The 144,179-nt window shown below is 42.1% G+C and overlaps 1 protein-coding gene across 1 annotated transcript; it reads left to right on the top strand.

The window, feature by feature from the left end:
• Positions 1–23,870: 23,870 nt before the first annotated feature.
• LOC143927768 (protein Wnt-7a) lies at positions 23,871–104,752 on the top strand. Its single transcript, XM_077452107.1, has 4 exons — positions 23,871–24,181; positions 48,770–48,996; positions 68,447–68,718; positions 103,602–104,752. Exons 1-4 carry the CDS (start codon positions 24,111–24,113, stop codon positions 104,079–104,081), a joined length of 1,050 nt encoding a protein of 349 aa, XP_077308233.1. The 5' UTR covers positions 23,871–24,110; the 3' UTR covers positions 104,082–104,752.
• The last annotated feature ends 39,427 nt before the right edge of the window (positions 104,753–144,179 follow it).

Here is a 144,179-nt window from a genome sequence, read left to right on the forward strand (position 1 = left end):
GTTTGATATAACAAGTGTAGCTGATGTCTCATTGGTTACATTACCACTCCCGAATATCTCCAGGCGGGTGCTGATTGGTAGAGATCAAATTCAGCCGGTGAGCAAGTTGGTTGTATAAGGAATCCTTGCACTCTGATGCTGTCACTTCCAGACTGTGTAGTTTGAGCGGCCAAACATTCTTACCCCGGAGCATTTGCTGCTTGTTATGCTGTTATCCGCATAGGGTTTTAACAATGCTTAGCCAGTCCATGCTCCATAGGAGGTCTGCCGCTGACAGATTGATTAGCGCTCTGTGAGGGCCTGCTACCCTTGTTTACGTCAACGCCTTTTGCAACGTAGTGTTACGTAGCTTCAACTGGACGTAATTCCAGTATATTTTTAGTAACCTAACCCTGCTTTAAACGTCTCCACAACTTTATTCTTCACCTGTCTGGTGTGTCGCTTGGCCTTTATGATGCTGTTTGTTCACTAAGGTTCTCTAACAAACCCCTGAGGGCTTCACAGAACAGTTGTATTTATACCAAGATTAAATTACACACAGGTGGACTCTATTTACTAATTAGGTGACTTCTGAAGGCAATTAGTTTCACTAGATGTTAGTTAGGGGTATCAGAGTAAAGGGGGCTGAATACAAATGTACACCACACTTTTCAAATATTTGCAAAAACAAATTGAAATCTATTTATAATTTTCCTTCCACTTCCCAATTATGTGCCACTTTGTGTTGGTCTATCACATAAAATCCCAATAAAATACACTCACGTTTTTGGTTGTAACATGACAAAATGTGTAAAATTTCAAGGGGTGTGAATACTTTTTGAAGGCCCTCTATTATTACAAATTGATAAAGTGGTGCTTCCATACTGCTAACACCTTGGGATTGCTGTTTCTTGTTGCACATAGGACTTTCCTGCCATTTGCAACTCTTGTGATTGGCTGATTTCTCCCCAAATAATTTATCCCTCTAGCTTCTATTTATCTTTGGCTAGTGACAACAGACCTATTTACAAAGTTCATTTGAGATTCAATAATTACTGAATTTCACAGTTTTAGTTGAGAACATAAAAAAACTTAAGGCGCTTCACCCAAAACAAGTGAATAAATAACTGAAAAACAAGAAAAAAAATCTATATATAAATGAAATAAAAGTTATCACAACTCCAAAAAGTTCAAAATCACTAAGTCCATGAATGGTGAATTAGGGCTCTTTCACATGGGGTGGATCGGTGATGATCCTCCCCATGGACATCCACTTGCTCAGCTGAGGATTACTCCGTCGATCTCCGCTGAGCAGGAAGATGACCGGTCTGTCTCTGCACACTGTGCAGGGATGGACCTGTCAGAGCGTCGCCCTCCCCTATGGGAGATCAGATGACGATGATCCACAGACGGATGGAAAAGTAGATTTTTCCCCCGTCACACTTTTTCGGATTGGAGCGGGTCGGATGTCAGCGGACGTGTCACCGCTGACATCCGACGCTCCATAGAGATCTATGGAGCATCCGTTCAGGTCCGCCTAAAAACTGACAAGCAGACCTGAACGGATCAGCCATGTGAAAGAGCCCTTAGGTGTCCCAACACCGTGATGATAATGTAACTTGTGACTCTATTCCTCCTATTCAGATACATGCCCCACCATGTGTAAGAAATCAAACTCACCGCATTCAATTAAAGGAGTTGTAAAGTAATTTTTTTTTTCCTAAAATAACAAACATGTTATACTTACCTCCACTGTGCAGCTCGTTTTGCACAGAGTGGCCCCGAACCTGCTCTTCTGGGGTCCCTCGGCGGCTGTCTCTGCTTCCTCCCGCAGGTACTTCTCACGTTCATGCGAGCTCCCTTGCATTGGGGAGAAGCACCTGCGGGCGCGCTCCCGTGATACAGCTGTCGGCTATAGCTGCTCGCTGTATCACACGGCCCCGCCCCGGCGCGCCGCGTCATTGGATGTGATTGACAGCAGCGTGAGCCAATGGCTGCGCTGCCTTCAATCCATCCACTCCAGCCAATCAGCGGCCAGGCTGAGTGGTGAAGACGAAGTCGGGGGCGAGCGCGGGACTTTCGCGGGGTGAGGTAAGTAAAACGGGGGGGCTGGGGGAGCCGGCACTGTGAGATGTTTTATCACCTTAATGCATAGAATGCATTAAGGTGAAAAAACATTTACCTTTACAACCCCTTTAACATATATATATATATATATATATATATATATATATATATATATATATATATATATATATATAATTTTTTTTTTCTTGTTACCTTTTTGTGTTCTTAGTAGGTAAATAGTGTTTATCATACACTTAAAGGGGCAGCTACAATATATATTTTATGATGATTCATGTGTTGGGTTAGAAGTGAATAGGGGTAGGTGCCTCCTTTCCGTCTGTATTTATAATAAATACTAATGGTAACAGAACTTGTACTCCCTAGTACTCACCCTTAGGCTGGCCATACATTATACAATTTCCTTGTACAATTTTCTTTCGATTAACCAAAACCATATAATATGAGGTCAAACCTGAACACTTTCAATTTGTATGCAATCAGGCAGGCCCTTGTACTACAGAGTTGGAGATAAATCTAAAGGAAATTGAGTAAGAAAATGGTATAATGCAGTGGTGTCGCTGGGGAGGGGGGTGGGGGTGCGGGCCGCACCCGGATGACACCCGCCAGAGGGGTGACACTTGCGGGCAGCGGCACCACTAACACTACACGGTCCACACCCCTACGGGCAAAGCCGCCTCCCCCTCCTCTCTGTTTACATCTATACAGGAGGAGAGAGTCAAAGGGACACACCGATGTGTGTATCCCATGCTGTACTAAGGTATGTACAGTGTATTGTAATGTAGATTGACATGTGCTGGAGGGGCGCTATGGGAGGGGATAGGGGGGTCTACTAGTACACGTACTGAGGGGAGTCTATACAGCGGGAGGGGGGTCTGCACTGAGGGGTGTCTATACTGATGGAAGGGGATCTGTAATAAGGGTTGTCTATACTGATGGAGGGGGAGTCTGCAATGAGGGGTGTCTATACTAATGGAGGGTGTCTCCACTGAGGGGTGTCTATACTGATAGATGGGGGTCTGCAATGAGGGGTGTCTATACTGATGGAGGGGGTTCTGCACTGAGGGGTGTCTATACTGATGGAGGGGGTCTGCACTGAGGGGTGTCTATACTGATAGATGGGGGTCTGCACTGAGGGGTGTCTATACTGATAGATGGGGGTCTGCACTGAGGGGTGCCTATACTGATACATATGCCTTACTGCAACTCCTGATCATTCTGAACATTGCCCCTGTGCAATAAAGCAACCTGCCTTCATTACATTGCACAATGCGTGGTAATGCGATAATAATTTGCCAAGCAGTGGGGTTGATTTACTAAAACTAGAGAGTGCAAAAGCTGCTACAGCTGTGCATGGTAGCCAATCAGCTTCTAAATTCAGCTTGTTTAATTATACTTTGACAAAAAACAACAACCTGGAAGCTGATTGGTTTCTATGCAGAACTGCAGATTTTGGACTCCCCAGTTTTAGTAAATCAACCGCAGTATGTTGACAAAAATGGGTCAGGTGCAGTTTTACTTCCGGACCAGCCGCCGCAGTTATACTGTGGCAGGTTGGCTCCCCTGTGCAAGCCTTTGTAGCTGTACGTCGGCCCTTATAGACTCCTCCAGAGGCATTCGAGCATGCACGAAGCATGTCCCTGAAGCCGATGCGAGTGCCCAGCGAGCGTGATGACTGCCGGGCACCCGCAATTGCTCGTTACAGAACGAGAACGGGGATGTGTAAACACACAAATCCCGGTTCTCTCAGGGGAGAGGAGACAGATCATATGTTCATACTAAGTACGAACACCAATCTCTCTCTTCTCCTAGTTACTCCCATCCCTCCCACAGTTAGAACACACCTAGGGAACACAGTTAACCCCTTGATCGCCTCCTAGTGTTAACCCCTTAATTGCCAGTGTAATTTATACAGTAATCAGTGCATTTTTATAGCACTGACCACTGTATAAATGTCACAGGTCTCAAAAATGTGTCAAAAGGGTCCAATTTGTCCGCCGCAATATCGCAGTCCCGATAAAAATCAGCTGATCGCTGCCATTACTAGTAAAAAAAATAAAAATAATAAAAATGCCATAAATCTATCCCCTATTTTGTAAACACTATAACTTTTGTGCAAACCAATCAATATATGCTTATTTCGATTTTTTTTTATTTTTATAAAAATATGTAGAAGAATACATATCGGCCTAAACTGAGGAAAAAATTTGTTTAACCACTTGCTTACTGGGCACTTAAACACCCTTCCTGACCAGACCAATTTTCAGCTTTTGGTGCTCTCACACTTTGAATGACAATTACTCAGTCATGCAACACTGTACCCAAATGAATTTTGTGTCCTTTTTTTCCCACAAATAGAGCTTTCTTTTGGTGGTATTTGATCACCTCTGGGGTTTTTATTTTTTGCGCTATAAATGAAAAAAGACCGAAAATTTTGAAAAAAAACGCATATTTCTTTGTTTCTGTGATAAAATTTTGCAAATTATAATTTTTTTTTTTCATAAATTTTGGCCACAATTTATACTGCTACATATCTTTGGTAAAAATAACCCAAATTAGTGGATATTATTTGGTCTTTGTGAAAGTTAGAGAGTCTACAAGCTGTGGTGCGAATCATAAAAAATTGATCACACCTGATGTACTGGTGGCCTATCATTTCTTGCGACCCAAACAAGTCAGGAAAGTACAAATACCCCCCAAATGACCCCTTTTTTGAAAGTAGACATTCCAAGGTATTTACTAAGATGCATGGTGAGGTTTTTGATGTTGTCATCTTTTTCCCACAATTCTTTGCAAAATGAAGATTTTTATTTTTTATTTTTTCTCACAAAATTTTCAATGTAATAGGTTATTTCTCTCACATGGCATGTGTATACCACAAATGACACCCCAAAATACGTTCTGCTACTCCTTTTGAGTATTACGATACCAAATGTGTGAGACTTTTACACAGCCTGGCCACATACAGAGGCCCAATATTGAAATAGCACCATCAGGCGTTCTAGGAGCATAAATTACACATTTCATTTCTCAACCACCTATTACAGTTTTGAAGGCCCTGGAGCACCAGGACAATGGAAATGCCCACAAAGTGACCCCATTTTGGAAAGCTAACACCCCAACGTATAATCTATGAGGCATATTGAGTCGTTTGAATGGTTCATTTTTTTTCCAGAAGTTTTGGGAAAATGTGGAAAAAAAATGAAAACGCATTTTTTTTACGCAAAGTTGTCCATTTATAAGCTATTTCCAACACATAGCATGTACATAGCAAAAATGACACCCCAAAATACGCTCTACTACTCCTCCTGAGTATAACGATACCAAATGTGTGAGACTTACACAGCCTGGCCACATACAGAGGCCCAATATTGAAATAGCAACATCAGGCGTTCTAGGAGCATAAATTACACATCTTATTTCTCAACCACCTATTACAGTTTTGAAGGCCCTGGAGCACCAGGACAATGGAAATGCCCACAAAGTGACCCCACGTGGCACTGACAACACATGGCACTGACGACACGTGGCACTGACAAATGGCACTGGAGGCAGATGGCACTGGAGGCAGATGGGGCTGACAGATGGGGCTGGCAGATGGGGCTGGCAGATGGGGCTGGCAGATGGGGCTGGCAGATGGGGCTGACAGATGGGGCTGGCAGATGTCACTGGCAGATGTCGCTGACAGATGGCACTGGGGCTGGCACTGGCAGATGGCACTGGCTATTTGCTCTGGCTAATTGCTCTGGCAAATGGGGCTGGCAGATGGCACTGCAGCTGGCAGATGGCACTGGCACTGGCGCTGGCAGGTGGCACTGGTGCTGGCAGGTGGCACTGGCAGGTGGCACTGGGGCTGACGGCACTGGGGCTGACGGCACTGGGGCTGACGGCACTGGGGCTGACGGATGGCATTGGCGCTGGCAGGTGGCACTGGCACGTGGCACTGGCGGCACTGGCACGTGGCACTGGCGGCACTGGCACTGGCGGCACTGGGGCTGACGGATGGCACTGGCGCTGGCAGGTGGCACTGGTGCTGGCAGGTGGCACTGGCGCTGGCAGGTGGCACTGGCGGCACTGGCACTGGCGGCACTAGGGGTGACGGCACTGGCGGCACTGGGGCTGACGGCACTGGGGCTGACGGCACTGGGGCTGACGGATGGCGCTGGCAGGTGGCACTGGTGCTGGCAGGTGGCACTGGCGGCACTGGCGGCACTGGGGCTGACGGATGGCGCTGGCAGGTGGCACTGGCAGGTGGCACTGGCGCTGGCAGGTGGCACTGGCGGCACTGGCACTACTGGCAGATGGCACTGGGCTGACAGATGGCACTGGGCTGACAGATGGCACTGGCACTGGGGCTGACAGATGGCACTGGGGCTGACAGTTGGCACTGGGGCTGACTCACAGATCCTCTCTCTCCTCACACGCTGTCTCTGTGTGAGGAGGGAGAGACACGGCAATGGGAGATGATCTCATATGTTTACATTTGAGATCATCTCCCATTGGCAGCTGCGATCGCGCTGTGAACGGCCGCTTTGATTGGCCGTTCACGGCGATCTATGTTTGCCTGTCTTCGGGAGACACGGCGAATACAAAACTTCCGCGATGCACGCCCCCGGCGGCGCGCATTGCGGAAGTAAACACAAGGGTGTCCAGGGACGACCAGTCGAAGGAATCCGCCTGCTCTACGGCCGTCATTCGGCTATAGGGCAGGCGGGAGGTGGTTAAAAAAAAAAGGGGGGGGATATTTGTTATAGCAAAAAGTAAAAGATAATGGGAGTTATTTACGAAAGGCAAATCCAATTTGCACTACAAGTGCACTTGGAAGTGCAGTCGCTGTAAATCTGAGGGGTAGATCTGAAATGAGGGGAAGCTCTGCTGATTTCATCATTCAATCATGTGCAAGTTAAAATTCTGTTTTATATTTTCCCTGCCCCCTCGGATTTACAGCGACTGCACTTGTAGTGAAAAGTGGATTTTCCTTTCGTAAATAACCCCCATTGCTTGCTTTTCTTTTGTTTATAGCGCAAAAATAAAAAATGCAGAGGTGATCAAATACCACCAAAAGAAAGCTCTATTTGTGAGAACAAAAGGACGTCAATTTTGTTTGGGTACAGCGTCGCGCGTCCGCGCAATTGTCAGTTAAAGCAACAAAGTGCTGTATCGCAAAAAATGGCCTGGTCATTGAGCAGCCAAATCTCCGGGGCTGAAGTGGTTAAGATACAACGTAATGTCTGTTAATGAGTTTGTTTTAAAGCACTGCTAAGGTGTGAAGCTGGTATGGGCCCATTCAAGCCTATGTGTTCTAACACTCATTTTTTGAAAACACATCAATGCATGTTCACAGGCTTGCTAATATCCCCCCCCCCCCCCCCACACTCCCACCCCCTTCTTTTTTTTTTTTTACATAATTTTATAAATGTGTGATATTTGGTAGCTGAATAAGTCCATGTTTGTTCTCCAAGGTATTGACACACATTAACGGGCCTAGTAATGACAATAGCGCCTCATAAAAGCATGTGTCAACCCACGCTGATAACACGTGTAAAATCGCATACAAACGCATGTAATTGCATTAAAACCAATGGAAAGGTATGCTTTCAGTGTAACGGAAACCTATAGGGGTTGTGTAAGGACATAACAGATAAAAAAAATTAATTAAAAAAATATGTTTTATTGTATTTATTTATTTATTTTATTATTTTGTGAGCTCTCTTGGGTCTGTGTTGAATTGATGACAGACACGTTCCTTTGTTTTTGGAAGGGCAAATAGTACAATCCTTTATATTGCTCCATTGCAATGTTGATGGTCATGGAACAAGCACTACCTCCTTTTGTCCAGAAGAGGGCACACTGATAAAGTTAGAACGTACAAACTACATTGCACTGCAGCTGTTACAAGTTTTAGCAGGCACCGAGCTGACAAAAACTCACATAGTTATTTAGATGAAATGCATTTTTTACATTCCGTTCAAAAAAAAAAGAAAAATGTTAATGTAAAAATTTTCTATTTATATTTCATACATTATTGTCATGGAATATAGCAAGAAAGTGTTTTCTTCAAATAATCAATAAAAGTTTACTGGTAAGTGGAAAGTAGACAATTTTAAAACTAACGCTTTCTCATTTTACCCATACAAAGATGTTTATTTTTTTACCCATACAAACATGTTCATTTTTGTATGTGATGGTCAAACACCCATATAGTTCTTCATTGAGCAACATTCTCATATAAGGAAGACCAACCATGGCCCATTTTTATTGGCAGTCACGCATATAAACAGAAGGATGTTTATGGATGAGCTCTTCCAGTCTTTTTCATTATTCTCCTGGATTCAGTGTATAAAGTTGGCCAACTGATATTTTGCTGGCTTGCTATGATGACGAGTGAACAAACTCTTCATACTTTTCCAGTCCAACTTCTGTCCTGCAATGTGTTGCTATCTGGGCTTTGAACTCAATGGTTAGAATAGGTGAAATGGTTAGAACAGTCTATTACATAAATTACTTAAGTGATACCTAAAGTTTTACTAAACCCACAGCAGAAAAATGAGTCTGTATATGCAGTAAAGTATGCTTGTTACACTCACTGTGGAAAATAAGGGGTTAATCCTCTGCATTGTGTAAAAAGGCTGTCCTCTCTGATCTTCCCCTTATTGCATTGCCTCCAAAACATGTCCGGATCAGACAGAGTTACTGGAGTCACTCTGCACATGCTCAGTTTGTTTTGTATTACTAGAGATTTTTTTTTTGGAGAGTGCATGTGATCAGCAAAGGGCCAATCAGCACTGTCCAGACAAAGGGTGAAGAGTCTTGCATCCTGAAAGACAGCCAGTACAAGCTTTACCCAGGCACTGATAGAAGTCACAAGACTGCTATATACTGTTGATGAGAAAAGGTATTTAGCAGTTTATATTTACTAAAATGATTGAATTTCCACGTTCTGTGTACTGTGGGAGACCAGATATAGTGAATGCAGGGTCCTGGGTTTAGTAACATGCCAGAACTCCACAAGTCATCTTTAATTGCCAACTTGTGGAGGGCCGTTGGAGACATTGTAAGCCACAGTAGAAGTCCAGGCTACATACAGTGATAGCCCCTGCTCCAGCGGCTTTCATGCTTGTTTGGCTCCGACATCAATCAAATAATGCATTGTATTTTTCTATTGAATACGTTCTTTGATTGGACAAGGTAGATAGGAATGGCAGGACATCATGATCTACCTTCGTCCAATCAGAGGATGCTTTTTATATATTGAAAAAAGGAATGGCAGAGGGGCTGAGCGAGCGACCTCCTGTGTTCAGGCGGCTCGAGGAGGACCCAAAAGATCACGACTATGTAGCGTTGGCTTTCAGCATTCAGCATATGGAGCAGTGATTCTCAACCAGGGTTCCTCCAGAGGTTGCTAGGGGTTCCTTCAGCGCTGGGCAATTTCTGCCTCTCAGATAAGTTCCCACTCACACCATTCATCTTTTTAGCTATCTGTAAGGAGGTAATTCTTTCCAATGACCACAAGTGTAAGGACCTTTCTTCCCACTGACCATCACACTAATGTATCATGAGTTTTTAGCAGAGGTTCCCTGTGACCGGAGAACTATTTCAAGGGTTCCTCTGTATTGAAAAGGTTGAGAAAGGCTGATATAGAGTATCTATCATGTTTTTTTTTTTTGGCCATCTGTCTTTTATTAGGAAGATTTCACTTCCTGTCTTGTAGACTTAACAGGAAGTGGAAGGATATCTTTCCAACATGATGGAATTCCTGTATTAGATAGTTATAACAGGAACAAGTGCTGTCATTGGAGAATTCCTACTCTATTCTGTGGAAGCTCACAAGGTAGGCTTTACCCTCACTTTTGGTTCCTGGTAACACTGGTGATCAGGACAAGGGAGTGAATCCTAGGAGGTAATGGTGGAGGGGTGTTGGGCACAGAATTTTACAGATTATTAATTAGTGGATGAAGTCATTACTGGAGCCCAATAGACTTTTACTTCTTGGCATCTCACCACTGAGACAGGACCCCCACCCTCCCCAGGAGAGGACATTCATCCCATATGAAAAATCCAAGTGAGAGTGCCAAAAAAAAATACCTTAGGAGTCCAAAGTGTTTATTGTTCAACTGGTTACAACAATCAGGATAAAGAACATTCAACGCATTTCAAGGGCCACAGAATCTTCTGTCATCAGGGCCAAGTGAAATGGTATGGTAAATGGACTCCAAATGGGATAAATGGTAAATGGACTCAAAGTTACTCCTAAGAAGACTGATCTGTATGCAAAGTATGTTCTAACCAACAGTCAGTGCTGGTTCACAGTAGAAGCGGCAAGGTTTGCCTCGCCCTCATGAAGGGGGGATTGTGTGGCCATCAAAATGTATTGGACTCTTTTGCCGTGCTTATTGTAACTAGTGGAAGAAAAACAAATTAGGACTTCTTATTCGGCAGTCTCTTTGACCTATTACAACAGTAAAAACCCAACAGGGGTTTTAACCCCTCACCACTCCAAATCTAAAATAATATAAGCTTTGCCTTTAGTTATACTTTAGGCAGCAGACAGCCTCTGTATGGTCAGAGAAATTCTCGGCTCTCTATACTCAAGTTCTTCACCCCATGTCATACAAAACTTGTTCTAATATAAACTCATTCATATGAGTAAGTGCACGCATGCTGGCATGCGATTATTTTTATGGTCGGTCACACATTTAATAATTTTTTTCATTAGTCATGGCACAGCACTATTTACACGCAAACCATAACCACTTCAATACCATGCACTTAGACACCCTCCTTCCCAAGACATTTTTCAGCTTTCAGCGCTGTCGCAATTTGAATGACAATTGCGCGGTCATACAACACTGTACGGAAACAAGTTTTTTTTATCATTATGTTCCCACAAATAGAAGTTTCTTTTGGTGGTATTTGATTACCTCTGCGATTTTTAATTTTTGGGCAACAAATAAAAATAATTATGTTGTCTTCTTCAATAATGGGCACTGATATGGCTGCACTGATGTGCACTGACAAGGTGGCACTGATGGGCACCGATGAGGTGGCACTGATGATGGGCACTCATAGGTGGCACTGATGGGCACTCATAGGCGGCACTGATGGGTACTTATGGGTGGCACTGATGCATACTTATGGGTGGCACTGATAGGTGGCATGGGTGGGCACTGATGGGCACTGATAGGAGGCACTGATGGAAACTGATGGGTGGCATTGCTAGTCATCCCTGTTTTGTAATGTAAATATGAGGTGCCAGTCAGTGCCCATTTATGGGCTCTAATTGGCATATTTTGGGCATTTTTTTACATGGGGATGGCCATGAGGGATGTACCTGGCCATCCACATGCTGGGGGCTTCCCTGGTGAGGAGAGCCGCAGATCGGAACTGCTTTTGGAAATTGGTGCTGCGCCGCAAAGTCTGTGCCGCACCGATTGGGACAGTGCCGTGGCCTGCAATAGGCTGCAATTTGGCATATGATTTGACATGTCAAATTGCATGTCAAATTGTGCGGATATGAATGGAGGCTACGGATAGAATACGTTTTCCTCTTTGGTACTTCGGTTACTTTCTGCACTTCTATACAGGTTTGCTATAGTGTTACAGCATCATTGCATTATTTAACGGAATGATTAGGGTCAGCTGGCCTGAATGAGGATGTTTTTGGGAATATTATAGATGTAGGGGAGGGGCAGCACAACTTTAAATGGTCCTGAACATGGGTATGCTTTGCTAGATTGTATCAGTGAAGGTCTAATCCCTGATGTACATCTGGAGAGAAATCTCTGCTTACATGCAAAAAAGCGTTGCTTAGGCCCCTTTCACACTGCTGCAATTTGCCTGCGTAAACTTGAGGTCTATGGACTTAACTTGCATCAAAGTCAGACCAAAGGAGTGCAGGGACTACTTTGAAGTTGGTGATTATGTTACTCATTGGAAATCATGGGGTATGACTTGTCATGTGACTTTGCAGTCCCAAGTCGCAGGACAAGTCTCACAAGTGTGAAAGAGGCCTTAGGGAATAAGTAAATGCTGGTGTGGGTTTCCTCCGGGTACTCCTGTTTCCTCCTACACTCCAAAGACATGCTGGTAGGTTAATTAACTCCTGTATAAATTGGCCCTAGTATATGTATGTATGAGGGTAACTTGGGGACATTAGACTGCAAACTCCTTGAGAGTAGAGACTGATGTGTATGTATATAATATACTGTACTGTATATGTAAAGCGATGTGTAAAATGATACAGCTATATAAGTACCTTTAATACATAAATAATAAATGGATGACCCCAAATGGGTTTATACAGTACAGCAAAACCTATGTGTTCTGTAGTGCATCAAAATGTGCAGATGGGAGCCATATATGTGTTGTAGTGCAAAAAAATGATACCAGGTTTTTTTTGTGCATTGAGGTGAACCATCAGCCCATTCAAAATAAATAAGTTGCGTTTCTGCTACACATTGCATAAATCGGCTTGAATCTGCTTTTGTAAGTTGTACTGTCAATCGGCCTAATGTAATGTAGGGGATGTTACAAGCACAGGATTTTTATAGAAGTCAAACATTAGACAATATCTTTTTTTTTTCTCTCTACCTTTACAAGTAAGATAGGTAATAGTAAGAATTAGTTCTATTTAGTAATTTCAGCATCTATCAACAGTATCCCGTTCTTCCTTGAGCCCAGAGAACCTCTTTAAGCTTACTTGCCACTTTACAGCACCTTGAATTGCACAAATTCATACCTCACTTCTAGTGTTTGCTTTAGAAAGCAATCATAGCGTGAGTCTTGCATTGCCGGAATAACTTGCAAATGGAGAGAGCCTTCTTAGCATCTCTTGAATAACACCTGGAACACTAGTGACTATTCTTCTTGATAGGAGCTGTAGATCTGGGTGCCCATTCTGCCAACAGAATAAATAATCAGGGACTCAAAAGAAAGTAAAACGCACCTAAAACCCAACAATAAAAATGAAATATATTTCAGCTTGCCATACCTTAGACATTGTAGTTACTTTAGTTTTATTTTTATTCATTTTTTTTCAATTCCTTGTTCACATGGGTGTACATGTACATCTGTGCGAAGGGCTGGCTTTGCCCACACGGGATGTACAAGTGTTCCGTGCATCAGCATGCAGGCACTCACATTCATGTCTATTGGGACGTAATGGCTGCATGATCACAGCCGCTGGTCCCTTTTTGACAGCCGTGTGGGTGCGTGTCCATATAAGAGTCAGAATTTAGGTAACTGCACTCATCCTGAGAAGCTGCTATAGGATAATAGCATCAACACTTTATTAATTGATCCCAGCGATTGATAGCATCAATACTAACTCTAAATACATTAGGCATAGGACATGGGATCATGCACATCCTGCATTGCAATCTTTGACTTTTTTTTTTAATTCTTTCATTTGTTGCAGAAACATCAGCCAACAAGCTGTGAAGAGACTATGTTCACCAACAAGTTATGGAGAGACTGTCAGGCAACAAGCTGTGAGGCGACTACCGGTATGTTCACCAACAAGTTATGGAGAGACTGTCAGGCAACAAGCTGTGAGGAGACTATGTTCACCAACAAGTTATGGAGAGACTGCCAGGCAACAAGCTGTGAGGCGACTATGTTCACCAACAAGTTATGGAGAGACTGTCAGGCAACAAGCTGTGAGGCGACTATGTTCACCAACAAGTTATGGAGAGACTGTCAGGCAACAAGCTGTGAGGAGACTATGTTCACCAACAAGTTATGGAGAGACTTTCAGGCAACAAGCTTTGAGAAGACTATATTCACCAACAAGCTATGGAGAGACTGTCAGGCAACAAGCTGTGAGGGGACTATGTTCCCCAACAAGTTATGGAGAGACTGTCAGGCAACAAGCTGTGAGGAGACTATGCTCACCAACAAGTTATGGAGAGACTGTCAGGCAACAAGCTATGAGAAGGCTATGTTCACCAACAAGCTGTGAGGAGACTATGTTCACCAACAAGTTATGGAGAGACTGTCAGGCAACAAGCTGTGAGGAGACTATGTTCACCAACAAGTTATGGAGAGACTGTCAGGCAACAAGCTGTGAGGAGACTATGTTCACCAACAAGTTATGGAGAGACTGTCAGGCAACAAGCTGTGAGGAGACTATGTTCACCAACAAGTTATGGAGAGACTGTCAGGCAACAAGCTGTGAGAAGACTATATTCACCAACAAGCTATGGTTAGAATATGTCCACCATTAAGCTATGGAGAAACTATGTCCACTAACAAGCTATGGTTAGACTATTTCCGCCAACAAGCTATGGAGAGGCTATGTCTTGCCAACAAGCTAGGGTTAAGGACCATACACGTGGGCCGAATATTAAGTGGCCTTGGACGGTTCAATAGAAACTGGATGACATTCGGCCTGTGTGTACGGCAGTCGGTGTCTAACAGAAGCCAAATGTTTGGCTGGCTTCTGTCAAAGGAGTGTGACCAGAAAAGGTCTGCCGATCGGCACCCAGCCAGTGTGTTCTGGTAGGGGGGGCCATCCCCCTGTCAGAACAAAATAGCTTAGAAGGGTGATTTCTGTACCAACATCAAATGGTTAGTACAGTGGCAACCATTGGGTTGAGCAAAAAAGAACGAATAGTGTGTACTAGACTTTACACTATATTCGCCAACAAGCTATTGAAAGATTTTATTCAATAACAAACTATGGAAAGACTATGTTCTTCAAGAAGCTATGGAGACACTATGTTCACCTACAAGTTATGAAGAGACTGTTTCTGCCAACAAGCAATGGAAAGGTTATGTCCACCAACAACCTAGAGTGAGTTTGTCCATCAACAAGCTTTGGAGGGACTAAGGCACTATGGGGTTGTTTTACCAAAGGAAAAAAGGCCATGTACGCTAGTGTAGTTGTTCCAGAGATCAGTAAAAGAGATAAAGTTTCACTTTGCAAATAAAAAAAAACGCATTTTTGCTTGGACATGATTGGATAATGGCCTGCTGCTCATTTACTAAGCACTGGAGCAACTGCTCTTGCAGAGAGCAACTGCACTTTCAAAGTGCACCATCTATTTTCCTTTAGTATATCCACCCCTCGAGCAATCAGTACGCTATAGAGAGACCATGCCAGAGATCAAGCTATGGGGAGACTATGTCCAGCAACAAGTTATAGGGAGACTATGTTCAGCAACAAGCTATGGGGAGACTGTCCACCAACAAGCTATGGGTAGACTATGTCCACCAACAAGCTATGGGGAGACTATGTCAACCAACAAGCTATGGGGAGACTATGTCAACCAGAAGCTATGGGGAGACAACATCAACCATCAAGCTATGGGGAGACTATGTCAACCAACAAGCTGTGGCAGACGCTGAAATGTTGGTACATTCAGAACAACACTCATTACATTGGTGAGGATTATTGTGTTATGCCCTGTACACACGGTCAGACATTCCGATGACAAAATCCGTCTGATTTTTTTCCGACGGATTTTGGGCCAAACTTGTCTTGCATACACGTTCAGAACGAGGTGACGTACAACGGGACTATAAAGAGGCCAGTAGACAATAGCTTTCATCTCGTAATGTATTCTTCTCGTGCGTGGCACTTTGTGCATTGGAATTGTCTACACATGATTGGAATTTAAACGATCGGATTTTGTTGTCGGAAAAAATCTTAGATCCAGATCTCAAACTTTGTGTGTTGGAAATTTTGACGGAAAAAGTCAGATGGAGCGCATACACGATCGGAATTTCCGACAACACAGTCCGACTGCACATTTTCCGTCGGAAAGTCCGACCCTGTGTACAGGGCATTACAGTTGTGAATAGTACTTTCCACACTCCTGTCCCACAAATGCAAGATGTATCTTCATATTTTTCTGTTACAGAGTCACAGGGACAACAAATATGGTCCTAATGGTCAATAACATTATCTTTACTATATACCTAAGCCCAGCCCAATGGGGTCACAGTGGGCAAATATAAACTTAACAGAAAAAGTTTGGCTTTCATTTTTTGCTACTTTGGGCTTGGGTATAGAAACCAGGGAGGGAAACACTTTTGTAATTCAGGTATGCGTGTTGTTGTTTTGTATAAATACTTTATTTGTAATACTGTACTGCAAACTTGAACTCAGTTTTGGTTCTGTGATTTATCTACTGGATTCCGGAGAAAAGGCTATATATATACTGTATCTACTTCTCAAGCCTATACTAAACCACAATCCAACTTGGAATCAAGCTTCGCTCCTGCTATTCAAAAATCAATTGCCGATGCTCAGTGACCAGTAGAAGCCTTGATGTTGGATGTTGAATGGTAGTGATTGGGCTTAGTGCCTTAAGGGGTGAGCCTCATGCCGGTATGGAAAGCCAGTGACATAGAAACTGATTTGAAGAATAGCCCATACTTGACCAATATTGTTAGTGAAGATAATGTGTAGAACCTGACAGGTTTACTTTAAAATAATGGGGAGACTATTTCAACCAAAAAGCTATGGGGAGACTATGTCCAGCAACAAGCTATGGGGAGACTATGTCCACCAGCAAGCTATGGGGAGACTATGTCCACCAGCAAGCTATGGGGAGACTATGTCCACCAGCAAGCTATGGGGAGACTATGTCCACCAGCAAGCTATGGGGAGACTATGTCCACCAGCAAGCTATGGGGAGACTATGTCCACCAGCAAGCTATGGGGAGACTATGTCCACCAACAAGCTATGGGGAGACTATTTCTCAGGGAGCGTTTCCTGATGGTGATAACAATAGTCAATGCCCGCATAATGTGTATTGAAATGACCGGTCTTGATCAGAGCATCATTGAAGCAGAGAGTGGTCATTCTATTATAGAAGGTGCCCAAAAACCAACCCACACCACAAAATCACCAGATATTATTATACTAAAAGCTGCAGATTTTAAGAAATATTGAAAATGACTTTTGAAATGACATTGAAGCTGATCTCAGGGCTCCCCCTATCCCCAACACCCTTCACTGAAGAAACAAAAAAAAAAATTAAATACTACCTGGATGCCCCTTCTACTCACCTACGGCCCCTGTCATGTGACACGTCAGTCCCAACTCCTCTCTATTCTTCTGTTTACAGGAGCCTTCAGGTATCCTTGTTGCGTAGACACTTCCTATTGACTGTCCAGCAGTGGGGTACTCTCAGGATCCAGAAGAGGAGTCTGCAGTGATGTCAGTGCAAGAGCAAGTAGACTGTCTGGATCCACAGTGCTGAATTAGCTGGGACCAAGAGAACAGACATAGGGGGATGTATCTTCACAAGGTTAGTGGTAAAACAAGAACAGGTGAGCTGGGAGGATGAGAGAGGGGTGTGGGGTGGGGGTGTTAATATTTGCCTGGAGATGAGCTGTAACATGTTAAAGCAGTATTGAACCCAAAAGCAAACATTTATGTAGTTTACCAATTCTTAGATGTGTCGGCTACATTAGTTCTTTTTTAGGCTTTTTTACCTTATATTTTCTTCCAGTGATCCAGACAGTAAGTCTGTTGTTTTTCAAAAGAACAAACTCTCTTCCAGATGTATCAGTTTGCAGGGATGAGACAAACCATGTAACACTGACAGGGGTGCTTACAATGACGATCAGCTTTTATTTATGTAAAATCTTTACCCCAAAAGGAAAACTGTTTGCTGTAACTGCTTATAAAGTGTTAGTGTATTTAACCACTTGCTGACCGCCTTCCGCAGATTACTGCAACAAGGTGGCTCGGCTGCGCAAAGCAACGTACCTCTTTGTCGGTCCGTGTAGTAGAAAGTGTGGGCATGCACTCGCACGCCTGCTGCACGCTGCGGGTCACCCACGATCGCTGCACAGAGAGGTAGAACGGGGATCTGCCTATGTAAACAAGGCGGATCCCCGTTCTGACATGGGACAACATGGAGATCTGCTGTTCCTAGTGATCAGGAACAGCAATCTCTTTGTTGTCCCAGGCAGCCCAGCCCCCACACAGTTAAAACACACCCAGGGAACACAGTAAACCCCTTGATCACCCCTAGTGTTTACCCCTTTCCCTGCCAGTGTCATTTATACATTGATCAGTGCATTTTTGTTTAGCACTAAGTCCATAAATCTATCCCTTATTTTGATGCTATATCTTTTGCACAAACCAATCATATTAAACTTATTGGGTTTTTTTTTTTTTTTTTTTTTTTTTTACCAAAAATATATAGAAAAATATATATTGGCCTAAACTGATGAAGAAATTCGTTTTTTTTTTATTTTTTGGATATGTATTATAGCAGAAAGTAAAAAATATATATATTTTATTTTTTTTCAAAATCGTCAGTATTTTTTTGTTTATAGCACAAAAAATAAAAACTGCAGAGCCGATCAAATACCACTAAAAGAAAGATCTATTTGTGGGGGAAAAAAAGGATATACATTTTCTTTGGGTACAATGTCGCATGACTGCGCAATTGTCAGTTAAAGCGACGCAGTGTCGTATCGCAAAAAATGACCTGGTCATTAAGGGGGATACATCCTTCTGGGGCTGAATTGGTTAATGGCCATCATTTTTAGTTTGTAGGTGATTATGATCTGTTTAGCTTAGTTCTATGCAATCTGACAACTGTAGGCTCAATTCATAAATCTCAAACAGGAAGATGAGGATATTGTAGCTGTATGACTGTATTTTTCCAAATGCCATAATTTTGCAAGTAGGAAAATTAAAGTTGGCAATACACAGAGCAAATTTTGTCCAGTTTCCCAATAGACCGATTGAAATTTGATTTGTGGGTGGCCCTGTTGGCCCTCTGCAGCTAAGCATCCTTTGGTGGAAAAATCGAAGAAAATTGTCAGGTGAACAGCAGCTGCATTAAATCAGATGCAGACACTGTTTGGGTATTCTGACAGCCAGTGCAAGCTGTTAGAATTTAATAGGCGCCGTTGCAGACTCGCACATCTGCACTGTATAGCGTGAATGGAGAAGTCTGACTTTTTTTGTTCACCCCCCCCCCCCCCCTATATACTTACCTGACCCCGATGTCGATCCAGCGCTGTGCACAAGGGCAGGATCACTGCTCTCTCTCTCTCTATTGGCTCAGACATAGTAGAGGGAGCCATTTGCTTCCACTTCTGTCAATCACAGGGTGAAGCTGCACTTTGTGTGCCAATACTATGTGGGAATTCAGCAGTGGGGAGGAGCAAAGGGGATCCTGTGCAAAACCATTGCGTAGAGCAGGTAAGTATAAGATGCTTGTTATATATATATATATATATATATATATATATATATATACATTTATTATACCAACTCTTTAGCCGGGGCCATAGATGAACCACAAGTTGCAGAAAAGAAAATCATTGACAGGCAGCGTTGATGGGGGAATCCCTCCCATGGAGCCATTATGTTCTCCTGGCGGGGGGTGCAGGGAGGTGTCCCTGCTGGAAGAACACAGTGATTATTCCTTGTAACTCTAGCCAGGGCCTTCTTTAATATTGATTGGACCCTCGGCAAAAAATTTCTTAGGGCCCCCCTCCCCCCATGCAATTTCGCTCTCCACCTTCTCTGAGACATACAATAAATAACAGCTAGACTTAAAATCAGTTTACTGTATCAGATCAGGCAGCGATTGCGATTGGTTGCCAGAGGTTACAGCATATCATTACTGCTTACTGACTGCTTGCTAGAGGTTACAGCACTCCTTAAGGCTCACTGATTAGTTGCTAGAGGTTACACCACATTTCTGCTTGTTGATTGGCTGCTAGAGATTGCTGTACAGTAATACTGCTCACTGGTTGCTAAAGGTTACAGCACATCTTCTCCTCACTGCAGGGGGGCATGATATACCTATGAATGATGCCTTTATTTACATATCAATGCAGTTGGCCTCAGCTATTTACATATGCATGTCACTGCTATTTACATATGAATGCCAGTATTTACATGTAAACACAGGTCTGCAGGTGAGTTATCTGTACACAACAATAGGGCAGAGCTGGGCAGCATTAGTAGAAGCACAGGACTAAAATTCAAGGGACAAGGGAATGTAAACTGGGATAGTTTAACAAGTATGAGGCAGCTGCTTTGGGCCCCACAACAATGACAGGACCCAGGGCAGCTGCCCCTTTTGCCCTGCCTTAAAGACGACCCTGACTCTAGCTGCTGGCAGTGATCGCATCCTAAAAATCCGACATGCTGGTTGTATCCAAGTAAATCGATGGATTCGACTCGTCTTTGGCTGTCTAAAGACAGGATTTTCCTCACTTTGCAGAGATTTCCCCTCCCTTCCCATTGTGTGTATAGGGCAAGTAATGAAGGAAAATCTGATAAACAAATAGAGATTTGAACTGTCTATGGCCGGCTTTAGATTTGGTGACTGCATTTGTTTTTCTTTTTGAAGCTTTTCTTTTATTTTCACCTAGTGATCCTGCCAGGTTTTGACCAGAGCCAGCTGTCTTGCAGATGTAGCAGTTAGAGGGTTGGAACAAACCATTTACCACTGACAGAGCTACTTACAAGGATCAGCTTTTATTTATTCATGATGACATCGGCACATGTGCACTAGAGCAAACTGACGCAATGGCAGCTATGTGCCGCTGCATCAGTCTGCATGCCGCTACAGGTGTGTCCCACGTGCATGCGCTGTGATTGGCCGGAGCCACGATACCCAGAAGTAACTCCAGGATGACATGTCGGTGGCCGGAAGGGGAGACAAGGACGGCTTCGGGGGCTTCAGTCTGAGGTAAGTAATACATAATAAGCTGGCATGCTATGCATACTAGCTCATTATGCTTTTGTCTTGCAGGTTGTCTTTTTTTTTTTTTTTTTAAAGGGTTTACAGAGGGTTTACTTCCTCTTTAAAGCGGAGTTCCACTCAAAAGTGGCACCTTTCAGGGGGTGCAGGTACCTGTTTTTGACAGGTACTCATCCCCACTTCCGGGAGTCGGGGCCACGGCGCTGTCCCTTGGAAGTTTGGCTCTCCTTCCTCCGCCGCTGGGCCAATAGGATAGCACAGCGCACTTCGCACATGCGCAGGAGGGAACCGGCTGTGAAGCCGAAAGGTTTCACTGCCGGTTTCCCTTAGTACAAATGGCGGCGGCAGCACCCGACAGCCGTTCTGAAAATCAGCTGGGGTGCCGACGTCGTGGGCTCCCTGGACAGGTAAGTGTCCTAATATTAAAATTCAGTAGTTACAGTATTTTTAGCTGCTGACTTTTATTTTTTTTCGTGGGGGGGGGGGGGGCGGACTCCTCCTTTAAGATCGTATCTTCCAACAAATGATCGTAACTCACCTTCTTGCGTGTATTATAATGCTCGAATAGTTTGACATCTATAAATTAATTTTATTATCCTATAATTATTATTATTATTATTATTCACAATTTTTTATAATAATGATATAAATCATAATAATGACTGATTTTATTATCCAGTTGTAACAATAAACAATCAAATATCCATAACTTCCCTTGCAATTGAGCAAGACTGGATATAGATCAGACTCAATCAAAGTGAGTCGATCAACAAAGGTCGAAAGTCATTGATTGATTCTGCATCTATGAGCCGTACTACATCTAATTAGAATATGTTACATGAAATTGCAAACTGATCAAATTCCTTATGATAGTATCTTCCAACAAATGATCGTAACCCGCCTTATTGTGTATGTATTATAATGGTTAAATGGGTTGAGATCTATAGATTAATTTTATTATCCATTGATAATTATTATTATTATTATACAGGATTTATATAGCGCAGACAGTTTACGCAGTGCTTTACAACATTAGGGCAGACAGTACACTTACAATACAATTCAATGCAGGGGGGGAATCAGAGGGCCCTGCTCGTTAGTGCTTACAATCTAGGAGATGATATAAATGATCGTAATGACCAATTTTATTATCCAGTTGTAATAATAAACAATCAAATAACCATAACTTCCCTTGCAATTGAGAAAGACTGGATATAGATCAGATTCAATCAAAGTGAGTCGAACAACAAGAGTGGAAAATTATTGATTGATTCTGCATCTATCAGCTGCACTACATCTAATTAGAATATTGTAATGAAATTGCAAACAAATCAAACTCCTTATGATAGTATCTTCCAACAAATGATTGTAACCCGTCATCTTGTGTATGTATTATAATGGTCAAATGGATTGACATCTATAAATCAATTTTATTATCAATTGGTAATGATTGTAAGCTCTAACGAGCAGGGCCCTCTAGTCCCTCCTGTATTGATTTGTATTGTAAGTGTACTGTCTGCCCTCATGTTGTAAAGCGCTGCGCAAACTGTTGGCGCTATATAAATCCTGTATAATAATAATAATAATAATAATAATAATAATAATATAAATGATCATAATGATCAATTTTTATTACCCAGTTGTAATAATAAACAATCAAATAACCATAACTTCCCTTGCAATTGAGAAAGACTGGATATAGATCAGATTCAATCAAAGTGAGTCGATCAGCAAGAGTGGAAAATGATTGATTGATTCTGCATCTATCAGCGGCACTACATCTAATTAGAATATTTTACATGAAATTGCAAACAGATCAAATTCCTTATGATAGTATCTTCCAACAAATGATTGAACCCGTCTTCTTGTGTATGTATTATAATGGTCAAATGGATTGACGTGTATAGATCAATTTTATTATCCATTGGTAATTATTATTATTATGCAGGATTTATAATGCGCTGACAGTTTACACAGTGCTTTACAACATTAGGTCAGACAATACAATTACAATACAATTCAATACAGTGGGGAATCAGAGGGCCCTAACCCGTCTTCTTGTATGTATTATAGTGGTCAAATGGATTGACATATACAGATCAATTTTATTATCCATTGATCTATCAGCCGCACTACATCTAATTAGATTCAATCAAAGCGAGCAGATCAGCCAGGGTGCCTTTAGTAAATCATCATCTTATGTTGCTTGCAACCTGTTTTATTCTTCAAAAACGTTTTTCGGCTAGAGTTCCACTTTAAGCCAAGTGATCGGAAAAGTGAGACAATGGTGTGACTCCGGGGGATGCTCTTTCTCGCTTTCCGTCCAGTGGAGGGTACAGGACAGAGGAGACGTCTTCATCTGCTGACTTGTCACTGACTTTCAAAAAAAGAGGGAGGGAGCTGTCAGAACCCGGCAGGGAACAATATGTTGCATACGCCTGGCATAACTTTAGGAAGAATCCGGCGTAAAAAAAAAAAAAAGAAGAAGAAGAAGAAAAGATCAGAAGCCTAAGTGGAGAAGGAGGGGCTGCGATATGAGTGGTAAACAGATATAACCAGCCCCCTGCAGCATTGTCCATACTACAGTAGAGGAATACTACACACCCTGCTAAAGGATCGCCTGACAGACAGCCTGAGCTGGAAGATTCACAACACAAGAGGAATGCACGCCGTGAAACAGGATCCCAGTGTTCCAACTTCAGGTATTCACCAGACACTGGCCAAGCTGTCTACCTGTTGATTATCACATGAAGAGACTGCTGGCTCTTCACCATGAAATCCTCTCTCTCCGCCAACATCGGCTGCAAACCTCCAGCTTCAGGAAACAGGTGAACATCCTGCGGATTTTTATTTATTTTTTGCTTTTTTTTCATTTTTTGATTTTATTTTTTTTTGTTCTCCCCCCCCACTGCAAAATTTACACCCCAGTGGGAGACAACGCTTTAAAAAAAGGAGACATGCACTGGATGATGGTGAAGAACGATCACTAAAGGGTGAGATTTGCACGCTGGCTGCATCACCCAACTCCACGTGTGACTGGCATACAAAATCCTCAGCTAGCCCAGAGTAAAGGAGGAGACGTTTTTTTTTGGGGTGGGGGGGTGGGTGGGGGGGAGGGGGGGTTGAAGAGGCTGCCCACACTGACCGGACCTGGCTCTAGTCCCTTTGGGATTTACAAACACTCACTGTCTCATCTCGTCACCAAAAGGGCTTTTTGGTTTTTTGTTTTTGGTGTGCTTTTGCTTTTTTTTTTTTTGATGCTTTGACCTGGATCTCCTGTCCCCCCCCACCCCCCTTCCCCCCCAAAGACTGTCGGCTCTCACCGCTTTGGATCCCCCCCATCCTAATCCAGGAATATGAACAAGAAGACGAGACGTTGGATTTTTCATATCTTTCTCAGTCTGGGGATTGTCTATATTAAGATTGGGTAAGTAGGATGACAGCGAGGATGACCACCAGCAGGCAGGGATCGCTGGCCAGGAGCTGTGGGCAGTACGCAGGACTGGCGCCCAACTTCATTCATTCATCCTGGCTGTAGCAGGGGAGATGTTTTGGGACTGGATTGAAGTTAGTTTGGGAGGTGCAGGGTGTGAGGAGGTGTATTACACACATGACAAGTCCAATGATGCTCATACACCATAGACTGTGTATAGTGTGCACCTGGAATTCCATGCACAGAGAAGTATTCCTATGGTATAGGATCAGCGAGCAACCTAAAGCTCACCATACACGTTACAATCTGACCATAAAATCGACTTTATGTCAGATACATGTACACCAATTTTATTCTCAGATCAAATTGATAAACAATCGAATAACGTCCCCTTGCGATTGGGCAAGACTTTGATATAGATCAGATTCGATCAGAGTGAGCCCATCAGCCAGGGTAGAAAGTTATTGATTGATTTCCACATCTATTAGCTGCACTACATCTGATTGTACATGAAATTGCAGATACGATCAATTATCGTATCTTAAACCGAATGATCGTAGCCTGTCTTCTTTTATGTGTTATAATGGTCAAATGTGTTGACATCTATAGATTGATTATTATCAAGTGGTAATATGATAATAATGACCGATTTTATTATCCAGTGATAATAATGATAATAACGACTGATTTTATTATCCAGTGATAATAATGATAATAACGACTGATTTTATTATCCAATTGAAATAATGAAATAACCATAACTTCCCCTGCAATCGAAGCAAGCCCTGAAACAGATCATATTCGATCGAAGTGAGTCGATCAACCAGGGTGGAAAGTTATTGATTGATTCTGCATCTATCAGCTGCACTACATCTGATTTGAATATTGTACATGAAATTGCAGATGCAATCAAATTACTCACGACAGTATCTTCCAACAAATGATCGTAACCCGCCTTCTTGTATGTGTTATAATGGTCAAATGACATTTATAGATCAATCTGATCATCCAATGATAATGATATAAATGAGAATAATTACCGATTTTATTATCCAGTCGTAACAATAAATGATCAACTAACCATAACTTCCTATGCAATCAAGAAATACTTGCTATAGATCAGACTTGATCAAAGTGAGTCAATCAGCCAGGGTGCAAAAGTTATTGATTAATTCCACATCTATCAGCTGTACTACATCGAATTAGGAGATTGTACATGAAATTGCAGATATGATCAATTACATAAGAGATCGTATCTTCCCGCAAATGATCCTAACCCACCTTCTTGTCTGTCTTATCATGGTCAAATGGGTTGACATCAATAGATCGATTTTATTATCCAGTGATAGCTATAATAAAAATAATAACGACCAAATTTATCATCCAATCAAAATGATAAACAATGAAATCGAGCAATATTTGATATAGATCAGATTCAATCAAAGTCAGCTGATCAACTAGGGTGGAAAGTTATTGATTGATTGCGCATCTATCAGCTGTACTACATCTAATTAGGATATTGTACATGAAATTGCAGATGCAATTAAATATTTAAGATCGTCCAACAAATGATGGTAATCCTCCTTCTTTTATGTGTGGTGGACATCTATAGATTGATTTTCTTATGCAATAATAAAGATAATAATGACCGATTTTATTATCCAATTAAATCAATAAACAATGAAATAACCATAACTTCCTTTGCAATCAAGCAAGACTTGATAGAAATCAGATTTAAACGATCGCTAGGGTGCAAACATTGATTGATTCCGCATCTATCAGCTGCACCACATCTATTGAGGAGATTGTATGTAAAATTGCAGATATAAGGAACTACTTAAGATTGCATCTTTTAACAAATGATTGTTACCTGCCTTCTCGTTTGTGTTATAGCGGTCAAATGGGTTGATGACTATAGATCGATTGCACATATTGGGATTGATAGGAAAATAAATTGATGATTTACCAAAGCATGTGCTAGATTTGCCAAAACTATGTGAAAGTGCAGATGCAACCAATTACTTAAGATCGTATCTTCCAACAAATGTTTTATAATGATTGAATGGATTGATGACTATTGATCAATCGTTTTTATGCATGAGTTAGATTTACCAAACCTATGTAATACAAGGACGTGCCTAAACTATCCAATTAATGTGATCGACACCCACGTGCTAGATTTGCCAAAACTTCATGAAATTGCAGATGCCCCAAGATCGTATCTTCCTACAAATAATCGAAAAACACCTTCTCATGTGTGTTATAACGATCAAATAGGTTGACCACTATAGATTGACTGTTCTTATTGGGATACATCGATCAGAAAAGAAAGATGATTGATTGGTGTGTGTGTTAGCCCCTGTACACACGGTCGGAGATTTCGACAACCAAATCCGTCGGATTTTGTCCGTCGGATCTTGTCCGAAACTGTTGCATACACACGGTCGGACTAAGTTGTTCGAAAAATTCGATCATTCAGAACGTGATGACATAATTTCGTTACGATGGGACTACGTTCAGGCTAGTAGCCAATAGCTTTGATGTAGGAATTTGATCTGAGCATGCGTGGCACTTGGTCCGATCAAAATTCTCTACACATGATCGGAGTATGTCCGATCGAACCAGTTGGTCGGGAAATATTTCCAACATGTTGGAAAATTGGGTCCGACGGATATTCCGACGGAATCAGTCCGATGCATACCACACACAGTCGGATTATCCGACGACACGGTCCGATAGGACACATTCCGATGGATTCTCCGACCGTGTGTACAAGGGCTAAGAGTTACCAAAACTATGTACTATGGGGACCTGCCTAAACTATCCATTGAATCTGTATCCAATCAGGCAAGATCTTACACTACATAGTTGTTGGTAGATTGTAACGTGTGTGCTGAGCTTACTGCTGGCCATACACTGACCAATCCAAGTTCTGAATCTTAGTTATTGATACTTTTTCACCATCAATTTAATAGTTTTAGATTTTTATTTACTTTTTCCACTTTTTATACATTTGATGAAAACAATATAAATGAATAAAAACTCACTGTGCACAATGGTAAACAGAAGCCTTTTCCCATTGGGCATAATGTATAATTAAAGAGTCTCTGCAGGCACAAGAGACACGGATAGGTAATCAATTAATCAATTGTATTGATCAAGATGATTATTTTACTGTCCCGTGCCACTGTTTGGAGAGTGCAGTTTCTGAAAGTAATATCCAGTATTTACTTTCACAAATAATGGCATGACACTGATTACTGACATGGCATTGACTACTGACATGGCACCGATTACTGACATGGCACTGATTATTGAAATTCTACTCATATGGCACTGATTACTGACATGCCACTGCTTACTGACATGGCACTGATTATTGACATGCCACACATTATTGACATGGCACTGACTACTAACATGCCACTGATTACTGACATGACACTGACTACTGACATGCCACTGCTTAGTGAAATGCCACTGCTTACTGAAATGCCACTGCTTACTGACATGGCACTTCTTACTGACATGCCACTGCTTACTGACATGGCACTGACTGCTGACATGGCACTGACTGCTGACATGGCACTGACTACTGATGTGGCACTGACTAGTGACTACTGACATGGCACTGATTACTGACATGGCGCTGATTACTGACATGCCACTGATTACTGACATGCCACTGACTACTGACATGGCACTGATTACTGACATGCCACTGCTTACTGACATGACACTGACTACTGACATGACACTGACTACTGACATGACACTGACTACTGACATGCCACTGACTGCTGACATGGCACTGATTACTGACATGGCACTGACTGCTGACATGACACTGACTACTGACATGGCACTGATTGCTGACATGCCACTGATTGCTGACATGCCACTGATTGCTGACATGCCACTGATTGCTGACATGCCACTGACTGACATGGCACTGACTACTTACATGGCACTGATTACTGACATGGCACTGATTGCTGATTACTGACATGTCACTGCTTACTAACACGGCACTGACTGCTGACATGGCACTGATTATGGCTGCTGACATGGCACTGATTACTGACATGGCACTGACTACTGACATGGCACTGGCTGCTGACATGGCACTGACTGCTGACATGGCACTGACTGCTGACATGGCACTGACTGCTGACATGGCACTGACTACTGACATGGCACTGATTACTGACATGACACTGACTGCTGACATGGCACTGACTGCTGACATGGCACTGACTGCTGACATGGCACTGACTACTGACATGGCACTGATTACTGACATGGCACTGATTACTGACATGACACTGACTGCTGACATGGCACTGACTACTGACATGGCACTGACTACTGACATGGCACTAATTACTGACATGGCACTGATTACTGATGTGACACTGATTATGGTCATGGCACTGATTATTGTCATTTAATTGATTGATCAACCTCCTGGATCAATAAAGACAATTATTCACAGGTCACATTTGAACGTTTCCAGACCTTTGTTTGGATACACTGGAGGTGTCTGAGCTTTCACTTGCTGCCTCTGCTGTCAGCACTAATGCCGGCCATAGACAGAGTGATTTTCTTTCCTGCAATCACAGACAGTGTTGACAGGGGAATTCCTCCTGCAGAGCCATTGTGTTCTCAGAGTTCTGAGAGAACACAATAATTATTGCTAGCGGCAATAATCGCATGCAGAATCTGACAGGATGGTTGTACCCAAGTTGATCGATCGATTTACACGGGTACATTCAGCCTGCCCATACATGGTTTGAATCTTGACCGCTTCCTTCTGAACCTGCGAAAGTTCGAACCGTCTATGGCCGGCTTTAGTCGGTGACATACCTTTGCCCATTTAGATCTATGTGCATAGAGTTGCGTTCTTTGTAGCATTATGCCCCATACACACGATCAGCAATTCCGCCAGCAAACGTCCGGTCGTGTGTGCGCTCCATCGGACTTTTGCTGGCGGAATTCCCGCCAGCAAAAGATTGAGAGCAGGTTCTCAATTTTTTGGACGGAAAAAGTTCCGATAGGAAACTCCGATCGTCTGTACCAATTCCTACGCATGTTTGGAAACAATTCGACGCATGCTCGGAAGCATTGAACTTCATTTTCTCGGCTCATCGTAGTGATGTATGTCACCGTGTTCTTGGCGGTCGAAAGTTCTGCAAACTTTTGTGTGACCGTGTGTATGCAAGCCAAGCTTGAGCGGAATTCCGTCGGAAGAACCATACAAGATTTTTTTGACGGAAATTCCGATCGTGTGTACGTGGCATTGACACACCTTTTCAGTGTGTTTTTGAGTTTAGAATCTGGAGTGTATAGAGTTAATTAGCATTGACCAAGGCTTATTATAACCTGTAGCCAACGCACCAAAATCCATGTTATATGCATTGTGATGTGTTTTAATGGACTTCTATGGGCCCCTCTATATACCGTGTGCATTAAAACACAACAATGGGAATGGGGCCCCAAAGGATATCCAGTGTCTGTTGTAACCAGAAGAAGTTATGATTTAATTTAATTAATAATGATAAGATAAGATGTCTTAACGGGGTTGTAAAGGTTAGTTTTTTTACAAATATAACATGTTATAAACATGTTATAATTATAACATCATGTGCAAGGGTTTTGCACAGAGTGGCACCAATCCTCCTCTTCTAGGGTACCCAGGCGGCGCTCCTGTCTCCTCCTCTCCTCGAGTGCCCCCACAGAGAGCCAAATTCCATGGGGGCACTTGTGCAGGCGCGCTCTCGAGTCCTTCTACTTAGTCCATTGACACAGACAACAGGACTAGGCCCTGCCCCCCGGCTCCCGCATCATTCAGTTTGAGTGACAGCAGCGGGAGCCAATGGCTCCTGCTGCTATCAATCTATCCAATGAGGCTGGAGCTGCTGTGCTTGTCTGTGTTGCTGGAACGATCAGGTTCAGGTAAGTAAAAGGGGGGCTCTGGGGGGCTGCAGCACTATAGAAGGTCTTTCGTCTTGTATAGGGTGCTGTAGCGACTAATAGACACCACCATCTTTAACTGTCACCAACACAGGTATTCCCTTGAAGAATGGCAATCCTTTATTTGTGCATGGTTGAAGTCACAAAATCAATGCAATGTATTTGATCCTTGCAGGGGTCCTTCGTCAAGGCACAGTGTCAGTTTGCATTGATGAGGACACATTGCAGGGTTCCAAAAACTCAAATTTGTTTTGTTACAGGGTGACAACACAGAAGCACAATTGGGGGACAGTTGTCACCCCTAAAACAGAAAGTGACTGAACAAAGATGTGTATGGCTGGATCTCCATAAAAGCTGCATATTCAAAAAGACTGAACATCCAAAATACATTAAAATCGCTTATATTAGATTTTAGCAATTCAGTTTAATTCTAGTTTAAATTTTAAAGCTTTACTTTGAATATAGTCTTCAAAAGCCACAAATGATATAAATTTTCTTTGAGCTAGTGGTGCACCGAAAAGAAAATTCTGGTGTCAAAACCCAAAATTAAGGATGCACTTGGCCGAAAACCAAAAGCAGACAGTTTTTAAAATGTTTTTTCTTTTTTTACATTTTAATGAATCTGGCTAGCATTTTTGCATTGAAGTCAATGGGACGCGATTTTGCATTGAAGTCAATAGGGGGCGTTTTTGCATTGCAGTCAATGGGATGCAATTTTGCATTGCAGTCAATAGGGAGTGTTTTTGCATTGAAGTTATCGGGACGCGATTTTACATTGAACTCATTGAGATGTAATTTTGAATTACAGTCAACAGGGGGCGTTTTTGTATTGCAATCGATAGGATGCAATTTTGCATTGAAGGCAATGGGATGCGATTTTACATTGAAGTCAATGGGACACACTATGCCATTATCTGCACTTTTATTTTTCTATTGGCAAAACGCTAATAACCCTATTATTGGCCAATCATTTTTGGCATTCAATAAATTGGTGCATCCCTACTTTGTGTGTATTAAATGCCTTTGCAAACCCAGATATTACCTTGTATATAGCAGTGCCATCATCACTGTGCTGAACATAATCTGCGCAGAGCAGAACTGTGGGAGGGACCCAGTAGCTCCACCCACTACAGGCTGGCTGTAGAAAACTACAGGAGGGGTGAAGGGGAGAAGACCTGTCACCTTGCACAAGGAGAAAGATCAGCAGCGACCAGTCTTTATCTGGCCCTTGGAAGACTATTCATCCTACTGGTATGAGACACTGACACCAACAATGGGGCATAATTCCTTCCACTGACACCAACATTGGGGCATAATTCCTTCCACTGACACCAACAATAGGGCATAATTCCTTCCACTGACACCAACAATGGGGAATAATTCCTTCCACTGACACCAACAATGGGGCATAATTCCTTCCACTGACACCAACAATGGGTAATAATTCCTTCCACTGACACCAACAATGGGGCATAATTCCTTCCACTGACACCAACAAGGGGGCATAATTCCTTCCACTGACACCAACAAGGGGGCATAATTCCTTCCCCTGACACCAACAAGGGGGTATAATTCCTTCCACTGACACCAACAAGGGGGCATAATTCCTTCCACTGACACCAACATGGCGGCATAATTCCTTCCACTGACACCAACAATGGGGCATAATTCCTTCCACTGACACCAACAATGGGGCATGCATTGGAAGGTTTTGATACATTTTCTGTACATGTCAGATAAGGTAATCAACCGTTTTATGGGGATTACTGGCAAAGATCATCCCTCTTTGTCTAGGAGGTCCCATTTTTGCATCACCCGTATTTTGCCATATCTGCCTATTAGTGTACCTATAGGGTTATGCCCCATACACATGGTCGGACATTCCGACCACAAAATCCATCTGATTTTTTCTGACGGATTTTGGCCGAAACTAGTCTTGCACAAAGTTATCAGAAAATCCGATCGTTCGGAATGAGGTGACGTTTGTCACGTATGACGGGACTACGTAGAGGCCAGTAGCCAATAGCTTTCATCTCCAAATTTTTTCTGAGCATGTGTGGCAATTTACACACGATCGGAACACGATCGGAAAAGGTCTGATTGGATTTTGTTGTCGGAAAATTATAGATCCAGCTTTCAAACTTTTTCCATCGGAAATTCCAACAGAAAAAGTCCACACACACGATTGGATTTTCTAACAACATAATCCGATCAGACTTTTTCCGTCGGAATTTCCGACCGCGTGTATGGGCCATAAGACTTTTTGACTTGTATAACGACTGATCTTTTTTGCCAGTGCACTTTGACACAGGTGTTTTTGTGTGATGGGATGTATAAATTGGGCTGCAATGCACCTTAATGCACAAAAAAGTAGGTGCAGTGTGTATTTTTCACAAAAATCGCTGGGGTGGATTTACTGAAGGAGTGACTGCACAAATAGACAATGTGCAATTTGCAAGTGTAGTTGCACTTATTTTCCTCAGTAAATATAATGAGGTAAAGCTTTGCTTTGTAAAGAATACCCAATCCGGTGCAAGGAAAAGGCAAGGAAAAGGCAAAAGAAAAATAAGTTTTGCACACGATTGGATGGTGGAAATATATGCATGCATTTCCATGTGTCACGTGTAGAGCAGCCAATTCACTTCAACCTTGGCAACCCAGATGTTTTGGAAGGAACTACATTTCCCATAATGCTCAACAACACTGCAGAGTGCATGAGCATCATGGGAAATGTAGTTCCAAAACATCTGGAGTGCCAAGATTCCCCATCACTGCCCTACTGCTTTTTTAGGTGAGTTTTGCCATGATTTCCATGTAAAAATAAATAAATAACGAACGTGTCATACTTACCTGCTCTGTGCAGTGGTTTTTCACAGAGCAGCCTGGATCCTCCTCTTCTTGGGTCCCTCACTGACACTCCCAGCTCCTCCCTCCTGCAAGCTTGCAGTGGGGGCACCCAAGCAGGCACGCTTTGGATCTGCAGCTCTGTGTGTCCATTCACACATGGAGCTGTGATTCAGCCCCGCCCCTCCATCTCCTGATTGGCTCCCTCTGCTGTCATTCACAGCCAGTAAGCCAGTCAAGAGTTAAAGGCAAGGCTCTCATGGACATCGCTGGATCAAGAGGGGGGCTCAGGTAAGTATTGGTGGGGGGCTGCAGCTGCTGCACAGGTTTTTTTTTTACCCTCGTGCATAGATTGCATGAAGGTAACAAACCTTGCGCATTTACAACCACTTTAAAGAGGAAGTAAACCCTTCCAAACAACTTGGACCTATAGGTAAGCCTAGATTAAGGCTTACCTGTAGGTCCAAGCAATATCTCCTAAACCTATATGGTTTAGGAGATATTTGCCCGAAAATGGGCACCGCTGTCTACGGCGCATGCGCCGTAGACAGCGGCGCGCAGGCGCACTAAATGCGGCAAATCCAAGAATGGATTTGCCTAATTTGTCGACTCCCGTGCGCATGCGCGGGAGTGACGTCATCGCGGCTTCGCCGTATGGCAGCGGCGGAGCTGCGAGACGCGACTCCCGTGCGCATGCGCGGGAGTGACGTCATCGCGGCTGCGCCGCTGTGATTCGTCGGAGCTGCGAGATGCCACCAGCAACATGGATGCGGCGGACTACAGGGGACAGCGGCGACTTCGCTGGCTCCTGTGTCAGGTAAGTGACACATAATGAGCTACTATGCGATGCATAGTAGTCCATTATGCTTTACCTTTGCAGGGAAAAAAAGAGGAAGTAAACCCATCAGGGTTTACTTCCTCTTTAACCACAATACAGGGCATTTCCCCCCTTCCTGCCCTAGCCTAATTCTTTCAGCGCTGTCGCTGTTTAAATGACAATTGCACGGTGATGCTAAGCTGTACCCAAACACAATTTTTAACATATTCTTCCCATAAATAGAGCTTTCTTTTGGTGGTATTCGATCACCTCTGCGGTTTTTATTTTTTGCTAAACAAAAACAAAAAAGACCGAAAATTTTGTTTCTGTTATAACATTTTGTAAGTATGTTTTCTCCTGCACTGATGGGCACTGATGAGGCTGCACTGCCGGGCACTGATAACGTGGCACTAATGAGCATGGATAAGGTGGCACTGATGAGGTGGCACTGATGGCCACTGATAGTCAGCACTGGTATGCAGCACTGATGGGCACTCACAGGTGGCACTGATGGGCACTCACAGGTGGCACTGATGGGCACTCACAGGTGGCACAGATGGGCACTCACAGGTGGCACAGATGGGCACTCACAGGTGGCACAGATGGGCACTCATAGGCAGCACAGATGGGCACTAAAAGGAGACACTGATGGGTACTTATGGGTGACACTGGGCACTGATAGGTGGGCACTGATGGGCATGGATGGACACTGATATGTGGCACTGATGCACACTGATGAGTGGTACTGATTGACACTGATAGATGCCACTGATTGGCATCACTGATTAGGAGGCACTGGCAGGTATTGCTTGTGGGCACTGATTGGCATCATGTGTGGGCACACATTGCCACCCATGGCCACCAGGGTGCATCCCAGTGGTCCTGGGTGGGCATCCGAGGGGGGCTGTGCTGATAAACAGCACTGTCAGTGGAGCAGCCAATCGACTCTCCTCTACTGGTGTCCATCAGATACGAGTGAGGAAAAGCCGATAAATGTCTCTTCCTGTTTACATCGTGATCAGCCGTGATTGGACAAGACTCATCACATGGTAAAGAGTCTCTGTCAGAGACTCTTTACCTAGATCAGAGTTGCGGGGTGTCAGACTGACACGCCGCAAAAACAATCGCCGCGGTGCGCGCCCCCGGCTTGTTAACCTGACCACGTCATATGACGTCCGGTCAGGATATCGCAACCACTTTGCCAAAGTAATTTTGCTATATGGCAGACGGCAAGTGGTTAAGAGAAGCATCATTTGACCCACCTCTCCTGAGCCAGGCTGTCTGAAATGTGCCCCAGCCTGTGACTGGACAGTAAAAGGAGAAGCAGCACACTGATAAGCTCATATGTACTTTGAGTCACTCGTTTTCCGGGCCAGTGACAGGTGACTAGAATTTTTTCAGGTCAGCAATGACGCCTTCCTGTTTCTTTTAGGCTTCCTATGCAGCACATTGGTGTGAGAATTTCTAGTTGATGTTTCCAACCATCTGATATGAGAAAGACGACACCTTTCAGCACAGAGTATGGTTTTGTCCCACCCCATGACAGCTTATTGCACAAAAATTATTATATAAACCCACTGGGGATTTTTTTTTTTCACTGCTGCAATTCTTTTTATTTATCCTTCCTGCCCGCCCTGATGTTTCTTTAAAAGGTTCTGAACGCTCAGGGGGCAGGAAAGACAATGTGATTGGCTGCCACAGTGGTCACATGATCGAGAGCTGGTCCCACTGGCTACTGATCTTTAGTGGAAACCAAGAGCATTGAGGGCATTCTCAACACAGAAACACTTGCCGCCCAGTGGTGCGTAAGTGCAGCATGTGGGCGTAATGCATTTAACATCAGTTCAGTAATCTAACGGAAGGAAAAACATTTGGTGTAAAAGTGAACTCCAACCTTCCCTTCAGTCTCGCACAATTGTACAGGTGTGTCTGTGATTTCACTGAACGCTGTAAGCTTCTTGCATTAGAAACTTATAAAGCCTACCTCATTTCAAGGCTGGTGGACTTCTAGCACCACCTTGCTCTTTCCTTCCCAGCCTTACTGTCCCTGGCCTGCCCCTGTCATTTATTGGATTTTAGTTTTAATCATGGAGGCTCAGCATGACGTGGGCCTTACCTAGGGCAGTCTGCATGCAAATACAGCCTACCTTGCAATACTCCTCCAGGCTGACATCCACCCAGATTTGCAAAACCAACCACAATCTGGGTGCATTGCATAGAAAAGCACAGAAGACATCACTGGGCCTAACATAATGTATCTAATGGGATTTAAAAGGTTTCATTTAAAATTTTTCATTAACATGTTGATGAGGGTGAAAGAAGGTACCAGGGGAGGCAGAATTTAAGCAGAATAAACATAACCTTTAAATAGCATATTTTATCTACCCCAGGCTTAATAGAGGGACATTCAAAGATGAAAAAGGGTTAGAGGGATTTGGTTCCAGAAGAGGGACAGTGCCTTCAAAGGAGGGACAACTGGGAGCTTTGCTAGTTTAAAATAATGGCTTTGGGTAAGTAGAAGCATGCTGGCTGCGCTGGAGAATGCATCAAAATGAAGGAAAATGCTTTTGTGAACAAGTCCTCATATAAGAGCCACTTTGAGGCACTAATGAGGCTCTCAACAGACTCAAGACAGTAATTTCACTGTGCTGGCAATTGTCTGTCTGAAAGTAGATAAGATACCATACCTGTCTGGAAGGCAAAGTATTCTGTGTGGGGCTTAAAAATGGTAGTGAGATAGATAGATAGAATACATTTGTTGCGTTAACCTGTCCCTTTACCCAGAAGAGCTTTCAATCTAATGTCCTGGCTACACAGTCACACTGGCGTTCGTTTCATGAGACACCAATTGAGGTACAGTATTTGTTGTTTAGCTTTGTATGAAATAAGGAACAATTAAAACCTCTGTCAGGATGAGGGGAGGTCAAAAACCCAACAAGTTTTTGACCTCCTCTAATCCTACCAGTAAAATACCCACCTGAGAACCCATAAGATGATTCAGGATTGGGACCGCCACAGCATTGAGAACGACCGATCTCATCCCACTCAGAGATGGGGCTCTTTCTCCATAGTTACATATTTAGTCAGGTTGAAAAAAGACACCACCAAGTCCATCCAGTTCAACCACAAAAAAAAATAATAATAATATTATACAATCCCATATATCCAATTCTATACCCACAGTTGATCCAGAGGAAGGCAGCAGAGCATGATCCAATTTGCTAAAGCAGGGGAAAAAATTCCTTCCTGATCCCCAGAGAGGCAATCAGATTTTCCCTGCATCAACTTTACCTATAAATGTTAGTACCCAGTTATATTATGTACACTTAGGAAATAATCCAGGCCTTTCTTAACCACTTCCCACCCGGCCAATGCATATATACGGCCGGGTGGGAGCCGTCTACTCCTGATAGAACGTTCAGGAACGTCCTTCAGGAGTAGCGGGATCGCGCGCGCGCAGCGGCGCGATCCCGATGTGCTCGTGTCACCCGGACACGGCACATCTCAGATCGGCAGGAGGGCTCTGTGATTGGCCCTCCTGATCACATGACGGCCGTGTCCAATCACGGCCGTCATGTGATGTAAACAAACAGCCGGTTGCTAGGCAATCGGCTCTCCTCTCCTCACACGGAAGTCACCGCTGAGGAGAGGAGAGCAGAACGCTGCAGCCGGCTGATGATCAGTGAGTATGGGCTGCTTTTTACAGCTTTTTACTCACTGATCATCAGTGTAGTATAAACACACAACACACCACACAGTACAAACACAGTCCCCACATATGTCCCCAAAACACACATGTCCCCAAAACATACATGTCCCCAAATAATAAAAACACATGTCCCTAATAATAAAAACATGTCCCCCACATATGTCCCACTAAAATCACATGTCCCAATGATTATCTGCACACATATGTACGTGATCACCTGCACACATATGTACATGATCATTTGCGTACATATGTCTGTGATCACACAAACCAATTATTATACACTTAACGGAATTTTTTTTACCAAAAACATGTAGCAGAATACATTTTGGCTTAAATTTATGACAAAATTTGATTTTATTGGATTTCTTTTCAAATAGAAAAAAGAAAATATTGTTTTTTTTCCAAATTTCCGCTATTTTTGCGCTTATATCGCAAAAAAAAAAAAAAAACGGAGTCGTGAATAAATAACACCAAAAAAAAGGTCTATTTGTGCGAACAAAATGATAACAATTTCATTTGGGTACAGTGTAGCATGACCGCGCAATTGTCACTGAAAGCGCTAGAGTGATGAAAGCTGAAAATTGGGCTGGGAAGGAAGGGGGTGAAAGTGCCCTGTATTGTAGTGGTTAAAGCAATCTACTGAGCTAGCCATAACCACCTCTGCAGGGAGTCTATATCACATTTTCACAGCTCTTACTGTGAAGAAACCTTTCCGTATTTGGAGATGAAATCTCTTTTCCTCTAGACCTAAAGAGTGCCCCCTTGTCCTCTTTGTTGACTGTAAAGTGAATAGCTCAACACCAAGTTCACTATATGGACCCCTTATATATATGTACATGTTTCTCATATCCCCCCTTAATCTCCTCTTACCAAGAGTGAATACATTCAGTTCCTCTAATCTTTCCTCATAGCTGAGCTCCTCCATGCCTCTTATCAGTTTGGTTGCCCTTCTCTGCACTCCAATATCCTTTTTGAGAACTGGTGCCCAAAACTGAACTGCATACCGTATATACTCGAGTATAGGCCGACCCGAATATAAGCCGAGGCCCCCAATTTACCCCCAAAAAAACTGGCAAACTTATTGACTCGTGTATAAGCCGAGGGTGAGACATGCCTGTCCATCCCTGTGTGTGTGTCCGTCCATCCCTGTGTGTCCGTCCATCCCTGTGTGTCCGTCCATCCCTGTGTGTCCGTCCATCCCTGTGTGTCCGTCCATCCATCCCTGTGTGTGTGTGTGTCCATCCATCCATCCATCCCTGTGTGTGTGTGTCTCCATCCATCCATCCATCCATCCCTGTGTGTGTGTGTCTCCATCCATCCATCCATCCATCCCTGTGTGTGTGTGTCTCCATCCATCCATCCATCCATCCCTGTGTGTGTGTGTGTGTGTGTGTGTGTGTGTGTGTGTGTGTGTGTCCAGCCTACCTTTGTCCCGAGCCTCCGTCCCGTGCCTTGCCTCCTTGCCTCCGTCCCGTGCCGTGCCTTGCCTCCTTGCATCCGTCCCGTGTCGTGCCTTGCCTTGCCCCCGTCCCGTCCCGTCCCGTGCCGTGCCGTCCCGTGCCCTCTTCGTCGGCGGCCATTGTAAAGTTCAAAAGCTGCGCCGCCGCCTTCGCCTGTGATAGGCGGAACACTGAATTTCCCAGCAGCCTGTGTTCCGCCTATCACAGACGTCGTATCATCCTCGTCCGTAGTACGAGGATGATACGATGTCCGTGATAGGCGGAACACAGGCTGCTGGGAAATTCAGTGTTCCGCCTATCACAGGCGAAGGCGGAGCCGGAGGCGCGGCTTTTGAATAGAATGGCCGCTGTCTGTCTGCTCGACACGCTGATCGAGCGGGCAGACAGCGATGACTCGAGTATAAGCCGAGGGGGGCACTTTCAGCCTCAAAAAAGAGGCTGAAAATCTCGGCTTATACTCGAGTATATACGGTATTCCAGATGAGGTCTTACTAATGATTTGAACAGGGGCAAAATGATATCTCTCCATCTCCATCTGCATTTAAGGTTGATAGTTTCGCCACAACCTCCTTATGTAATTTTTTCTCTGATCATAAAAAGTTGATGTAATAACTTAAAGTTAGATACCTACTAAACTATAAGCTCTTTCCTGCCTCTTTTTTCCAGTGGATACCTCAGGCCTCTCTGTGGGTCTCCAATCTGCTTTTTTGGTCTGAGTCCTCAGACCTTTGAGGACCGCCATCACCTGAATTCTAAAACCTACATCAGTTTTTGTGTGTGTGTGCCCTTTACTTGAGGACCACCACCACCTGAAATCTCCTAAACTCTGTCTGTTTTTGTGTGTGTGTGTCTGCGTCAACCAAAAGACACTACATGAAGTGAGAGAAAATCTCTTCAAAATGAGGAAAAACCTCCTCTTAGTCCCCATGCACACCTGAGCTGAGCTTTTATCAGGCATTTTTTCAAGCGTTTCTTTTGTGGACATAGATTCTTTTTTTAAATACTGCAAGGCAATGCCATAATGTGCTAGTATGCATTGTATGCTAGCACATTATGTGAAACTTACCTGAAGACAACGCCTTCCAGCAATGCATTGTCACTGCTGAAGACCCCTTCCATCTTCACCCGGTCTTCCTTCTGGGTTCGCGGACTCTAGCTGTGTGAGTGGGGCGCAGGAGCCGCTGTCCAAGGCACAGGACTCTGAGGGAACAGCACGGTATTCCGGCATTACCAGCTGCATGAAAAGTAAATATCTCCTAAACGGTGCATGTTTAGATGATATTTACAGTACCTAGAGGTAAGCCTTACTATAGGTTTACCTATAGGTAAAAGTCATTAATGGGAGTTTTTGCAAGGGAGTCATGCAAGGGAGTTTGCATGGAAGTCATGCAAGTGTGTTTGCATGTGTATTCAAGATCAAGCATTTTTTGTTTGGGTCAATGTAAAGCAGTATAGTTTGTGACATCATATATACGCATACTGAGGCCTGCAGACAAATAGAGACTATGGCTGTCATGCTATGTGGCAGAGTATGACTCCCAGAGTATGCTGGATTCCCAAAGTCCTCCCAGGACCTTTGGCTTTTGCTCTTGCTTTTGTAATAAGTAACTTTGGAGTTGTAAAGATTGGCCTGTGCCGGCACCTTACAGATAAATATCTCCATATCCAGCATAGCAAGGCCTTGCTCCTCCATGTTTTTCTTTAGCTGGGCATCCTGGGTGGGAGGGAAGCAAAGGAGAACAGTTGTTCAAGTACAAAAATGCATGAAAACACTTGTGTCGCTCAATTACAGGGGCTTTTACAAAACGCTCATATACCCTTTTCAGCTTCAAGAAAAACAGGAAGGAATTTTCAATGTTGAGCGTTGTTGCATATAAGGAGATGGGGTAAATGCGCAACAACACGCTCAGATTTGAATGGCTAACAGTTATTCAGGAGGCAGCCATAAAATTCAGTACTCTTGATCACTTTCTGTCCTGGCAACAATGGTTACCAAAACAGACTTGGCCAATCTCCTCAGTGAGGACACAGCAATAAAAACCTGATGAGGTTCTAATAGTTCAGTACTGGATTATGGGAAGAAACTAACTTGTGCAAGTTGAGAACATACAAACACAATGCAGATAGGTAGGCACTAGGAACCCCAGCATTTCAAGTGCTAATTTAAAGTGGAGCTACACCCAAAAGGGGAAACTCCACTTGTCTAGCCCCCCCCCACCCCCTGCCTTGCTGCCACATTTGGCACCTTTTGGGGGAGCGGTTACCTGGTTCTGACAGGTACCCGCTCCCACTTCTGGCTCAGTTCGTAATAGCGAACTGACCTTGAGGTTCAGCCCCCCCTCCCCTACAGCCTTCTGGGACACTTCACAGTTCCCAGAAGACTACAGCCCATTCCCAAAGTGCAGTAGGAATCTGGCTGTGATGTCAGGATGGCGGTGCCAGCATCCTATAGCCAATTTAACAATCGGCTCTGGTGAGGACACTACTGGATGCCTGGAAAGGTAAGTAATCTAATATTAAAAGTCCTTACAAAATTTTTGTAGCTGCTGACTTTTAATTATTTGTTGGGGGGGGGGGGAATAGAGCTCCTCTTTAACCCCAGTCACCCACCTCCCCAAAAAGAAAAGTTTTGGGTTTAGATATCCTTAAAGAGAAGCTCCAGTCTCCTGGAAAAAAATTCAATTAAATTAAATACTGCAGCTGATGGCTTTTAATATTAGGACACTTGCAGCGATGTCCTCTTCAATCAGTGCATGTGCCGGCATCTTAAGTAAGAGAAACTGGCAGTAACATGCTGTGAATGATCCCGCAGTCTTCTGGGACCTGTGATGTGTCGCAGAAGACTGTGGGGGGGGGGGAGGGGGCGAACTTCCACACAGATTGTCGCAGCGATCTGACAGGAAGTGGAGGCGGGTACCTATCAAAACCTGGTACCCTCCCCCCAAAAAAGTGTCAAATGTGGCAGTGGGTGGGGGGATGCAAACAAGCAGAATTTTCCCTTTTGAGTGAAGTTCCGCTTTAATGTTTTTTGGGATTTTGACTAGAAACTAGGGAACCCACATGCAACCCATGAAAGCATGAGAACAAAAATGCAAACTCCAAGTACATAGTATCTGTGACGTGGGAAAAGTGTGTGGGCCACTCAGGCTTGATAGGGAGAGGGTATGTAGACAGCTGACGCTAGAGTGCTGACAGGGGATGGAGCCCGTCCTAGCTCCTGCAAAGGTTCAAGGAAGGAAGGAAGGGTGATCTATGATGTCCTGCTGCAATGAATGGAGTGGCAACGTTAGCCCGGACTCCGACCAGGTCACGCCTCCAACACATTTTACTCCGCCCCCCCGGAGCTTAGTCATAGGGAACATAGTACATACATAGCTCTCAACTGTCCCTGATTTCAAGCGACTGTCCCTGATTTATCCTCCTTATTTGTCCCTCATTTTGGTCTGATTTATATAGCTGTATATAAAATGCACTTTTTACCTTTCAAAAAGTGTTTCCCTGTCCTAAACCTTTCATCCAATTTCTAAATTGCCGCATTTGTAAATTTCAAAAGCCAATAAAAAAGAATAGCTGTAGAAAAAAAAACACTTGTGGATTTAACTATTTTTTTTTGTATAATTGTCTTTTAAGGGGGCGTGCCAGGGGGTGTGTCCTATGCCTATATACTTTTGCTAATAGGTGTCCATCGTTCCCTTCTCAAAAAGTTGGGAGGTATGTACATAGTATCTGTGGTAGGCATTGCATCCAAGCCTTCAGCAATGCAAGGCAAGTGTACTAGCTTAGTCCTAGTGATCCTCGATCCTTAATTGATCTGCAGGGGATCTCATTTCAGAGGTGTTTGACAGGCGGTGAGGAGGCAGTAGAACGTGGCTCAGCCACCTGCTTTCACTCCACCTTCCAGCCACCTATGGAAACGAGCCCTTAGGGCCCACGCAGGCCCATATTTTGATGATTAGGCTGCATTATATTAGCGATTTTCAATGCGAATTGTAACGTGTTACAACGCGCTGCAATGCTATTCCATACACCTTACAACGCCATAGAATGGGCAGGTCATATTTTCGAAAACTGCTGTAATTTTTTTAACAATGGGACTGTGTGCACACATTTTGTAATGTGCTGGTACGGTGTGAACCGGCTCTTAGTATTCCAGCTTGAACTCTGGATCTAGAGCTGCAAGACAGTAGCACTATAGATAACTAGTAATAACTTTTTCCTTCCACACTTGAGAATCAGTGCGGCAGCTTGACCGCCCTGCGCCGCTTCCACTAGAGCCCTGTGTGTGTAATTGTACACTTGTCCTGAGCACTCTTTGATTTATGAGTCAGGAAGTAATGTCAGGATTTGGCACAAGACACCGGCTTTTTATCGGTGTTATAATTATAGCAAGAAAAAAAAATCACAAAAACACACACAAACTGATAGGGAAAAGGCGAGGTTGAGCTGTCCATGAAATTTACACAATCCGTCCTCCCAGCGTCATTTGTGATTACAAGAGCTACTTTTGGAGAGGGAGAAAATGTTTAATAACAGACGTTAACGCACACAAAAGCCGCGGTGTCTTTTGGTCGGGAATGTCTTCAGATCTACATGTGCAGCTGAATGAACTTGTCATTGTTTAGTCTCTCAAAGCAGGAGACAATAGGTTAACCAAGCAATACATAAAACAGGGAGGAACTGGACGAGAAGAAAGGAGATCCCTACTTATTATTACAGCTGGGATATCCAAGCCTGCAGGTTTCAGCAACAAGGCTTTAAGGCTTCATTTAGAAGTGCGGTTGGGGGAGCAACATGCAAACGCACAATTTTGACTCCCATTTATTTTTACACAAATAGAGCTTTCTTTTGGTGGTACTTGATCACCACTCATTTTTTTTTTTTTGTATAAACGAAAAAAGACCGAAAATATCGAAAAATTAAAATTCTACTTTCTGTTTATAAAACATATTCAATTAAACAAAATCTAATTTCTTCTTAAATTTAGGTCAAAATGTATTCTGCTAAATGTCTTTGGTTAAAAAAAAAAAAAATCCCAATATGTGTATATATTTTGGTTTGTGTGAAAGGTATAGCATAGCTCCCAACTGTCCCTGATTTCAAGGGACTGTCCCTGATTTATCACAATGTCCCACTGTCCCTCATTCCTTCACATTTGTCCCTCATTTTGGTCTGATCTATATAGTTGTATATAAAATGCTCTATCAAAAAGTGTTTTCCAGGTCTAAACCTTTCATCCAATTTCTAAATTGCAGCATTTGTAAATTCCAAAAGCCAATATGAAGGAATGTGGTAAAAAAAAGCACTTGTGGGTTTAACCAATCTTGTTTTTTTAACAATTCTCCTTTAACCTCCCTGGTGGTATGATTCAGTCTGGTTTTAGGTGCTGAAAGCGGTACAATTATTTTGCATGGAAATTTGGTGTTTTATATTGTAGTCCTGTAATTCTTAGGAATAACTCTCTTAAATCTGTTCAAACCAGAGTCTAGCAGACATCCCGGGTATGATAAAGTTTATAATATGATAAATAATAATAACAATTATTCACTAATGTAATCAAATCCTAAAACACTGAAAAAGGGACACTTTTTGGTTGCTATGGACAATCTCCAAATTTCAGGCACAAAAAACAGTATTTATAATATAAAAGTGCATGCAGGGCATTGCACAGACCACTAGGGACAAAGGGGGTGTGTAATGTTTTTATACAGTACTGTAATCTGTAAGATTACAGTGCTGTGTGTGTTTTGTGTCTTTTTACTTTTTTGAATTTGCCGCCGTTCTCCGCTCCCGTGCGCCGTAACGTCGCAGGGAACGGAGCTCGGCGGCATTCGGCACTGTGAATCGAGCGGAGCACAACTCGATCACACAGCGTGGAGGACATCGCTGGATCCAGGGGACAAGGTAAGTAACTCTCCCTGTGTGCTCCCCTGCATCCAGCGATGCGATCCCGAGTCTGGCTCGGGGTTACCGCTCCTGTTAGTAAAATCCCAACCCGAGCCAGACTCGGGATTACCGCTATGGGGGTTAAGGGGGCATGGCGAGGGGTGTGTCCTATGCACTGCATAATTTTGCTGTTAGGTGTCCCTCATTCCCATCTCAAAAAGTTGGGAGGTATGGTATAGTGTCTACAAACTATGGTTAATATATACTGGAATTTAGGCAGCTATAGATGCTATACTGTAAGGTGTTCAGCAACTTATAGTGTGACTGTGATAGGGTGGCGGAAAATCTGGCACTAACAGACATTGACTTTGGAGGGTCACTAAATGACATCGCTAGTGACACTAATACAGTGATCAGTGATAATACTGGACACTGACACTGTACTACATCTACGGGGGGTTAACTGCCTAACAATGTGTGTTGCTTTTACTTACTAATCTGGCTGTTCTTTCTCCCTTCTTTTCAGGGAGAAGAAACAGCCAGATTGTTGTTCACAGAGTTCTGTGTGTTTTGTAAACACAACTCTGTGTGTGATTGGACATAGCTAAGCATCAGGTTTCAGCCAAAATCATTGGCTGAATTCTGCTGTCAAACTCAGACCCGAAAGCAAGCTGGCAACGCACATGTACGTTGCCGAGCCGTCACCTGCCGGAGGTTAAAGTTGTACAGATGTACTTCATTTTATTTGTGTAGCCCTGACAATTTAAACAGCGCTTTGTATATGGTATATTCATAACAGTCTGTTCCGTCAAGGAGCTGAGGCTTGTTATACACAAATTTTTGTAATTCGGCCTGCAGGCTGAATAAAAAAATGTAAAACTGGTCATACACTGTTGGTTTTCTCTATGAAAACAAATTAACAAATTCCTCCATCTACACAAACGAGGTGGATGGAAGAATTCCCCCCGCTGGGATTTTGTATTCTGAGTCCCGGTTCACATATATGCGATGCGTGAACCAGCGCGATTGCATGCATGTCACTTGCCGGCGATTCACACTGACATTTGAAAACCACTGCGGGTGTCCATATAAAGTTAATGACACCCCCTGATTAGTTCGCAGATCACAGTGTAAACTGTCAAATGGTGCAGGAAAAAGATTGCATAGGCGTGAACCAAATAAAGGGTACCGCACCATTTTGGTTCGAATGCGATGCGATTTCAGCCACACAGTTTGACATCCCATAGACTTGTATGGGGAGAGAAGCAGTTTTTAAAGTGAACAAAAGCTCTTCAAGTCTAGTCTTTAACCACATGAATACAGGGCTCTTACACCCCCTCCCTGCCCAGGCCATTTTTCAGCTTTCAGCGCTGTAACACTTTGAATGTCAATTGCGTGGTCATGCTACACTGTAACCATGTGACATTTTTATAATTTTCTTCACACAAATAGAGCTTTCTTTTGGTGGTATTTAATCACTTCTAGGTTTTTTAATTTTTTCCCCCAAAAAAAGACCAAAAATTTTGAAAAAGAAAAAGGTTTCCTTAGTTTCTGTCAGTATATTATGTAAATGAGTCATTTTTCTCCTTCACTGATGGGCGCTGATGAGGCGGCACTGATAGGCTGCACTGATGAAGTGACACTTATGGGCACTGATGAGGCGGCACTTATGGGCACTAATTAGGTGGCACTGATGAGGAGGCACTAATATGCCACACTTATGGGCACTGACAGGTGCCACTGAGCACTGATGGGTGGCACTGGTGGTTACTGATGGGCACTTGTGGACACTAATTTCTGGCACTGGTGGGCACTTAATCGTAATCAGAGCACTAATTATGCGTTCTCTGATTACATCCCTAGATGTCCTCTGTGAGTAGATGCCGCTGATCGGCTCTCCTCTCTTCACACTCTTTACAGAGATCAAGGTCGTGGCGTGTCCTAGCAACACGGCGCGGGCTCACTGCGCTCCCCGTGGGCATGCGAAAGTGGTCATTCTGGGAAGCCGTCATGACAGCCACCCGAAAAAACAGAAAAAAAGTTTTGCCTATGGTTATACTTTAAACTGCAAAGGCAGCTGGATGAGGATGTACATGTGCAATGGGAAAATTATGCCCCCTGTTGCATTGCGTAGGCAGTGCAGGTGCTGAACCCAACCCACTTAAGTGAATGGGGTTTCATTGCAACCACCCTGCAAACACAAGTTATGCACAGGTGGTGGTAGTGCAACGTTTACATTGTTGAACCCTCTGGGGTTGATTTACTAAAGGCAAATTGACTGTGCACTTTGCAAATTGCAGTTGCACTCTGTAAGAGCAGTGGCTCCGGAGCTTAGAAAATAAGTAAAAGCTCTACTGACTTTCATCATCCAATCATGTGCAAGCAAAAATGCTGTTTTTTTATTTTTTATTTTCCTTGCACGTGATTGGGTAACTCTTTGCAAACTGAAGCTTCATCTCATTTACTAAGCCCTGAAGCAATTGCACTTGCAGAGTACAACTGCACTTTGCAAACTGCACTGCCTAGTTGGCTTTAGTAAATCAGCCCTCTATCTTGTGATAAGTATGGATGCTGCCATTGCTGGCCTTCCTCTAAAAATGCTATTTCCCTGTCTGTTCTTAGCAACAATACTTGAAATCACTGACCTGGAACGTGCATGCTGTATTTGAGTGTCAGAAAGTGTCAACATTCTTTATTTCCTCTTGTTTTTAGGTCAGTCACTAAGAAAGCAATGAAGCCTATGGCTTAGCATGGATTTGGAAATCTAGGATTTATCATAAGAGGGACAGCAATAGCAGACTCTATACTTCCGCATGACAATTAAAGGACAAGTTCATCCAGAACTGATATTTTAAGTTGAACCACTCACAGGCTTCTTTTATTTCTTGGGCATCTCATATTTCCTTAGCATAGTTCTCCACCATTCCTTATACTATCTTGGAATCCTTCTAGTCTTTTGCTGTATAATGGAGATTCCATTTCTGCAACCTATGTAATATCAGGGTTGTACTGAAATGCAAAAGTGGGCACACATTTTTTTATTAACTTACATAGGTCGTTCAAATTTCACATGTTAGTAGAGTAATCCTTCCTCTATGGTAACGCTTCTTCTTTTTCATTTCAGGTAAGTAAAGGAAACCAAGCAGAAGCAATGTGCTGCCATTGAGTTCTTGATGAAGGAGGGGTACAGGCTGTCCAACATTGATAGTCTCCCAATGTGCGGTGTGTCTTAAATGCTGTTTTCCCCTTATGCAAACTTCTCCATCCATCTGTGAACATTGCTTTTGTCAATGGTGTCATCTCTGTAAACATTCCGTATCCTTCTGTGGATGACGGACAGCCTGCACACCTCCTTCGTCAAGAACTCAATGACAGCACAGTGCTTCTGCTTGGAATCTGTAATTTACCTGCAATGAAAAAGAAGGAAGAGTTACTGTACCAACATGTGAAATTTGAATGACCTAAGTAAGTTAATAAAACAGTTTTTTGTCCAGTTTTGCATTACTTTCATTACAGACCTAGTATAAAGCATATTACTAACACATAAGGGGAGTGTGAGATCAGCTTGTACTGACCTCAGCATGTAGGATCCCAAGGACCACCTTGTCCTTAAGAGGTAAGAGAAGCTGGTGGGTTATTGACTTAACAAGTATATACCAAAAACTGAGTTTTTGTATCAGTCGCGCATGGGATGACCCTCTTGGTAATGAATAAGAGCCAAACGAAATGTGATATGCAAAGCAATGAACACAGATGTTATTTCTAATTAACAACATTGCTAGCGACAGACAATTCCTATGATAGTTCTACGTTGTAGAAGGACCTGTGATTGACTTATTAGGTCAGGCAATGACTGGTACTAATGTTACTCTTTCTCCTGTCTCCTATAATAGAGGCTTCTCTTCCGTGGTGGCACTGGGGGCCAGTGTAATCTGCAGTAAGATTCCAGGCTTGGCACCCAGACAGAGGACTATCTGTCTCAACAGACCTGATGCTATCATCGTGATCGGAGAAGGAGCTCAGATGGGGATCAATGAGTGTCAGTTTCAGTTCAGAAATGGACGCTGGAACTGTTCTGCCCTGGGAGAAAGGACAGTGTTTGGGAAAGAGCTGAAAGTGGGTATGTTACTAATGATTTGATACTGTACAGCTGACATTTCAGTCATTTTCTTACCTCTGAACAATAGCAAAGTTATCTGTCCAAGTCAGCCATCTGCAAAACTGGGTCACATACTGGGGAGTCACTCATCATAGAATCTTCAAGGAGTCATTCATGAAAGTCTTCTTTTTATTTAGCGTGGACAATTACACATTTAGAGGTATTTGATCATAACCCTTTTTTGTCTGTGGTTCATTTGTAATCCTAAAATAAAAATGATCTAATATAAAAAGCTTGCAATATATTTCACAATTCTATAACAAAAAACAAATCCTATGGCTGTATAACACAAGTGTTTTGCCTATGCTGGACAGAAAACAGTTTGCATCATTGCCGCACTACTCTGCTACTTGTGTTCACCTTCCATTCACTTCTCTACCACCCCATTTTCTTGTTGGAGCCCAAGGCAGACAGGTTGGTGCTTAAACAGAGCTAAGGACTCAACCCCACATGACAAGCTCGAGGGCCTCCTCCCCATTCCCACTGCAATGTTGCCATGACCAACCATAACCAACCATAGGAGATATATGTCTCACCAGTGCCAGAAGTACATATATAAGGTGTGGTGGTAGAGGTGGGGGTGGGGGTAGGGGTAGTGAGGGGCAGCCAGTTAATTGAAACTGTTACTCCCCTGCATGGGCAAAACAGAGGTCTTATTTGCAATATTGAGAACTTAAATGTAATCTTTGATAAGAACAAAGGTCAGCCAAATGTACTACACAGATTTTAGGCTTCTTACTAAAGAACCCTGTCTAACTTTGTTTTGTAAGTATTATACATAGGCTTTCCAAGTGGAAAATGAGGCTCAGCTCTATTCATAACATTGATCTTGGTTTGGGAGAGAGTAGGAAAGAGCTTTTGAGAGGTTTTGTATTTTAGTCCTAGTTATAGCTCTCCCCATTCTATCCAAAATTGGAAACAAAGTTTGATGTAAGTCAGGATTTAATGCTCAACTCCAGCCAAGAGTTAACATTTTGGACAGTTTTTATTTGGGGAGATTTTCATTCACTTCCTGTATCTTTAACACCCATGGAAGAAATGAAAGGAGTTGTAAAGACAGAAGGTTTTTTTATCTCAATGCATTCTATGCATTAAGATAAAAAGCCTTCTGTGTGTAGAAGCCTCCTCAGCATCCCTTAATACTAGTGGCGGCCACTCCATACAGGGGACTGCCCCTCTTATCTACATGCAGGGTGCTGGATGCATGGATTTGAATGTTTTTTTTTAAGCACATGATTAGAGCCTGAGGCTCTAATTGGTTTAAAAAAAGGCTTGGCTCAGGAGCACAGGGCTCTGTGCCCCAAGCCCACCCAGTTTTGTGACAATAGCAAATTAATATTCACTATTGTCTTCCTGCTTCTCCTCCTGGCTAATCAGGGTCTGCTTGCCGCTCCTCCCCCCTGCTGGAGTACCAACCACCACTGCCTAAGCTCCATCTCTGTCCAAGAGTCCCTTGGCCGTCCCTGGCACTCCCTCCTGATTTGCTGAGACACAGCACTGGTGCCATTAGCTCCAGTGGCTGTCAACCAAAGTCAGTTAGCCAATCAGTAGAGAGAGGGGGCAGGGCAGCACCATGTCTGAATAGACACACAGAGCTGCAGCTCGGCTTGGGTGCCCACATAGCAAGCTCCTTGCTATGGGGGCACTCAACAGGAGGGAGGGGCCAGGAGCAGTGAAGAGGGACCAGAGAAGAGGAGGATCCAGGCTGCCCCGTGCAAAACCAACTGCATAGAGAAGGTAAGTATAACATGTTTGTTATTTTTTTTTTTTTTTAAACAGACTTTACAATCACTTTAAAGGCACAAACAGAGCAGCAACACTTATCCTTTGTTCCAGTTTGGATACATTTTTGAGATTTTAAAGGGTCAGTCCATCCTACATTGATATTTTACCTTAAATTAGAAATTAAAAGTGCAAGACAGTTTCTTCTGCCTCTCGGGGACTTTAGTGTTGGTAGAGTTCTTTGGTCTGCACACCTGTTATGGCCAATACATAAGATATACATAAGATCCTACTCCCACTTGAAACCATGTGAATTTTATATTATTGTCAATGCAAATGAAGGAGCTGAAATACCCAAAGCTGGGCAGGACCTCCTAAAAATTCCAGGTAGACAAGAAACTGAAATTTAGGTAAGGAGATCTCATTCTACTTATAGGTAAAATATCACTTTTGGATTGACTTGACTTTTAGGTTTCATACACATGGGCACCTGGGGCATATAGGGTACAGTTTGGGTGTATTTCTCTGCCTAGGAGCCACAGGTGCTGCATACAGTTGGCCATAGAAATCATTACCTGTACGTGGGCATAAAACGGTGCTTACATGATCATGTACATGTATACCGACGTATGTCCCTGGATACAGACAGTCAACGTCTACTGGTGTATATCCATATACATGCACATGTTTACACAAGTACTAGCCTATACCTGTATATAGCCATTGATTTAGTGGCTGTACGCAGCACCTCTGACTCCTGGATGGGGAAATATGCCCATATTTTATGTCATACGGCCCAGAGTGTCTGTGTGCATGAGGTATTACAGTGTATGTGATCTCTTAATTTCTCTTATGTGCTCTCTTTTAAACTGTTATATATACCATGAAAAGCGTTTCATTATATTTGTTTAACAAGTGCAAAAAAAGGTAGCTAATCGTCCAGCCTGAAATCTTGTGAAATTATCATTTCTTGTGCTTTCTTCCTCTGGACTGCAATCAGCGTTGTTCCCTGCTATCTCCATGGGCTACAAAACACCTCCCACTGTTATGCAGAGGGACATTTTATGTAGTCTCGATATAGTGTTATGTAGTCCTAATAAACTCCTGTACTAGGGTGACAATGCTACTAAGTATGATTGGTTTGTTACTCTAGGGAAGGAGTTAATGGCAGGATTAGTAATTTAAGCCATTAGCAAAAAAAGCAAAACTAATGCATCAAAGGAACAGTAAGCTGCAACATGATTTGGGGTGCTGGGGACAGTGTTTAGGTATGCTTTAAAGCAGGGGTCTCCAAACTTTCTAAACAAAGGGCCACTTTACTGTCCTTAAGACATTAGGGGGGCAGGACTGTGGCCATTGGGAGTAGAAAATCATTGGTATCAATGGAAGGAATTATGCCCCATCATTGGTGTCAATGGAAGGAATTTTGCCCCATCATTGTCAATGGAAAGAATTGTGGCCCATCATTGGTGACAATGGAAGGAATTGTGCCCCATCATTGGTGACAATGGAAGGAATTGTGCCCCATCCTTGGTGTCAATGGGGGGGAATTGTGCCCCATCATTGGTGTCAATGGAAGGAATTGTGCCGTATCATTGGTGTCAATGGAAGGAATTGTGCCGTATCATTGGTGTTAATGGAAGAAGTTACGCCCCATTATTGGTGCCAGTGAGAGAGGAATTATGCCCTTTTGGTGGTATCAGTGGGAGGAATAGTGCCCCACTGTTGGTGTCAGCAACAGAAATTGCCCCATAGTTGGTGTAAGTGTATGGAATAGTGCCCGCAGGACAAGATAAAGGCAAGCAAAGGGCCGCATCTGTCCCCCGTGCTGCAGTTTGGAGACCGCTGCTTTAAAGTATTGAAACCCATTAATTTATAGCAGACTATGTATTTTTTTTTATGTATATTGCTTTAGAATGCTATTATCAGCATCCTATATGCTGCAATATGTCTGTTGAGGAGGCTGACATAAGCAGAGGGATTGATTTACTAAAGGCAAGTAGACTGTGCAAGTATAGTTGCTTTAAAGCTTAGTAAATGAGGCAAAGCTTCACTTTACAAAGAATAGCCAATCACATGCAAATAAAAAAAAAAAATTTTTTTTTTTTGCTTGCACATGATTGGATGATGGAAGTTTACTATATTATTTACCATATTTACTAAGCTCTGAATCAACTGCACTTGCAAATTGCATGGTTTATTTGCCTTTAGTAAATCAACTCCATAGAGTATCATTAATGATGTTTCAATATGCATTGTGTACAGCTCCTGGTACATAGGCGTGTGCATGGGGTTTGTCAGATGTGTCTGGGCACACCTTAATCACCGCATGCACCGCATGCACCACTGCCTCCACTGGCATAGGAATTGTATGTAAACATGAACAATTGGTGCATCAGTGTAGATCTGTGTGTCTCTCCCTGCAGCAGTTGAAAGCAAGCTTCTCCTCTTCTCCCTCTCTCCCTCCAGCTTTCAGCTGTTGCAGGGAGAGGCACACAACAGGATTGGTTCTTGTAATTGCCTCTTCCACATCAATCATCCTCCCTGTTTGGGATTTGATCCCCCTGCTGACCAGGTCTCCCTGTGTGTTCCCAGTGCAGGGCTGCAGTGTTGCCAGATTCCCTCCACTCCTCTCCCACTATCTGCTGCAGGCACAAAGGGTGGGGGATCTTCAGAATGGAAAGTGGGAGAAGGGGTTGGTAAATATGTCATTTACTGGCCCCTTCCTTTTCTGAATTACTACCCATCACTCACTGTGCTCATTCATAACTGAAGCATAGTAAACTGTGTTTATTATGCTTCAGTTTGTGAACAGGCGCCTCTGTACAGAGACTTCTGTTCATTCACTGTCCAATGCAGCTGAGGCTGCAGAGAAAGATACTAAGTAATTAATATTTTCAGCCCCTTTTATCTGTCTCAAAAGTGAGACATCAGGGGTCCGTTTAGATCCCTGATATTTCCCAAAGCCCTCCACCCCAACAGCATTGTAAAATAAATAAATATCAATACAGGCATTTAAACAAAAATGTCAATTTTAAAAAAATAATAAAAAACAAAAAAACAAAAAATAAAACAAAAACAAACATGGGTTCTAGCCCATATAGTGTGAATGAGTGGTTTATTTGTGCAGCTGGAGCTGCCTGTTATGAGGATGCAGCAGCAGTATGAACACAGCCGCAGGTCCTAATTTGACAGGTGTGCAGGTGTGGGCGAGGGGTCCCAAATACACTGTCTATATTCAGAGCCGTACACCTGCATCCACACGCCTGCAAATTAGGACCCATGGCTGTGTTTGTACAGTTGTTGCATCCCCATAGTATAACATAGGCTGCCTCCACACAGCTTCAGCCACATAAAAAAAAAAAAACACTGATTCACACTGTACAGGCCACAGCACCTATGCGAATGAGCCCCAAGACCTCATTCACACACAGCAATTTATATATTACTCAATACAATTTTATCTTTATCTACAGTTTTATAATGCACATGTGTGTTTGGACTTCAGCTGGCCATTATACAATTTTCTTCAATTTAGATTTACCTTAAACTATGTAGTATAAGGACCTGCCTGATTGCATACAACTTAAAAGGGTTTAGGTTTGACCTCATATTATATGGTTTTGGTAAATCTAAAGCAAAATTGTACAAGAAAATTGTAAACTGCATGGCCAGCCTTACACTGGCCATACAATAGATTTTCGAAGGAGAGCGTTTGTAGGAACATTTGTCCAAAAATTGTTTGCACGTTTGATGAATGGTTAAATGTTTTCAAAAATTTCACTTTTCTTGATTTTGAAGTGAATGTAATTCCCAAATGAAAACCACATACACTATCTGAAAATACACTTGTTTCGAGAAAAATTCACCATCCTGTTCCTTTGAATTGTCTCATAACTGTGGTAGAATGTTCTTTAAAATTACAATTTTCAAATTAAAATCTATACGTATACGGCCAACATTAGTTAATATTTGGACAAATAAACGTGTAACTTTTTATGTTAATTGTGGGAAAAGGTATTTGGTATAAATAAATCTCTTTGCATTAACAATTAGATATAGAGGACTGGCAGAGACGTCTTTTAAATTGGGTTATTTATGTGATATTCATCTTTATTAATTTACTGCAGATCTCTCGTTATTTTCCATTCATCTTATTGTATTTGATCACTTTCTGTACTAAAGAATCTATCCAATCCATTCAATCTCAATGCATCAGGATGGCATATTTTAACTTTCTTTGTCCTGCAATTTTTCACGCATTTTTCGCGTGTTAATAAGTCTTTGAGCTTCTCAATTGACTCATCTGCATTGAAAACCTTTAAAAACGCTTAAAAGGTCTTTTTTTTCACTCTGCGACAGCTCTCATGGTTTTACAAAGGGTGTTCAGTTAAGCATAATATCCATACATGTTAAAGACACCACAATACGATGTTGTTTAAGTGACTTTAGAAAATACAGTTAGCCTTGCTCTTAACTATGTTTTCACAAGTGTGGGCCTTTTTTTGTCGAGGGGACCCTGGTTTCTCCCACGGTCCAAAAACCATGCTAGTTGGTTAATTAGTATCTGACAAGAATTTGCATGTTAAGTAAGTGCAAGTTGGCCTATGATATATCTAAGCTGAAATACCAGTAAACCTATACTGGAAAATTTATTGTAATGTCCACAAATGTATGTGTTAAAATATCCATGTAAATAATCTAAGACAGCCTTTCTAAATATATTTAACATGTAGGAACCCTTGAAATAATTTTCAGGTCTCAGGATACCCTTGTTAATAGGGACTATATCTACAGCTCACAGAACATCAGCAAGATGGTCAGTGGGAAGAATGTTTCTTACATTTGTGGTCTGGGGAAGAATAGATTCTTTACAGATTACGGTACTAAAAAGATCAGCGATTACTAATGTGAGATGCAAAAATTGCTCATTAATTAAGGAACACCTAGCAACCTGTGGAGGAACCCTGGTTGGCAAAGGTTGAAAAGATATTTATGTTGTGCCAGTTATTCTGCTGTATGCTATTTGCTACTTTAGGCTGGCACACTTAAAGTCTAGGTCCACTTTTGTTGAACTTTTGTTATGCCAGTCACGAGGATTTTAACAAATTTATTAAATCCTTCAATTTTCTGCTCTGAAGAAAAAGCTGTTTGTGTCGCCATGTCTTTTGCAGACTGAATCTCAATTGGTGGGACTGGTTGATTATAGTCAGCTGGTGCACTCTAAGCCCTTGTACACGCGGTCAGACATTCCGACGGAAAATGTCTGATCGGACAGTGTTGTCGGATAATCCGACCTTGTGTGGGCTCCATCGGACTGTTTCTGTCGGAATATCCGACCGACAAAGTTTTAGAGCTGGGCTATAAAATTTTCCAACAACATGATCCGATCGGACTTTGTCCAATCATTTGTAGAGAATTCCGATCGGACAAAGTGCCACGCATGCTCAGATCAAATTTCTAGACCAAAGCTTTTGGCTACTAGCCTGAATGTAGTCCTGTCGTAACGAAATAATGTCATCACGCTCTGAAGGATCGGATTTTCCGACAACTTTGTCTGACCGTGTGTATGCAACACCAGTTTCGGACAAAATCCGTCGGACAAAATCCGACGGATTTGGTTGTCGGAATGTCCGACCGTGTGTACAAGGGCTAAGTGTTCTGATGGGAAAAGCTGCAGTGTCTGAATCCCTTTAGAAGTCTTTAACCCTTGGATAATTTCTCATGAAAACTGAAATTCCTTTTGCAGAGGATGCCTAAAATGTGAGTTGTGTCTTAGTGTAGACTTCTGGGAAACTTGTTGAGCCAATCACACAAGCAGGAAATTACATTTCTGGGGGTGTTGCATACAGTAACGCTATACAGAACGCCTCCAGGTTACCATATTGCATTGAATTTTACAAAAAACTTCAACGGACTGCTTGAAAAGCAAAGGTAATTTTTAAGAACATTAAATTACAATATGCCTTATCTAGCAATTGAATATGCTATATTATTATTATTATTCTTATTATTCTTTTTTGCTAGTTTTTCCATATCCTTTAAAAATACTCACATACATTAGAAAACATACAATCAATGTGGCCAATTGCAGACCTATCAGGGAATGATCATGAAATGTTTGTAGGCACCCCGTGGCTGACATGAATGTGGCGGGGTGCAAGCATTGTCATTATGTTCTCCAAAACTAGAATTTACCAGAAGTGATGTTAAAAATATACATCTGTAGTGTTCTGTTCTAAAATAGGACCACTACTAGTGAAGTGTTACAACAACATGGGATTTTCAAGGAAATATCCATTTACTGTGTTACAGTGAGAGCCCGCATGAGATGGCACTCTCTCTTTCTCCAGAAAACTAACATAATTGAATTTGTTGTCTACTACTCTGGTGCCTCTGAGGTCCTAGTACATTCATATATCCCAGACTGTGTTCCATCAAGGGGCCCCTCTTCATACCTTCAAAGCCTCACTTACAGATAATGAACTTTTTGTCTTGGACATGCTGTGGCAACTTGTTTGCTACACTTGGAATTCCTATCCAAGTGGGGTCACGTCAGTGATGGGAGGGCTGTCTGTAAAGACCAAGTCCTACTAAAGTGCCTACTGAGGCAGAAGATGCAGGATGATTGTTGAGCAAACAAATATTCTTGGGTTTGAGAATGAACTAAAGCTGGCAATACCCAAGAGTTAGGCAGGCCACAGAAGATACAGTTTTCTTTCCTGCAACCACTGGTCAGTGTTGATGGGGGTAAACCACCTGTGGAGCCATTGTTTTTTCCCAGCCTGGGGCATGGGGATGATTCCCTGCTAGGAGAACACAGCTATAGCTGCTGGCAATAATCACATCCTAGAGTGGCACAGTGGTGTAGCAGTTAGCACTCTCACCCAGCAGTAAGAAGGGTCGCTGGTTTCGAATCCCAACCATGACACTACCTGCCTGGAGTTTGCATGTTCTCCCTGTGCCTGCGTGGGTTTCCTCCAGGTACTCCGGCTTCCTCCCACACTCGAAAGACATGCAGGTATGCTTATTGGCTTCTTTCCAAAAAATTGGCCCTAGTATATGAATCGGGACCTTGGATTGTGGGCTCCTTGACGGTAGGGACCAATGTAAGCATGCAATTTATAGGGATAGGGACAATTGTAGACACTCAGGTTGGACTGGTGTCTTGAAAAAAAAAAAATTGCATCCTAAAAATTTTACACAATGGTTGCATCTAACTACATTCTTGTATAATAAATACATCTACTTTTCAATCTGGCTCCAGCAGTATAAATGTTACTGAAACCCATACGTTTTGGGGTTTCCCCATCACTCTCTTCTCCATAACGTAGGGGGAAGTGTTCTGTAGTTTTAACACACTTCTTGAATTTCTGGCAGAATCAAGAGATATCTTTTTCATTTACCAAACATGCAACAGAATGCACTATGTGGTATAATTATTAGACCAAAGGAGTGCAAACAGGAGTTTATTGTTAGCATTTACATATACTTTAAGGCTTAGGTTCACATCTGTAGCACTGAATTCTGCATGTAGGGCATTCCATTCACTCCAGTGGACTGTCATACCTGCAGAAACATGGGGAAATGAGTCCTGTGCCCTTTTAAAAAAAATCCATGCAGCACCATTTGGTTTGGTGTATGTGAAGACGATCCGTGGTTGCCAATGCTTGGGGGTAACCCCTTGCGTCTACTAAAAATGCAGCATGTTTCATTGTGGTGTGGGTTTCTCACGCACAAATATGTAAACCTAGGGTAAGACTTGTACCCACATTGTACATCGCTCTATTTTTATAACATTAACACCCATATTTCAGATTTTTTTTCTTCTTAAAGTCTATTACTTTTACATAAAAGGAGTACAAGGGATTCTTGGGGGGGAGGGAGTGGGGTTGCCTTGCAAGCCTTTAGAAGTGAGAATTCCCAAGACTTTGACACCACCGTTTGTTCTGCCTCATTGCATCTTCTGAGAAAATGACACCTGGGCCTCTTCCCTTTAAGCTTTGATGTTGTCTTCTTCAGGATGAAATGCTTCATTTTCTTTTAAATAAAGAAGCCAAACACTTCTTTTAAGAGTGTTTCTGTATGGCATAATGAGCCACAGTCAATCAGTGAAATAGATTGAGATAGAGCATTGTGATTTGTGCAAAGATGTTGTCATTTTATTGGCCAAATTTTTAAATGCCATGCCACTTTCCCATCTTCTCTTTTGAAATATATATGGAAGATTGGCTATGCATGGGTCACTAGAGACGCAGTGCACTAACCTCGTCCCTCTTTTTTTTCTAAGAGGGTTTCTTTTGTTGTCAACTTTTCTTTAGTAGTAAAAGTGTGCCATTTGCTGAACAGTAGAATACAGAATTTAAAAATATTGTATTAAATAAATACTGTTTAAAAAAAAAAAAAAAAAGCTTCCTGTGACATTTACACAACATGATTAAAGCAGAACCCCAGCCAGAAATTCCATTAGCCAATTAAAAGATAAAATAAAAAAGCAGCTGTTGTTGAAATATTGACTTTCAACCAGGAGCTCCCCCTGCAGTACTTCTTCTTCTGCCACAAGATGTCCTCAAGCTGATGGCCAGTATCATTCAGTCTGCCCCAGTTTGTGAGTAGACAATGAAAGCAGAGGCAGCGTAGTCATGAGCTCATCTCTTTGCCACTCCGCCCTCTCATCCTATCAGCATGCTACTTGTCAGTACATGAACTGATTGCCTTCTTCTGCTGCTTTTTCTTGCCACAGTTAAGCCTTTAGTACTTAAGCACTTAGTTAAGCTGAACAGAGGCCACGTGAATGATACCAGACCAAATTGGTGCTTGCATTTAAAAAATGTGTTAATGTTTACAGAGCTGCATTCGCATGTGTCTATTATGGCCAAGAGTTCAGCTTCAGTTGGTTAGTTACTACCTGTTATAAAAAGAAAACGCCCATGTGTTCCAGCGTCCCCAGTACATTAAAACCACTACTATTACTCCAGCTGTTGCAGAACTACAAATCCCATGAGGGCATAGCAAGACTCTGACAGCCACAAGCATAACACCCAGAGACAGAGGCATGATGGAGGGTGCATGCGGGTATATATGGGGATTTCTGAGTATACACTGCTGAGCTCTGAGGAAGAGGGGTATTCCCCTCGAAATGCGTCAGTGGGCAGTGGTCCTGTGATTGCCTCTGTGACCATTGGAGAGTGTTGTTCATTTTAGACTTTATGCTGGTATTTGGCGAATAATTTATTGCAAGAATTCTATAGTCGTTTGTGAGTAGTTTTCTTTTTTATCGCTTTTAATAAATATATATCCAAAGGATAATGCACAAGGCTGGTGTGCCCTTTCTTCCTCTTTTTTATATCACAGAGGCATGATGGGATTTGTAGTTTTGCCACAGCTGGAGGTCTGCTAATTGCATATCCCTGCTGTAGACCATGCATGACCTTTTCCAAGCCTGTCCAATTAGCTCCTAGGTAAGTGACCCCTTGCAGGAAGGTGTTGCTTCTTGTACAGAAGATTGCCCAAAATTAAGGTGTGTTAACACAGAACAAGATTTAGGGACTGAAGATAGAAATTATAAAGTTAATCTGGGTACACACAGGCTGGAACCGGCTGAGTTTCGGCTTGTGTGTATGGCTCTCACGGCCATCTTCTGTCAAACGAGCATGGTCAGGCTCAGAGGGGAGATCACAGCACTAACATCGGCGTGTTAGTATGGCGATCTTTACACCTAATTTCGTTCAGCCCCCTTTTTAGGTTAAGCAAAAAAAAAATTCCCATGTGTACCCAGCATTAGTAAATGCAGGTCTAATTTGCTGCCTTTGTTACGGGACAAAAAGCATGCACTCTAAAGAACCCAATTACCAAGATTTTTTGAAAAGTGATAGACATCAATACATTTTGTCTGATTTCTGAGTTGTAGTGACGTTTACTTAAATGTCAAATATCATGTATAACATATTAAATTATTTTTGATTCTAACCTCCATCAACACCTAAAGAAAAGGCACCTCCTCCCAATTAGAATATTTTAAATAATGAGAAAACTCAAAAGGGAAAAGGGGATTTTTGCGGTGCTTAATTATTTTAAACAAAAATGGCCCAGGGAAGAGAAAAACATGAAAATTGTAAAAACAATATTTTTATTATCAAATATTAAAAACTAGCACATGGCATGTGTTAGGTTAATATCTACTTATACAAAGTAACACATAACAACTGGTCCATATGGTAAACAAGTAGAAGACTGCTTGTGCTTGATTATCCCAACATGTTTCGCAGTAAGCTTCTTCAGGGGATGCACGAGTAATGTGAGTATAGTTAAGTAGTGTATCTAAGTTGCTTAAATTGCTGTTGGAGGTCGTATAGGTCCAGATTTAAACATGCTATCACAGCGGTGCATGCTAGCATCCATCTGCTCACAGCTCTTTTAATTTGGTGGATATGAAATCCAATAGCATGTCAGATACATCGAACAACTCCGTCAGCTCCCTCTAATTAAAGTTCTCCAGTGGGACACAGATGGCAAAAAGGAGAGGGGTTTAATTTCAAATAAGAAAAAAGGTTTGGGCTTCATTAATAGTTTAAGTGGCCTATGAACTAAAACAATAAGTTGGCTACCCCGCTAATAAGAGTGCTGTTTATAATGCTGGGTATCCTGGCCTAATCAAGCCTAATTCAACTACTTGGGTAGTTTGCATTTATTGAGGAGGTGACTACTTTTAGAGGGGATCTTTCAATCCTTGGGAAAGAACAAGCTGTGTGGTAGCAGCCCTGTAAGTGAAAGGTTAACAGGGTTAAACTCTCTGGTGTAAAGGGACTTATGCTGCGTACACACGAGCGGACTTTTCAACATCCAAAGTCCGGCGGACTGATTCCGTCAGACTATTCGATCGTGTGTGGGCTGCAACGGACTTTTGATTCGCCAAAGTCTGACGGACTTTAGAATATGGAACATGCTTCAAATTTTTCCGACGGAACTCCGCCGGACCCGGTCCCTTCAAAAAATTTGCTCGTGTGTATGCTATTCCGACGGACTAAAACCGACACTAGGGCAGCTATTGGCTACTGGCTATGAACTTCCTTATTCGAGTCCAGTCGTACGTCATCACGTTCGAATCCGTCGGAGTTTAGTGTGATTGTGTGTGGCCAAGTCCGCTCATTCGAAAAGTCCGTCAGAACTCTGTCGGAACTCCGGCAGAACTCCTTCGGAAGTCTGTCGGACATAAGTCCTCTCGTGTGTACGGGGCTTAATGTTTAATTTGTAAGTACCGGACTGGCTAGGATTTATTTGAATTTTTTTTATTTTTTCTCTGGAGACCTAGCTGTTTTGGGTCCTGGAAATTCAATATAGCAAACCCAAGATTTGGAGAAAGCAAAGCTGTTATTATAGTAGTTAACAATGCTTTACTATTAAGTCACTGCTGAAAAGGCTGCAGGGGCAATAATATATAATCGCAGGTCTCCGTTGATATATTACTTCCCATGATTTCCAACCTCTGTCCTAAAGATATTCTCAACACTGAGGCCTAGTGCCAACTTATGCTCAGATGTTTGCTATGTTATGTTTACAGTCTTGAGCGAAGATTAGAAGGACTGAAACGATTACCTGGAGCAAATGTTCTTCTGTGCTCCCTTTAGTAATGGTCACGTGACTAAAACTTTAGCCATTTGGTCATGTGATCTCTGTTAAAGGATAATATTTAAGATCCACTTCCCTTTAGTAGAGGTCATGTGAACAAATGCCTAGGGTTCTGGTGACATGCTTTTAAAATCGTTTCAATAGCTGCAGATCCAATTTTTTATAAAGCTAAATATGCTGTTCTACCATTAAAATAAATTTGTAATAAGCTTCGGCTATTTAAACTGGCTAAATGAAGAAAAAATGCATAAGAAGAGGTTAGCTGTCACCTCCCAAAATCTACCTTTTGTAATGTAGGGGTCTGCAAATTTTCAAAAACAAATTACCCAGTTTAGTGACCCTATAACATTAAATGAGCCAGACTGACCCAAGGAAGTAGAAAATATTCCACCATTAGTGGTGCTAAGTAATGCTTCAGACTTGGTAGTCAGTGGGGGTATAAAGATGAAATAGTGCCTGTAGTCATTGGTAGGGTAGAAGGACTACTGCCCATTGTTTGTGTCAGTGGAAAGAATGGTACCTCATTGTTTATCAGTGGGTGAAACATTGTTTCTCATCATTGGGAGGGATATTGCTTCATATCAATAGGAGGAAAAGTGCCCCACGGGCCAGAGGAGGGGAATCAAATGGGCGATTTTGGCTTGAGGCCTGCAATTTGGAGACAACTGCTTTAATGTGATGGGTATCCTCATTAACCAGAGTGCTTAGAAAGACAGTGGGTTTCGAGCCAACTCAACTTTACAGCAAAATGTCAGATTTTGATTAAAATTTTACTGCCTATACAGTTGTGCTCATAAGTTTACATACCCTGGCAGAATTTGTGATTTCTTGGCTATTTCAGAGAATATGAATGATAACACAAAAACATATCTTTCACTTACAGTTAGTGTTTGGCTGAAGCCATTTATTATCAATCAACTGTGTTTACTCTTTTTAAATCATAATGACATCAGAAACGATCAAATTGACCCTGATCAAAAGTTTACATACCCTGGTGATTTTGGCCTGATAACATGCACACAAATTGACACAAAGGGGTTTGAATGGCTATTAATGGTAACCATCCTCACCTGGGATCTGTTTGCTTGTAATTAGTGTGTGTGTATAAAAGGTCAGTGAGTTTCTGGACTTCTGACCGACCCTTGCATCTTTCATCCAGTGTTGCCTGACATTTCTGGATTCTGAGTTATGGGTAAAGCAAAATAATTGTCAAAGGATCTGCAGGAAAAGGTAGTTGAACTGTATAAAACAGGAAACGGATCTAAAAAGATATCCAAGGAATTGAGAATGCCAATCAGCAGTGTTCAAACTCTAAACAAGAAGTGGAAAATGAGGGGTTCTGTTGAAACCAAACCACGGTCAGGTAGACCAACTAAGATTTCAGCCACAACTGCCAGGTAAAATGTTTGTGATGCAAAGAAAAACCCACAAATAACTTCAGATGAAATACAGGATTCTCTGAAAACATGTGGTGTGGCTGTTTTAAGATGTACAATAAGGAGGCACTTGAAGAAAGATGGGCTGCATGATCGAGTCGCCAGAAGAAAGCCATTACTACGCAAATGCCACAAAGTATCCCACTTACAATACACCAAACAGCACAGAGACAAGCCTCAAACCTTCTTTGCATAAAGTAGTTTGGAGTGATGAGACCAAAATTTAGCTTTTTGGCCCCAACCATAAACGCTAGATTTGGAGAGGAGTCAACAAGACCTATGATGAAAGGTACACCATTCCTACTGTGAAACATGGAGGTGGATCGCTGCTGTTTTGGGGATGAGTGAGCTACAAAGACACAGCAAATTTGGTTAAAATTGATGGCAAGATGAATGTAGTATGTTATCAAAAAATACTAGAGGAACATTTGCATTAATCAGCCAGAAAGCTGCGCATGGGACGTACTTGGACATTCCAACATGACAATGATCCAAACCACAAGGCCAAATCGACCTATCATTGGCTAAAGCAGAATAAAGTGAAGGTTCTGGAGTGACCATCTCAGTTTCCTGACCTCAATATGACTGAGCCACTCTGGGGAGATCTCAAAAGTGCAGTTCATGCACGACAGCCCAAGAATTTACAGGAACTGGAGGCCTTTTGCCAAGAGGAATGGGCAGCTTTACCATCTGAGAAGATAAAGTGTGTCATCCACAAATACTACAAAAGACTTCAATCTGTCATTGATGTTAGAGGGGGCAATATACGGTATTAACTGGGGTATATAAACTTTTGATCAGGATCATTTGGGTAGTTTCTGTTGCCATTATGATTTAAAAAGAGTAAACACAGTTGACTGATAATAAATGGCTTCAGCCAAACACTAACCATGAGTGTAAGAAAGGTTTTTGTGTTATTCATATTCTCTGCAAAATGGCCAAGAAATCATAAATTCTGCCAGGTATGTAAACTTATAAGCACAACTGTATCTTTAGATCAACTGATCACTTTAATGTTCAGTTTTCCCTGTCCATAGCCTCAGTTTGTACATTGTTTCATCATATTCTCAGCTTGGCTTGCAAAAGTTTGTGTCAACTTGCTTTGAATTAGCTTGCACTTGAGTGCCTTATGTAAGAAAGACATCTAAAGCCCCATACACACTATCTGATTTTCTGCAGATGTTTCCCTTCAGATTTACCAAAACCATATAATATGAGGTCAAACCTTAGGAGTTTCAATTTGTATGCAATCAGGCAGGCCCTGGCACTACATGGTTTTGGTAAATCTGAAGACAAAAATCAGCAGAAAATCTGATAGTGTGTTTGGGGCCTAAAACAATATATCATTTATATTCATTGTTATAATAGGTAAACCAATATATATTCTGTATTTAAGCAATATAATTTGGGTCAGTGCTATAAGCAGAATCACACATAAATAATGATTATATTAAACAACTGATCTTTAAAAAGTTACACATACTTAATATAAAAAAAAAAAACGACACAAAATGGCTGATGTGCTCAAGTGAACTTTATGAAAAAACCCTCATGTTCAATTCATATTTCTTTTGTTTCATATGTTCTAAATTATTGTCACGTACAGAAAAGAAAGGGATGTCAGATATGTAAAACCAGAGCTGTATGTTGAAAAATGTATGTTTTATTTATTACCCCTTCATAAATGCTAATCTCACACAATTGTCATTCATCTATGCATGAATGCATTTGTGCCTCTCCTCAGGTTTAGGGACAATCATATTTTCCATTAATTCATTATTCAATGCTTCATCAAGAATCACCTCCGTATGTGCCACATATTTATTTCAGAAATAGGTACTGAACGAAGGCCCATTTGTTTACCAGATAGATCTGACAAGTCACCCAGAGACAGTTAAGGGCCATTTAAGTGATCCTCTTACGAGCAGCTTAAAACAATTTCTTTAAATGTACCATCCCTCTAATTAAGAGATTTTGAGACCATACTGAAAAATCTTGCAAGATTAGGATAAAATGTTTGCAGGTCAAAACTTTAGTCACCTTAGTCACTCATTGAGGGATCTGTGGACTCAAAGCAAAGATGGCAATCAAGCTCCAAACTGTATTTTCATTTTTATTTGACTTGGCTTGTTCCACTTAAAGTAGTATCCCTTATGATGTGCAATTGTTCAAAAACGTTTAAGCTAGTTGTAAAATCCAGACAACCCTACCAGACACTTTCCAAGGTCTTGACCATGTTTTTCTTCATTGCAATCAAAGGAATACAATTTATCCCAAGCTTGCGAATAGGTAGTGAAGGAACAGTAGGTCACTGGTACGGTAATCTCTGAGCTCTCTCTTCCAATTAGAAAGCTCCATTCTGTGTAGAGACAATACTGTGCAATGCTGCTAACCTTTATTGGCTTACTGCACTGTTCCTGCCTCTCCCAATCTAATGATAATGTGAAGGGGATTACAGGAGGCTAGGAAAAAGATGATGGAATTTAAACATACATTTATTAATTTTTACAACTGCAGTATATAAAATGTGTGTTTAAGTTTGTATGTGTCTATATTATTCAATGCAATTAAAACTGGCAACATGTTACTTTCCACCATATTTCTCTGTGGACTCAACATTCTTTATTTTTCTTTGCCTATATAGAAATATTACTCAAACCCCTTCCAAAGTAGTACAATTCTGGCTTGAAAATGAGCAGATCAGCTTGGTCATTTGTAAAGGTTTTAGGGACCTAACTTGCAGAAACCTTAAAATAAAGAAAAAAATAACAGATTTTTAGAAATGTTCTAGGTAACTGTATCAAAACTTGAAATGTTAATATAAAGGGTACAGTGCAGTACTATTACTAATGGAGACATAATAAACCTTAAACCCTGTGTGATCTGCATACAAAAGCTATTTCACAGCAGTTAATAAGGGCTTAAAATATTTTTACAATAATACTTTAAAAATATATCAGTGATAAGATTATAAAATGAATTGTGGAAAGTATTTACTTCTTTTTTTAACCCTTTTTCCTAAATGACACAAAGTTCCTTTTTGTTTATATGATCATTGCAGTTCTTTCCAAAGAGCAAAATAGCAATATTTTTAACTTCATGTCAGCCTTGATTAATGGCCCCTTATCTAATGATATGGACATAACTGCCCATTGTTAACAGGGAGTATGGAAACTTCAAATGCATATAAATATGGCAGTTTTTAGTGCTCCTATAGTTCGGATATATTTCTAATATACTTAGTTATTTTGAAATTTTCTTGCTTTATATAATTACACTTTAGCAAGTAAGACATTAATTGGGATTCGGCACATTAGAAAAATGGTTATGCTTTTTTGTTTTAAGGACTTAAATTCTAATGTGTAATGCTTTGCAAACCTTTTTTTTCGGAAAAGCTTGAAGAACTTGCTTTGGAAAATTAGATAAGATCCAAATTCTAATATATTTGGAAAATGTCTGGTGATAATAGAATGGAATGGAATTTCCATTAGACACCTTACAATATAGAAGGAATCTGGATTGTTTTAAAGTCTAAGGAGTGATTTACTAAGGGTTTCCAGAGCATCAGAGCCATGTTCTATTGAAAATATGGTTATAGTAATGAGAAAAGTAAAAAAATAAATAACCTGGTTATTGGAAGCAAACAAAAAATAACCTCATGCAAGTAACTTGGTTAACTATCAAAAAAAAAAAAAAAACACATACAAAAATATGCTATATATTCTATTTCTTATACATTTGACTTTCTTCACGTATATATTCTACGTAGCCCTGTAAGGAATAAAAAATATATAGGTCAGTTGCTGATTATCAGGTACTGTAAGCTATTCCTTGCAGCTAGAACCCCTGAAATTCCCATGCAGATTTACACTTACACAGTTGAACCTTGCACAGACATAAGAAAATTCCTTGGTCCCCATGCAATAGTGCCTAAGTCTTGCAGTTAGCTCTTCATGCACCAAGAACTGCGTTTTAGAAGCCAATGAGTCCATGCATTAGTGCCCCATACCCAGAAGTACAAATACATGAGGGTCTTTTGTCAGTGAATCCGGCATTAGGAAGTGCAGTACATGTAAAAGAAGCTAGGTAGGGCACTCTTTGGTATCCTTTTTACCTACAGGTTCTCGTTCCAATGTTAGGAACTGAGTTACATCCACTAAAACATAGCATCAATATATTTACCTGTGACCCAGTATTCTCCTTCTTCAGGTATTCTGTATCCCTTATTCTTCCTGTGTAACTCTAGAACTAGAAATATGTGTGACAATCACACACGTTGACTGCTCCTTGCTTGAACAGCCAATGAATGCCTTTGCCTCTAATATCCCGGATGGTAGGCAGAAAATATTGGGGATGTAGAGGGCCCATTGGAGAACTGCCCTGAGTCCCAAGTAAATATTTGGATTCCATTTATTACTTAAGTGAAGCTAGGCAGCATGGGGCCAAAGTGGACCCAATATCAGTATCATGACCAGTTCTAGAAAGGGTTGTATTATTATTTGTAAATTATTATTATGAATTATATGTTATATAGCTTTATGTTAAATGTAAGCATTATTAAGCACTAGTTGTTTGAAATGGCAGTTGTGTACAATTTGTGTAACATTTCTTATCTTGTTCTACAGGCAGCAGGGAAGCTGCATTCACTTACGCCATCATTGCGGCTAGTGTGGCCCACGCCATTACGTCTGCTTGTACTCAAGGAAACATGAGTGACTGTGGGTGTGATAAGGAGAAACAAGGACAATTTCACAGGGAAGAAGGCTGGAAATGGGGAGGCTGTTCTGCCGATATCAGATATGGATTAGTATTTTCCAAGGACTTTGTGGACTCAAGGGAAATCAAGCAGAATGCAAGGACACTCATGAACCTGCACAACAATGAGGCTGGACGCAAGGTAAGAATGTGACCTTAGGCTCTTAATTGCATTCAGACATTGGCATCATTTGGCATATGGTGGTCATAAAGATTGAGGTCAGACTTCCTAATAACGGAAAACTATTGCCTATATGTAACATGACCACATGGCTTGGGCCTAATGTTGCTATTAAAATTTGAACCCATTCTGTGTCCTCACCATTGTAATTGTTAGGGCCCATTTAGAGAAACATGTACTTTGCCCCAGTGTATAAGCACTTTCCCACCTCAACAAGCCATAAGTCAGCAGGTCAAAACCAGAAACTCAGAGTAAGCTCCTACTATATTATACATTTGTATTAGGAGTTTGGGCCTTTTTGATTGCAGCTTTCATTATTTATTTATTCAGTTTTACTTTAAATAATCATCAGTTTTTATTATTTTCCTCGACCAGGAGGATAGGATAAGCTCAGTATTTTTTAGCTTTTTTGACATGTAAGTTGTCTAGTCTGGTGTATGTGGGGATATCAGACAAAGGGTTACAAATTACATACATTGTAGGTAGGAAATGATTTCCCAGCTTGTAGAAAATCGTTCTAAGCTGATATTTGGTATTAAAAAATGTTGAACAGACAATTATTTAGATTGTAGGGCTAATGCAATAACAGATATCTGAAATTGTTCATAGCACAGACCATCCAAAAAATAATATCCAGTTACGCCAAACTCATGCAAGTTGTAAAAAAAAAAAAAAAAAGAGGCCTACAGTGTCACAATTATATTTTCACTTATAGCCACTATGGTAAAGATTTTTCATTGAATTTTGGACCTTATAAAAATTAGCTGGGCTTGACCTTTTAAGAGTATTGCTTTGTTCAGCTGCTATCCTATTACTATAGCTGCATTGTCTCTTCTATGCATTCAGTTTCCTGCATGATATGTAGATAAGTGTGCCATCCAGCTTAAGTTTCCATGGAAATTTAATTAAAATGTTGGCAGCAATTGATGCCTTCAGGAGGTAAGTTTAACAGGCAGTAGATGGCTGAGAAGCCAAGAACCCAAATGGGAATTTGCCCCTGGGCCAGTGTATTATCTATTGGAACAAATAGAGAAGGAAAGGACTCATTTTGTGGTGAAATTAATTCTTTAAGCATGCAATTAATGAATATAGTAAGGGAAAGTGTGGTTGTGTTCTAAATCTCAGTAGGCCTTATGAGCAGTATATAGCACATTTTTGGAAGAAGCAGATTGCATAGATACTTCCAAGGTTATACAGTAAAGCAATGAAAGGACATACAAGGCACAGGCGGAAAAATGACAAATATCCAGTTTGTTTAATCAAAAGACAAAAATATATCAATGAAAAAGCTTTGTCTTTACACCTGTAAACTAGAGCTGCACAATTAATCGATAAAAAATTGTGATCTCGATTCAACCCCTCTATTGCAGAGTTTGCCGATTCTTTCATATAACAAGTGGAGAGATGTATCTGCTCACTCAGCTGTCAAAAGAAAACATCCGGGCAGTTTGCCAAGTTTTTAAAATGAAACATTGTAACTAACTTCCTTCTTAGATCAAAGGGAAACTTCTGTGTGTAAGGCCTCAATCTCATGAGGTGGATCCGCTTCCACGGAGTCCGCCTCTGTCTGCCAGCTCAGCGGGTGATCTGTCCGTTGATCCCTGCTGAGCCAGTGGATGACAGATCCCTCTCTGCTCACTGAGCAGGGAGGGGCTTGTTCAGTGCTGCTGGTTTCTATGGAGAGATTGAATGAAAATGGACAGCATGTCCATTTTCATTCAATCTTACCCGATCCGATCTGCCAGCGATGGATCCGAACATAGGGCCATCCGTCTGCTTTCAGCAGATTGCACCGGGTCGGATGTCAGCGGACATATCACCGCTGGCATCCGTTGCTCCATAGACTAGTATGGAGCGTCCGTTCAGGTCCACCATCAAAACTGACAAGCGGAACCTGGACTGTCCGACAGTGTGAAAGAAGAAAATCCAGGCAGTCTGCCAAGTTTTTAATAACGTGTAAATGCAGGAAGTTTAAACACTTAAAGTCTAAATCTTTTTCTGACACTTGTTTCTTAAGTTAAAATCAATATTTTTTGCTCGAAAATTACTTGGAAACCCAAACATTATATATATTTTAGCAGAGACCCTAGGGAATAAAAATGTCAATTGCTGCAACATTTTATGTCGCACTGTATTTGCCCAGCGGTCTTTCAAATGCAACTTTTGGGGAAAAAATAAAGTTCAATTAATTAAAAAAAAAAGTAAAGTTAGCCCAATTTTTTTGTTTTAATGTGAAAGATGATGTTACGCCACGAGAATCGTTATCTATCTTCTTAGCAAAAAAGTTGCGATTCTCATTTTAGCCAGAATCGTGCAGCTCTACTGTAAACCCGTGAGTTGATCAAGGGGAAAGCAACAAAAAAAACAAAAAAAAAACCTCATGAAGCATGGTCCAATTTTCTGCAAAAGGAAAAAAAAAAAAGATTTCTTAAGGCAATAGGATACCCCCCTGGATAAACGATCTATGGTATTATTACATGTGAATAATAATATATAGCTAAACACAAAAGCAAATATGTCATATACTGCAGTTTACTAGTCCCTAGATGTGGTGACTGCATTTGCTTTATTTTCATGTTTTTTTTTTCATCTGGTGAGTCGGCCAGTCAGATACGTCTGGTCCTAGGATTAGTACACTAACCCTTCTGTATTAGAACTACAGAAATAAGATAGGAATATAAAATCCCACTGCATAACACAAAGGAACACGGATCAGCAGTCTTCAGAGATAGTTAAGAACAATGCAATTAATAACAGTTAGTACAGGTAGGAAGCACAGGGAGTTATTAGCTCACAAGATTGCTGGCAAGATCAACAGGGATTTTCTTAACCACTTGCTTACTGGGCACTTAAACACCCTTCCTGCCCAGACCAATTTTCAGCTTTCGGTGCTCTCACACTTTGAATGACAATTACTCATTCATGCAACACTGTACCCAAATGAATTTTGTGTCCTTTTTTTCCCACAAATAGAGCTTTCTTTTGGTGGTATTTGATCACCTCTGGGGTTTTTATTTTTTGCGCTATAAATGAAAAAAGACAGAAAATTTTGAAAAAAAACGCATATTTCTTTGTTTCTGTGACAGAATTATGCAAATTATTAATTTTTCTTCATAAATTTTGGCCACAATTTATACTGCTACATATCTTTGGTAAAAATAACCCAAATTAGTGGATATTATTTGGTCTTTGTGAAAGTTAGAGAGTCTACAAGCTGTGGTGCGAATCGCACAAAATTGATCACATCTGATGTACTGGTGGCCTATCTCGCTTCTTGTGACCCGAACAAGTCAGGAAAGTACAAATACCCCCCAAATGACCCCTTTTTGGAAAGTAGACATTCCAAGGTATTTAGTAAGAGGCATGGTGAGCTTTTTGATGTTGTAATTTTTTTCCCACAATTCTTTGCAAAATGAAGATTTTTCATTTTCTTTATTTTTCTCCACAAAATTGTCATTGTAATAGGTTATTTCTCTCACGTGGCATGTGTATACCACAAATGACACCCCCCAAAAAATTCTGCTACTCCTCCTGAGTATTACAATACCACATGTGTGGGACTTTTTCACAGCCTGGCCACATAGAGAGGCCCAACATGCAGGGAGCGCCATCACGTGTTCTAGAAGCATAAATTACACATCTAACTTGTTGACTATTTATTACACTTTTGAAGCACCAGGACAATGACACGTGACACTGATGACAGATGGCACTGATACGTGGCAATGATGACACTTATACGTGGCACTGATGACACGTGGCACTGATGACAGATGACACTAATATGTGGCACTGATGACACGTGGCACTAATACGTGGCACTGATGACACGTGGCACTAATACGTGGCACTGATGACACGTGGCACTAATATGTGGCACTGATGACACGTGGCACTACTACGTGGCACTGATGACATGTGGCACTAATACGTGGCACTAATACGTGCCACCGGTGACAGATGGCACTAATACGTGGCACCAATGACGCGTGACACTGATGACAGATGGCACTGATAAGTGGCATTGATAACACGTGACACTGACAACAGATGGCACGTGACACTGACAGGTGGCACTGATGACAAATGGCACTGATACGTGGCACTGATGACAGATGGCACTAATACGTGGCACTGATGACAGATGGCACTATGTGGCACTAATAACACGTGGCACTGATGACAGATGCCACTTATACGTGGCACTGATGACAGATGGCACTGGGGACAAATGGCACTGACAACAGGTGGCACTGGGGACAGATAGCACTGCGGGCAGGTGGCACTGGGGTGGGGTGGATTGCACTGGGGTGGATGGCACTGGGGTGGATGGCACTGGGGCGGATGGCACTGGGGCGGATGGCACTGGGGCAGGATGGCACTGGGGCAGGATGGCACTGGGGCGGATGGCACTGGGGCAGGATGGCACTGGGGCAGGATGGCACTGGGGGGGGCATGGCACTGGGGGGCATGGCACTGGGGGGGGTGGCACTGGGGGAGGATGGCTCTGGGGGAGGATGGCACTTTTTTTTAAACTTTTTTTTTACTTTTTTTTTTTTTTTCTTTTGTACACTGACGGCTGCTGCAGCCGTTCTTCTCTCCCCTCTCACACGCTGTCTGTGTGAGGAGGGAGAGCGGCGCTGAGAGATGATCTCATATGTTTACATATGAGATCATCTCCCATTGGACACGCCGATCACGCTGTAAACGGCCGCTGTGATTTGCCGTTTACAGCGATCTGTGTTTGCCTGTCCCCGGGGGACACGGCAAACACAGAACTTCCGCGATGCGCGCCCGCGGCGGCGCGCATTGCGGAAGTAAACACCAGGCCGTCCAGGGACGGCCAGGCGAGGGAAGCCGCCCGCCCTAAGGCCGTAATTCGGCTATAGGGCGGGCGGGAAGCGGTTAAAGATTATTAAGTACTGTCCATGATACTTTTATTATCTGCACTAAGGCTGCGTTCACAGTGGGGCATTGGCGCCGTCAGCAATAAAGTGCCGGTAATTTTAGTGACGCTTTACCGTAGTTTTTTCTGCCGCTAGCAGGGCGCTTTTAACCCTCACTAGCAGCCAAAAAAGGGTTAAAACGACCCGCAAAGCGCCGCTGTAGCGACGCTGCCCATTCATTACAGTATGCAGGAGCGGTGGAGGAGCGTTGTATACACCACTCCTTCTCCGCTCCAAATATGCTGCTTGTATGAGTTTTTTTAAAGTCCTGCCAGCGCATCGCCTCAGCGTGAAAGCACTCAGGCTTTCACACTGAGACTGCAGGGGAGACATTTTTTCAGGCGCTTTACAGGTGCTATTTTTAGCCCAAAAGTGCCTGAAAAACGCCTCAGTGTGAAAGGGGTCTAACATACAATTTTTCAGGACAAGCTTTTGGGGTATGTCCCTTTCTTGAAGGTCCCAGCAAGATCTTGAAGAAGGGGACATACCCAAAAAGCTTGTCAAGAAAAATTGTATGTTAGTACAAATAAAAAAAATATCACGGACAGTACTCAATTGTTTCTGCCGCAAAGGCACAAATAAGGCTACGATCACCTCACCTCATCAAACAGATATGCTTTCACTGGTATATTCGACAAATCTAAAGGGACCAAAAGAGAAGTTCTTGGTAGGTTGGTAGGGTGTGTGTATATGTATATATATATATATATATATATATATATATATATATATATATATATATATATATATATATATATATATATATATATATATATATATATATATATATATATATATATATATATATATATATACATACATACATACATACATACATACATACATACACACACACACACACACACACACACACACACACACACACACACACACACCCACACCCACACCCACACCCACACCCACACCCACACACACACACACACACACACACACACATGCTTCGTTTTATAAATTTTGGATATGATAGCTGTGATAATGTATAATAGATAGGATCATCAGCAGTGTTGTAAATTAGATTCAAGTATTTTTTTTTTTTCTCTTACTGCACATATGATTCAGAATTTGGGAGTTGTCTTTATCTGTGGGTCAGACGTAGCATTTCCTGAAGAATGCAGTCAAGGCTTTAACAATGGCAGCAGAAAGAGGCTAATATTTCATCTTCTATTGCAGAGTTGTTTGGCCAAGAAGGACTGCCTTCACTAGCAAGGCAGGAAGAGAATCCCAATCTTATTGTGCTTCTCTGTTTATTGCACTTAGCAGCCTGTCACGATGAAGTCAGCCCATTGGAAGGTGGTGGCCTCATAAAGATCAACAAAGGACACCTTAGTAAGCAGGAGTTAGCACTCTTAGCACAGTTAGCATTTAGACTTAAAAAAAGATTTGATTTTGAATGTGGTTCTGTGGGGTCACTGAGGTTTAAAGTAATTGTAAAGTCTCGTTTTTTCTTTTTTAAATATAAATCTTCACCGCAGGGCTGCCCTGTCCTCTTCTTGCTGCTGAGCATCAAGGGGTTAACAGCTTTAGGTCTCTGGGCTCAGCTACCTTCCCTCCTGCCCTTTCCTTCATTGGGAAAAGTTTTTTTTTTTAGTAACACTGGGGGTTATTTACGAAAGGCAAATCCACTTTGCACTGCAAGTGCTCTTGGAAGTGCAGTTGCTCTAAGGCTGGATTCACACCTATGCATTTTTTGTCCTTTTTGCATTTTGCAGATTTGCACTACAGAACGTGTTCCATAGGAAACCATGTTAAATGGACTGTAGTGCAAATATGCAAAAAGCACTAAAACTGCATAGGTGTGAATCCAGCCTAAATCTAATGGGTAAATCTGAAATGAGTGGAAGCTCTGCTGATTTTATCATCCAATCATGTGCAAGATAAAATGCTTTTTTTTATTTTCCTTGCATTTCCCCCTCGGATCTACAGCGACTTTACTTCCAAGTGCACTTTAACTAGATTTAGAGCAACTGCACTTGCAAGTGCACTTTCAGTGTACTTGTAGTGCAAAGTGGATTTGCCTTTCGTAAATAACCCCCTCTGCTTGTAAGATGATCTGTTAATGGTGGAAAGAATCCTGTCACTGATCAGACTCTCCTTCATTTAGAAATCAAATTACAGGCAATGTAATCAGTGAAAGAACTTTTTTCAATGAGTGACACCCTGTCGGATCATCTTTGGTGCAGCTGATCCCGGAATCCTGAAGCTGCCAACACACTCAGCACCAGAAGTTCAGCAGCAGGAAAAGGAGCCGTATTAAAACAACATTAATCTCTGTTAAATTCTTTTTAACCAGGTCCCCTACAGGTTTATGCCATAATGTGCTAGTATGCACTGCATACAAGCACATTATGACAAACTTACCTGTCAAAGGAAGCTCTCCAGCAGTGCCCTGTCACCGTTCCTGCCAGTCACAGCGGCGTCCATTTTTTCCTGGTCTTCCTTCTGAATTTGACCGTTCAGCCTAATGAATGGTCAGGGCGCAATGACATTACTCCCCCATGTGCACAGGAAAGTCACTTTACCGCAGCATACGTGGCTCAGTGTACATGACATATGACAGGCAGGGAGGAGTATTCATGAGGTAAGAGATCTGTTCTATCATAAAAAACGGTACTTGTCAGCAATTTTGTAAAAAAATGGTTTAATACTACTTTAAAGCAGACCTCCAGTCAAAGAGTTTTTGCTCCTTTTTATTCCTATAAGTGGTGAAGCATTAGTCCAGATTGCTGAGTCCATATTGGGGAAATTACCCCCCTTATTTTTAAAAGAGAAGTATGGTTTTTTTTAAAATTATTCATACTTACCTAAGTATGCTCCCCGAGAGGCTGAGCCGGAGTCGGTCCAGGGATCTGGGAAGATCCCAAATCCATGGTCATGATGACGCCAAGCCTGGACTGACTCTGTGACGTCAGCAGAGAGCGGACTTCAGCCCACTCTCTGCTGAAAACGGGTCACAGGAGTGCAAAACGAACTGTACTCCTGTGATCCACAGGAGAAGTACAGCCAACGAGCTTTGGCTGTACTTCTCCTTTAACGGCCACCTATGTTATTGAGACAGAAGGTGAACGTTTATGGTTGACACTGGAGCAGAATTTGCACAATGACATCTGATAGACCTGGTTAATAAAATATCAGGTCTAGTGACCAGAGGATACCCTGTACCAGGGTCCTTGATGTATTTAAATTGTGCAGGTTAAAAAAGAGAGAGACAAGTCGTAGCTGTCTAGATATTGTTTTTTATTTGTCACAATAAAAGATTGATGTTAGAAGAATAACATTTTTGTGGATAAAAAAGGAGGTCCCTTTGATTCAGGGCTTAGATTTACTGTGCGGAGGCAATCTGGATGATATATTATTTGAGGCACACAATTATAACCTAGGCTAGGCTAGCAACCAGAGTGAGCCAAAATTGCATTCTCCAATTAAAGCCTCAAAACAATAATATCTCATCCAGATCCTTCCCGCACAATCAATCTTAGCCCTGTTGGAGGGGCTGTTAATTATTCTAAAGAACCTTTCATTGTGACAAATAAAGGGTAATATCTGGGCAGCTATGGTATGATGCGTCTTTTTTGTAACCCTTCTACACTATATAAATCAAAATCAATTTTTTTACTGGAGTTTTACTTTAACCTTTTAGGCCCACCATGATTTTGTGTAAAGAAGACTTAAACAGGAACCACCTTTTATGGGCTGACAAGTGTCTCCACTGCAATGTCACTCTGTCCCCTGTTCCCCTGATTGAGACTATGGACAGCTGTGCCTACACACAAATTGCACAATTGTGGTCTGTTTCAAAGTAATAAGGTGCAGCCAACATTGGAGCACACACATTTGGAAAGGAAATGGCTAAAAGAGGCTTGAAGGGATGATACAATACATAGGGCTTTAGTAAAGGAAATGTCATCTAGAAAGTGTTTACATCCACTCTACCTATGGTGAAGCGATAGATAGATAGATAGATAGATAGATAGATAGATAGATAGATAGATAGATAGATAGATAGATAGATAGATAGATAATTAGTAAATCTATACAGATATATACATGACGCTTAAGATGAATATGTATAAGGAAAAAGAAACAACGTCATTTAGGTTTAAAAGATGTACAGTGAGGAACTCTACTTAAACCCGCTCCCACCCCCATTCCAAGCTTATTCTAACTACCCTTTAAATAAAAGATGTCTATACTTACCTATGCTGAGAGCACTCTGGTCTGCTCACATGATATCAATGAAGTGAAGAGGAGGGATCGTCAACAACAGATGCAGAGCCTGGGTGATTAGATCACCCACAGACTTACTATGGGGCATCTGATGTTGGCTGTCCCTCCTCTACACTGAAGCCAGTGCTGGGAGCTGATCATATGACCAAACTGCAGAAATCTCAGCATAGGTAAGCATAGACATCTTTTCTTTACAGGGTAGTTAGAATAAGCTCAGAATGGGGGTTTAGGTATAGTTAGGATTTGGTTGGACTTTCACTTTAAAGCTTATGTCAAGCTGATTATTTTTTATTTGATTTTCATAGACTGGGGAGGGATTAGAACCCCTTTCTAGTTCTTACTGCTATCCAGAGAGATTTTCCCTCCCTTACTGTCCTTTTGACAATGGTTTTACCAGATAAGTAAGAAAAGAATCTGCAACAGGAACAAATAGGGATCTATTTATCAAAAAAAAAGCTGTGTAAATTTCCCAAGCACTTGCACAGCCATTGCAAATAATCCCTGTAATTTGTGTAATATGTATACTTCCTACAATTACCTTCTCCATCTAGTGGTCATAATGTGCTATTTTCCACAAAAATCTGAATGAGGAAAATACTGCATTATGAACACTAGATGGAACTGACAATCATAGAAAGTAAATACATTCTATTGACATTGCATAGACAGCTCCTCTATTGACCTGAGAAAAACACAATTAAAGCCTATTTATTTCTTTGATCTTCCAGCCCAGTCCAAATCTCGATCATCAGGATTTTTTTTAAAGCCTTAAAAAAGGGTACACTTTCAATCCTTGAAAACACGTTGGCATATCGTTTTGATCACAAAAACACTTATTCTGGGCATCTTATAGTGGAGTGGTGCTTTTATAAGAAGGACCCTTGGAAAAATCATACCGTTCTACTGCATTTAGAGGCAGTTTCTCTGTATCTCCAGAAAGAACCCGTATCTGTAACCAAGATCCAATTGTTATAAGGTCATCCTCATTGAAAACCTCTATAGCTCTGCTGCATGAGGCTGAGACCTTCCCTGTATCTATAAGACCCCTTATATCCACTTTGAATTTGAATCTACTCTCAGGCCGCGTACACACGGGCGGACTGTTCGCCCAACTTTGTCCGCTGAACAGTGTTTGGGCGGACAGTCCGCTCGTGTGTGGGCTTTCAGCGGACAGTTTCAGCGGACAGTTGGACGGACAAGGTTTTTCGGAATTTCCGAAAAACTGTCCGCTGAAACCTTGTTTCAGCGAACAGTCCGCCCGTGTGTAGGCTTGTTCGTCAAACAAAGTTGCGCGCATGCTCAGAAAGGATTTTCACGCCGAAAGCTATAATGCAGTGTATAGGACGTCGTATTTTTCGTCCCGTCGTATGCGCCGTTCACGTCATCGCGCACGGTTTCAGCAAACTGTTCGTCCGTCGTGTGTGGCCATGGTTGGGCGAACAGTCCGCGCGTGTGCACGCGGCCACAGAGGTTGTAATTGCACTCTGGCATCATTCACAGCAGAGTTTTATTCTGACCCTACTTGGCCTCCATCCCAAGTGTGCCTGAGACCCCTAATACTATGTACATTAGCCCTGTGTCCTAGAACTTTGAAACAATGTTGGTTGGTGGTGGATCACGTGTTATTTCCAAGTTTTTATTCATCTACTCATCTATGCACATTTGTGTGATTTACAGACTATATGTAATTTATCTAAATGGCACTGAGTTTTGGACGTTTCATTGTTTCTGTACATCCACCTGTGATCTTTTATATTCGGATAGATTCTCATGTTTTTCATGTTTTTGTGTTAAGTATGGCAACGATTTAGGTTTACGTACCTGGGTATTTTCCTAAGGAATATCTGGTTCACTTGCCCTTTAAGGGATTGTGTCTCTTTGGACTTGCCCTTGACAATGTCATTTCAAAAGATACTGGTGACAATATGCACCTGCCTCAATGCAGGAGATTTGTGAATCACCAATGATCGTGGCATTGTTTTGTGGGGTTTAAATTGTTTTGCTGTTACCCTGACATTTAGCCATTTTAAACAATTCAGTTTTAGTGTGCTGAAATTTCATTTGTAGGGAGCTTTCTTACACTAATAAAGGAAGACTTGCTTCAGTGGTCTACTTTTACAGCTTACGTGCACCTTAACTACCTCAATAACAGCAAGGTTTCTTGATATCCCAAAAATTGTGGGAAAAAATTTGAACACTTTGAGGTATCATGGAGCTTTTTCTTTTTTTTTTCTTTATGGAATAAAAAAAACTGTAGTTATTAAATACCACCAAAAATGATATGCTATTAATTTGGGTACCACATTGCACAATCAAGTAATTGTTAGTCAAACTATCACAGCACTGCAAAATGGCATAGAAAGGAAGGGGGTGTCGCATGCTGGTTTTGAGGCGGTTAAGAAGGATTTAAGGTTAGTAGCCTTTAATTTTTCTCAGATTAGGGGTTCTTTCCCTTTTTTCTATTTGCATTTAGGTGTCTGTTAATGAAGCATGGAAAAGATTTCACTGCTTCATTCTCTGGCATTCACAGAGGAGATTGCTTTCCTCTGGATGCCAGTTTATAAAGCTTGGTAGATCACTTCTCCTTTGAAGGAGTGAAGTGATCTACAAACACTTCAAACAGTAGAGAACGCCCCCCTGATACTGGAATCTCGTGAGACTTTACTCTACGAGATTACAGTACCAGAAGTTCACTGAAACACCAAGGTGTCCGTTTATTAAGCGGTGATATATTATCACTGCTTAGTACATGGACAGATTGCATGGTTAATGCTAATAAAAAGAGTCCCCCTACATAATATAGTGAGTGAGTGAGTGAAATATTTGTATAGTGCACAACGTGAACTGAATCGCCTCAAGGCGCTGTGAAGAGCTTAGTTGTCCAACTTCTAGAAGAGGAAGGTCTTGAGTTTTTTCCTAAAGGCCTGATGGTTTTCTTCCAGGCGGATGTTGGTTGGTAGAGCGTTCCATAGTCATGGTCCTTGGACAGCGAATGTCTGTTCCCCCTTTGATTTGTACCGAGATTTGGGAATGAGGAGGAGGTTTTTGTTAGATGAACGAAGACTGCGGTTTGGTGTGTAGTGTTTTATTTTCTCAATTGGGTATTGAGGAGCATCTCTATGCACGCATTTGTGGGTGAGGCAGAGGGTCTTGAAAGTGATCCGATTCTTTACGGTTAGCCAGTGTAGGTTCCTCAGGGAAGGGGAGATTGATTCCCAGGGTTTTTTTCCTGTTATCAGCCTTGCCGCCGTTTTGGATAAATTGTAATCGCGCAAGTTGATATTGGGGTAATCCTATGTACAGTGAGTTTGCATAGTCAAGTCGTGAGTTAATGACTGATCCAACTACCACTGCTTTGTCATTCTTTGGGATAAAAGGGATGAGTCTGCGTAGCAGGCGCAGCAGATGTTGAGAACCACTGACTACTGCTCCTATTTGTGCATCCATAGACATTTGTGAGTCAAAGATGACCCCGAGACTCTTGGCCTTAGTCTTTGGGGAGATGGTCTGCCCAAAGATGGTGGTATCCAGGAGGTCTGTTTTTGATTCGTTGAGTTTGAGGGAGTTGGTGGTCATCCAGTCTTCTATTAAATTGAGACAATTTTCTAGTTGTTGTTGATGGTCTCTTTGTCCGGTGATACGGAGGTAAAGTTGTGTGTCGTCAGCATACGAGTGGAAGCAGAGGTCTGAAAATCTGATGATTGGGAGGAGAGGGCGGATGTATATGTTGAAGAGGACTGGCGAGAGGGGTGATCCTTGAGGGACTCCGCAACGATTGCCCTGGATTCAGAGGTGAATTTGCCTAGTATTACTGTCTGTGAACGATTTCCTAGGAAGGAGGTGAACCATTGAAGATCTGAGCCTTTGACTCCTGCAACTTCTGTGAGGCGGGTGAGTAGAGTATTGTGGTCTACTGTATCAAACGCTGCACTGAGGTCTAACAGCACCAGGAGACATGATTCTCTGTCATCCGCTGCTTCGAGGGCGTCGTCCCATATCTTGAGGAGAGCTGTTTCTGTTCCATGGCCCGGGCGGAAGCCTGATTGCAGCGGGTCCAGGAGTTTATGTGTATCCAGGTGGAGTTGTAACTGTTGTACTACAGCTTTCTCCATGATCTTGGATATGGTGTTGAGGCTTGTTATTGGCCTACGGTTGATTGGGTCCTGAGGGTCGAGGTTAGATTTCTTTAGCAGGGGTTTGATGGTGCCTTTTTTGAGGACGCTGGGAATGATCCCTTCTTGGAATGACCGGTTTATGAGGTGCGTTATAGTGGGAGTCACGATGTCGGAACATTCTTTCAGAAGTTTAGTGGGGATGATGTCAATTGGTGATGTACTGTCACTGAGTTTTATTAATGATGTTTTTAGTGGTGTCCGCAGTAATTGGGGTCAGCGAAAACTTCGGCCGTTGTGGGATGTTGTTGTAGATATGTAGATATATATATATACACACATGTTATATGTACATACACATACATATACCTGTGTGTGTATGTATGTATGTATATGTATGTATGTGTATGTGTGTATATATATATATATATATATATATATATATATATATATATATATATATATATAATATATATATACACACAGTGCCGTGCGAAAGTATTCGGCCCCCTTCAACTTTTCAACCTTTTGCCACATTTTAGGCTTCAAACCTAAAGATCTAAAATGTTTATTTTTTGTGAAGAATCACCAACAAGTGGGACACAATTGTGAAGTGGAACGAAATCTATTGGATTTTTGAAACTTTTTTAACTAATAAAAAAATGAAAAGTGGGGCGTGCAAAATTATTTGCCCCCCTTGCGTTAATACTTCGTAGAGCCACCTTTTGCTGCGATTACAGCTGCAAGTCGCTTGGGGTATGTCTCTATCAGTTTTGCACATCGAGAGACTGAAATTCTTGCCCATTCTTCTTTGCAAAACAGCTCGAGCTCAGTGAGGTTGGATGGAGAGCGTTTGTGAACAGCAGTTTTCAGCTCTTTCCACAGATTCTCGATTGGATTCAGGTCTGGACTTTGACTTGGCCATTCTAACACCTGGATACGTTTATTTGTGAACCATTCCTTTGTAGATTTTGCTGTATGTTTGGGATCATTGTCTTGTTGGAAGATAAATCTCTGTCCCAGTTTCAGGTCTTTTGCAGACTTCAACAAGTTTTCATCCAGAATGGTCCTGTATTTGGCTGCATCCATCTTCCCCTCAATTTTAACCATCTTCCCTGACCCTGCTGAAGAAAAGCAGGCCCAAACCATGATGCTGCCACCACCATGTTTGACAGTGGGGATGGTGTGTTGAGGGTGATGAGCTGTGTTGCTTTTACGCCAAACATATCGTTTTGCATTGTGGGCAAAAAGTTCGATTTTGGTTTCATCTGACCAGAGCACCTTCTTCCACATGTTTGGTGTGTCTCCCAGGTGGCTTGTGGCAAACTTTGGACGAGACTTTTTATGAATATCTTTGAGAAATGGCTTTCTTCTTGCCACTCTTCCATAAAGGCCAGATTTGTGCAGTGTACGACTGATTGTTGTCCTATCGACAGACTCTCCCACCTCAGCTGTAGTTCTCTGCAGTTCATCCAGAGTGATCATGGGCCTCTTGGCTGCATCTCTGATCAGTCTTCTCCTTGTCTGAGCTGAAAGTTTAGAGGGACGGCCAGGTCTTGGTAGATTTGCAGTGGTCTAAAACTCCTTCCATTTCAAAATGATCGCTTGCACAGTGCTCCTTGGGATGTTTAAAGCTTGGAAAATCTTTTTGTATTCAAATCCGGCTTTAAACTTCTCCACAACAGTATTACGGACCTGCCTGGTGTGTTCCTTGGTCTTCATGATGCTCTCTGCGCTTTCAACAGAACCCTGAGACTATCACAGAGCAGATGCATTTATACAGAGACTTGATTACACACGATTCTATTTATCACCATCAGTCATTTAGGACAACATTGGATCATTCAGAGATCCTCGCTGAACTTCTGGAGTAAGTTTGCTGCACTGAAAGTAAAGGGGCCGAATAATTTTGCACGCACCACTTTTCAGTTTTTTATTTGCTAAAAAAGTTAAAATTATCCAATAGATTTCATTCCACTTCACAATTGTGTCCCACTTGTTGGTGATTCTTCACAAAAAATTCAAATTTTATATCTTTATGTTTGAAGCATGAAATGTGGCAAAAGGTTGAAAACTTCAAGGGGGCCGAATACTTTCACAAGGCACTGTGTATATATATATATATATATATATATATATATATATATATATATATAAATATGACAGGGGGACATGGTTACTGTCTTGGGGGGTCTGATCGAGGTAGAAGGAAGTTAATAATCTTCCTTCTTCCCTCTCAGTTCCCCGCAGATTCTCTCTTCACTTCCCGATTCTCCACCTCTGAGCTGGTGAATCGGGGAGGGTGAATTCTGACACAGATCGCCAGTGAATCGCTGAGATCGCAGCTTCATGAACTGGCCGTTTCTGTGTTAGTCAATGACAGATTATCTGTTTGTTTAGATCATCGGCGGGATAACATGTTCAAACATGCTCTCCTCCGATTATCTCTGTTTCATAAACTGTTTATGGACTGTGATCAGTGGCGATCCTTGGGATCACCGCTGTTCACTGCTTCATAAACGGACACCTTAATGCTGTTAAAGCTCACACATTAGGAAATTAGCTGTCAATCAAGTAACATCCTTTCTTATGTTGAACCTCCTTCTCCCTGAAGTTAAAGGTTAAATTCAACTTAAATGCTTAGTTCACCTTTTCATTTACCTTCATGGATGATTATCTGTCTGATTAGTCAGCACCAGCATGTAAATGTTTTGACAAATCAGATCAGCTCTGATCCATCATTAAAGCCTTACAGAAAGATATAGAAGAAAAGGTGGCTTCAAATCCCCAGACAGCTACACCGCCTGCATGGGCACTGACAACCACAAAGGTAAGTGCAGCGGGGACCGGGGGGGGGGGGTATAGGGTGTTAGTTAACTTTTTAATTTTTTTATTAAAAGAACAACCTACAGTTGTTGATCGGTTAGTCTTTTCCCTTGAACTGTTTTGTCTATCCAAGCTTCCTTTCCCCCAGCTCAAGGGTTAGGTTTGCTAGCCTTTAGCCATTCTGCAATTATCCAAATAGTTTCTTCACTATTGGATGTGCACTGTCTTTTTTTTTTTTCTCTGGGACTTGGCCCAGTAACTATATCTTTTTTTGTTGGCCACATTAGTCATTGGCCATGTGGTCTAGTTTTCTCACATTCAGGTGGTTTGCATTTCATTGGTTTTAGTGTTCGTGGCTGGTTGGTCCTCTATTGTCCCATTATTCATTGCTCATTCAGGTAGCCTGTTTTTCCCTTAGTAGTGTTATCCTGGTCTTCAGCTGTCCTGGTCTTCAATACCAGATTGATCTTTGGTGCCCTCTTTCTGTTACAGCAATTTAATAAGTCTTCATCTAGTTTTTGTTCAGGTGCTAATTCCTTCCGATACTCTTTGAAGTATAATTTCCATATTGATAGTTTTAAATGTGGGCTATTCCATATTCCATTCCCCTCAGTTGGACTGCTTCTGGATGTCCCGACTATTCAGGAATTTTTAACACTCTTGTGTCTCTCAATGAACTTTAAGAAAAAGACTTTACAGTAAGTACAAAAATCTTATTTTTAGCTTGACATACACTTTAATCCTTGCCGGAGTTATATTTTAACTTTGTTTCCTGATCCTGAAATGAATATTTATTTTGCATATACAGTGATCCTACTCGGTTAGACAGCAAATTGTAAACAGTTAAGGTTACCTAGCAAAGCAATCCGAAAACACTATCTTGTTCACACATTTCCCTACACTCCCCCACAAATGTAATGTGGATGAACATGCCCTGCATCTGACAAATTACTGACACTCCTAAGCTTACACAATATGTTGTTTCTGTTTTAAGAGATCACTAGGAGAGATTATGACTATCGTGGAACACTTACGCTGCATTATATAGGAAAGGCAAACTTGACACACAAGTTCTGTATCTTTTCAAATGTAAGAGATAACGAGACATTAATGTCCTGAATTATGAATGGGAATCATAGAGAACAAAAGTTGAAATCCGGATGATAAATTTTACATTAAGGCTATTTTATCTTGTCCAGTTTATTTAGAAGATCTTAGTGATTGACCTAATTTTATTTCATTCCTTCACTTACTGGGATTAAAAAGCTGAATGCTTGCTTTGTGCACTGGGGGCAACACTGTCATCTGTTTTACATGAAGGTAAAGATAGGGAGTTAGTTTATCAGCAGGTGGATTGGAAGGCCAGTAAATTTAAAATACAACCAGGTTAAAAAAAAAAAAGTATACATACTTTCTGCATCTTTGCTCTGGACCGTATGCATAAAGTGAAGTCAGTACTCCCGATTTACATACTTGTTCCCGTTCAGTGACCCAGAATGTACTAAAGGCAAGGATCAGCATGACAGACAGGTGAATAGAAGGTTCAGAGTGTGTGACCAGCAATAGGAATGAGCAGAAAAGTGTTTTCTGACGTATCCCCCAATGCTGTTCTAAGGCCGCGTACACACGCGGGGACTGTTCGCTCAACTTTGTCCGTCAAACAGTTTCAGCGGACAGTCCGCTCAAAATTAGCATGGACGGACTTGCCCACACACGACGAACGAACAGTCCGCTGAAACCGTGCGCGATGACGTGAACGGCACGTACGACGGGACTAGAAAACGACGTCCTATACACTGCAATGCAAACTTCAGCGTGTAAATCCTTTCTGAGCATGCGCGGAACTTAGTTTGACGAACAAGCCTACACACGAGGGGACTGTTCGCTGAAACAAAGTTTCAGCGGACAGTTTTTCGGAATTTCCGAAAAACTTTGTTCAGCAGACTGTCCGCTGAAACTGTCCGCTGAAAGCCCACACACGAGCGGACTGTCCGCCGAAACACTGTTCAGCGGACAAAGTTGAGCGAACAGTCCCCGCGTGTGTGCGCGGCCTAAGTCATTCTACAGCTACCGGATGTTGTCATCACCTCCCCGTTGCAGTAGGAACATATGTAGTTCCATGCACTGCTTCTTCTTATACATTCAAAACGTTATTGTGCAAGTGTTTTGCTCCCTACAGGTGCTAAATCGTAGAACTAAAGAACAAGACTAGACTTCTAGTTTCCTAAAAGGAAAAGCTATTTTTATTGGGCTTAATAAAAATGTTTTTTTTTTGTTTTGTTTTTGCGTGTTGAGGGTGGATTTTGGAGCAAAGACCTGTTACATTTCTCTATCATTATGTGAATACTTTAGTGAAAGGCAAATATAGAATTCTAGTTCTACATATTCTATTCTTTCCTATGACGTTGGGGGTTAGAGACTTTAGGATTACTTGTTAAACAGTGCTGGAAAACCTTCAAAGCCTTAGAAGCTTCATCTATACCCATTTACTTCTAAGAAAGGGTCCTTTTACTACTTTTCAGTCACATGACCATTCCCACTGCCTTCTTTTATCTGAGACGCTAATGTTATAATTCTAGGGTATAACTGCAGGGGGTGCTAATGCTGTAACTGCCTGTGGGCTCATAAGGTTAGGGGTGCAAGCATAACCACTATTTCATTTTCCATATTTATTATTGTATAATTAAAGTGGTATTGGCATGCGTCTGTGGTAGTGAGCCCTTTTAGATCACCAACTCAGGGTTCCCCAGGGCACGGAGTCTAAGCCCCAGCCTGCTTCTTCAGCAGCGCGTCTGATGGGGGGGAAGGACTTGCAGCAAGCTGGAACCAGGTTGCGGCCCCCAGGTACGCCCAGCTGAGGATGCTGATACCACTAGTGTGTGTAGTGTACAAGCAGCAGACAAAAATAAATCTAGGGATTAGAGTTCAGGGCAGGTAGCAGCAAGCACAGACGGTAAACAAAGCCGGGTCGGTACACGGGTAGTCAGACACAGTAAAAACAAGTGACACGCAATGGGAGCTCAGAGAACTGTGAAGCATGTCTTATATGGACAAGCAAACTAGGCGGCGGGCCAGGAAGTGATGGAAGGGAAGGAAATAAAAGCCCACAGAATAGCAGGCGATACCCATAGGTGAGCACAGCCAAAGCACACATGTGAAAGGAATCAGGGTAGAGGAACACTGCAGCAAGGAGGTAAGAGTACACAAGCAGGAAACGGCAGGCTAACTTGTGACAAGTATTAAACCCAAAACCAAATATTTCATATATTGCAGCTTACCAGTCAATAGATGTGGTGGCTGCATCAGTTTATTTTTCTTTGGCTGGTGATCTGCCCATTAACACATACTCCAGTATTAGTGAGACACAGCTCTGCAGGAGTGAGAAAGGAGGCACAGCAGACAGCAGCATTGCCAATCTGGGGGAGAGGAGAGCGTTAATTGTATTAGCAGATTTAGAACCACTAACACATTGAAGCTAAACTCTCGCATTTTATAAGTAGTTAAAGCACACAGGTTTTTTTTACCTTTTAGGGATAAAGGTTTTGCATGATTAAATAAAATCTGATCATTTGAATCACCCCTGTCAGTTTTAAGTGGTTTGTCCCATCCCTGTAAACTGATACATTCTGCTGGAGAGGTTGTGCTGTGAAAAATGGCTCAAATATCTTAAAACTGAGCTTCAGGCAGATATAAAAGACACAACTAATGAAGCCCTATATTTATGAATATACCATGACAGAAACTTTAACTGCAACTCCACTTTTATTGAAAAATGAAATCCCCTTAGGACGTTGTTTGTACATTATGAAGATTTTAACAAACTTTGTAGCAAATTCCTACCTTTTTTCTGTTCTAAAGAAATAACTGATAGTTTGATCGTGTTCTTTCTAATTCCTGTATAGGGAGGTTAGCCTTTATTATAACCACCTGAGCAAAACATTGTGTGCTAAATGAGGAAAGCTGCAGTGCATGCATCCCTAGTAGACAAGCTTTAAAATGGCTGTAAAGCTTAAACATTTTTTACTTTAATGCATTTCCTGCATAAGCCTAGAATCACCCTGACAGCTGAACTCGCACAATTTAATTCCCGCATGTCAGTCCCGACTTCGGAGACATCTGTGCGGGTATCTGCACAGATGGCTATTAAAATCTCACCGCAAAGTCACCACAAGTAATACAGAAACTACTTTTGGGTATCGGTGCGGCGCCACAGAGTCGGTGTTGCACCGATTTGGACGGTGCCATTGGTGACAACAGCCGCCGATTTGACATGTCAAATCGCATGTTAAATTGCTGCAATGTGAACCAGGGCTTAAGGTAAAAGATGTTTATGTATCAGTTTGACCGTTTTGCATTGAATTTTTTACTGTTTTAGAAAATGACAGTGACTGCAGACTAAAATTGTAAGATTTAAATTTTACATTAAATTAGAAACTGCCTTTTGTAACAAATTTATATGATATATGTATATATATATATATATATATATATATATATATATATATATATATATATATATATATATATAATATGTGTGTGTGTTTTCTTTTCTTTTTTTTTTCTTTTTTTTTTTATATAAAAATTTAGTTTTCCTTTAAGGAGCAATTTAGAAAGTAAAATGTGGGCCCTACTATAAAGGTCAGAACTGATGGGTGGCAATGAGAACTCAGATACACAGATCTCACTGCCAGAATTCCTGACAGTCAGAAAGACCATATCTGATTAGTCTCATCGGCCCCCTGCCAGAACTTAAATATCAATTTTGCATGACTTTTAAACTTTAAAGTGCACCTGTGCTTTGCCCATTTGAGCAAAGCAATTGTGCAAATGTAGAATCAAAGGGAAAATGGGTATAAGCTGCAAATACTGTTACTTTGCCCATGCAGGCACAGTAGATGTTCACTTATCTCTCCACTGTCTTTAACCACTTGCTGCCCAGGGCAATTTTAAATTTTTTTACACATTACAACAGCATTTTTTTCTAGAAAATAACTTAGAACCCACAACTATTATATACTTTCTGCAAACCGCTTACCAAATGCAATTTTTCAGGAAAAAATACACTGAAATGAATTTTAGTGCACACAAACACAATATAATAACCAATTTTTGGTAAAAAAAACAAACAAAACATAATGTTGCATTGAGTAAACAGATACCATACACGTCGAGACTTAAAAATTGCCTGCATCTGCCATAAGCAGGAGCCATGAGCTTGTTATACTCATTTGCAGGCTGGAAGCTTATGTATGTTTGGCGGTCAGCAAGTGGTTATTGTGACCCTGCTATCAATTTAAGATATAAAAAAAGCCTTGAAAAGAAGATTATTTAGACCTTCCTGCCCTGACACATGTTCTATGAATCTTCCCACTCTTGCAGAACAAAGATAATTGTATAATCTTTAGCATGTAACATATTCGGGTATATCAGACACCTGAACCCCCAATGTGCACTGCGATTCCACCAGCCAGGAGACACTAGTGGAACCATAGAGTTGTAGTCAGGAACCAGGCATGCCACATATATGGAAGTGTGTCAGATGCTAAATATTCTTTTTTGCATTTGCTCTTTAAAAGAGCAAGGATTGACAATACAGCCGTGGAGACCGGTAAGTATAAATAGTCTTCTTTCATAGAGTGTTTTTTTTTTTTTCTGTAATCTGCAATTTAAAGGATGCTAATTCTACTTAAAAGAAAAAAAAAACATTTGATAATTTCATTTTACAACTTCATTGAATTCTTAACAGCCTTTGTTCATGCCTGACTTTCTGCTAGGAATCGACACACTGAAGTGCTTGTCATTCTGAAAGATTTGTGACTCTTGAGACATCTATGACAAGCACAAAATACTATGATATGAATGTAAGCAAGTATGATCCTGCTCGGTGCTCTAGGCTGAGTTGTTTGTTGCATAGTTGAAAAGACTAAAGAGGATAGTTTATCAGACTTTTTAAGTTAAAAAATTCCCTGTTTTCATCTGGAGCATACATTTATCATATACAGGCTGTTCCAAAAGTCTGAAGTCATAGGCAAAAAAAGTATTTAAAGGTTTTATTAGTTAATCCCTAAATTGATGGTCTTGGACTTCACAACACTTTACACTGAAAACAAGAACAATGAACATGTCTTTGTGTAGCAGAACTGATGTTGTTATTAGATAATCCTCCTTTATTCCAATTCTTCTGGGCAGACACCTATAGACTACTTATTTTCAGAAGGCCCCAAAGAAAAAGTTGAGTGGTGCTAGTACTGGAGATCTAGGAGGCCTTTCAACTGGACCTTGCCTTCTAAACTACATCTAAGGAAAAGTTTAGTTTAAAAATATTATCTCGGCAACAGCAAAGTGTGGCAATTGTCTTGATGAAAGCATATTTTTGTCATTCCTACAAATTAAGAGACAAGAAAAGATTGTAGCACAAAGGTTATATTCCCAAGTTATTATACAAATCTGGCCCAATTATTCTGTCACCAAATATCCCTACCCACATTATAATTCATGGATCAGTTTGAAAATGGCCTTCAACCGTCCAGTTTGGGTTGTTTTCAGACCAGTAACATGCTTTGTGCTGGTCAACACTGCCAATAAGATGAAATGAGACCTCATTTGTGTAAAACACCACTAAAGTGACACTAAATTCTGTTGTAAAAAAATAAAATTCTATCAAACTATGTATTCTTAACTCAGAAAAGTACCTTCTATTGTTTTCATTTTTCCATTTTGCTGCTGTGATACAACTTCCTGTTTGAGGGTGGCTATAATTGTTCTCCATATTCCCACTCTATGTAGGAACCTAGTCTCTTTTGCTCACTCCCAAGATTGACTAAAGGCTATGGATTATAGACTATGGGATTTATAATATGCAAAGAGGAGTACACATAACTTCAACAAATGTGCACTGCCCATTCCACAAAAATGAGGGATAGTGAGAAGGAAACTGTGAGGCTCACAGAGAACATTACAAGAAGGCAGAAAAACACAGAAAATAAAAAAAAATCACGAAAAATAGATTAGAGAGATATAGTGGATGCGTATGGATTTTTTTTTTTATTTGAAGTTTTTTTTAAATCCAGCCATAGAGTTGTACATGTCTAACAGTATTAACAAATAGAAAGCCATTGGTGTCCCATACCAATACAAACACAGTGAAAATAAAGTTGGTGATATGGTTAAAAAAAAAGGAAAAGACAGAAACAATATATGTGTAGACAGTAGCCAACTGGATAAAAAATTAGCAACCATGTATGAATTATTTCTGAAGAATTAGGATATCATTTAGTGTCACTTTAATTCCTGCTGTTGTAAGAACCATTCACAATATTCCATATCTGTCTGTGTCCTGTACCAGCTGCAATTTATAGGGCTCAAAATGATGTTTTCTCATAATTCATTGCACATGGATCCAAACTTGTGGAATACCCTGTATATTCAGCATAGACTAAAGGGTGTAGTCAAGGGAATCCTTCTCAATACATAAAATGCCACTTTCTTCTAAGGTTTCATTAGACAGACACCTATCATACTGCAGTTGACACATAGCTTGGATGTCTGCACCAACATACCGCAACCGCCAAAATTTTCACTATCCCCAATTACCGTAGACACCGCAAAAAACATCATTAATAAACTGCGTGACAGTACCTCACCTATTGACATCATCCCCACAAAACTACTGAAAGAATGCTCCGACATCGTGGCTCCAACCATAACCCACCTCATAAACCGATCATTCCACGAAGGGATTGTTCCCAGGATCCTCAAACAAGGCATCGTCAAACCTCTACTCAAGAAACCAAACCTGGACCCTCAGGATCCAAACAACCGTAGGCCGATTACAAGCCTCAACACCATTTCTAAGATCATAGAGAAAGCTGTAGTACATCAGCTACAACTTCACCTGGATACTCACAAACTCCTGGACCCGCTGCAATCAGGCTTCCGCCCGGGTCATGGAACGGAAACAGCTCTCCTCAAGATTTGGGATGACGCCCTCGAAGCAGCAGATGACGGAGAGCCGTGTCTCCTCGTACTGCTAGACCTAAGTGCAGCGTTTGATACAGTAGATCACAATACTCTACTCGTCCGCCTCACAGAAGTAGCCGGAGTCCAAGACATAGATCTCCAATGGTTCGCGTCCTTCCTAGGAAATCGGTCACAGACAGTGAAACTAGGAAAATTCCTCTCCGAAACTCGGGCAGTCACCTGCGGAGTCCCTCAAGGCTCTCCGTTGTCACCCGTTCTCTTCAACATTTACATTCGCCAACTCCTTCAAATCATCAGATGCTCAGATCTCTGCTTCCACTCTTACGCTGACAACACGCAACTTTATTTCCGGATCAATGGAAAAAAAGATCACCAACAACACCTTGAAAACTGCCTCAAATCAATACAGAACTGGATGACCACCAACTCCCTCCAGCTGAACCAATCAAAGACAGAGCTTCTTATCTTACACCCAAATCATAAGCCCGCAACCAAAACCTCCTGGTCTCCACCAACCGTCTTTGGGCAGACTATCTCCCCAAAGACCAAAGCGAAGAGTCTCGGGGTTATTTTAGACGCACAAATGTCAATGGATGCGCAAATAGGATCTGTAGTCAGTCGATCTCACCATCTGTTGCCCATGCTTCGCAGGCTCATCCCTTTCATCCCAAAGAATGACAAAGCAGTGGTAGTTGGAACAATCATTAATTCACGACTGGACTACGCAAACTCGCTTTACATAGGATTACCACAATATCAACTTGCGCGATTACAACTGATCCAAAACACGGCGGCAAGGCTGATAACAGGAAAAAAACCCTGGGAATCCATTTCTCCTTCACTGAGGAGCTTACATTGGCTAACCGTAAAAAATCGGATCACGTTCAAGACCCTTTGCCTCACCCACAAATGCGTGCATAGAGAAGCTCCGTAATACCTAATGGAGAAAATAAATCATTACACACCAAACCGCAGTCTTCGATCAGCCAACAAAAACCTCCTCCTCGTGCCCAAAGCCCGGTATAAATCCAAGGGTGATCGGAGATTCGCTGTCCAAGGGCCTCGGCTATGGAATGCTCTACCAATCAACATCCACCTGGAAGAAAATCACCTGGCTTTTAGGAAAAAACTCAAGACCTTCCTCTTTTAGCAGATGATCAAAGCTCGCCACAGCGCCTAGAGGCGATTCAGTTCGCATTGTGCGCTATACAAGTATTTAATTCATTCATTCATTCATAGCTTGGCAATAAGTTAAAGTATAACACCAGCCAAACTTAATTTTTTTGCAGATAGAGCAGGAAAGGGTTAGAGCATATGTCAGTATTGAGGAAATGTCCTTTTGATTTCTGTCAGCACAGGAAATAGAATCTCCCTAATGGGGACAAAGGGTAGGAAAAATGTTAGAACTGCCGACAGTGCTTTAAAAGGGGTCTTTGCCTTCCTGTCCTGCTCACAACCACTCCTGTCATGTAATTTCTTGCCCTGGTGTCAAAGGGATAGGATGTCCCCAGTGGGGTCACAAAAAAAAAAAAACTGGCAGAAATTCTAACTCTTTCCTACTCTATCCTAACCTAAATGAAAACGTTTTAGTTGGAGTTAGTTTTAAAGTGGCCACATACTAGTGTTTTCTGGATAGTGTTAAATGTCCAGAAACTCAGTGATACCTGTATTTCTTGTAAGTGCAAGGCATGACATTATACGGTACATGAACAAAGTGTTAGTGGATCTTATAGTGCTTATAAATACCAACTTGTATTCTATACATGCTGTATATATATATGTATATATATATATGTATATATATATATATATATATATATATATATATATATATATATTTTTAGTGTGCATCTTTTAAAAATGGCGTAATAGGATTTGATAAAGGTGATACATTAATTTATTTTGTTATAAGGCTATTTAGATGTCTGCAACATTTTACTATAATGAGTAATATAGGGAAATTATTATGTTCTGACTCAGAATATCTAAATTCACCTTAATAACACTCACTGAACTCAACACTCGTCATGTATAATTGATGGGAATCTACTGATTGAAAGATAAGAAAGTTATTTACTGGAAGATAAGAAATACGAGCTATTCTTTTTTGACCTTTTGAAATCAGAAACTTTAGATATCATATTTACTGTTTGTGAAATTGAGGATGCTTTGCAAAACATAGTCTTCAGTACATCCAAAGAATAGACTGGATGATATATGATAGATGTGTTTGTTAATCTAATACATCAGGCTTCATCAGGTAAACATGTAGCACAGTAATGCCCCGTACACACGAGCGGACTTTTCAACATCCAAAGTCCGAAGGACCGAGTCCGTCAGACTATCCGATCGTGTGTGGGCTGCAACGGACTTTTGATTCGCCAAAGTCTGACGGACTTTAGAAATGAAGCATGCTTCAAATCTTCCCGAAGGAACTCCGCCGGACCCGGTCCCCTTCGAAAACTCCGCTCGTGTGTATGCTACTCCGACGGACTAAAACCGACGCTAGGGCAGCTATTGGCTACTGGCTATGAACTTCCTTATTCGAGTCGGGTCGTACGTCATCACGTTCGAATCCGTCGGAGTTTAGTGTGATCGTGTGTGGCCAAGTCCGTTCGGCCGAAAAGTCTGTCAGAACTCCGTCGGAACTCCGGCGGAACTCCGGCGGAACTCCTTTGGAAGTCTATCGGACATAAGTCCTCTCGTGTGTACGGGGCATAAGGCCTTCTGAAAAACAGAAGGTTTTCACATGCGTCATTCCAAAATGTAGCTGCTTTAATCCCTTCTCACCATAACATGTAGGGTTATGCTGCTCCTTGGGTCCCAAGCCCAACTTCATAGAAGCCATGGTTTCCATACCAACATGCTGTCATGATGGCCAAATATCCAGAAACACCTGTAGGCAGTTTGGAATAAATGGCTCTATAATAGTAAGCTCAGCATTAAAGATAATTTCTAGGCTTGGTATATTTTTTACATTCCAGCTTGAACCAATTTAGCTATAGATATACCGTACATGGTGGATACCCCTGAAAGCTGGAAACCACTGAAGTAGACATAGCTATTTCAGTGATCTAGACTTGTTTCTGGGTCCCGTGCTGAGCAGTTGGCCTGATGCATTGTGAACACAGGATGTTGACAGCTCAGGCTGGGTTCACACTATTGGGAATTGGATGTGGGGTTTCGTCGCATCCAATTGGCATGACAGGAAACTGTGGCCAGCTGTCAATGGAGCTGGTTCACACATTTCTGGGCTGGCCACAGAGCGCAAAGCAGAAGAGTCCTGTGGGTCTTTGGCCCCATTTCAGTTCTGAATTCAGCCAAAAATTTGGGCCTAATTCAGACCTGAAACAGTGAACGGGGATGCCCCAGACCCCCTGCTGCGAGCTGCGCTGCAGACAGTGGGAACCCAGCCTCAGAAAACACACCATTCAGAGATTACTTTGCATTTTCTAAATGAACAAAATCATTTTCTAATTGGATGAGAGGGAGAGGCGGGGCAGTGATGTCACACTCTCCACCTTGTCCAATCAGAGAACACTTTGCATTTATTTACAAAGTGCAAACATTCCCTGAATGTTCACAATGCATCAGCCCAGCTACTCAGCACAGGACCCAGAAGCTATTGTAGATCACAGGAGTAGCAGTGTCTACTTCATTGATTTAAAGGCTTTCATGGACATCATCCAGGGTTGGTATATACATTTACATTGAACCATGCTGGTATGTAACTTTATAAAAAAAAAAATACATATATTATATAAATAAATAAAATATAAATATATATATATATATATATATATATATATATATATATATATATATACATATTATATAAAAATATACCATGCCTGGAATTCTTCTTTGAAGACAGGCAACTAACATTTGCAGAATGAAAAATTAGCAATGGTAGCCGCCATGTTTCTAGCACAAAAGGTTGTTGATGAAGAATAGCAAACAATACTACACTTTTTTTTTAACTGTGTTGCTTCTGTGAATAGATACAGTAAGTAAAGCTGTACTGAGTACATTTCCTTAGTTATCGGTTTAGGAGGGATACCAAATCTGTACAGTGGTACCATGTCAGGTATGTGAGACCCAGAACGCTCTGAGCTCACCAAGCTCCTGACTCAGCTGGCATATTGTGTGATACTGCATAGGGGCTCCATGAACAGTGGCCTCTTTCGTTTGCTGATCCACTTTAGCAGCACACTCAGCTTTTTCCAATCAAACTGTTTATTCCCTCAGAGCATAGCCATTGTCTGTAGCTTGGCTGCTAATGAAATACGTGGCTAGGAAATTGATGCTTTTTGGAAGAGGCGTATTAGGAACACATGGATGGATAGACAATATATTGACAATTTAAATTCGCAGCTCATCTGGGTACTTAGCTAAATTTTGGCTGGGCAGCACTAAGATTTGCTTCCCCTTTGTTCTCTATTATTTTATACAGTTACATTGAGCCTAAAAATAACATTAAAACTGAGCTAAGTAGAATAAAACAGGAACACAGTTTGCAAGGGCTGCATGTTTGTTTGACTGAATAGACATTGCACATTTTAAAGTGGAAGTGTACATTGAGTTTTTTTTTTTCTTTTTATGTGGGACCTTCCAGTTCTTTATTTCTACTCCCCATTTTCCATTTTGTTAGTAAAAAATATAATTAGAACCTAATAAGAATTTCCAACAATTTGGTCTGTATATCACAAGCATTCTATCGTAATCATACAGTACAAGATGTAGGCAACTTATTCATACACCATGAGTTATAGACTTATACCTTCAGGTGATACGAGCCTATTACCCATCATGTATGATCAAGTTGCTTGTGTCCTGTACTGTACTCCAAGATATGCAATTTATAGGCAAGTTAAACTTGCTCTTTTGTTCTCTGATCTGTAAAACCTGTGTCCATACTTCCACTCACCCCTTTAGAATGGCTTGTCTCCTATCACTGTGCATGCACACAGTTGACAGTTACTATATCAATGCATAGTGTCTTTGGTTCCTTTAAAGTAAGTCTGTCAGTTTGCCCATTTAATGATGTGTTATTTTGATGGCCTGGTTCTTACCTTCCCCATGCTCCCTAGCAGGCCTGTTTACTTGTCTGGGCTTTTTTGTAGAAGGGCCTATGTAAACTCATTAATGGATTGAAACAGATCTTTTCCCCTCTGCCCATATTATAGTGCTCAGACCAGGTAATTGGCTGCCCAGGTGCTAAGTCCAGCATCACCGAAGGAAGGGAGAAAGTCATATGTTCCCATAGACCCAGACATACTAGGCATTCCCAAATGCCCCAGCAATGGAACAGTAAATATTTGGAGAAGGAGTTTCCTATAAAGAATGATTGAATGTCAGGATTACTTTAAAGGATAACTATGGATAAATATGGCAAATAATAATAAAAAAGAAAAAACAGCATACACAATTTATGCATACAATACAAACAATATTGTAATTAAATTTATTAAAAAATACCTTTCCTTTTCACTCTACAGCCACTATAATTTTCTATCAATTTCCATCCAATATGACAACTTGGAGGGGTTCTGCACACAGCTGGTGTACAGAACATCCCCAGAAATTTAATTTCATGCTTGATTGATAGGCTCATTGATCTTCCCAAAAGTCTGCACTAAGATACAAGTCAAATTTTAGGCATCCCCTGCAATAGGAATTTCTGTTTTATTGAGATACTCTGCAAGGGTTAACTACTTCTAAAGGGAGGCAGATACTTCCACTTTCTTTATGACCCCTTTCACACTGGGGCATTAGCAGTAAAGCACCACTCGTTTCAGCTTTTTTCGGCCTCTAGCGGGGCACTTTTAACCCCCACTAGCAGCAGAAGAAGGGTTAAAAGCACTTGTGTTGAGGTGCTTCCAAAGCTCTTTTCAGGCGCCATTACAGAGCTCCCAAACCGCCCCAAAGATGCTGCTTGCAGGAATTTTCCTAACGACCCGCAAGTGCACCGCCGCAGTGTGAAAAATCACACTGAAATGAATGGGAGGCGGTTTTCAGGTGCTTTACAGGTTCGAAATTTTATGCTAAAATGCCTGAAAACCGTGTGAGGTTAATACTTGTAATAATTTTTGTCAATCTATAATTTCCTTTTCATTTAATATAATAATGATGATTCCATTATGTATACTTTCCCCCATGTTTACATGCAGACCAAACTTTCCAGCAAAAGCTGAAGTTTGTGGTTTGATACAAACCAAATAACACAGCTAAGAATGCTTAAAAAGTTAAATCTTTATTCCTAAAGCTTTTCTTTTTTTAAAAAAAATTTTGCTACAACTGCTTTAAAAGTGTTAACTGGAGTTAGCCTTTAATTTATTTGTCACTCAATTGATGTCTACCTAAAATTATCAAAATTTGGCCAAGTTTGAAAGAATTTTTAAAGCATTGGTTTGATCTTTGAATAAGTAAAGTGGTCAAATCAGCAAATGTTTTTGACTGTAATGGCAAAATAAACTGAAGGAGCAGGATGAAACAATTTTTCTCAAACAAACTAAATTCTAACCATTAATATGGTTTTTGTTTGGGAACCTCCATTAATTCCAAAATCTAACTAAATTAAATTTTGAAGTTTTGAATAGGTAGGTTAATCGGATTCTGTCTAAAATGGCCCCAGTATGTATGAATGTGTTAGGGACCTTAGGTTGTAAGCTCCTTGAGGACAGGGACTGATGTGAATGTTCAATGTATATGTAAAGCGCTGCATAAATTGACGGCGCTATATAAGTACCTGAAATAAATAAAAATGAATAAAATTATTGAACAAATTACATTTTTTTGCACGAATATTTGTGCCAATATCTACCAGTGTATGGCCAGCTTTAGGTCATCCTGTCCACCTGGTGACAATGCTGGTAATTAACAGCCTTGTCACCCTGTTTAAGAAAGTAAAAAAAAATCAACGGATCTATGGGAGGATCAGCACATAAAATAACAATGGTTACATGGGGAAAAACTAAAACTGCTGCGTTCATGTTAGTGACAGACTGTAATATATAATTTAATCAGACAATTAGTTAAGGAGGGGTGAAAACAACTATGAAGCTCTGGTATTTTACACTGTTATGCCCACTCAGGAGCTTATCAAATAAAGTAAATGAACAAGAGCAGGGAAAAAAACTATATCACACTTGCATGACAAGCTAGCATGAGTGTGTGAATGTGCATGCAGATCTCTAAACCTATGTAGAAAATTCTGTTCAGTGCATATGTCCTAATTTGCTATGATCATTGAACACCAAACTAAGTTTTTGGGAAAAACCGAATTTTTATTGTAGGCATGCCACTATAGAGGACATATGCACAATGTGGATGCTTAGTAAACATTATTATTGTGAGCATATGATTTGCTTGCACACACCAAATTATATGCCAGCATATGTGCGTGATACCTGGCTAGATATCACCTGGTTTGCCAATGGTGATAGCTAGCCAGAAACTGAGACTTTATATAATGGAAATCACTTTCTTGCCAAATGAAAGTCTGCATAATCTCCAGCACTAGTGGGAGAGTAATGATGGAGCTAGATTTACCCCAAGAATGACACCATAGGAGAATTTAGGCCCATTCAGACTAATGTACTGCAATAACACTTGTTAAAACATAATTTTTAACATGTTACCACAGTGCATTTGCCATGGCGCTATGCGTTAAGGTGGCATTCGTTTTGAATGGTATCCTTAGTGCAATAATCCAGTGCTACATCTGACAACATTTTGCAGACCTGATTGTGGAGCATTAACAGCACATACTTTAAAGAGCAGCACAACTAATGTTAATGTGTGTTAGTTACCACAACATAATGGACCAGACTGGTTTGAATGGGACTCCTCCGCTATGTGCCTTTCGTGGTATATTTTAGCCGTGATTGCGCTCTTATATTTCTTATTGCATTCTTTGTATTTTTGGAATACTGACAATGACCCCTCAGCCTTGAAATTTTAAAGACCTTTTCTTTTGCTTTCATATGCATTTTTATGTTCGAGTTTAGCCACCTGGAATTTATTTTAGCTCTTTTAAACGTATTCCCTGTTGGAATGCATTGTCCAGTACCTTTATTTAGTATGCTTTTAAAGCACTCCCATTTTTCCTCCATGTTCTTTGTTTATGGGGTTTTATCCCATTTAATATCGTCTAACAAAGAGCTCAGTTCACGGAAGTTGGCTCTTTTGAAGTTCAGTGTCCTTGTATTACCATCTTATTTCTGTGCTTTATACTGAAACAATTTAACCTGTGGTCGCTGTTTCCTAAGTTGCCACGTATTTCTACATCTGCAATCAGGTCTGTATTGTTTGTTATCAGTTATGCCCCATACACACGATCGGAATTTCTGCCAGCAAATGATTGAGAGCAGGTTCTCTGTTTTTCCGACGGAAAAAGTTCCGATCGTAAATTCCAATTGTCTGTAGCAATCTGACGTGCAAAATTCCTACGCATGCTCAGAAACAATTCCACACATGCTCGGAAACATTGAACTTAATTTTCTCGGCTCGTCGTATTGTTGTACGTCACCGCGTTCTTGACTGTCAAAAGTTCAGAGAAATTTTGTGTGACCATGTGTATGCAAGCCAAGCTTGAGCGGAATTCCGCCAGAAAAAATAAGATTTTTCAGACAGAAATTCTGCTCATGTGTACGGGTCATAAGTCTAGTAATGCGTTATCTCTTGTTGGTGCGTTCACCAACTGATCTATTAAATTATCCTGCAAGACATTTATGAAATAGCAAGCCTTAGACGAATGCACAGTTTATTCTGCCCAGTCTATATCTGGATAATTAAAATCCCCCATTATCATAACATGTACCAGCCTTGCCGCCACTCAAAGCTGTGATAGGAGGTCTGCCTTCCCCTCCTCCCTCAGAGGCATGTAGCATACAGCCACTATTACTTTCCCATTAGTTTCCTCCCTTTGGAGCTCCACCCACAAGGATTCCATATCCTCCCTAGCTCAACTAGTGATGTCATCCCTCACGTTCACTTGTACATCATTCTTGATATACAGGCATACCCCTCCCCTTTTCCTACCCTCCTTATCTCTACGATACAGTATATCAAAGTGTAGTGCTCTATTTCCTACCTTCACTATAGTTAGGGGGAAGAATAAGACTGCTACACATTTTGTATACATTATATGAAGGTCTTTTTTTAACTAGGGTTTTTCATTTGGCGCAATGCATTTTGCTCATTCATACATCTTAGTCACCCTTTGTCAAAGGAACCAAAGGTAGATTGGAGGTTGACAGTCCTTTTGAAGCAGTAAGTTACAAACCATTAATAATAAGGCCCTCTGTCCAAGCTCAGCATGGTTATGAATCTTTCTATGATTAGACTTAATTTGTGTGGCTGTGGCTCAAGGGGGAATTCAAATGGTGGAGGGATATATAATACATGTTTATAAATAAGATTCAAGACCAGCACAGAAATTTAGGCTGCTATAAGATTGTCTTAAGAGTACTCCCTAATGCATAGTAATTTGTAAATGTCTATATCCATGTATAACTTAATTTCAATATATCCTGTATGATGGACTCTGTAGTATGAAAAAATATATATGGCTTATTTAACATTTTAAAGTGGAGTTCTAAATTCTTTTAAAAAAATTAAAAGTCAGCAGCTACAAATACTGCATCTGCTGACTTGTCCCAGGGTCCAGCGATGCAGGGCAACGAAGCCCCACTCGTCTCCCCCTCCTCTATGCGGTGCCAGCATTGTAACCATGGCACCGCGTGCCGTGACTGGCTGGGCAATCATCTGGGACCTGTGACGTGTCCCAGATGATTGCTGGGAGGGAAGGGGAGAGGTGATCTCCCTTCCGGTGCTACGGTGCACCGGGAGGAAGTGGGAGCTGGGACACTCTCAAAAGAGGGTATCCGCTCTCTAAAAAAAAGACATGCCAAATGTGGCATGTCAGGGGGTCACCTCCCTTAAAGTGGAAGTATCATTTTTGAGTGCAACTCCGCTTTAAGTAGATTTATCACAATTCTCTGGTGTAGGCAAGTTATTTTTTTGTTTCCCTTTGTCCAAATTGGTGAGGTTGGTCCACACAATGTTTTGCCTACAAGGCTCTACAGACCTTCACATAGCCCCTTACATATAACTTGCCAGCATCTGCTCATATATTACCACTTTTAAACCACAGTTTGAAAGATATATAAATCTACGGACAGGTTTTAAGTTTTCATGTGTGTAATCTGATATAAGTACTTTGTTCCTGACTTTAACCTTATTTTACTGACCTGATCCTTTATCCTTTATGGAATATCATGGGAAAAGCTGTGAAATCTCACTTTTAACTTGAAGATATGGTACTTTGCCCAAAGACAGAAATTGGTTATTAATTCATACTTCTTGTATTTGGACTTGACCTATTTTGGGATGGAGAAAGGGGGATCAAAAGTTTCACCAATAAAACAAAAAAAAGTTTTAGAAATCAATATGCTGTAAGTCAACAGCACAAAAATTAAGAGAAATGAGAAAACAATTCACTTTGCTGACTTTTTAAAAAATATTTATTTTATTAGAAGTTTCAGCAATATACTGTAAATTGGCCAATTTTATAGCCAGGACCAAGAAAGCGTAAAGGGAATAAAAACACCTCCATATCATCATATATTGTTTTAACAAGTTACCTATATTGCACGTCTGGGAATTTTGCAAATGATTTAGTTGATACCAACAGTAATATATTTTTTTCATTACGTCTTCTATTTTACTGCAGGTCCTGGAAGAAAACATGAAACTGGAGTGTAAATGTCATGGCGTATCTGGATCCTGCACCACAAAAACATGCTGGACAACACTGCCAAAATTTAGAGAGGTGGGATTTCTCCTGAAGGACAAATACAGTGAAGCTGTTCAAGTGGAGCCAGTGCGTGCCAGCCGAAATAAGCGGCCAATGTTTCTAAAGATTAAAAAGCCTTTGTCCTACCGCAAACCCATGGACACAGACTTGGTTTATATAGAAAAATCCCCAAATTATTGTGATGAAGACCCGGTGAGTGGTAGCGTTGGGACACAAGGCCGCATGTGCAACAAGACAGCTCAACACGTCAGTGGATGTGACTTAATGTGCTGTGGGAGAGGGTACAATACACACCAGTACTCCCGGGTGTGGCAATGTAACTGTAAATTCCACTGGTGCTGTTATGTAAAATGTAACACATGCAGTGAACGAACAGAGGTGTTTACCTGTAAATGAGAAAATATCCTGAAACAGAATGCTTTTCAGCTTTGGGAACTTTTGCCGTACATTTGCACAGAATCTCAAGCCACGTACCACAAATTGGAGGTCTTTTGCTCCTATGTCTTTAAGCGAACAGACCCCTGTTGTATTTCATTTGAAAACGATTGAGATCGCTCATCCAGAGACAGGCTAACAATCTAGTAGATTCTTACTTACTGTCTTCTGATAGAGAGAATTACTAGCACATAAGGGCATAAAGTTGAAGGGCTCTCCATAACCTTAATTCATTCAGTTATGCATTCCATAATGGAACCCACTTCAAACTGAGTGATGTTGTACAAGTAGGTGAGGCGCGTGTTCTGTTTTATTTTCTTTATCCGGGTACACATAAATAGTCAAATGGATCAGATATTCATTGATGGTTCACACCTAAGAGTTAGTGGTTAGACATACTGGAATATAGGATATATCCTGGAAACAGATGGATATGAAAAAAACAGCTGCCATTTTGAAAGAGATTAGGATGAGCTAACAATGAACATGTGTGAATTTCTGCTTCGAGTGTGCATTATACAGATTAAGGTTGTAAATGCTCAGAACTTTGTTACCACCATTTCAGATTGGCTGTAGTGTTTTTTTTCTCCTGACCAATTATTATTTTCATTTTGTTTTTCTTTTGTTATAATGTGCTATATATATATATATATATATATATATATATATATATATATATATATATATATATATATATATATATATATATATATATATATATATATACACATAAATATATATTAATTATTTTTGTTGGCACATGGAATATAAATATTAGCATTGAATATTTAACAATATATTTTAGAATAAACTAATATTAATTTATTTAATAAATAAACCTACTGCCATGTGCAACTGTTCTGTGCGAAAAAAATATAATAGGTTAGGGAATTAAAATGCTGTCTTGGGAAACTAGAGATGTAAATAGTATACTTAACTCAAATCCCACTTATAGCTGTGCACAAGGGATAATCTTGTTACTTTTACTTTTTCATGGTGAAAGCAGACATCTTTACATTAATACTTTAATGCTGTTTGCTGCTAGCTGTCTGGAAACTCATTTATCAATATTTAATTGTTTGGTTATGTTTATTTTCTTTTTTCTAAAGTAAGTAATTTGGATTCCATTTGTTGGAATGTTCCAGACAAAAAAAAAGGAAAAAAGGACCATATGGAACAAAAAAAGAATATATTTTGTAAGAGACTATTTTTATATGAATATTTTATTTATATTATGTCTGCTTGTATAATTCCATAATCATCAGTTTCTCAATAAAAAACACCTTATATCTAATTTCTGGTGTTTTAAAAAAATCCTTTCAAATTTAGTCCGTAATATACAACTTCACAAAATATTTGCTGATTTTTTTTTTTTAAATATTTTTTGTACATCAAAACCTTCACTATTCACTATTCGCTATATCTTTATTTCCCCCTTTAACTTTGGATTAACAATTAATAGATGGCGTGTGTGTTTCTTGTTAGGCACTTTGGCAGAATACACACAATAGACAAAGGTCATTTAACATTCATATGATCACATGACTTAAATTTGTGATTAGCATTAAATTTTTGCTCGTTGATCCCATTCGGAAGAGGAAAAAGAAAAATCTGAATTTGCTTCCCACATGCATCAGTCATTAAACTCTAGGTTTTCTATTAGCAAATGTGCTGTGTATGCTGCCTATTAAATCTCTATATTGTGTTACTGTCAAATTTGATTTTATCAGTGACAGACTATAGACTATGACTGTACAAACTAACTTGACATACTCTGTCTGATTCTCACAGATAGCACACAAAGCTTACAGGTTTTTCAGCCAACTGCTTTGAGCGTTTGACCACTTTGTGCCTTAAAAAAAATTATATGCAATGTTAAATAATTTCATCCTAATAACAATGCCATAAAAAAAAAAGAAAAAAAAAGAAAAAGAAAAACTCTCCTCCTTACACTCAATTAACAATTAGAACAGTATTTTTTTAATCCTTAGGTCCATTATATTTTTGATTTCACAAACAGTGTTAGACCAGTGTACATCAATATATAAGATGTCAGGATAGATTTTAGATTAGATTAATTTATTGTCGGACTACTGAGCTGGTAAAAGAAATATAATGCAAATATTTTTATAACTTTTTTTTTGTTTTATTAACTACTGAAATATAATGCACATTGCTGATAGTTCTGGTAAGAGGGTATAGAATGGGTGTTTCTTTGGACAAAATGGCTTCTCTATAATTCACTGTGGATTTCATTCTCTTTCTAGAAGAAAAGCACCAATGGCTCTTTGGAAGTCAGAAATAGTTTTGGGATTTTGAAAAAAAAATATTGGTTTAATCATAAATGACTTGTGTAAGATGGCTTCTTCTAGAATTTGTTGGGTTTTCTTTTCATTCAACCATTAATTTACAGTGTGGGCTCATATCAGTTCATCAATACATTTTAGTTTCAATAAAAACTTGGATCTCAAGCTTTGTTTTTTTGTGTTGTTTATTGATGGTGGATTTACTTCTTAATGGGTCAGTCTCTCAGAATTGTTGAGTTAATTTAACTACTGGCTGCTAATATTCCTTGGCACTCTCTAGTGAAAGTTCTCAATCTGCTACCTCTCACACCTCCTTATGCAAAAAATCAAATATCCCATATAAAGAATTACTTCCCTTTCTTTAGGCTGCTGTAGGTTGGAGTTGCTGAAAGCAGAAAACAAATTCACTGTATACTTTGCCATCCACTAGAAGGGAGAAGTAGAATTGTTTTCTTCAGAAGTGTTTCAGAGCTTCAAAAACATATTTTAGGGTATATGAAAGACAGACAATTTTGAAAGTAAAACTTTGAGATGCACACAGAGAAAGCAGTCCATCTGGTCTGGACTATGGTTTTTCATGGAGGCACTGCTGTAGTACACCAGTCCATCCTCTGCCTTTTGTCAATTATACGATGATCACAAAATAATTCAGCTAAAAGCCAATTTCCAGCCTCCTCCCCAGAGGTTACACCAACATGTATTTTATTATTATTAATTAATACTTACCTTTTTCAGATGTCTTCAGACTAGTCGCATGAATTGCAGGGTCCTTTTCCTCTTCATTTCTTCTCTGGCCCTGGGCGGGCCTCAATTATGAAGAAAGCTTAGGTGACCTGATGACGTCTGCATCTTTTTATTGTAAATCTGGGCCACTGTGGTGATGCTCCACCCAAGGGGATGACTGCCTGCACTCACAGTAGGTGAATTGAATGACACTGGGCATCATTCTACTCAGAAGAGGACCGTAGAAGAGGAGGTGAGCATTGCCACCAGAGCTGCTTTTTGTTTTTACAATAGACATGGTGGGGTATCTAATAAAAATACAAATACTGGAATTAAACTTGAGTTATTCTCAAATACTGTGGTCTTCCTGCTATCTCGCATATAAAAGCCAGATATATTAACCACTTCAGCCCGGACCATTTTGCTGGTCAAAGACCAGACCACTTTTTGCGATTCGGCACTGTGTCGCTTTAACTGACAATTGCGCAGTCATGCGACGTGACTCCCAAACAAAATTGGCATCCTTTTTTTCCCACAAATAGAGCTTTCTTTTGGTGGTATTTGATCACCCCTGTGGTTTTTATTTTTTGCGCTATAAACAAAAATAGAGCGACAATTTTGAAAAAAACGCATTCTTTTTTACTTTTTGTTATAATAAATATCCCCCAAAAATATATAAAAAAACTTTTTTTCCCTCAGTTTAGGCCGATACGTATTCTTCTACATATTTTTGGTAAAAAAAAATCGCAATAAGCGATTATTGATTGGTTTGCACAAAAGTTATAGCGTTTACAAAATAGGGGATAGTTTTATGGCATTTTTATTAATAATTAATTTTTTTACTAGTAATGGGTGGTGATCAGCGATTTTTATTGTGACTGCGACATTATGGGGGACACATCGGACATTTTTGACACATTTTTGGGACCATTGTCATTTATACAGCAATCACTGCTATATAAATGCAGTGATTCCTGTGTAAATGACACTAGCAGTGAAGGGGTTAACCAGTGGGTGGCAGTGTAGGGGTTAAGTGTTCCTAGGGGTGTGTTACTAACTTTGGGGGGCTGGGCTTTCATTTAGTGAACACTGATCTCTGCTCCAATCACATGGAGCAGAGATCAGCGTCACTAGTTGCTAGGCAGAATGGGGAAATGCTGTTTACAACGGCATTTCTCCGTTCAGCCGCCCCGTGGGACGATCGTGGGTATGCCCGAGGCGATCGAGTCTGCGGGACCCACGACTGGACTCACGGGGGTCCCGACTGGCACGCGACAGGGCGGCATTAAAGATTGGATGTACCTGTATGCCAATATGCCTGCCTGTGCCATTCTGCCGACGTACATCGGCGTGCGCCGGTCAGGAACCAGTTAAAGTGTGAAACCACAAATTATAGCAAACCAGCTGCACGCAGGACATGAGTCTCAGTGCTGGAAGCTTTAGGACATACTATTTCCTTTGTTCACAGAGCTTGATAACCTGTAGCTGCCAGGCTCTTTAGAACTACAAGTCTTGCCATTCATCTGTCACTATTTTATATAGCTATAACCGACTCACTGCCTAGCAGTACAAAATTTCTGTCACTGCGATCATTTAAAGATAGGTACATTATACTGGCGGTACTGTATATATAAGAATCGGAAATAGGTAAAAAAGCAAAACAGCGCTATTCAATAAACCCACCCAGTGAGCAGCAGCTCAAACCGTTATACCATGACACACCAAACTATATACCATAAGGAGCTGCGCTAAAAATTATAAATTTAGTGACTAAAAATCAAAAATTCATTGATGAAAAAATAATTTAAATATAATAGTGCTCTACCGTAAAGTGCAAGCCAAAATTGGTTTAAATAAATAAAAATAAAATTGAATTCATACTTAAGTAGAGTGAATGTGAATTAAATAATTACAAATTGTCAAACTCCTAAAATAAATATATGTAAATTCATGTACAGCACATAATAATCAATAATGATAATGACAAAAAATTATAGAACAATAGTCCATAAAAAAGTCCCAGCGAATTCCTCGTGCACGAAAGTCAGAAAAAATCCAGTGCAAAGTGGAGACAAACACTGATGAGAAAAGTGCTGTGAAGAGCAAAAGGTTGCCACCACCAGTAGCTACTCTGGGCGCTTACCGGAACGTTAGATTCCTATTTAATGGGACCAAAAAGCGCATGGATAAGTCATCGGGAAGAATCCTTTAGGAAAACCAGGCTGGAAATCTCTCTCCCAATATTCATGTTAAGCCGCAATGGGTAAATCTATGTTAAAAACAAGAGAAAACTCGCATAAAAAACCCTTACATTTTATTAAAAATAAAACGTAGATATAAACTCACATAATCCAGATGTAAACAGAACGAATAAAATGAACGAGCCAGCTCTCGACTACCGCCCGGGACTGGCATAGAACGTGATGACGTCAGCACGCCGCTCCTGTGTCTGTCGGGCTGGCTCGCTCTCGGGCACACAAGGGGAACACCTGGGAAGGACAGCCGCCACTCAGACTGACAGTGGGGGTTATTTACGAAAGGCAAATCCACTTTGCACTGCAAGTGCACTAGAAAGTACACTGAAAGTGCACTTGCAAGTGCAGTTGCTCTAAATCTAAGGGGTAGATCTGAAATGAGTGGAAGCTCTGCTGATTTTATCATCCAATCATGCGCAAGCTAAAATGCTGTTTTATATTTTCCTTGCATGTCCCCCTCAGATCTACAACGACTTTACTTCCAAGTGCACTTTCAGTGCAACGTGGATTTTTCTTTAGTAAATACAGTAACCCCCAGTATCTCACAAAAGTGAGTATACCCCTCACATTTTTGTCTGTGTGTTGAGTTATTTTGAGGGGACAGGAAATTTATAATAACATTTTTGTAATTTTATATATTTGTTGATGGTTACTGGTGCCCCAAAGTCCCCTCCATGGTTGCATTTACTTACTTAGTAATTTATCACTAGGGATTGGCACCTCTACCTGTGAGACCCATTAGGCACAAGCGTATATTTTGACTGCCTGTACAACAGCTTTAATATTTGCCATAAAGTTCCACTTTGAATTAACACCGCCTTATCCGTATTTTTTGCATTCATTTTGATTAATCTGTTGTTTTGTGTGGGCTTAGGATTTTAGTGTGTTTTATCTAAATGTTTTACATTTATACAATTGTCTTATAAACCCCAATTACAATTAACAATAGTTTCATACTATGGTTCCTTTGTTTTATAGTAATATAGTTTAGATGTAGAGGTCTTTAGTAAACATTCAAAAATGTTATATGCAATTTGTTGGTTAATATTTGCTGGCAGGGAAAGGAGATACTATTTTGGCTTTAGCAAAGCAGAGAAGTTCAGGGCAGCATTGACCACCCACCTGTGGGTAATCAGCTGGAACCTGAACTTCTGAGGTTAAAGTGTTACTAAACTCACAACAGTAAAATCTGTCTGTATATGCAGTAAAGCATGCTCATTATACTCACTGTGGAACATAACGGGTTAATCCTCTGCACTGTGCAAAAAAACAGTTTGATCTTGTCTTCTCTGATCCTCCAGTTCTTTTACTGTCCCCAATCCATCTGTTCATAGTACAGAGCCTTGGCAGCACTATGCATATGTTTAGTTTGGTGTGTATTGCTAAAGAAGCTTTTTTTTTGCGGTGTGCATGAGGTCAGCACAGGGCCAATCAGCATTGTCCAGACAGAGGGTAAGGGGTCAGAGGAGAATGAAATGTCCTTCTACAAGCTTTAACCAGTGCTCGGCTGGACACTGATAGAAGTCATAAGACTGTTATATACTGCTGATGGGAAAGGGTATTTGGCTATAGCCAAAAACGTAAATTCATTTTATTGGAATTTTATGTGATAGACCAACACAAAGTGGCACAATATTGTGAAGTGGAAGGAAATGATAAATGGTTTTCAACATTTTTTACAAAGAAAAATTTTAAAACTGTGGCGTGCATTTGTATTTGGCCCCCTTTACTCTGAAACCTCTAACTAAAATCTAGTGGATGCTCCCACCCAACTGAGTTTAAATGACTGATGTTATCATACCATACAAACCATCATCATAATCAATAAAGTGAAAACTTTTCCAAATAATTCATCAACATATAAAACAATAATGAATGTGTAAATAATGAATAAATAAATATTATACAAAATTCATAAATGCTCTTAAAAAATATCATTAAACGATGAGGGTGAAAAAATAAGTAAATATTGATACATATTACACAGATTAATAAATGATTAAATAGTGAATACATTATTCAAATTAGTAAATAATACTAATATATGACAGTGAGCAAACAAAGTGAAAAAATAAATAATTTAAAAAATATATGCACCTATAAAAAAAAAGTGACAAAGTAACCCAAAACCCAAGGTGAAACAGTCCACATAAAAGTCCTTTCAGTGAGAGGGGTAGCTCCTTAAATTGATATCAATGGAACGTGCAATCCTCCTTCACCAACACACTGTGCTGATCAGCAGTAAAAATGCACGCTTACTAGAGGGAAACGTGTATATGCTCACTAAATAGGTCACTTAGTCTGCCGGATGGATCACAGAATCCCCACCAACTTTGACTGGAACTTCTCCTGGAAAATTCTCAAGTACGAAGATAACTCATAAAACATAAATAGAAAAGCCTCCCATAGTGTAAAACTGGCAAGCAACTTTATTCGTAGTAAAAACACAAAATACTCAAACAAAAGTCAAATAACAGCATATCTGCCGGCCGGCAAGTGAGCGCCCGTTTGCTCAGAGATCACATAACTGCGTCAGCACGTCTAAGCCACCCGATGCATGTTTCGTCATAGGTGACGTCGCCTGGGGTGTGGGCGACGCACTGACGCATCACATTTAAATACATAACAGAGTAAAACCAAGCCTCGTTTTGAGCTGAGGGGAAAACCGGAAATAAACATAAAAACATGGCGGACGCGTTTAAGCAATAGCAATGCTAAGAACTCAGCCAAAGTTGTCCACTATTGCAAAAGTAAAAAAAAAAAAAATATTTCATAAAAGCGACTACTACACAAAGAACTATTATATAATAAAAATAGAAAATAAAAAGGGCAATAGGAATAAAAAAGGGATCAAAATAAATTTTGTTGATCTATAGTTAAAACAGATCATAAAGTAAACAAACACATGTGCCATCATGAAAAAGCACTGTTAATGGCACACTACATTAGAATAGGCCAAAAAATTATATTGGCACACTACATTGAGATGAAAATAAATATGGAATTAGCAAAAATAGTAAAAATAATAAAAAATTAAATATGTATGAAAATAAATAAAAAATAACAATGGAAATAATTAAACTTTATCAAAAATCTAAAATTATTACAAATAAAAATAAAAATATTACATATAACTCTAAACATTCACACTAGTAAATGTCTGTTAGATAATGAAATCATGGACATACAAAAACCCCAGATTATAAACAACCTCAAAAAAGGGCAATTACAATCTTGAAAATTGAAAAAAAAATTAAGAGTTGTCAATGAATGCATTAACATCCACGTCTATGTTAAGTCCATAACACTTTAATCGATAAATCCAAGACATTTCTAATCTCGGTATGCCCCTGACAAGGGAGCCACCCCTCCAAGCTAAGCTAAATTTATCTATGCCCAAAAAGATTGTTTTAGCAGGATTTTTATTATGATGTTCTAGATAGTGTCTTGATACAGAATGTTTCGGAAAACCACTTATGATGTTAGTAATATGTTCATTTAAGCGAACATAGAGGGGTCGCTTAGTCTTCCCAACGTATTGTAGCCCACAAGGGCATTGGAGTAAATAGACGACCCCTTCAGTTGTGCATGTAATAAAAGGTTTGATGGTATGTACACGCGATGTACTAGATGAAGTGAAAGTATGAGTCCATCTCTGGAGACATCCACTTAGAGAACAGACTCGACATCTCCGACATTGATAGTAACCAGTCAAGATTTTGGAAAAAACTTTTTTCGATATAGGAGGATTTAGCACATTGGGTGTCAACCTATCCCTAAGTGAAGGGGCTCCCCTATAAACTACTCAGGCCTAACTGGTAAGACCATATTTAACACTGGATCATTACTCAAAATATGCCAGTGCTTGTTAATCAATTTCTTGATGCTATCATGTTGCACTAAGTAAGTTGTTATGAAAGGGACAGATCTGATCTGATCCTCAGAGGAAGTTTTAACCCTTTCTTTTAATAAATCTCCTCTCTCAGTGACCTTAGCCTTCTCAAGAGCGGATTCCAGCAAATGTTCCTCATAGCCCTTATCTAAAAAGCGCTTAGAGAGGACTTCTGCCTGTGTCACAAAACTCTCTGGCTCAGTACAATTTCTTTTAATCCTCAAGTACTGGCTTTTTGGTATTGACCTCAGCCAGGCCCGGTGATGGCAGCTATCAGTCGGAATATATGAATTTCTATCTGTACATTTAAAAAAGGTGGAGGTAACAAAACGATTACTGGATTTGGATATAGTCAGATCCAAGAAGTTAATGCGGGTTTGGCTAGCTTTAAAACTTAAGTTGATCCCTCTCTGATTCTAATTTAAAAATTCCATAAAGCCATCTAGATCCCCACGATCGCCATCCCACAGGAGGAGGATGTCATCAATGTACCGAGACCAAAGCTTCAGCTGGGGGCTATGGTCTTCAGCTGGGGTCTATGAGGCGGGGGTCAATTTCCTCAAATTTTTGTCAGAGAAAGAATGCCAAATTATCTCGGCTTGATGAAGAAATTAAGAGCATTAAAGAAAAACTGACCCCCCATCGCGATACAGTAGCATATGAGAAATCACAATCCCTTTTAAAGATTCTAGAAAAAGAGGAACGGGACCAAAAATTTTTAATAAAGAAGAAATATAACAGGTATCTAACCGATTACCAGGGAGGGGTGGTGTTTGAGTGGCAGAAAAAGATTTTCAGGACAAGATGCAAACAATGTTGGCACAGTGGACACTCAACCACCTGGTGGGGGTAATGCCCGGCAGGTGGCAGGACCTCCTCTGGATCCTAGAATTTCACAGCCATATTTATCAAGGCCTCCCCCTAAAGGAAGAGGAGGCTTTTATCAATCTCCCTATAAAAACCAAAAAAATCTGTTTAAGCCCCTTAATGGATTTCAATCTTATCCCTACCCCCCTTCCCGCCCTTTCAAACCCCAGTTTGGTGGTGGAGGGGGTTGAGGACGGGGTAACCCCCCTTTCCCCACAATCAGGGGCATTTTCTTCCACCACAGGTACAAGGGCCTTATATTAATGAGGGATATCAGAACATCCCACCTTCTCAATTTTCTGGCCCAGTACAACCTAATGGTTCGTATAATTCCAGTTATTCAGGTGGCCCCAACAGTTTTGGACCCCCTTCTAATTTTAATTTTGGCAAAAGGAATGAGTTCGATTTTGGAAGTAATCCACAGAATAGTTTTTACCCCTTGCGGGATTTGAATGGCCCCGGTGATGTTAGGGAACCCATTCCTTCCAGCCAACTCAGTACGGCAGGAAATGGTACCCCTGGTAACACTCAGGGCCCTAATATTAATGCAGGTCTTGACTGCTGGCTCTGGTCCATTGTGCCGGGAACCTAACCAGTGGGGTTTTTACAGACCCAGCCAGGGAACCAAAAGAACTATAGACAGAAAAGAGGAACTAGAGGAGGGAGAAGGGTACAAACAAAAGCTAAAAAAACGCAATAGGAACTGGTATCTTTAATCTTAGCACGGTCATTCTAACTCAATCAGAGAAGACCGTGTTGGATAAAGAATTGAAGTTCCCACCCCCTCGTAGACTCAACAAGTTTGAAACGTACATGGATGTACATAAATAAATTCGGAAATACTACTGACTACCAACATTTTGGACTCTCCAATGCTTCATTATTTAAACCCCCGGGAGCATTAGCCCCATCTATTCGTGTCTTTAGAGACGTCATTCTCAGAGACCTTGAGTCGATGCCCTTAAAGAGAATTACACCACAACCTGATCTCATTGCAGGCCTTGACTGTTTATGTAATAATAAAGATCTTGTCATCAGACCCGCTGATAGGGGGCGGGCGGGATTGTTGTCCTAAATATGGCCAAAATGTATTGCATCTTGGATGATCAAGATACTTATTCTTGGCTTAAACGTGATCCCAAGCCTCTCTATCTTGATGAGTTGCAAAATATCATTACAAGAGGGTTTGAACAGGGTATCCTTGACAAGAAAGAAAAATCCTATCTTGTCCCTAGGGCACCCCGCACACCCATTATTTATTATTTGCCTAAGATTCACAAACATTTTACTTGCCCCCGGGACGTCCTATAGTTAGTGGGATTGATTCCCTTACGTCCCGGGTGGGCAAGTATATCGATTCTTTTTTGCAACCGTTAGTTTCTAAGATGCCCTTGTATCTTAAGGATTCGCGTCAGGTCATAAATCTGTTATACAACCACATTCCAACTGACAGCATGTGGCTGGTAATGACTGACGTGGCATCACTATACTCCATAATCCCCCATGGGTTGGGTTTCTTGGCAGTGGATATTTACTTGAGACGGGATTCAGGTCTCGTTGATGAACAAATTGTTTTTATTATGGAACTTTTAAGATTCGCAGCTACATGGCCTTGTGGGAGGAGGATGTCGTCTATGTTAGCCGTAGACCCCAGGTACATTGACGACATCCTCCTCCTGTGGGATGGTGATCATGGGGATCTAGGTGGCTTTATGGAATTTTTAAATTCGAATCAGAGAATCAATTTAAGTTTTGAAGCTAGCCAAACCCGCATTAACTTCTTGGATCTGACTATATCCAGTAATCGTTTCGTTACCTCCACCTTTTTTAAATGTACAGATAGAAATTCATATATTCCGACTGATAGCTGCCATCACCGGGCCTGGCTGAGGTCAATACCAAAAAGCCAGTACTTGAGGATTAAAAGAAATTGTCCTGAGCCAGAGAGTTTTGTGACACAGGCAGAAGTCCTCTCTAAGCACTTTTTAGATAAGGGCTATGAGGAACATTTGCTGGAATCCGCTCTTGAGAAGGCTAAGGCCACTGAGAGAGGAGATTTATTAAAAGAAAGGGTTAAAACTTCCTCTGAGGATCAGATCGGATCTGTCCCTTTCATAACAACTTACTCAGTTCAACATGATAGCATCAAGAAATTGATTAACAAGCACTGGCATATTTTGAGTAATGATCCAGTGTTAAATATGGTCTTACCAGTTAGGCCCCGAGTAGTTTATAGGGGAGCCCCTTCACTTAGTGATAGGTAGGCATCCAATGTGCTAAATCCTCCTATATCGAAAAAAGTTTTTTTCGAAAACTTGACTGGTTACTATTAATGTCAGAGATGTCGAGTCTGTTCTCTAAGTGGATGTCCCCAGAGATGGACTCATACTTTCACTTCATCTAGTACATTGCGTGTATATACCATCAAACCTTTTGTTTCATGCACAACTCGAAGGGGTTGTCTATTTACTCCAATGCCCTTGTGGGCTACAATACGTTGGTAGGACTAAAGGACCCCTCTATGTTCGGTTAAATGAACACATTACTAACATCATAAGTGGTTTTCCGAAACATTCTGTATCAAGACACTATCTAGAACATCATAATAAAAACCCCGCTAAAACAATCTTTTTGGGCATAGATAAATTCTTGGATTTATTGATTAAAGTGTTATGCTCCTTTTGGACTTAACATAGACGTGGATGTTAATGCATTCATTGACAACTCTTACATTTTTTTTACATTTTCAAGATTGTAATTGCCCTTTTTTTGAGTTTGTTTATGGTCTGTGTTTTTGTATGTCCAGGATTTCATTATCTAACAGACATTTAATAGTGTGAATGTTTAGAGTTATATGTCCGTTCCATATGGAATAATATTGTGAACTCATTGTGAGCTGGTCGGGTAGCTCCCCTTATTTTTGTTTGTAATATTTTTTTTTTGTTTGTACTAATTTTAATTTTATTTTTATTTCCATTTTTAATTAAATTTTTTTTTTTTTTGTAATATTTTTATTTTTGTTTGTAATAATTTTAGATTTTTGATAATTTTTGATAAAGTTTATTATTAATTTTTTTTCATTGTTATTTTTTTCATATTAAATTTTTTATTATTTTTACTATTTTTGCTATTTCCATGTTTATTTTCATCTCAATGTAGTGTGCCAATATAATTTTTTGGCCTATTCTAATGCAGTGTGCCATTAACAGTGCTTTCTCATGATGGCACATGTGTTTGTTTACTTTATGATCTGTCTCAACTATAGATCGACAAAATCTATTTTGATCCCTTTTTTATTCCTATTGTCCTTTTTATTTTCTATTTTTGATTATATAAAGTTCTTCGTGTAGTAGTCACTTTTATGAAAAAATATTTTTTTTTTTTTACTTTTGCAATAGTGGACAACTTTGGCTGATTTGTTAGCATTGCCATTGCTTAATCTAAAAAAATTGCCATTAGTTTTGCCCCTTATCAACATGGCGTTTATGATTAGACGCGTCCGCCATGTTTTTATGTTTATTTCCGGTTTTCCCCTCAGCGCAAAACGAGGCTTGGTTCTACTCTGTTATGTATTTAAATGTGATGCGTCAGTGCGTCGCCCACACCCCAGATGATGTCACCTATGACGAAACCTGCGTCCGGTGGCTTAGACGTGCTGGCGCAGTTACGTGATCTCTGAGCAAACGGGCGCTTGCTTGCCAGCTGGCAGATACGCTGTTATTTGACTTCTGTTTGTGAGTATTTTGTGTTTTTACTACGAATGAAGATGCTTGCCAGTCTTACACTATGGGCGGCTTTTCTATTTATGTTTTATGAGTTATCTGCGTACTTGAGAATTTTCCGGGAGAACTTCCTGTCAAAGTTGGTGGGGATTCTGTGATCCATCCGGCAGACTAGGTGACCTATTTAGTGAGCATATACACGTTTCCCTCTGGTAAGCGTGCATTTTTACTAGTGATCAGCACAGTGTGTTGGTGAAGGAGGATTGCACGTTCCATTGATATCAATTTAAGGAGATACCCCTCTCACTGAAAGGACTTTTATGTGGACTGTTTCACCTTGGGTTTTGGGTTACTTTATCAGTTTTTTTCTTATAGGTGCATATATTTTTTAAATTATTTATTTTTTCACTTTGTTTGCTCACTGTCATATATTAGTATTATTTACTAATTTGAATAATTTATTCACTATTTAATCATATGTTAATCTGTGTAATATGTATCAATATTTATCTATTTTTTCACCCTCATCGTTTAATGATATTTTTTAAGAGCATTTATGAATTTTGTATAATATTTATTAATTCATTATTTACACATTCATTTTTTTTTTATATGTTGATGAATTATTTGGAAAAGTATTCACTTTATTGATTATGATGATGCTTTGTATGGTGTGATAACATCAGTCATTTAAACTCAGATTTAGATAGCGCAGCTACACATTTTTGCATTTATTGACATTTTGGATGTGTATCACATCTTGGTAGCTGCAGCTTTAGGAATTTAGGAGATTATATATATTTTTTTCTTTTAGATTAGGAGTGCAGTCATTTTAATTTTTTTTAGTGGAGCCAATTGCCAATTTTTTTAGTGGAGCCAATTGCCTTCAAAAGTCACCTAATTAGTAAATAGAATCCACCTGTGTGTAATTTAATCTCAGTATTAAAACAGTTGTTCTGTGAAGCCCATGAAGGCCAAGGAACACACCAGAAAGGTCAGGGATAAAGTAGTGGAGAAGCTTAAAGTAGGGTTATGTTATAAAAAAATATCCTAAGCTTTGACTATCTCACGGAGCACTGTTCAATCCATCATACGAAAATGGAAAGAGTATGGCACAACTGCAAACCTACTAAGACTTGGCCGTCCATCTAAACTAACAGGCCAGGCAAGGAGAGCATTAATCAGAGAACCTGCTAATATGGGCCATGGTAACTCTGGAGGAGCTGCAGAGGTCCACAGCTCAGGTGGGAGAATCTGTCCACAGGACAACTATTAGTTGTGCACTCTACAAATCTGGCCTTCATGGAAGAGTGTTAAGAAGAAAGCCATTGTTGAAAGAAAGCCATTATAAGTCCTGTTTGCTGTTTGCAAAAAGCCATGTGGGGGGTACATGTGGAAGAAGGTGCTCTGGTCAGATGAGACCAAAGTTGAACTTTTTGGCCTAAAAGCAAAACACTATGTGTGGCGGAAAAGGAACTCTGCACATCACCCTGAACACTCCATCCCCACCGTGAAACATGGTGGGAGCAGCATCATGTTGGGGGGATGCTTTTCTTTAGCAGGGCACAGGGAAGCTGGTCAGAGTTAATGGGAAGAAGGATGGAGCCAAATGCAGGGCAGTTTTATAAGAAAACCTGTTATGCCGCGTACACACGTCCAGACTTTTCAACATCAAAAGTCAGACGGAATGATTCCGGCAGACCATTCGATAGTGTGTGGGCTACAGCGGAATTTTGATTTGCAAAAGTCTGACAGACTTTAGAAATGGAACATGTTTCAAATTTTTCCGACAGAACTCCGCCGGACCCAGTTCCTACTGAGAAATCCGCTCGTGTGTGTGTGCTAGTCCGACGGACAAAAACCGATGCGAGGGCAGCTATTGGCTACTGGCTATGAACTTCCTTATTCTAGTCCAGTCATACGTCATCACGTTCAAATCCGTCGGACTTTGGTGTGATTGTGTGTGGCCAAGTCCGTTCATTCGGAAAGTCCGTCAGAACTCTGTCAGAACTCCGTCGAAAGTCTGTCGGACCTAAGTCCGGTCGTGTGTAGGCGGCTTTAGAGTCTGCAAAAGACTTGAGACTGGGGCGGAGGTTCACTAACCAGCAGGAAAATTACCCTAAACACACAGCCAGAGCTACAATGAAATAGTTTAGATCAAAGCATATTCATGTGTTAGAATGGCCCAGTCAAAGGCCAGACCTAAATCCAATTGAGAATCTGTGGCAAGAGACATGAAATATTCATGCACACAATTAAAGCGGAGGTCCACCCTAAAGTGGACCTTCCGCTCATCGGAACCCTCCCCCCCTCCGGTGCCACAATCGGCACCTTTCAGGGGGGAGGGGGGTGCAGTTACCTGGATAATCCAGGTAACTGCACCCACTTCCGGGATAGCTCTCTGCGGAAAGGGGCGTAACGTACGCCCCTTTCCGCAAGTGCCCGCCCCTTCCCGCAAGTGCCCCGCTGCCTGCTGGGAAACACACAGATCCCAGAGGCAGCAGGGAGCGTCCTTATTCTGCAGCGCGATTCGCGCATGCGCAGTAGGGAACCGGGAAATGAAGCCGAAAGGCTCCATTTCCTGATTCCCATACCCAAGATGGCGGCGGCAGGACCCGACAGGCGACCTAGAGATCAGCTTCGGGTGCCGACATCGTGGGCGCGCTGGACAGGTAAGTGTCACTAATTTAAAAGTCAGCAGCTGCAGTATTTGTAGCTGCTGGCTTTTAAAAAAAAAAAAACGCGGAGTCCCGGTGGACTCCTGCTTTAAGATTTACTAACCTACACATGAATTTCATCTATCATGAAATAAAAATGAAAGTTTATTATTTAATAGACAGCGTCCAAACTTATATTACAGGGGCTGAGGAGTGTGTAAGCACCTTGATTGGGTTGCAATAAGAGGGAAAGACAAGGGAGTTTATTCATGAAATACAAATTTTGTACTAAAATGTACTAATTCAGAGACAATAGCCATAAATATTATACAGTTGCCGCACAGTATGTAAGCAGCTTTATTTGGCTGCAATTTAAGTGGAGAAGGCGAGACAGGTTTTATCATGAAATAAAAATGTGTATATTATTTCACAGACAGTAGCCGAAAATCTTGCACAGTGGATGCACACTTTGTACACAACTGTATTAGGCCACATAATATGTAGACTTTGATTAACAGTAATGTAACACAATACAGCACTATGAAGACTGTAGGAGGGGTGCAGACTAATAAGTAGCCAACCATATTGCAATTCCCATGAAGCACACCTCCTTAAGGGCCACAGATGAACTGGGATTGCCTACTCTGCACAGCCAGACACACAACATTTTCACATCCACTCTTGAGTCAGAGAACAATCCGTGACTTTCTTTTTGTTATATATTGAGGGATAATAACTTGTATAGGGATGGGAGATTAACCTGATTTCTCCCTGGTTTAAACCCTCACAGTGGTCCTGAAGCAAAGCACAGTCCTCTGGCTCAATGAACTCCGGTTGCTAGGAGGTTGCTGTGGGCCGAAAATGAACTGGGACCCCAACCATGCACAGCCAGGCACACCCAATTTTTACAGGCACTCTTGAGTCAGAGAACAGTCTGTGACTATGTTTTTGCTATTTATTGAGGAATAATAACTTGGATAGGGATTGGAGCTTACGGGATGCCCACTTTACTTCAACAACAACTTCAAGGACAACTCTTCCTATATACAGCCTCTATATACACCTCCAATTCTTCCTCCAGCACTCGCTTGCAGAACCCAGCTGAATCACCTTGAAGATCTGACAGTAACTCAGTTAGATTAAAGGAAAAAATCCATTACAGGCAGGAACCCGATTCCCCTTCATAGTATTGCATATTTCAGTGTCCAGCTTGCATTACTCCTGTGGCTACTGATCCCAGCACCACCTCTTCAGGCACTGTTAACCCACCTGGATGCAGCTGCTCCATTCACCAGCCCTCTAGGCTGAATTCTCCCCACAGTCCTCCAGACTGACACTCACCACCCCACCCAAATGACTTTCAGGAGATCTCCCAGGGAAGGCATTAAAGACTTGGCACATTACTGTATTCAGGGAGAACTGGCTACCTGTAGCAGTCTCCCCCCTGGTACGTCCTCAGTAGTGCTGACCTGCTCCCACGGTCCTCTCTCCTTGCTGCCTTGCCTCCAGGAAGGACATCCTCCGTGTGTCTTGGCAGGATCCTTCCAGCAACCGTGCCCTGACCTGAGGCCCCGCCCCCCCAGACTAGGGAGCACCCTCAAGGGCCACCAATAGCTTCCACAGCACTAAATATCCATATTCTACCCAACTGCCCCTACTGGGATGGCCCATGTCTATTTATGAGTAAGCTCTGCCACTTGTCAGCCCAATTCTGGGGATTGCCTGAGGCCTCATATATATGCATGGCAGCCCCTCCTTACTCCCACCCTCCAGTTCCGGAAGTTTCTACAAACTTCCAGACCAGGGGGAAGTGTCAGACAGAGCTGCCAGATCAAGCCCCTGAGTCACTGAACCCTGATCCAGATTCACAGCTCAGGCTTGGCCCTGAGCTAAAAATAAAATATAAATGTAAACACAGGCGGGGGAAGTGATGTCATCTCGTCTCGTGGAATTCTTTTTGGTTCCAGAAAGAGCAGAGAGGACATCTAAAAGTGAGTTGCACCAACACTACTCTACACTGGCACAGTACATGTAGGCACACATTTCACCCCAGATCACCCCCCGTTAACCCCTTCACTCCCTGTCACTCTGTCACCAATTGCAGTTTTCAGATTTTTCCTGATCACTGCATTGGTGTCACTTGTGACACTAATCAGCGTTAGGGCAGCTAGTAGTAGGCCCAGGTAGGTCTAGGGTACCCCTAAACCCCCCGAATAAAGGTTTAACCCTCAGTTAACCCTTTCACCCCCTGTCACCAGTGACACTAGTAGATCTATTTTCTGATCGCCGTATTAGTGATGCAGGTTAGTTAGTTATTTTTTATAGCATCAGGGTACCTGCCGTATATTACCTAATAAAGGTTTATCCCCCTGATCACCCAACGGGTGACAACAGGTTTTAGCGTCAGTGTCAGCCCCAGGCAGAGTGAGATTGTGCCAGTAGCGCTAACACCCATGCATACACCTCCCTTAGTAGTATAGTGTCTGCACGGATCCATATCTTTGATCTGATCAGAGCTATACTAGAGTCCCCAGTAGTTTAGGGTTCCCAAAAATGCAGCGTTAATGGGCTCAGCCCAGACACCTGCTAGCACCTGCGTTTAAACTCTCCGCCCTTCCCAGTCCACTCAAGTGCAGTATGAATCGATCACTGTCACTTACAAAACACAACACACATAACTGCAGCATTCGCAGAGTCAGGTCTGATCCCTGCGAATGCTAACTTTTTTTGATAGCGATTGAAGCAGTTGCTGACAAGCAGTTGCTCTTTTTGCCTGTGAGTCGCACTGTAAATTTAGAGGCCAAAATGTCCAGACTGAGGTATACTAGTGAAGAGGCCTACACATTTCTGAGCATGACAGATGAGAGTTACGAGGAAGTCCCCCATCTGTCAGATTCAGGCTCAGAATACGAACCGGTAGACAACAGTGACAGATAGCTCTGGCGACAGAGTAGTGGTCCCTGCTAGGCGTATCCGACCCGTTCTTCTGTTGTTGAGGTGCAAGAAGCTCTCATATGGAGCAGAGAGCCAGTACTAGTGACACTCATCCTTCTGGTCAACTGGCAAGCACCAGCGGCTTAGTACACCCTGGTTGTACATCCAGCACTGCAGTATGACGTATTGACGTGGCGAGTCCCATAAGTGCAGTTCAAGCTGGTGTGGTGTCACGCAGCCACCAAGAAGACAAATGCAGGCCCGTCGAGCCCATAGTGCTCTTCCTGCAGAATATGCCAATCCTAATTGGGAGCCCACCACTTCTGCAGCACCCATACTTCCCCCATTCACTGGCCAACCCAGAATTCAGGTGAAAACAGTTGATTTTACATCACTTGATTTTTATTAGCTTTTTTTCACGGAAGATCTCTATAGATCTATTGTGGACCAAAGCAATTTTTATGCTGGTCAATTCATCTCCCCTAATCCTCAGTTAACCCTTGCCAGAGGTTGGAAACCTTTTACGGTCTCTGAATTTAAGACCTTCCCAGGCCTATTCCTCCTCATGGGCATAACTAAATGTAGCACTAACCCCCGAAGGAGCTGCTGGTTATTTTTGGGCTTACCGTTACCTTTCGTTCTCCTTGTGACACGTCTAGGGGATGTCCCGTGGTAGATGGCCCAGTAACTTGAGACTGACAATAGATCCAGTTGAATGGATTTTATTTTGCAAACGTCAACCATTGAACAGTCTTAATTTGGGATCAGAGGATTGAAAGGAAAGTTCAGGTACTCTCAATGTCAAAGTCTATAAACGTTAAGGAACTTGCTTACTTTGACTGCATCCAGAGAATAGCCATTCGCAGCTGGATGAGCACTCAGGTTGGACAGTCCCTCTCTCACAAGGCCTAGCAGCCAACAAAGTGCTTACTCAGGAACAAAGTCTTTATCACCGACGTTGTTGCAGGACATGTAGGGAAACTAAATGGTAGAACACTTGTAGGATACCTGGATCTTTAAGCCCACTTGGCGATATCCCCAAAACCGGATTCTCTCGGTTACTTCAGCCCTTCCAGGCTCTTGTTAAGTAAACTAACCTCACGCGTGGTATTCTTCCAAAGTGTCCTCCCCTGGAATGCTCGAAGTACATTGGGTCTCTCCCAGACCGGAGACAGCACCCATCCACCTGAGAATCCTTCCTTAGTTCCCTTGCCTTGGGCTAGCCAGCCCCGAGGCATCAAAGTCGGGTGGAACCGCACCCCAGGCCACAACCTTCCCGGGGGCTGGTCAGGAGGACCAGGACCATATACTCAGCACAGCATACTGGCCCAGAACCCAGAACAACGTGACGTCCGTAAATACCCTCTCCCAGAGGGCACAGCGGGAGGGCCACTCCAACTGACCTGACTCCAAGAGGGAATAATTCAAGCGCCTAACCAGACCATAGTTCCACGCCTGACACCAGAGAAACTGCCCCCCTGTTGCCAGGCTGAACCTCTCTCAGTCCAGTCAGACTGACACAGAAGCCAAATTTAGTCAAATAGGCCCAAACCAAACTGTAGTTTGGGTAAAGCTTTAACTTTGAAAACATAGCGTGCTCTTCAGGAGCCCGCCGCTACATAAAAAAAGTGAGTTGCGGTCATATTGGTCCACTGATCCAATTCACCATATGCCTGTGTTTTCTGCATCCATGACCAAAGCTAGATATGAGTAGATCTTGCAGTTAATGCATTTTAATGACAATGAACTCTGTCGTCCTTGGGATGACCCTGGATACGATTGGCTCCACAAAATTCGACCCCTAGTAAACCACTTCAACCAACAGTTTGCAGCCTTGTTTTCTCCAGATCAAGTTGTCTGCATTGATGAGTCCCTGATTAAATTTTCTGGCTGCTTGTCTTTCAAACGGTATCTTCCCAGCAAGCGTGCCAGATATGAGGTCAAGATGTATAAGCTTTGTGACAGGGCAACAGGCTATAAATATAGTTTTATGGTTTACAAGGGAAAAGATAGTCACGTGGAGCCTGAAAACTGCCCAGCCTGCATAGGGAGCACTGGTAAGATTGTGTCACCCTTATTCGGAAAGAGGTACCACTTATATGGACAATTATTACACGAGCGTGCCACTTTTTAGTCACTTGTTTGATCATGGAATAGGCGCATGTGGCACTGTGCGATATAATCGATGGGGCTTACCCTTAGTGGCTTGTAGAGTCCCGACTTTGACTGGGGAAGAGAGCCTGCTTGCGAAATAATAATTTGCTTGCAGTGAAGTGGAGGGATAATCGGAATGTTTTCGTTCTGTCCTCTCTTCACACAGATACAACAGTCCATATTCCAACGGCGACTGGTGTAGTGGAGAAACTCCTCTGAGTCCATGAATACAACCTTAATATGGGAGGGGTGGACCTCAACAACCAGTTGATGGTACCGTACTTAAAGGCCAGACGCTGTTACAAAAAAGTGTCTGTATACATATTCCAATTGGCTCTGCTGAACTCTTATGTGCTGTACAAAGCATCAGGACGAACTGGATCCTTCCTTAACCACTACAGATCCGCGCTATTGCCAAATGACGGCATCAGCGCGGACCTACATTTCCGGGACTACGTCTATTGACGTCGTCCCGGATACGAGCGGCCTGCGCGCCCCCTGAGGGGCGCGCGCGGCGCGCTCTGTGATCGGCGAGTCCGTGAGACTCGCCTGATCACCGATCCGTGCAAGGGGTCGGTCCCGACCCCTTATCACGTGATCAGCTGTCAGCCAATGACAGCTGATCATGTGATAGAACGGAGCCGGTAATCGGCTATTATTCCTCCTCGCGCTGACAGCGCGAGGAGAGAAAAAAAAAGCCGATCACCGGCGGCCGTGATCGGGACATCAGTCCCGATCACGGCCAGCAATACAGCTGACCACCTGCCCCCTGCCAGTGCCCACCTGCCCACCGCCGTGCCATCCTGAATAAAAGTAAGTGCCCCCCATCAGTGCCCCCCATCAGTGCCCATAGTGCCCACAGTGCCACCTACAGTGCCACCTACAGTGCCACCCACAATGCCACCCACAGTGCCATCCAGCAGTGCCACCAACAGTGCCACCCACAGTGCCCACAATCTGCCTCAAAGGTGCTGCGACCCAGTGCCGCCCATCAGTGCCCAGCAGTGCCGCCCATCAGTGCCCAGCAGTGCCGCCCATCAGTGCCCAGCAGTGCCACCTATCAGTGCCACCTATCAGTGCCCATCAGTCCCATCTATCAGTGGTACCTATCAGTGCCCATCCGTGCCACCCATCCGTGCCACTTATCCGTGCCACCCATCCATGCCATCTTATCTGTGCCCATCTTTGCCCATCAGTGCTGCCTTATCTGTGCCCATCGGTGCCGCCTTATCTGTGCCTATTAGTGCCGCCTTAACTATGCCTATCAGTGCCCACCAGTGCAGCCCATCAGTGCCCACCAATGCAGCCCATCAGTGCCCACCAATGCAGCCCATCAGTGCCCACCAATGCAGCCATCAGTGCCGCCTAATCAGCGCACTTCAATGAAGGAGAAAAATGACCCGTTTGCAAAATTTTATAACAAACTATTAAAACATGATTTTTTTTTTTTTTTGCATCTTTTTTTGTTTGTTTAGCAAAAAATAAAACTCCGAGCTGTAACTAAATACCACCAAAAGAAAGCTCTATTTGTGGGAAAAAAATGATAAAAATTTCATTTGGGTACAGTGTTGTATGACCGCGCAATTGTCATTCAAAGTGCATCAGCGCTGAAAGCTGAAAATTGGTCTGGGACTGAGGGGGGTTTAAGTGCCCAGTAAGCAAGTGGTTAAATTCCAGGAAGAGATCTTCACAGCCCTTCTGTTTCCAGACGGTGCTGTGGCCCATCTTCCCAATCCAAATGCAGTGAGCCGGCTGAATGAGAGGCATTTTTCGTATGTCCTGCCTGGTGCCCCAACAATCACCCCAAAGAAGATGTTGTGCTAATTGTTATGCTCTTTTTACTGTATTTTTTAACTGCAAAGTTTTATTGTTACTATGTTTTATCATGTTTGCTTTTCAGGTATTTAATTCTTTTATTCTTTATTGTTTACTGTGTTTTATTCTTAACCATTATTTTCTTTTCAGGTATGCCATTCAGCTGCAGCACTGATTAATTTATCTTGTCAGCAACAGCATTTGCTCTTATGTCACGTAAATCAGCAACTTCAGCACTGTTGAAGGCGATTTCACCACCACAGTTAAAAAAAGAGCATATGTGCTGAAGCATGGGGGCAGGGGTGGAGGGGCGATTTGCCCCTAACATTAGGGGTGGATTGCCCCCATGCTTTGGCATATATTTTTTACTCTTTTTTTTGGCACACATTGTTTTTTTTTTTAGTTAAAGTTTTATTGTTACCATTGTTTGCTTTTTAGGTACACCATTTAGCTGCAGCATGGATTTATTTATCTTGACAGCAACAGCATTTGCTCTCACGATACGTAAATCAGTGACTCCAACACCTTTAAAAAAAAAAACGGTGCATGCATGCACATCATTAGAAGTCTTTTTTTTTTCGTTCAATCCACAGGCTGCATGAAAAAAAAGAACATTACAATATATGCCCAACAAGGACCAGCAACGTACTGGTATGTTTCTGGACTTTCAGTGGTTATACCAGAATGATGCCTGCAGGTTTAGGTATCATCTTTGTTGCTTTCTCTTCAGCCAGCGGTCAGCTTTCATGTAATAGAAATCCTAGCGGCTAATTAGTCGCTAGACTGCTTTAACAAGCAGACAAGCAGTGGGAGGGAACTATCCCCCCCCCCCCCCTTCCTGCCATCTTCCCTGTTTTTTTCAGGCTCTCCTTTCCCACCGGGAGAACCTGAGAATGCAGCCAGTGGTTCTGCCAGCTGACCATAGAGCTGATTGGGCAATATAGTGTGTTTTAGTGCATTAAAATTCAAAAAAGTGTTTTTTTCCAAACAAAATTGTGTTTGAAAAATTGCTGCGCAAATACTGTGTGAAAAAAAATTGTAATACCCACCATTTTAATCTGTAGGGCCTTTTCTTTAAAAAATATATATAATGTTTGGGGGATCAAAGTAATTTTCTAGCAAAAATAAATAAATATTTTTTCATGTAAACAAAAAGTGTCAGAAAGGGTTTGTCTTGAAATGGTTAGAAGAGTGGGTAATGTGTGGAATAAGTTTCTAATGTTGTGTAATGTTGTGTACCAGGACAGTTAAAAACCCCCCAAATGACCCATTTTGGAAAGTAGACACACCAAGCTATTTGCTGAGAGGCATGTTGAGTCCATGGAATATTTTATATTTTGCCGCAAGTTTTGGGAAATTTACAATAACTTTTATTTTTTTAGAAAGTTGTCACTAAATGATATATTGCTCAAACATGCCATAGGCATATGTGAAATTACACCCCAAAATACTTTCTGCTGCTTCTCCGAGTATAGGGTGTAACAATCTGGGGTAATTAAGCTCTAGTGGTGCATTCAAGTTGAAGAACTTGTGTCAGTCACAACTGCATTTTCAAGGACATGGCAGCCTATTTTTATTCAAAAGAAACAAAGTTCAAAAATAAACATCAGATTCCCTCGCAAGCAGGGGCAGACTGACAACTCATGGGGCCCCCGGGTAATAGGAGATTATGGGGCCCCGGGCAATCAGAGATTATGGGGCCACACAGTATATGCAAACACACACACACAGTATACACAGACATGTTTCTATTGGCTGAGAAGGTACTGGAGAGGTGGGGCAGCTATAATCTCGGGATTTTTAGACCAAAAGGATGTCGGTAAGGGACATTTCAGAGACAAGTGTTAATAAAACACAGATTTTTACATACTGTCCCTGGTTTTACTGAGGCTGGCAACCCTGATGGGGCCCCCTAGTGGCCCGGGGGCCCTCGGGCAGTGCCCGAGGGGCCGAATGGTCAGTCCGCCCCTGCTCGCAAGGGTATTCAGCATTATAGTCCTGCTTCAGAACCAGCATTCAGCCTTCCTGGCTAAAACACAGCACTCCTGCTCAGGCCTTACACCTTAGGCCTTAGTCTGTCTTCCCCAGACCTGACGTTCAACACCTCTGTGCTTGCAGCTTTGTGCTGCACTGGCTCCCTCCTGACATCTAGGCCAGAACTCCTGTCTGCCGGGTACAGATGTCTCCAAGGATGAGCACTGACCTCTATTCCTGGGATGATTATGAAGCCAGCGCACAGGTGTGCAATTAGCAAGCCTACTAAAATCAGACATACACTGCTCATATGCACCTGTGACATGGGGTCGCATCCACACAAGGGATAACACATGTGTGGGACTTTTTGTCAGTCTAGCCGCGTGCAGGACCCCGAAAACCAAGCACCACCTTCAGGCTTTCTAAGTGTTTAAATTTTTGATTTCACTCCTCACTACCTCACAGTTTCCGAGGCCATGAAATGCCCAGACAGCACAAAATCCCCCCAAAATGACCCCAAGATATTTGCTGAGAGGCATGTTGAGTCCATGGAATATTTTATATTTTGCCACAAGTTTTGGGAAAATTTAATTTTTTTTATATTTTTTTCACAAGTTGTCACTAAAATGATATAAAATGATATATTGCTCAAACATGCCATGGGGATATGTGAAATTACACCCCAAAATACATTCTGCTGCTTCTTCTCCTGAGTACGGGGATGCCACATGTGTGGGATTTTTTGGCAGTCTAGCCATGCACAGGACCCCGAAAACCAAGCATGCCTTCAGGCTTTCTAAGGGCGTAAATTTTTGATTTCACTCCTCGCTACATATCACAGTTTCGGATGCCATGATATGCCCAGATAGCAAAAAACAAAAACAAATGATCCCATTTTGGAAAGTAGATGCCCCAAGCTATTTGCTGAGAGGCATGTTGAGTATTTTGCAGCTCTCACTATTTGTCACAAAGTTTTGAAAATTGAAAATAGAAAAAGAAAATACATTTTTTGTACTGCCCTGCCGTTTTAGCACCTCAAGAAATGAGATAGGCGTCATAAGCTAAAAGCTGCGGAAATTCCAGAAAATGTACCCTAGTTTGTAGACACTATAACTTTTGTGCAAACCAATAAATATATGCATATTGATTTTTTTTTTTATATTCAAGACATGTGGCTGAATGCCTTTTGGCCTAAATGTATGACTAAAATTGAGTTTATTGTATTTTGTTTATAACAAAAAGTAGAAAATAATTTTTTTTTTCCAAATGTTTGGTCTTTTTTTGTTTATATCACAAAAGCTAAAAAACGCAGAGGTGATAAAATACCACCAAAAGAAAGCTCTATTTGTGGGGGAAAAAGGATGCAAATTTTGTTTGGGTACAGCATTGCATGACTGCGCAATTACCAGTTAAAGCAGCGCAGGGCCAAATTGCTGTGCTGTGGTCAGGAAGGGGTTAAAACCGTCCGGGGCTGAAGTGGTTAATAGCAATCTTCCAAATGGGAACCCTTGTTCCAACTACATGAAGTATTTAATGCCTATGCTTTTGTTCTTCTATCCATGTATGATTTATTTGTGATATGTTGTCTTCTACCATATGGTGATTAAAAGTTTATATTTTACTAGAAAAAGCCGAAATTGACCCCATCACGGCGTGGTTATATATAATTGTCCTTTTACAATACCTTTGCTTCATTTGTTTTTACTATCTACTTTATCTACTATCTACTACTTAGACTTGCAGAGGAAATCACTATGTAAATTTATATGCAACTGTAACAGTTTTATTTCTTGGCTCAATTGCTTAAAAACTTTGTTGTGACATGTTGGTTTTGCTTTTCACATATCTACCAAAATATACTTATCTAATCTTGTTGAACTAAAGCTTAGAGGAAAAAAAATATTTAAAAAAGCATTATGCTTCCTATTTGAGCTGTTCACACATCTACATTTTGTCCATTATTTTTTTTTTGGCAAATTCAGAACTATGCAATGCATGTATAAGCATATCTGTTCCTCTACTGTGGACACGAAAAATGCATTTTTTACTTGTACTTAATAAGGGCCAGAGCCAAACCGTCACCTTGGTGTCTTGCTTGGGCAAGGAGAGCAGTAGGAGAATAGTGATAGATGGCTCATTCTTTGCCTTGCCACCCCGACATTCCCTTTATTCACAAATTAGTGATGTGTTGCTACAACAACGGAGAGTGTTCTGCAGAAAATGCTGTTGAGAGGATCCTGTCTATCTAAAACACAATGTTAGCTATGCAAAACCAAACAACATTTAGGATTTTCTTCAGTGTAGAAAGGAAAATAAAGTCAAATTTTAGGCAATGTGGAGACTAGTGATGGACGAACTTCCGACGGGACGTTTCGCGAACGCGAAACGCGAACGGACACAAACGTTCGCGAAAACGACCGTTCGCCGCGGGCTCCATTGACTTCAATGGGAGGCGAATTTCGCAAACCTTTAGGTCGAATTTGCGGCCACGGGGTAATTATTAGGGGGTAGCACGTAGTCCCACCACCTGGACAATAGCATAATACATGTATGAGGTGAATTTGGGATCGATAACTACAAGCATTTTTTTTTTATTTGGGAAATTGTTCTGACAATTCAGGACTATGGAGCTAATGAAGGCAATGGAGGAGAGGGAAGGTCAGGGACCAGGGTAGGCAAACAAGAGGGTGCAGGAGATACAGAGCACTGACAGCAGCACCGTAATACAGAGCACTGACATCAGCACCGTGACATACAGCGCTGACAGCAGCTCCGTGACATACAGCGCTGACAGCAGCTCCGTGACATACAGCGCTGACAGCAGCTCCGTGACATACAGCGCTGACAGCAGCTCCGTGACATACAGCGCTGACAGCAGCTCCGTGACATACAGCGCTGACAGCAGCACCGTGACATACAGCGCTGACAGCAGCTCCGTGACATACAGCGCTGACAGCAGCTCCGTGACATACAGCGCTGACAGCAGCTCCGTGACATACAGCACTGACAGCAGCTCCGTGACATACAGCGCTGACAGCAGCTCCGTGACATACAGCGCTGACAGCAGCACCGTGACATACAGCGCTGACAGCAGCTCCGTGACATACAGCGCTGACAGCAGCTCCGTGACATACAGCGCTGACAGCAGCTCCGTGACATACAGCGCTGACAGCAGCTCCGTGACATACAGCGCTGACAGCAGCTCCGTGACATACAGCGCTGACAGCAGCTCCGTGACATACAGCGCTGACAGCAGCTCCGTGACATACAGCGCTGACAGCAGCTCCGTGACATACAGCGCTGACAGCAGCTCCGTGACATACAGCGCTGACAGCAGCTCCGTGACATACAGCGCTGACAGCAGCTCCGTGACATACAGCGCTGACAGCAGCTCCGTGACATACAGCGCTGACAGCAGCACCGTGACATACAGCGCTGACAGCAGCTCCGTGACATACAGCGCTGACAGCAGCTCCGTGACATACAGCGCTGACAGCAGCTCCGTGACATACAGCACTGACAGCAGCTCCGTGACATACAGCGCTGACAGCAGCTCCGTGACATACAGCGCTGACAGCAGCACCGTGACATACAGCGCTGACAGCAGCTCCGTGACATACAGCGCTGACAGCAGCTCCGTGACATACAGCGCTGACAGCAGCTCCGTGACATACAGCGCTGACAGCAGCTCCGTGACATACAGCGCTGACAGCAGCTCCGTGACATACAGCGCTGACAGCAGCTCCGTGACATACAGCGCTGACAGCAGCTCCGTGACATACAGCGCTGACAGCAGCTCCGTGACATACAGCGCTGACAGCAGCTCCGTGACATACAGCGCTGACAGCAGCTCCGTGACATACAGCGCTGACAGCAGCACCGTAAGCAGCCCCAGGAGGAAGTCAGCACAGCACAGGGATGGTGTGATCCCCTCATAATAAGAACCCCCAGGAGGAAGTCAGCACAGCACAGGGATGGTGGGAGCCCCTCATAATAAGAACACCCAGGAGGAAGTCAGCACAGCACAGGGATGGTGGGAACCCCTCATAATAAGCAGCCCCAGTAGAAATATGACACCGCTCAACCTCTTCAAAGAGGAGGGTAGGGGCATATAGTACGGTGTGCTTTTTTGGGTCAGGGAAGTGAGCCAAATGAATTAAGAAGGTCTGTGTGCTTGATTCCAAAAATTGTTTATAGACATATACATGGTCTACTGATCACATGTGTTGAATTCCTCCGAGATCCATGCCTCATTCATTTTTAGAAATGTGAGGTAGTTAACACTGTGGTGAGCTAGGCGAGTACGCTTATCGGTCACAATCCCCCCTGCTGCGCTGAACGTCCTTTCGGACAGGACACTGGATGAGGGGCAAGCCAACAGTTCGATTGCAAATTGGGCAAGCTCTGGCCAGAGGTCAAGCCTGCCCACCCAGTAGTCTAGGGGTTCATCACTCCTCAGAGCGTCCACATCGGCCGTTAACCCAATGTAGTCGGACACCTGACGGTCTAGGCGTTCCCTGATGCTGGATCCGGATGACACCTGTCGATGGGTCGGCTGAAAGAATGACCTCATATCCGAAGTCACCAACACATCTTCAAACCGGCCTCTTCTTGCAGGCGCTGTTGGATTGGTACCCGCAAATCCTTCTCTGGGAGTGGGAATTGCTCCTCTGCCAGCGCACGCAAAAGCAGAATGCAGCATTTCTCGAAGCAAGGCCTGGAAGTGCTGCATTCTGACAGCCCTCTGCGACGGCGGTAACATTTCCGCCATTTTGTGTTTGTACCGGGGGTCTAAGTACGTTGCCACCCAGTACTGGTCCTTGACCCTCATGCTTTTTATACGGGGGTCCCTATTAAAACACTGGAGCATGAAGGCCCCCATTTGCACTAAAGTGGAAGCGGTGTGGTGGCCTGGCTCCTGCTCATCATCCAGGATAATGTCGTCCTCTTCATTCTCCTCTCCCCATCCTCGCACAACAGGGATCCCAGAAAGGTTTAAAGCATGCTCTTCTTGCTCCTGCTCATCCGCCCCGGCACCATCCTCCTCTGACTCCTCATCAGACTCCTGTTGTTGACTTGTCTCAGATAGAGTAGCCCCCCCTGGGAATTCATCCAGCATTGCGACTTCCTCATCTTCCCGCTCCTGCTCCTCCACAGCCTGATCAATGACACGACGCAATGCACGCTCCAGAAAGAAGGCATAAGGTACCATGTCACTGATGGCGCCATGGCTGCGACTGACCAGTTTGGTGATCTCCTCAAATGGCCGCAGAAGTCTGCATGTGTCGCGCATGAGCAGCCACTGGCGCGGTGAAAAAAAACCCAGCTCCCCAGAACCGTTTCTTTCGCAGAGTTCATACAGGTAGACGTTAACTGCACGTTTCTGCTGGAGCAGCCTATCAAGCATATAGAAGGTTGAGTTCCATCGCGTCGGGCAATCGCAAATAAGACGTCTGACCGGCAGATGGTGTCGCCGCTGAATGTCAGCAAGGCGAGCCATGGCCGTGTAAGATCTTCTGAAATGGGCCGAGATTTTCCTTGCCTGCCGCAAGATGTCCTGGACCCCAGGGTATTTGACAAGGAATCGCTGCACGACCAAGTTTAAGACGTGTGCCATGCACGGCACGTGCGTGATTTTGCCCTGTTTCAATGCGCTAAGCAGATTGGCACCGTTGTCACACACCACTTTACCAACTGTCAAATTGAGCGGTGTTAGCCACTCATCTGCCTGTGAACGCAAAGCTGAAAGGAGTGCCGGGCCAGTGTGGCTCTTTGCTTCCAGGCACAACAGACGCAGCACGGCATGGCAACGTCTCACCTGGCATGTGGAATAGGTTCTGGGGAGCTTGGGCGGTGCAGTGGAAGAGACGCTAGCAGCGGAAAAGGAGGAGGCAGCTGAGGAGGAGAGGGAGGAGGATGGAGTAGGAGGAGGAGAAGAAGAGTCAGGCCTGCATGCAATCCGTGGCGGTAAAACCAAATCTACACGGGTGCCACGGGTTACATGCTTGACGGCCGTCAGAAGGTTCACCCAGTGGGCAGTAAAACTGATATACCTTCCCTGCCCGTGTTTGCTAGACCACGTGTCTGTGGTCAGATGTATCTTGGCACCGACACTGTGTGCCAGAGATACATTCACTTGCCGCTGAACATGGCCATATAGCTCTGGGATGCCCTTCTCTGAGAAATACTTCCTTCCTGGGACCTTCCATTGTGGTGTTCCAATGGCCACAAATTTGCGAAAGGCCTCCGAGTCCACCAGTTTATATGGCAGTAGTTGGCGGGCTATGAGTTCTGACAAGCCAGCCGCCAACCGTTGGGCAAGAGGGTTATCCGGCGTCATCATTTTTTTACGCTCAAACATTAGGCCCACGGAAGCCTGCCTTTTTGCAGAAAAATGTGAGCTTGGCGTGATGGAAGGTGGAGTGGAGGACAATTGTGAGGAGAGAGGAGAAGGAGAAGTAGAAGACGAGGCTGGACGGTGAGAGCCTGCAGTGTGGCTTTGTGTGTTCCGTTGCTCCCACTGGGCTCGGTGATGGCTGCTCATGTGCCTTCTTAAGGCGGTCGTCCCTAGGTGAGTATTGGGCTTACCGCGACTAACGCGTTGACTGCAAAGATTGCAGATGGCAACGCTATTGTCAGCAGCGGACACGTTAAAAAAAGCCCACACTGCGGAGCCATGTGCCGGTGTCCTGGGAGCGCCAGATGTGACCGTACATGGTCGATGACTCGCTCCTGATACATTTGCAGTCTGCTTTGTCCCTGCTGTGCAATGTAAGTCATTGCTGCTTCTCCTCCCTATCTGCTGGTCCATATCTCCCTCTGAACTCCCCTCCTCTTCCTCTCTTGTGGGCACCCACGTGACATCACTAGACACGTCATCATCAACGTCACCTTCCCCACCGCTATAAGTAGAGTAGGCAGCAACACCGGGGACCAACCTCCTCCTTGGGCTGATCTGGGTACTGGCGTCAGACTGCTGAGTAGCGCTTGTTGCTACCTCCTCTTCCTGATCCAATACCAAGAGTGGCTGCGCATCAGAAATGTCCTCTTGATATGGATCGGAAAATAATTCCAGTGACTCAAGCGGAAGGTATGTGGTGGTGGTGGTGGTGGTCGTGTTGTTGGTGGTAGTGTCTTTGGGGGTGCACATAGCAGAGAGTGAAGAAGAGGGTGCAGATCGAGAGGATGAGGAGGGTGCAGAAGAGTAAGGCTGAGCGAGCCACTCAACCAAGTCTGGTGCATCCTTTAAAGTAATTGAACGCACCTTCTGCAACTTCCCACTTTGGCTCAAGCCTGTTGCTCCTGCCCTACCCCTACCACCCCTGCGGAAGGGCCTGCCTCTTCCTCTGCATGTCATTTTTTAAATGACCCTGTGACAAAACTCTTAGTCCCTATACCGCTGAAGGACTGCTGCAGTATAGGTGAGCGGTCAGCAGTGGTGCACGTCAACCCTATCTATTGTGGACCTATAGCGGTCCTTACAGAACAGCAGACTGTACCGCACTCAAGCCTATGTACCGTAGCACCCTATACCAAGTTACCAGTCCTTATAAGAACTTTTGTGGACCAAGCAGGTTGTGTATTAGTGTTTAGCAGACTGTACGTCAGTCCCTATACCGCTGAAGGACTGCTGCAGTATAGGGCAGCGGTCAGCAGTGGTGCACGTCAACCCTATCTATTGTGGACCGATAGCGGTCCTTACAGAACAGCAGACTGTACCGCACTCAAGCCTATGTACCGTAGCACCCTATACCAAGTTACCAGTCCTTATAAGAACTTTTGTGGACCAAGCAGGTTGTGTGTTAGTGTTTAGCAGACTGTGCGTCAGTCCCTATACCGCTGAAGGACTGCTGCAGTATAGGGCAGCGGTCAGCAGTAGTGCACGGCAACCCTATGTATTGTGGACCGATAGCGGTCCTTACAGAACAGCAGACTGTAACGCACTCAGGCCTATGTACCGTAGCACCCTATACCAAGTTACCAGTCCTTATAAGAACTTTTGTGGACCAAGCAGGTTGTGTGTTAGTGATTAGCAGACTGTACGTCAGTCCCTATACCAATGAAGGACTGCTGCAGTATAGGGCAGCGGTCAGCAGTAGTGCACGGCAACCCTATGTATTGTGGACCGATAGCGGTCCTTACAGAACAGCAGACTGTAACGCACTCAGGCCTATGTACCGTAGCACCCTATACCAAGTTACCAGTCCTTATAAAAACTTTTGTGGACCAAGCAGGTTGTGTGTTAGTGTTTAGCAGACTGTGCGTCAGTCCCTATACCGCTGAAGGACTGCTGCAGTATAGGGCAGCGGTCAGCAGTGGTGCACGTCAACCCTATCTATTGTGGACCGATAGCGGTCCTTACAGAACAGCAGACTGTACCGCACTCAAGCCTATGTACCGTAGCACCCTATACCAAGTTACCAGTCCTTATAAGAACTTTTGTGGACCAAGCAGGTTGTGTATTAGTGTTTAGCAGACTGTACGTCAGTCCCTATACCGCTGAAGGACTGCTGCAGTATAGGGCAGCGGTCAGCAGTGGTGCACGTCAACCCTATCTATTGTGGACCGATAGCGGTCCTTACAGAACAGCAGACTGTACCGCACTCAAGCCTATGTACCGTAGCACCCTATACCAAGTTACCAGTCCTTATAAGAACTTTTGTGGAACAAGCAGGTTGTGTGTTAGTGATTAGCAGACTGTACGTCAGTCCCTATACCAATGAAGGACTGCTGCAGTATAGGGCAGCGGTCAGCAGTAGTGCACGGCAACCCTATGTATTGTGGACCGATAGCGGTCCTTACAGAACAGCAGACTGTACTGCACTCAGGCCTATGTACCGTAGCACCCTATACCAAGTTACCAGTCCTTATAAGAACTTTTGTGGACCAAGCAGGTTGTGTGTTAGTGTTTAGCAGACTGTGCGTCAGTCCCTATACCGCTGAAGGACTGCTGCAGTATAGGGCAGCGGTCAGCAGTAGTGCACGGCAACCCTATGTATTGTGGACCGATAGCGGTCCTTACAGAACAGCAGACTGTAACGCACTCAGGCCTATGTACCGTAGCACCCTATACCAAGTTACCAGTCCTTATAAGAACTTTTGTGGACCAAGCAGGTTGTGTGTTAGTGATTAGCAGACTGTACGTCAGTCCCTATACCAATGAAGGACTGCTGCAGTATAGGGCAGCGGTCAGCAGTAGTGCACGGCAACCCTATGTATTGTGGACCGATAGCGGTCCTTACAGAACAGCAGACTGTAACGCACTCAGGCCTATGTACCGTAGCACCCTATACCAAGTTACCAGTCCTTATAAAAACTTTTGTGGACCAAGCAGGTTGTGTGTTAGTGTTTAGCAGACTGTGCGTCAGTCCCTATACCGCTGAAGGACTGCTGCAGTATAGGGCAGCGGTCAGCAGTGGTGCACGTCAACCCTATCTATTGTGGACCGATAGCGGTCCTTACAGAACAGCAGACTGTACCGCACTCAAGCCTATGTACCGTAGCACCCTATACCAAGTTACCAGTCCTTATAAGAACTTTTGTGGACCAAGCAGGTTGTGTATTAGTGTTTAGCAGACTGTACGTCAGTCCCTATACCGCTGAAGGACTGCTGCAGTATAGGGCAGCGGTCAGCAGTGGTGCACGTCAACCCTATCTATTGTGGACCGATAGCGGTCCTTACAGAACAGCAGACTGTACCGCACTCAAGCCTATGTACCGTAGCACCCTATACCAAGTTACCAGTCCTTATAAGAACTTTTGTGGAACAAGCAGGTTGTGTGTTAGTGATTAGCAGACTGTACGTCAGTCCCTATACCAATGAAGGACTGCTGCAGTATAGGGCAGCGGTCAGCAGTAGTGCACGGCAACCCTATGTATTGTGGACCGATAGCGGTCCTTACAGAACAGCAGACTGTAACGCACTCAGGCCTATGTACCGTAGCACCCTATACCAAGTTACCAGTCCTTATAAGAACTTTTGTGGACCAAGCAGGTTGTGTGTTAGTGATTAGCAGACTGTACGTCAGTCCCTATACCAATGAAGGACTGCTGCAGTATAGGGCAGCGGTCAGCAGTAGTGCACGGCAACCCTATGTATTGTGGACCGATAGCGGTCCTTACAGAACAGCAGACTGTACTGCACTCAGGCCTATGTACCGTAGCACCCTATACCAAGTTACCAGTCCTTATAAAAACTTTTGTGGACCAAGCAGGTTGTGTGTTAGTGTTTAGCAGACTGTGCGTCAGTCCCTATACCGCTGAAGGACTGCTGCAGTATAGGGCAGCGGTCAGCAGTAGTGCACGGCAACCCTATGTATTGTGGACCGATAGCGGTCCTTACAGAACAGCAGACTGTAACGCACTCAGGCCTATGTACCGTAGCACCCTATACCAAGTTACCAGTCCTTATAAGAACTTTTGTGGACCAAGCAGGTTGTGTGTTAGTGATTAGCAGACTGTACGTCAGTCCCTATACCAATGAAGGACTGCTGCAGTATAGGGCAGCGGTCAGCAGTAGTGCACGGCAACCCTATGTATTGTGGACCGATAGCGGTCCTTACAGAACAGCAGACTGTACCGCACCCAAGCCTATGTACCGTAGCACCCTAGACAGACCAAGTTACCAGTCCTGATAAAGAGCTTTGTGGAACAAGTGAGTTGTGAATGATTAGCAGACTGCAGCAGAAGGGCAGCAGTCAAGTATAATATTCTTTCTATATTTGGAAGAAAGAATATTATACGTGTACAAGCCTATTACCGTACCACTGATACCAGTCCTGAAAAGAACCTTTGTGGAACTAATAGTAACAGCAAGTCTTTAAAATTATCCTCACTGCCTGACACACTGCTTCCTGCCTGTCCCTATACAAATTGGCAAAAAAGAGTAGGCTGGAACGATTAGCTGGAACAGCTCTTTTGTGGACCTGATAGTAACAGCTAATGATGATGATGATGATGATGATGAAGAAAGACTAATCTGGCTGAGCTGTCCCTAAAATAGCAGCATACAGCGCTCTGTCCCTTTATCTAAACTGACAAAAGAAACTCAGGCTGCTGACCTAACACCTATACCAGTCCTGAAAAGAACTTTTGTGTACCAAATAGCTAGCGTTTTCTCTGTCCCTACTCCACACAGGATCCTTTCCCTACAGTGACAGAAGAAAGAATGTAAAATGGCCACCGGATCGGGTGTATTTATAGGTTAGGGGGAATGTCCAAGTGTCCATGAGCTGTCATGTCTCAATTGGTTGTCCTGTAACACATGATAAACGTGTCACGAAAGGTTAAAGTTCTTGTATACATTAAACACGTAAGTCCGCCGGGGCGAACGACGGAAAAAGGCGTTCGAACCCGCGGACGGCGAAAGTCGGAAATTCGCCGCGAAACGACCGCCGGGCGAACCGTTCGGCCATCACTAGTGGAGACATGGTTGAAAGGAATTTACATTGAAAAAGAAATGTTTAGTGCATAATGTTACAATTACACAGAGACACTTTCAATTGAAAAAGAAGAAATGAATTTGATGTATGGCCAACAAGAAGAAGCAAATTCATTTCAACAGCTCGCAGTTATTTAGTGCTGCAATCTTGCTTTTGATATAGAGGTCATTAATGCTGTTTCTGGAGCAATAAAACTTTTTGAAATATTGTAGTGTGTTGAGGAAAGAAGAGGCGGGATGGGATTTGTGGATGTGAACTAGTAAAGTCAGTTAAGATTAAGTAGTGGATTGTTTTTAAGCTGGTCTGCCAAATGTTATATTGGTGTCAAAATATTAATGTAGGAGCCTACATGGGAAAAAATTAAAGAAATTAAAAGTTGTGCTGCCATGGTCAACTGTGGATGATGACGCACCGTTGTACAGATATTTTCTCATCAGCCAATACTAATTGATTAACAGAAAAATTAACAGTAGTTGTGTCAATAGAGAGTTTGGTTTGTCATCTGCTTTAATTTTAGAAATGCTATTAGACAATACAATCCACTGATGATTAGCCCATAGAGAAAGAGGAGGTAACTTATGTTATTTGGTTGTCTTTACTTTTTCCACTGCCTCTGTCAACCCTTCAGTCCAGTTCTACAAGGCTGCTGTAAGGTGTAGTAACCATCTCAGACTTCACTGGTTGTTATATTCTATGCCTTTAGCAGACACTTTTTCTCAGGGATACTCAGGGACAGTTTTAGGCAATGCTCCCCTCAATGCTCCCCCCCCCCCCAATACTTATTCAAGCCAGATTGTGATTCAGCGATTTGCACAAGAGCAGCTGCTCTCCTGGATCTCTGCCTCCTGATTGTCTATCACAGCTAGTGAGGAGGGAGCAGGGGCCAGGGCCAAGCCCCATTGTGTGTGTATCTTGTGGACACACAAAGCAGGGCAAGGGGATTGTAGTGGGGGCACTTGGAGAATAGGTGGAACCAAGAGCACCGGCAGGGGGGACCTGAGAAAGAGGATCGGGGCTGCTCTGTGCAAAACCATTTTTTTTGTTTTAAAATTATACCTTAATTATCTCTTTAACGTCCTAGGCCCCATTCACACTTGCAAATTAGGCTGTGTGTAATCATATGTGGGAGTCCCAGCTGGGTTTCCTGACGATTAGCTGCAGAAGGCAGCCCATTGAAAACATAGAGCTCTTATCTGTAATTGATCTCCCCTGGACGCAGTCTGTCTGTGTCCAGAGCTGATCACTCACAGGTAATTATATGTGAGGGGTCCTTGATTAGCTATGGGAGCTGTCAACCTCCTAATGCTTCCACAGTTAATCACCAGGAACTCTCTTGCATATTATTGTACACAGCCCCATACACAATTGTGAATGAGCCCTAAGAGCCGGTTCACACAGGGGCGACTCAGATCCGACTTCAGGTCGCTCCTAGTCACCTCAGGTCAGACAACATTTAAAAATCAATCTAAGTGAATGAGAGCCATCTTAATGCACACTACTGAAGTCGCTCCGACTTCAGAAGAGGCTCCTGTACTACTTCAATCTGACTTGTAGGCGACTGGTACCCATTGATTTCAATGGAGGTCGCCTCCAAGTCGGATCTCCGTCTATACGGAGGTGACTCTGACAGAATTGTTAGCTCTGAAGGGGGAACTCCACGCCAAATTTATTTAAAAAATTAGGCGTGGGTTCCCCCTCCGAGAGCATACCAGGCCCTTAGGTCTGGTATGGATTCTAAGGGGAACGCCCTACACCGAAAAAACGGCGTGGGGGTCCCCCCCAGATCCATACCAGACCCTTATCCGAGCACGCTACCCACCCAGCCAGGAAAGGGGGTGGGGACGTGCTCGAATAAGGGTCTGGTATGGATCTGCGGGGGACCCCCACGCCGTTTTTTTCGGCATAGGGGGTTCCCCTTAGAATCCATACCAGACCTAAGGGCCTGGTATTCTCTCAGAGGGGGAACCCACGCCAAATTTTTTTCATAAATTTGGCGTGGAGTTCCCCCTTCAGAGCTCATTCTCTGATTGGCCACGACAAAAGTCGCCTGGCCTGGGGCGACTTAAAGTCGTGTTGTAAGTCGCCCCAGGTCGTGTCTAAGTCATGTTCAAGTCGTCTCCAAGTTGCCTCACAAAGTCGTCCTGAAGTCGTGTCACCCCTGTGTGAACTGGCTTACACAGTTCTCTTTCCTTCTAAAGCAGCCACAACCTGTGTAGAAAAGCCTGTCCCCTGCCAGTGTCAGACCTCTGCAGAAAGACCAACAGAGAGCAAGTGTCCCATTCTGAAGCATGCTGGCAGGGAATAGGTTGTACCTGCTTTAGAAAGAAAACAAATTTTAAGACACTGCTTCACTTTTTGTTTTGATGCTCCTGAAATGTATTTTGTTGATTTAGGGCTGGTTCACACCACATACAGTCCAGTGCATTTTTTTTCTGCATCAAAAACACATGGACAGTAGGTTAACTGGATTCCAATGGAAAAGTTCTCACCATTGCAGTCCGTTCAAGTACAGTGAACAAATGTAGAAAATACCGCATTTTTTTTTCATGAAACTGCATTGGAACACAGCAAAACATTTGTAAAATGTACCAGACTGTACCTAAATGCATCAAAAAGCACAGGAAAACACGTCACTGATTAGCCCCTTCACACTAGTATATCTTCTGATGCAATGTGACACAGAAACAATATGACAAGGTAAATCACACTGAATGTTTAATTGAACTAAGCTTTGGCTATAATAATGCCAGTCCAGTTAATAAGGCACGGAATGTTTTGCTCCCATTCATATTTATACCTTTCATTTTACAACACTCTATAATTAATGGCGCTTTGAGTTCAGTGGGCAACTTCTTGGCGCCCTTAAGAATGTGAGGGCCCTTTGCCCCTCCTTTTCCAAATGCTTGCACTACAGGTGCCACTAGCATAGAGCATGAAAATCATGGTTGTGACCTAAAAATGGCAAGATAGGGTAACATACTGTCAGAGTGTACCAGAGACACTAACCAGAACAGGCGCTATTCCTTAAAATGATGGGGACTGGGCACCCATACCATGGATAAAAAAATGGGAGATGTACAAAGTAATAAATTAGCAGGGGTACATAACAAGTTGGGCAAAGAAAGTGCCAAAGAACAGGTTGGATGCTTAGCAAACAAGCAGATCCTAGGTTTATGCCAGGGGTCACTAGTTCAATTTATCAGATCTAACAGCTAACTTATGGTCCACGATCAAATAAAGATCACAGAGAGTGATGTTTAAGTGAGGTAAATATATGCAAAGTCAATTGGTTAGTAAAACAACAAGACTTGTACCCAGG

Source organism: Lithobates pipiens, unplaced genomic scaffold (genome assembly GCF_037356315.1).
Source record: "Lithobates pipiens isolate NorthernLeopardFrog02 unplaced genomic scaffold, aLitPip1_a1.2 Scaffold_23, whole genome shotgun sequence".
NCBI lineage: Eukaryota > Metazoa > Chordata > Amphibia > Anura > Ranidae > Lithobates > Lithobates pipiens.

Coding starts and splice junctions, on each gene's coding strand:
- LOC143927768 (XM_077452107.1), top strand. CDS start 24,111: ATGAACAAGAAGACGAGACGTTGGATTTTTCATATCTTTCTCAGTCTG. Junction 48,997..68,446: donor TGGGAAAGAGCTGAAAGTGG/GTATGTTACTAA, acceptor CTTGTTCTACAG/GCAGCAGGGAAGCTGCATTC. Junction 68,719..103,601: donor ACAATGAGGCTGGACGCAAG/GTAAGAATGTGA, acceptor ATTTTACTGCAG/GTCCTGGAAGAAAACATGAA.